This window comes from Balearica regulorum, chromosome 33 (assembly GCF_011004875.1).
Source record: "Balearica regulorum gibbericeps isolate bBalReg1 chromosome 33, bBalReg1.pri, whole genome shotgun sequence".
Taxonomy (NCBI): Eukaryota; Metazoa; Chordata; class Aves; order Gruiformes; family Gruidae; genus Balearica; species Balearica regulorum.
Window position 1 is genome coordinate 182,648 of NC_046216.1, and position 101,335 is coordinate 283,982.

Sequence of the window (101,335 nt, forward strand, 5' to 3'; positions counted from 1 at the left end):
GGAAAAACGTAGGAGAAAAACTGGAAAGATCTTCCACTTTTGGAAGACACTGCTTTCAGCAGTGGGAAAAGGTTTCCTATGTCTTCTCATGCTGTGTTAGCCACATGGGATATACCCATTTTCCCAGCTATGCCTGGGCACAGATGCCCTATTCCTGCAGCTGCCTGAAGCCAGTCCTGGAAGGCAACTTGCAAAACCCTGTCTCCCCCGCTGGACCTACCACTGATGGTCCAGAACTGGCTGTCCTGAGAAGACTTGTTTGTTCAGTAGATTCCCGAAACAGGCCAGTTTCGCAATCCTGCAGCTTACGTGATGCTCATGGCCCAAGAGTCGCTTCCTGGCAGAGGCTTGGCTTTCCATACTTTGCTGAGCACCTGCCACGGGGGCACAGAGGGAGGTTTTTGGGGTGGAGGGGAGGAGCCGTGACAAGAGGGACTTCTCAAATAGCCGGTCCCTTGGGTGCATGTCCTGACTCTGCCCTGCCCTGCTCTCCCGTGGAGACAACAAGCGCACAGTATCTTTGCTTCCAAGATGAGGCTTGTCCTCCTGGCATGTCTCTGGGGTAAGTGAAGTGGGATTTTTTTTCCTCTTTGCTTTTGGCTTGGCATCTCTTTGGCAATGGTTCTTGTCTTCAGCCCACAGCACAAAGCAAATGGGACATTGCAAGGAACTGAAATGCAATCAGTGGTATCCAATCCATATCTGATAACTGAGTGCGGACACTCAGATCCCCTCAGATGTCACTAGACAGCCACAGGCGGACAGCTGGATGCTGCCCCACATTGGCACCAATACAGATTCACAGATTCACAGATTGGTAGGGGTTGGAAGGGACCTCTGGAGATCATCTAGTCCAATCCCTCTGCTAGAACAGGATCACCTAGAACATGTTGCACAGGATTGTATCCAGGCAGGTTTCGAATATCTCCAGAAAGAAGACTCCACAGCCTCTCTGGGCAGCCTGTTCCAGGGCTCTGTCACCCTCAAAGTGAAGAAGTTTTTCCTCATATACAGATGGAACTTCCTGTGTTCCAGGTTGTGCCCATCGCCCTTTGTCCTGTCACTGGGCACCACTGAATAAAGTCTGGCCCCTTTGTCTAGACATCCACCCTTTAGACATTTATAAGCATTAATAAGATCCCTTCTAAGTCTTCTTTTCTCCAGGCTAAAGAGACCCAGCTCTCTCAGCCTTTTCTCAGAAGAGAGATGCTCCAGTCCCTTAATCACCTTTTTAGTCCTCGGCTGGACTCTCTTCAGTAGTTCCCTGTCTGTCTTGAACTGGGGAGCCCAGAACTGGACACAGAACTCCAGATGTGGCCTCACCAGGACAGAGTAGAGGGGGAGGAGACCCTCCCTTGACCTGCTGGCCACGGTCCTCTTAATACACCATAGGCTACCTAGACACCTTGAGAAGTGTCTCATTCGGGAACTGAATCCCAGGCCTCATGAGCAAAGACAGCAGCACACAAGGGTGGGGTTCCCTTCCCCTGTTTCACAGCTGTGGATTCCTAGTCTGTGTGGATTCATAGAATCGTAGAATAGTTTGGGTTGGAAGAGACCTGTAAAGGTCGTCTAGTCCAAGCCCCCTGCAATGAGCAGGGACATCTTCCACTAGATCAGGTTGCTCAGAGCCCCGTCCAACCTGACCTTGAATGTTTCCAGGGATGGGGCATCTACAACCTCTGTGGGCAAGCTGTGCCAGAGTTTCACTGTCCTCATGGTAAAAAATTTACAGAGAAGGAGGATAACCATTAGACATCTCAGTCCATATATGTTAAAAGTAGCTAAAAAAAAAAAAAAAAGGCAAATGCAAAAAAGACTTATGCAGGCAATAATGCTAATGCTTGTCCTGGTGTCAGCAGTTCTGCCCTTGCCCAAAGTCGTTGGTCAGTGCTTGGGATCTTGCCAGACTGCTGCATTTAGGAGCAGAAGTGGTTGTTTGTGTTGAGCTTTTCTTTGCTGTTGACCTTCTACAGTGGGCACAAAGTCCCCTTCTCCTGAGTTTCCAGGAAAAACAGATCCTGGCAAGCTTTTCCTCAGGCTTTCCCTCCCAGGGTTTGCTTCAACCTCTAGTTAATCCTCAGGGAACAAGTCTCTTTGCTCAAGCCTCCAGATGCATTCCACCTTGAAGATGCCTCTCTGCACGATCCCGTTAGCAGGCCCATAGCTCTTCCCGTTGCATTTCATTGCATTCATGTCTGCATTCCTGACAGCAGTCCTGGAGTTAATTTTGTCGGGTGCCTGCCTGAAGTTCAGAGAGGGCAATGCTTCTCCATGGTCTGGCCCTGACAGAGAGAAAACCACCAAGTCATGCTGCTTGCAACTCATCACAATTTCAGCAGTTTCCTTCCACGGTGTACCTCTTGCCTGGCTGTTGATAAGAGCTGGGTGTCACATCCAGAGTGTCCAGGGAGAGACAAGCACCTCCAGCCCCAGTTTGACCCTCTGCTCTGGACACCAACCCTAGGATGAGATGGCTGTGCCTCAGCCATGATTCCACTCTTGCCACTGGCTGTCACAGGAGCCTAGATAGTCTAGTCTAGTCTAGTCTAGAATATAATGTAATGTAATGTAATGTAATATGCCTGGACACTGACTTTCAGGTGATTGAATCTGGACAAGAGGAATCCCATCTGCTCTGTTGCAGTATTTTCACATTATCTGCCCAAACATTTTTTTTTTTCCAGTAGACTTTTTTTGTTTTTTACATTTTCTGTCCTTGTCTGATCTCTTCATCAAGAAAGTCCCATGGACATGCACTAGGATGAGCAAAGCCCATTGACAGCTGGGTTTGGGAGTCAGAGAGCAATGGTGAGCTCCCACAGAGCACACAGAGTCTTGTCTCTTGCCTGGTGTTTTGCTGTCCTGAATCTCTGTGCTTTGCAGAGCTCATGAGACTCAGACTAACATCCTCTATTTCTTCTGTTTCAGCTTCCCTTGCAGGAGTCCTGCTGGCAGGTCAGTATTTGCAGTAGAGAGTGGAGCATAAGTCAGCACACGCAGCTATCCTAAAATGTCATGCAGAATGATGCTATGTCTGATCTGGAGATTTAAATATGCTGCTCGGGGCCAAGAGACCTTGGTCTGAAACCTGTTGGTTGGTTCCTCCATTCCATGGAGGAATGCCTGGTGTCCCCTTGGCTCCATGAGCCAGTGTGGAGGTGCTTCAGGGTTTCAGACCCTGGCACTTTTCAGTCCGTGAGTTTCTTGCACTACAGCACCCCAGATCCCTGCAAAGGGAATACGGAGAGATTTGGTTCTTCGTACTAGGGTGGCAAACAGCATTGTGATTGGAGGTTTGGCAGCTGGAGCCAAGTTTGGAGAGAGATGGCGTGTCCTGGTGGGTTCAGCAGCAGGAACAGGACTCAGTAGGTCCCTTCCACTCCCGAGTGCTGACTATCTGTAGGTCCACAACAGCACCCAGCAGTCACTGCCAAGAGCTGAGCAAACCCAGCCCTTCCCTTGGGGAATGGGTAGAAACGTCTCAGTTCTCTCCTCCCTGCTTCCAGGCCTTGTAGCAGCGTTTGCTGGGAGACACTGGCCTTAAGCATGGGGAAACTTACCCAGAACATGAATGCGCTGGGGTAGGTTATTTGGGGGGGGCTACACCTCTCCCTTTATGTCTGAAAATGAACCCTGTGATTTGTATCTCAAAACAGCCTTCTGGTCCCACAAACACCTATGCCTTTTGGCCATTCCCAGTTCAAAACCCAGCTCCCAACCACCAAAGACTTGGGATGCTAGAATACCCTGGGCTTTTCTTCCTCCTCGTTTGGCAATAAAGAAAGCCTCACTGGGGAAGAAGAGCCCTCTTTCTCATTCCCTGCCTTTACCTGGGGTGTCTGCTCTCTCCAGAAGATGTAGACATGACCAAACTTGAGATTCGCCTGGTGGATGGTTCCAATCCGTGCTCTGGGAGAGTTGAGGTGCTTCACAAGGACGTCTGGGGGACCGTCTGTGATGACCAGTGGGATTTACGGGAGGCGAGGGTTGTGTGCAGGCAGCTGGGCTGTGGGACGGCACTATCAGCTCCTCGGGAGTCGAAATATGGAGAAGGCAAAGGCCAAATCTGGCTGAGCGACGTGAACTGCAAAGGGACAGAAGCGTCCCTCGCTGAATGTGAGGCAAAGCCATGGGGAGACAACATCTGCAACCATGTGGAAGATGCCAGCGTAGAGTGCTCAGGTAACCCCCATGTGTTTTCTACTTCATGCCACATTGGCCCTTCTGCCTCAAATAAAGCAGGGTGCAATTTCTTACCCGCTCTGTGGGGAGGTCTGGCATGCAGAATGTCTTTGTTCAGCTCCAGCTTCCTACCCCACTTGACCCAGAGAAGCTGCATCTTAACTCCTGCACCTGGAACAACCTGCATAGCTGGGAGTGGACACAGATGGTCCCCTCCTCCTCTGGCAGCCTCCATGCTGATATTATTTTCCCTTCAACTTTTCTTCTTGAGCCAGAATTTAGGAAGGGGCCTTTGACAGGTGTTTGTGATGAGCAGAAACAGTTTTGGTGCATCATGGGAGATTCTGCTTTCTCCAGGTGATCAGGGGCACAGAGACTTGTCGCAAAACTTCCCTCTGGTTTGTTTTTGGCAGGAACAGACATACCTGAGCCAGGGCCAATCCGGCTGGTGGGAGGCCCAAACCGATGTGCTGGGAGGGTTGAGGTGCTTCATGAAGAACAGTGGGGCAGCGTGTGCCATGATGACTGGGATCTAAATGATGCCCAAGTTGTGTGCAAGCAACTGGACTGTGGGGATGCGGTGCTGGCCCCCATTGCAGCCAAGTTTGGAAGAGGATTGGGCACTATCTGGCTGGATGATGTGAACTGCACAGGGGCGGAAGGTGCTCTCTCTGAGTGCCCAGCGAGGCCATGGGGGGACCACAATTGTTACCATGGGGAAGATGCCAGTGCCATTTGTTCAGGTAATCCTTCCATTCTCCTGCTTTTGCCAGGCATGCTTTAGGGTGTCCTCACAGTCAATGTGGGCACAACCCTGTACAGGAACAAGTGCTTCCTGTGGAGCACTCTCCTACCGAGTTGGAGCTAAGCTAATAGTCCTGCTGGTGGCCTGGGGTCCTTACACCATGGAAGAGGGCTTCAGTCTGACAGATTCTCTCCTCTCTGCTCACTGGGGTGCTCTGTGGTCATTTTTCTCCAGCTCAGGTGTGAGGTTAAGACTACTCTTGTGCTTCTTGCTTGGACAGTTGCATGTTGTACGTGGAGAAAGCTATGAAGGAGAAGCTGCTATGTGCAGGGCATGAATACTCAGGGAGGCGAGGGACACACAGCCCAATGCACAGTCTGAGCATACCCTCTCTGAATGTGTCTGCAGACTCAGGGATCACTGTATCCACTTCGGTCCGCCTGGTGGGTGGCCCCAACCGCTGTTCTGGGAGAGTCGAGGTGCTTCACAAAGACGTCTGGGGGACCGTCTGTGATGACCAGTGGGATTTACGGGAGGCGAGGGTTGTGTGCAGGCAGCTGGGCTGTGGGACGGCACTATCAGCTCCTCGGGAGTCGAAATACGGAGAAGGCAAAGGCCAAATCTGGCTGAGCGACGTGAACTGCACAGGGACAGAAGCGTCCCTCACCGAATGCGAGGCGAAGCCATGGGGAGACAACATCTGCAATCATGTGGAAGATGCTAGTGTGGAGTGCTCAGGTAACACCCCCCTCCATCTCCCATCCTGCAGATGCTAGGCAGTAGGAAGGGCAGATCCCACCACACACATGCCCCCTGCCTAAATCAGGGCTGGTCCTAGGCCCCAGTGCGGTTCTGTGGATGTCTACTGGTGGGAAGAGAGGGATGCAGCTGAATAACTCATCCCATTGCTGGGTGCCAGCCCTGTGAAGCAGTGCAGTGGTCACCCATTGAGCCAGGGGGGGAAAACGTGGATGTACCTGACCCAGGGGCAACATTAAATCCTCTCCTGCCTGAGAGTGCTCTGGTCCCTTGTCCCACCTCTGGCCTGCAGGATGACTATCATCAGCCGACTCCTTGAACCAGACACACAGTAGAGCTTGCAGCCATCCATGAAGACCAGGATAGCTTCCTCCTGCTCTTTCCCACCGCCCCTCTCCCTGGGTTTTGTGTCTTCCTCCCCACCCCAGAGAAGCCCATCCCTTGCCACATCTCCGGTGTGCTCAGAGACACCAGAGCCTCTACTGAGCAGGCAAGCTTTCCACAGGCAGCGGGGTGTGTAGGAGGCTCCCTTAACCTTTATTTTCTGGGCATTGGTGCAGAAGTGGACATTCCTGAGGAGGGGCCTGTCCGGCTCGTGGATGGCCCAAACAAGTGTGCTGGGAGAGTTGAGGTGCTCCATGAGAACCGGTGGGGCAGTGTGTGTGACGACCACTGGGACATGAAGGACGCCAAGGTGGTGTGCAAGCAGGTGGGCTGCGGGTCACCGCTGTCAGCTCTGGGAGGTGCCCGCTATGGACGAGGGTCGGACATCATCTGGCTGGATGATGTCGAATGCAATGGGACGGAAGAGAGCATCTTTGACTGTCAGGCCAGGCCGTGGGGTGAACACAACTGCTATCACGGAGAGGACGCTGATGTTGTTTGTGCAGGTAACTACCCGTCACCGTGGCATCTGAGGTGATGTGGGGACAGGGTCAAACACTTCTAGCAGAGTCAGCAGGCTGGGCTGCAGGGGACAGAAGGGAGGAGGGCTCCCCCCAGCTCAGGATAGTGCTGGTGGAGGCAGGGAAATGGATAGAGCAGAGAGCCGTAAGGAATATAGAGCGTCTGGTTAGGATGGATGTGGTGGGACCAGCTGGTGGGAGAGGGGCATCAGTAGAGCGGGGGGAAACACACCGGTGACAGTCTGGCTATGGGGTGGATCCTGCTTGGGGAGATGCTGACAAGGGACTTTTGTGTAGGGCAAGGCTCCTAAAGGGCAGAAAGAGGGAAGGTAGGGCAGCTTCTGGGGCTGGAGGTAATGACGAGCATCTGTGGGGGCAACGGTTTCTGGGGCGAGATGCCTCTGTATCGGTACATCATCAATACTCAGTAAATGTCTGAGCTGGACTCTCTGGAGCTCTTGGGAGCTGAGTTCCTGACTTCTCATGCCCTGATTCTTGGGAGAGAAGCTTGGACAGGCCCTGCATGGGTGAAGGGAGGAATCCCTGGGGGTCTTTGGCTGGTGTCGTTATGGATGAGCAGGGCTGTAAGGGCTTGGATTTCACCTGGGTGCTGCACCGGGTCATGCTGTCAGGACCACGTGCTGCAGTCCTCTGGAGGAGGCAGTGCGTTGTGCATCAGGGTCAGAGTCTGCTCTTCATGCAGCCCTGTCCTTGCTGCCACAGGGCCCTGTCCAAAGCTCAGGTGTTGGGTTCCCGACAGCCCCAGGTTCTATAACCCAACCCAGGGACTCCCTTTGGGAGCAGAGTCCTTGTCACTTTGGGGAGGGAATTCTGGTGTCAGGGTGTTCCTGGGAGCAGATTTTGCTTTACCTTGTTCCCCTTCTCTGCAGTTAACAAGAACCTGGAGGAGCCAGAAGCGCCGTGATTGCCAGACTGGCCCCACTGGGTCGTGCTCGTCTTGCTGCAGGAAGATGGGCCAGCAAGATTCGGCCGAGAAGGCAAAGGGCAGGGATGTTGCAGAACCACCAGTGTGCCATAACGGGATCCAGGGTTTGGCAAAACCATTCCCTCTCATCCTTTGAAGGATCTACAAACGTGGTGATAACCGCACTGATGGAAAACCCAGCTCAACACATTATTCCCACTGAAAAGCAAACATCTCAAAGGATCAATAAAGTTCCCCTCAAACGGAACACATGGCTGTCTCATAAATTGCTCGTGGACCTCTGCTGCCTGAGCACATATCTGGCAGAGAGCTGTTGCTCCAACATGATGACTATCTATGTGATGAACGAATACAATGAATATTTATACCAGTGGTATGGCAGCATGCCATTTCTCAGCTCTGCAGAGAAGCATTTGCCTCCGCTGACATTCAGATCAGTAACAAGGGCAGCCATAAGAGCCTTGGGATGTGAACATTGCACAACACAAGCTTATCCAGGAAGGGTTGTCTGTCCCTCCTTGGAACGGACCAAGGGGAATTGCCCTCCATAGGGAACAATTCACCTTTTCCTCCTTCAGTTTTCCCACAGACCAAAGCTGGCACTTGACAACGGGATAATTTCCCATTTCAGTGATGTCCAATCAAGACTTAGCCTCCAACAGAGATTTTTTTTTGCGATTTGTTGCTTTCCAAAAAGCAACGTGCTTTGTGCCCATCGGCACACTGCAAATGCTTTACCCCCAGCAAAGAGCAAAGTTCTTCAGCTCAATATCAACACCTCCAAGTTAGTTGACCATCTCAAGCTAGTTTTACGGGAAGGACAGATGACTGGGTCCTCTCCCCCACCTACCCCCAGACCAGTTCATCCCATTCCAAAGCAGGTCTAAAGCAGCTCATATCATCATGCTTGCGGGAGGTGCCCTAGTTCAGTGTGGCTCTGGGGAGGACAGAGATGAGGTGAAGCTGGTGGTGATCTGACCATGACACTGAGCATCACACAGACTCACAGAACACGAAGTTCAGGTACATGTCTACTTTTTTTTTTTTTTTTTCCTTAAACAGACAGTGAGAGGAAGCACAGAAGTGGTTTAAGGCTTGGAGGGCCACATGGTTCGGTCTGTCTTATGAGAGGGCAAGCTACGTGAGGACTTCACTGCAGTAACTGAACACTTCTGGGGGGAGGGTACTGGCTACTCAGGGCTGTCCAAACCCATACAGCAAGAGCCAAATGTTTATATTCTGTATCCATACAATCAGCACAAGACGACTTTTGTGGATTAGAGGCAATATCAGCGGGAGAGGATGAACTGAGATGGGAACTGTATGACCTATTGGGCAGGGAAGGCATGCTAATATGAGATGCTTTGAGGATTCCAGTTGACTTCAGGTGGTCAACAGTGTTCCCCAAATTCTCCACCCCTCTCCACCCCTGAGAGAAGATGCCTGAAAACTTGTCTTGTGGCAGGAACTGTGGCCAGTGCGACCATGTGCAGGCATCCACAGAGGTGCCCAAATTAGATACACCATCACGCAAAGCTCCTTCTACAGCCAGGGGAGTGAGAGTCATCTGAGGTGATTCAGAGGGCAGCTGGGCTGTCTTGCCCCATGCAAATGCCTCTCTCTCCATTAACTGAATAGGTTCCCACGGCAAAGATGCCCCTGATTTGGGCACGTCAGTTGAGTGCTTGCATTTCAGTGTGATAGATCTGAGTCTCAGTTGTTTGCTTCTGTACTGCATGCTCTTTGGACTTCAGAAATCGCTTTTGTTTGGGTTAGATGAACGTCGTACTCATGTCGGCTGGCAATGCCATCTCTCTTCTCCACTCTGGAACATCAGTGAGGTTTAGATCCCACCTGGAAAGAAACGTATGCAATCGAGACCTGTAAAAGCAGCTTGCTTTAGCGTGACAAGCCCCTGAAAGTTACTAGTGTTCATACAATATTTACTGATATTTAAAAAATGCAAATAGGGAAAATGTCACATGGAGGGATGGGAATCATCCCTAAAAACACCAAGCTCTGACTCCACACCTCCAATGTCACCCCAGAGTACTTGTGTAAGTCAAGAAAGGTAGACTGAGAAAGGACAACCAGCCCCAACATCCAGCCTAGGAGCTTAGTATCGATTAATGCCTTGTAGGAAGGGACCTGGATGAAGGTTACCTGAGCATACGATGCCCGCATCTTCTCCGTGATTACAGTTATGGACTCCCCAAGGCCTTGCCCCACACTCAGAGAGGGCTGCTTCTCTACCGGAGCATTTCACATCATCCAACCAGATACGGCCAAAACCTTTTCCAAAATAAGCTGAACCTGGGGCGGCCATGGCCGTCCCACAGCCCAGCTGCTTGCACACCACTGCAGCATCGCTCAAGTCCCAGCTGTCATCGCAGATCGTCCCCCACTGCTGGCTATGAAGCACCTCAACTCTCCCGGCACAACGAGTAGGACCATTCACCAGCCGGAGAGGAGGCACTGCTGGAGTATCTGCACAAAAAGCAAGCGAGAAAAGATAAGTGCACACAAATACGCTGCACCTGAACCCTGCTGTCCCCCCTGTAGGGGACAAGTGCCGAGCAGGGTGTCTCACGGATGAAAAATAGATGGCTAAAGAGAACATTCGGGGTTAGCCCAAACTCTGTGTGGCTCTGCACGGCCCACAGACTGGCAGAAATGTCCCAGTTAGAACCAGGAGTGGTATTTCAATCTCCCAGGCAGGAAGACATGCTAATGCATCCCTTCCAAGCAGGCATGTTTCAGATGGTTTGTTTCAATCGCTACTGACGCTACGGCAGCACAGGACCCTGTGCCTGCTCCGTATCAATAGCAATCTGCTGGGCTGAGCTCTGAAATCCAAATCTGATGTTATCTGCAGACAAAGCCTGTACAAAGGGAGCCATTCAGGAGCCGCCAGTTGGGTGTCTTCTCCCATTTGAGATGCACTGGCGCATCCTTGCCATCCTCCAGCAATCATGGGTCTCATAGCTCCAGGGTCATATCGTCTAGCCCCAGGTAGATGTCTGCATACTGCTAGGTGTCTTATATAGCATTAGGTACCCATGTCCAGGAACACGATGCATGCTCAAATAAACTGGGTCAGATATGTGAAGCTTCCTAATGTCCATCAGGGAACAGACTGTCCAATGCCCACATTTCCTGAAACTTTCTTTTGGCCTTACACGTTTTACGTCAGTTACTGCAACATTCACCATATGCGTTCTGGATACTTTGCTAGGAGAAAGCAGATCATGGTACTCCATATTAACAGACACTTAATCTTCCTTGAAAACTGTCATGGCTGCTAAAAATGACCATGTCATTGGACAATAAATGGTCTTAAAAAGCACCTGCCAACCCTTTCCTGCACTGAAGCAGTGTGCCAAAGAAAATCAGTCAGAAGAGGAGGTTAAAATTACGTTTTTAACAAAGGGTCTGTCCTGCCCATAGCTGAGAACCCAGCACTGGGTGACAGCATTTCAAGCAGCTCAGCTGCAGGCATGTACTTTGCTATGTTCGTGGTAGGGGAGATGACTCCTCTTGAAAGAGCGTGGAGTTCTCCTCAAGTTTCCCAAAGCGTTTCATGGAAGGAAGGAGGGACTCCAGGAAAGCTCTGCTAGCTTCTCACTCTGACATGCCAGAAATGTCTAAAAGAATGGCTAAAAGTTGAGAAAACAGGATGCCTGATTTTAAAGAAAACATTGGGATTGTTTAGGATTGCTCTGAAAGAGTATTAGACGAGGTTTGTGAGCCTGGATAAAGGTCTGCTGGTCTGACCTCATAGCTGTCCTTGTCTGAGCAGGAGAGAAAACGGAAAAAGTACTTAGATAGATACTGTGTTGTACAGACAGACACATTCAGTGATCTCAGGTTTCTAAAATTCTCTGTGAATCCTGGGACATTTTTTTGCTTCTCATGATGGAACGGAACGGACTTCCCAATCAGCCAGAGACCAAGATTGCTGACAACACTGCTTAGTTTTACCTGTGCTCTTCATGTAAAAGTGTAGACTCAGAGGTGACTCTGCCTATGTGACACCACAAGCCTGGACCTCAGCAGGAATGGGATATTTTTGGGAACCTGTCCAGCCCTGGAAAAGTCTTAGAGCCTTCGGGAGAAGGGATACAAACCTTGATACAGGTATCAGAAGGGGTCTTGCTGGTGGTAACTCTGCAATTCTGGATCAGTGGTGACTTCTGACAATGGCCCAGGCCACGCGTGTTGTATAAATCACACGAGAATGTGTTTATACACCACGGTGATTAATAGCACACAATAGGACCATCATGAGCTCAGAGAAGACGCTCCATTGAGGGCGAAAACCTTTCCCCTGCACATTTCCCAACACCATCAAGACTGAGACACAGAGAGGTGTTACCTGAGCACACCACACCAGCGTCTTCTCCATGCTTGCAGTTATGGGACCCCCAAGGCTGGGCCTTACACTCAGAGAGGGCAGCTTCATTCCCTGAACAATTCACATTGTCCAGCCAGATGGGGTCAGACCCTTGCCCAAAATGAGCCGAACCGGGGGCTGATAGCACTGCTCCACAGCCCAGCTGCCTGCACACGATGCTGGCTTCAGCTGTACCCCAGCCGTCATCACACACGGTTCCCCACTGCTGCTCATGAAACACCTCGACTCTCCCAGCGCAACGATTCGGACCGTTCACGAGCCGGACGGGAGCTGGTTCCGCAACACCTGGACCAAAACACAATTGCAAAATGTTTGAGGAGCTTTGCGTGCCTCAGAGCTCTGCGGACCCCTCTTTGCAGGGGTCTTGTGCCAAAAAAAGTTGTGGACATGGATGTTGATCAGCAGAACACGTGAGCTTTGCTACCTGGATGAGATGGCAGTGTCTCAGACCCAATTTGTACCCGCAGCAGCTTCCTACTGGAGAGAGCTTCAAGGAGCTGAACTCTTGGCTCAGAGCCCCATGGGTAAGCTGCAGATGCTGCCAGTGCCATCACTGGATACACAGCACTCCCATTTTCTGCAGAGGTCAAGGATGGCCGGGGCAGCTTGTCCCCCTTGTTTTTCCTCCCCAAATCACCTTCCCAGGAATTTTCCCCAGCCACTGTGGCACAGGTCTCTCTGTTGCAATGTTGTGCCGCTGTGATTTAGAGTGGAGAGTGCCCTTCAGCTGACAGCACCCCGCAGCACCTGGGCCTGCCTTCTCCCCACTTGGCCCATACTGCAGATGGGATTTCAGCTACCTAAATACACACGTCCATTTTGGGAGCCAATTTATGCTGCCCGGTTTCCAGCTGCTGCTCCAGAGGAGCACCAGGTCCTCTGTCATATTCCCCAGCACCAGGCAGGTGTTTCGGATCCCCTAAGAAATCTAAAATAGCACTGGATTCACTCCTTCCGTGTCTCGTCTGAGAGCAACATCGTGGTAAAACGTGTCACACAAGGCCACAGACAACTATTCCTGTAACATAGCCCCCATTGCACCCCAAATTTCATGGCATAACAGTACCTGAGCACTCCACACCAGCATCTTCTCTGTGGTTACAGTTGTGGTCTCCCCAGGACCGTGCTCGGCAATTAGAGAGGGCAGTTTCATCCCCTGCACAGTTCACATCGTCCAGCCAAATTGTGCCAGTTCCTTCTCCAAACCGAGCAGAGCTGGTGGCTGAGACCGCTGCCCCACAGCCCAGCTGCCTGCACACCACTTGAGCATCTGTCAAATCCCAGCTGTCGTCGCAGACGGTTCCCCACTTCTGATCATGAAACACCTCGACTCTCCCAGAGCAGCTGCTCGAACCATTCACCAGTTGGATCGGGGTTGGTTCTGGAACACCTGAACCAAAAAGGTAAGACCAGCTAAGTTTTATTCTGGCAAACAAGTTCCTGCTAGACACATCAGCAAACGCAGTGTGTACCCATTGGCTTAGTACAATCTACAGGGACAAGCAGCACGGAGAAAAAAAGGTTCAGCGCTCTTGTTTTCCCTCCTCTTGCCCCAAAAGTCAAGGAAAGGTGCTGTCCAAAACTGAAGGAAGGAGGTGTATTGATGGCTCTCACCCCCGAAACCTGAAGTGCTTAAAGCCTGTCTTTGTGCAAAAAACCCCACTGACTATGGGAAAAGGACATAAGCAAGACAGGCCTCCATAGAGAAGACTGCAAGAAAAGTGGGATATGATTCACCTCAGCTAGACTTGGAGCCGTTAAGCACAAACTTCCAGGGGCTGATCGGCTTTCCTGAGCGTTGGCACCTGGTGCCATCTGAGCTGCCTAGGGAATGCCAGACACCCCAACGGAGACAGCAGACTTGATGCAGGACGCAAGGGAGATTGGTGCCCTGCTGGATCTGCAGTAAGAGACGGGGTGGGATACAGTGGGAGGTCTCAGATGACACTAGACACCTATGTTTAGGCAACTGAACCTCACTTTTTCAACTCTGCTGAGGACCCTTGGCACCCTTTATTGTCAGTGGAAGGAAATGAGCACTGCTGGACTGCAACTTCTTTAATCTGCTTTGGGCACCTGCATCAGGATAGGCCAATTCCTGCCATTGACTGCACCCACTCAGTCCTTGCTGGCTGCCAAGGGACAGCAGGATGTTTAATTCAGAGAGAAGCATCTGTGTTTAGTCAGTGAATCCACAGGGTGTTCTCAAGATGTGGGCAAGTAACCAGAGGAAAGCAGTTTATCTCCTGCAAGGGCAAGGCAAAAGTTCAGCACTTCTGGGAGGTAAAATGATCATACAGAGGATGAAGAAGGACGAATTAAGCAATGAGTCTTCTCAAAGGGATTTAAGGGATAGAAAGGATTGAGAGTGACACTCTACCATGTCAAGCTGTTCTGGGAAAGACATGGGCATGTACAAATGGGAGCACTGACTACAAGTTATGCAAACCAAGCCTTCAGAGCTACTCAGCACTGGCAAAGCCTCGGCTGGCACAACAAACTAAAAGAAATATGCCCAACAGTTAAGAAGAAACCAGAGAAGAATGACAGGAATGAGAAGGAGCTTAGAGATGTGTCTCAAGAGGGAAACGGGAAGAGGCTGAGGAAACGGAAAAAGGACAGTCTTAACGAAAGGTAGATGCAAATGATGAATGGTAGTAATGCGCATTGCAAAGAGGCACGAGGCTGTCGAATAAATGCCAGGTTATGCCAGTGAGCTCAGGGTTTCCATCTAGTGGCAACAAAGTGTAGTGCTGCAACATGGTGAGGAAATTTGTCTCAACTGTGGAGGGTTCAGAGAAGACACTCAAAAAAACGCTGGTGAAAAAAGGTCTCATGAAGGTGGTTGTACCGAGTGGGGGAGGAGGAGAGGTAGATTAAGTTGGTTTCTGCAAGTTTTTTTTTAATATTCTTGTCTGGAAGAGGAAAGAGAGAGAAAATGGGCAGTGTATCTTGATTTTTCAAGCGTGATACGTTCATTGGGGTTGTCACTGGTGGCAGTAGAAGAGTCCAAGTGACTCTACACCCTCTGTAACAGGGCGAATCACACCAGTTTGCAATGCCACCAGGTTTACTGGTAACTCACGTGGGCATGAGACCCAAATTTAAAGTCTTCTGCACAGCCAGCAGCAAGGTGGACTGCAGCATCACGGTGTCATCATTAGCTTTTGAATGGGAAGGAGGGCACAGATGGATTTACCCACATCCCTGTTGGAAGCAACTTCTGTGTACAGTACTATGGTTTTAGAGTCCTAAGACAGAATGAGGGTACCCTACGGCATTTCAAGCATCCCGCCTTATGGGTCCCTTCCAACCTGAGATATTCTATGATGCCCCAAGAGCTGAGCAGATGGTGACACTGACGAGACTTACCGAAGCACACTACACCAGCATCTTCTCCATGCTTACAGTTATGGACTCCCCATAGAGTGGTCTCACATTTAGAGAGGGCAGTTTCAGTCCCTTTGCATTTCACATCATCCAGCCAGATAGGGCCAGATCCTTCTCCAAAATAAGCAGAGACTGGAGTGGATAGTGCTCTCCCACAGCCCAGCTGTCGGCAAACAACTTCAGCATCGCTTATATCCCAGCTGTCATCACACACTGTTCCCCACTGCTGGCCATAAAAAACTTCAACTCTCCCACTGCAACGATTTGGTCCATTCATTAACCTCAGTGGAGCTATTCTTGGTATATCTGAAGAAAAAAAACAAACACAAAAAACAGCAAAAAACAAGGGCAGGGATAGATATTGATTAAGTTCCCATTTGCCTGATTAAAAATAAGATATATGTGAGCCTAATGACACCCAGGGTGCATTTATCCAGTTCCCTCATGTTGGGATATTATCTCTAGTTCTTGTATTCAGAGCTCAGTGGACAATAGTCCGTGTACTGTATTCTGCAGAATGTAAGTTAGAAATCCAAGTCAATGAAAGCACACAGCTTCTGTGTACAGGAACAGCTACACACATGCCAAAAAAAAAAAAAAAAAGGCAAAATTTGTAACAGATCTCCACTATGATGAAAGAGAGCTCACAACCCAGATTCAGAACACTTCAAGACAGAGCCTGCTGCTGGGGTGGTACATAATGACCCTTCTTGGTAATAGAAAACCTTCCCCATTGTGCAGATGGACACAGAGAGGGATTACCTGAGCACACCACACCAGCGTCTTCTCCATGCTTGCAGTTATGGGACCCCCAAGGCTGGGCCTTACACTCAGAGAGGGCAGCTTCATTCCCTGAACAATTCACATTGTCCAGCCAGATGGGGTCAGACCCTTGCCCAAAATGAGCCGAACCCGGGGCTGATAGCACTGCTCCACAGCCCAGCTGCCTGCACACGATGCTGGCTTCAGCTGTACCCCAGCCGTCATCACACACGGTTCCCCACTGCTGCTCATGAAACACCTCGACTCTCCCAGCGCAACGATTCGGACCATTCACGAGCCGGACGGGAGCTGGTTCCGCAACACCTGGACCAAAACACAATTGCAAAATGTTTGAGGAGCTTTGCGTGCCTCAGAGCTCTGTGGAGAGGGCAAAACCCCCTCTTTGCAGGGGTCTGGAATCACAAAATCACAGAATCACAAAACATCAGAGGTTGGAAGGGACCTCTGGAGATCATCTAGTCCATCTCCCCTGCTAAAGCAGGATCACCCAGAGCAGGTTACACAGGATCGTGTCCAGGTGGGTTTTGAATCTCTCCAGAGGAGGAGACTCCACAACATCTCTGGGCAGCCTGTCCACGTGGTCGGTCACCTTCAAAGTGAAAAAGTTGTTCCTCATATGCAGATGGAACTTCCTGCGTTCCAGTTTGTGCCCGTTGCCCCTTGTCCTGTCACTGGACACCATTGAGAGGAGTCTGGCCCTTTCCTCTAGACACCCACCCTTTAGATATTTATCAGCGTTGATAAGATTCCCTCTCAGTCTTCTCTTCTCCAGGCTAAACAGACCCAGCTCTCTCCGCCTTTCCTCATACGAGAGATGTTCAAGTCCCCTCATCCTTTTTGAACCCCCTTTGGAAGCCAACACGGCTTGGGCCCTTGATGTGTAAAGTGGCGCTAGATGCCTATGGCCTCACAGCTTGGTCCCACATCCTTGGCTGGAGCTTTTCAATAAATCCCTCACCTGCAGAGTGATCGTAACTGAGCACCCAGGTTACTTCGCTGTCGGCAGAGCACTGAAATGGAGAGGAGGGAACAGAGGACTGGTGGAAACAGTGCATTTGAGAGTGCTGAGACCCCACTCATGAGCCTCTGCACATTCCTAAAACTACAGACCATCCCTCGTACCCCACATTGCATGGCATGCTTTAGTGGTACCTGAGCACTCCACACCAGCATCCTCTCCATGATTACAGTTGTGGTCTCCCCAAGGCCTGGCCCGACACTCGGTGAGGATGGTTTCATCCCCTGCACAGTTCACATCGTCCAGCCAAATTGTGCCAGTTCCTTCTCCAAACCGAGCAGAGCTGGTGGCTGAGACCGCTGCCCCACAGCCCAGCTGCCTGCACACCACTTGAGCATCTGTCAAATCCCAGCTGTCGTCGCAGACGGTTCCCCACTTCTGATCATGAAACACCTCGACTCTCCCAGAGCATTCACTGCTCGAACCATTCACCAGCCGGACTGGAAGCAGCTCAGCAAATCCTGTGTGGAGAAATAATGAAGACCTCAATTCTGTGTTGTATTTTGAGCTGTGCTGAAGGGTAGACCACTGAGCTGATCACTCCTGGGTTGCATCAGTCTGGCATATATTAGCTCAGCAGACCCTTGCAGCAGTTTCAGTCCCTTAGAGTGGTGGTCTCCAGCGGAACTCTCTTGTTGACTAGTCCCTACTAAAATCAGCCAGCTCTGTTTGAACCTTTATCTCATTAGGAGATGACAGCTATGCCTGCAACCTGTTGTTATGGTGGACCAGACTGGGGGGAGTAGCACTGGGCTGGCTAGCAGAGCTGGGAAGGCACAGGGACCTGTGGACTGACATTGGTCCAGGAGCACCAGGTTGCCTTGTGGTCTTATGGCTGTGTTAAGGACTCTTAGCATCTGGGATCAGAATTTTGGAAAAGCAGAAGGAACTGACTGACGACTGCTAATATCAGATGCTGAAGTTGCCTAGCTCTGGTGTTCATGAACATCAGATATCCGGTGCTGGGGACTGGAGACAGGCCAGTCAAATCTCAGTGGAGGTGCCTATTTCCTTCACAGGTGTGAAGACAACCCACTTTTGAAGCATTCTGTGTCACTTTGTGTGGCAGATCTGTTTGTGCTGAAGGACAGGCCCTTCAGGGTGTGTCTGAAAGGGTCACCCACAAACAGCTTCCCCCATGACATGCCTTGAGTGATGGGTACCTGTGCAAACCACACCGGCATCTTCTCCGTGCCCACAGTTATGGCTTCCCCAAGGAGTGGCTCTGCACTGGGAGAGACCAGCTTCTGTCCCTGTGCAGCTGACATCATCAAGCCAAATGAGGCCAGATCCTTGCCCAAAGTAAGCCCCACGGGTAGCCGACAAGGCCTTCCCACAGCCCAGCTGCCTGCACACCACTTCTGCCTCGACCAAGTCCCAGTCATCGTCACACACAGTTCCCCAGCGCTGGCTATAAAACACCTCGACTCTCCCAGAGCAGTGGGTCAATCCATCCACTAATCGAAGCGGGGCAGGTTCTGCAAAGCCTACAGGGAAAAAAAAAAAAAAAAAGAAATCAGGAAAGTATCTGGTGCAGAGTCTGGTGTATCTGTCCTCCACTCGGCAACAAACTTCGCATCTCTCACATTTTTGCATGGGAAAACATTGCATAAAGAGGCAACACAAGCACTTCCTCCACCATCACAGAAGCTCAGCAGTGGATTTTACAAACGAAAATGTACTTGGGGTGGCAGAGGACAAGCCTCAGACTTCTGTAAATACGGATGCCCAGTGCTTTTAAGATACTCTAGCCTCTGTCTGCCATTGCCAGGGGTTTCAGGTCTGCTGTGTGTTTTGCTGACAGCCCCTTAGAGATGACCCAGGTCCCTTAACACACACCAGAAGATGTGAGATACCTAGAGGTGCCAGAATCACTCTCATATTGTCTATCTCTATCTGCCTCTCAGGCTCACATTAATGCTGTTTTCTTAACATACTAAGACCCTACAAACTTTGCAAAACTCTGTAGGTGGCTACAGAGGAAAGACACTGATTAGAACCTCATTGCAGGAAAGGTAGGTGGAAACCAACTCTTCTTCTTCCAGCGTTGTCCAAGCAACCAGCATTTTGGTAATAACTGCCCACCAGCAAATGCCTAATGGAAAACCAGCTGTGACATATGCCACCTCTTGCTTGAGCAGACAGCTGGTGAACTGGGAAGGAGTGGGTGCCTCTGGGAATCACGAAAGGAGACTTGGAGGTGTAACCTTGGGGCTCCAGTTACATGGGAGGACCTGACACTAATACACTGGGTGGGACAGTACAGGCAAAGGGAAGAACCTCACTTAAGGCAAGAGGCTTTGAGGAACTTCAGAAGGAACTACGTCTACCGGCATGAGGGTGGGATGGCGGGGCTGCCAAAGCCACTGCTCCCTACAGTGAGAGAGGATGCTCTACCAAGGCATCTACTGGCCACGTGCTGTAGCGTGCAGAGCCCTACAAATAATTCCTGCAGCACCACTATCTTTTACTGGTGGCTCACGTGGTGGTGGGGGAAGAGGCAAGACCACTTTAGGTCTTAACAGTATGAATCTCTTTTTATCTTACTGTTCTCTTGGTTGTTGGGGTCATTGCTGCTCTAAAGGGAACAGGGCCTCCTACAGCACCTCCAGCATGACTCCACACCCCACAAAACCCATTCATGTCATGCAGAGTGGCATTTACCTGAGCACACCACACCAGCATCTTCTCCATGCACACAGTTATGGCTTCCCCAAGGTTTTGCACTGCATTCAGAGAGGGCACCTTCAGTTCCGTTGCAGGACACATCATCAAGCCAAATGGGGTCAGGCCCTGCCCCAAAGTAAGCTGAGGAAGGAGCAGATAGAGCCGTCCCGCAGCCCAGCTGCCGGCATACAACTTCAGCATCAATTATATCCCAGTTGTCATCACAGACAGTTCCCCATTGCTGGCCATAAAGCACCTCCACTCTTCCGGCACAGCGACTTGAACCGTTCACTAGTTGTAGCTTAACTGGTTTTTTCATTTCTGCATTAAAAAAGAAAGAGCAAACAAACAAACACACACAACAAAAAGAGGATCAGGGATCGCACATGGAAAGATTGCCTAGAGATCAAAGGCAAGGAAAGATGTCCGCTAGCACTGCCCAGGACTCGACAACATGAAGGCTGATGAGTATCAAGTTCTGTATCTTCCTCTGTGGTTTCAGAGCTTAGAGTTAGAGAAATAAAGAGCAGAGACTGGCAATCCCTTATGAAACAGGACTCTGCAATTCCCCCTGTGATGTTACTCTAGGGGTGGGGACTGGCTACAGATCAAGGCGCCCATATGTCTTCCAGGCTTGTTGGTGTCTTCGTGTGAGGTGGGTGTTGAAATTCTAGTTACTCAGTGATGTCTGTGGAGCTGCTCAGCTGGCCAAATACTGGCATTTGATTCAATTGTCCAAATAAGCATTTGGCAGCAGGTGTGATGCCGTAGGTATTACCCCAGACTCCTGCCCTGTAGGGTCTAGCTTAGGGCCTGTATCTCATCTGCCAGGTTGTGTCAAATGCCCCAGGGCATCCCTAATTGCACTTGGCAACTCTGTGTAGGGAACGGACTCCTCCCTAGAGCTCCATCGCTTGCAACAGGAAGGCCGTGAGCCCCAGTGGTGACACCTGCCTTTAGGCATATATATGCCTGGGTCTTAACATGGAGCTGAATCCCATTCCAGATCCAACTAGGAGGACGTACGTTTGGAAATGTGGTTCGCTGTTCAGTGCTGAGTGGAGCAGTGTTTGGGAAATACTGACCTGAAGGAGGGCAATGGGCAGTCTGTCAACATCCCAATCCCCTTTCTACTTCCTGGTGTCCATGGCCCACTTCATGAAGATTGACTCCTTAGTTCACCATGATGTAGAGTGGTAGGGCACGCCTTCAAGGCTTCCCCAACCAGTTCCTGGAGCTCAGCAGTCATTAGCATAATGCTGTGATGTCCAGGTTAGGGCTGGCTCACAGACAAATGAGCCACAATTGAATTTCTCATCCGTGTCTCGGTCTAGAGAATAAACATATCCACCAGGAGAGAGTATTGCCACAAAATACAAATGGAAGGAGGCCATGTAAATGCTCAACTTCCCTGGCATACTTCAGCCATGAAATATGTACATGGAAAGTATGTGCATCCTGTTGGGGATCCTTCAGTCTCCCTGGCCATTGACTTCATGGTGATGGCGCAAGACGCAAGAACAATGTGGATCAGGGGAAAAAAAAAAACCCCACAGTCTCTGTTCTGCCTCAGTATTGAAAGAGCACAAACACCACCACCCCCCACACACACTGTTTAACTGGTAGAACTAAGCTGAGTAACGTTGTCCTTGGCACGGTACAGGTCAGTATCCTGAGCCCTAAGGCTAGCACTGACAGAGAAATAAAGTTTTGCAAAGAGGCTTGAAAACCTCCCTCTACACAGCACAGCCTCTTGGGGTCACACAGGGAGGGGTGTGAACGTGAGTTACCTGAGCACACAACACCTGCATCTTCTCCATGATTGCAGTTATGCTCTCCCCAGGGTCTGGTCCTGCAGGCAGAAAGGTCAACTTCTGTACCAGTGCAGTTCATGTCATCCAGCCAGATACGACCAGTTCCTTGACCAAAGTGAGCTGAGCCAGGGGCTGACAGTGCTTCCCCACAGTCCAATTGTCTGCATACGACCATGGCATCAGACAGATCCCAGCCATCATCACACACGGTTCCCCAGTGCTGTTTCCAAAGCACCTCAAGCCGCCCAGCGCAGCGGTTGGGGCCACTCACAAGCCTGATGGGAGCTGAGTTGGCAACACCTGAATCCCAAAACAAGCCAAGGTGGAAAATGGGCATGAGACAAGTTTTGGCTGATAGTGGAGAACATAACATCTTGCTCTTGCAGGAATAATGCCATTTTGGGTCTGTCTGGGGAAGGATTGCCAAAATGCTCACCACTGTTTTTCCATCAGGAACATGATAAGAAAAGCTTGTGGGCTAATTAGCGGTGTCAATTTCTTGCACAGATGGTGTTAGGACATCTAACACATCTCTGCGTCTTTATAAGCAGCTGCAAGCTCTTAGTCATTTAGTTCTGACCATGGGATTCCTACTAATATGTCCCTCCCAGAGACATTCCAGATATTCAAAACCTTGGATGAGAACCAATCATTTCCAGCCATGGAACAGTCCCAAAACATGACATGCTATGTGACAGCTCCACACCACAGAAACCCTAGACTGTACCATGCACGCAGTCAGGGAGATGAGAGGAAAACCTCACATTATGGTCCTTAGAGAGATGGAGGTCCCAGAGTAAGTGCCTCCACACAACTTGGGCTGCTGTAGCACCGTGGGTCTCAGATCTTCCCTCCCTATCCTCATTGTGCAGCTCCCTGCTCCACGCACAAGACCATGGAAGTTTGTCCTGAGGTCTACCACTCTCCCTGTCTTGTGCAAGTCATTGAAGGAAGTTTTCTGGTCAGTTCTCTGGGTAGAAAATAGGATTTCCACGTCCTTGTCCAAAAAGTTTGTCAGAACTTTGCTATCCAGATCTTGCTTGCCTGGTGCCATGTGGAGCACAGTTTGTTCGCCTAAGTGTAAGTTTCTAGTGCCATTTGTAGACCTGCAGCCTCCAGAGCAGTAGTTGGAGTCCAGGATCGAGAAACTGGGGAAGCTCAAATGGCTCTAGGCACCCACACTCAGAAAACAGCCTACAGTGCATGGGGTGGGATTCACCTCCCAGCTGCTGATGGTTGCAGTGTTGTCTGTGCTAAACACCTGGACTCCCATACAGTGGGGAAAAGCAAGTATTTCCAATCAATATCCATCTTATAATAAGGGAGGAAGACTTGAGGTACAGAATGGCCTCCTTCTCTTTATGAGTCTAAGGAAAATCCAGGCTACTCTTGGGATCTAAGCCTGGCAGAGGATGCCAAAGATCCCTCCTTATTCAGAAAGCCCCCATCTGATGCTTAAACTAAGTCTACATCTTTGGTCCTGGGTGCTGCTCCCCACAGCCTTTATACACTTATATCAGAGGCTTTAGAGCAAGGGCTGCCACCTAAGACTTGCCAGGTCCAGTCTTCTATGCTGTTGGAAAGCACAGATATTCTTCTAACAAGCTTTAAATTCCCAGATCATCATCCTCGATCACCTGCAAATCAGGCACAGCCTTTACTTCATTCTACCCCCTGAAACAGCCTTAACTTGTACCAAGTTTTGTTAAAAAACGACAGCACTGTCTCAGGATAATCCTTATCCAATTCTTTTACTACTTTTTGGTTTAAGTTTTTGGATTATGCTGATTTGTAGGCTATAAATGCAGCTGCCCTGACTCTGACAGGGAGGCAACGAAGGTCTGCTGTGCTTATTCACTCCGAGGTCCTGGCTCCAGCACAGATTGTGACTCGGGTGGAGCAAAAAAAACAGGACTACATTCTGGATTACACAGATCAATCAAAGGAAGCTCTGTCATGGTTGCATTTGTTTGTTCCCTGGGTTTGTCTCTGTATGTTTGCATTGTTAATGCCTCTAAATCTCTAGATGACCTTTGGAAGCCAAATGATCATCTCTACTACTGTCTTCTCTTGTCTCAGAAACATCAAGCCCTTTTCCAGTGCCAGGAGTTAAAACCCAAGCTTCCTGGATCTTCAGTCCTTTATTCCAGCCGTGAAGCCCATTTCCTTGCTAAGTCTGGGAATATGAGAGGGGTCAATCCCATTTATCAGGCTGAATCTAGAACCCTCTTCTCCAGGAGCAAAGGAGAAAACTTACCCCAAAGCCATGCCAAGAGCAAGAGCACAGTTTCCATCCTGGTTCCAGTGAAAGTAGCCAGGCTCCCACTGTGGGCATCCCTGGGTAGGAGATTTCCTGGTGGTCCCATGGTAGCAGCAGAGACTTTATACAATCCAGCTCTTGAAGGCTTGGTTGACAGGTAGGGCAGGAAGATAGTCCTTGTAGGAGAGACAGAGTCAGTGACTGGCTGGGGTGGCAGTAGAGAAGACAGTAAGGACCAAGACAGGAGGTAGATGACAAATATTCCTTACCCTGACTCCTCCCCTTAATTGGCCTCTCCCCCTTCACCCTCCAGTGCTGGCCCCCTCCCTCCTGTTCCTTGGATCTCCCCATGCTACTTCCCTCCTCCCATGCTCTTCTGTTCATCAACATATTAAGGGAAAATAACCCCTGCTAGAAAGCACTGAATCTTTTCTCCTCTGTTGTTGTCTTGGCAGAAACCAAACTGTTTCTGGCACTTCTAAAGCTGCCATTCTCCTGGCAGGACTAGCTCGTTAACAGGAAATGGCCTAGGAAGACTTCTTGGAGAAGGCAGGAATGATCTCTGTGTCTGCCTGTTCCTCTAACTCTTAAATGCTGTCTAGGAACAGGATGCCTATGGAAAACAAGAAAACACTTTTTTTTTTTTTTTTACTATGAGGGTGGTCAAACACAGGAATGGGCTGCCCACAGAGGTTGTAGAGTCTCCATCTTTGGAGATATCCAAAACTTGACTTGATATTGTCCTTCACAACCTGATCTAGCTGACCCTACTTGAGCAGGGGGCTGGACTAGATGAAGAAGTCCCTTCCTGCCTCAATGACTGTATGAATTAACTCCTGCCTGCACTGAGGGACAGTGAAACACAGTCTCCCTATAGTGGTGGGGAAGGGTCTCTTAGGAACCAGATGGGGCCACATTAATGAAGTCACTGTAAACCACTTGCAGTGAGGAGAACTTCAGGATCAAAAAGTGCAACATGAGACATTGTCCCAGGCAGGGACACAACATATGCAAGTAAGAGGTTGAAGTAGGGAGCAGAAGATAAACACGGCCTGTGGAGAGATATGGCTTGCAAGGAATCTGTTCAACATCAGCTTCAATAAATAACACTGGTGAACCTACATTTATGGTATTTAATACTGGTAATTAAAATAATGTTTGTTTTCAGAAAAACTCTAAGTTAGCCTGCAATTCATTTATTTTTCAGGACTTAGTCTTTCCTTAAATATCTGTTTTTCACTTGCACACTCCTGGAGAAAAGCAGGCTTTCTGAGACCTACAGGGCCAAACTCACAGTCATCAGTTCAGATTCATTCTGTGGAAGATGATTTCAATGCCATAGACCAGTTGTTTCCATGGACACTGATTATGGATGAATTTTGGACATCTGTGATGGTATGATGTCCCAGATGACCATTTGGAGGCATGAGAAACAATATGAGGTAAAGGGCCTGTCCGATTGCCTTGTTATCTATCCTGTCCCTGTCAAGAAGCTTTTGGCTTTGTCATCTTTACTGATGACCTTCAAGTGATCTTACCTTTGACTTTTACCTTTGACCCAAACCATGGCACAGACCAAGGCTGAATGCAGAAACCCTTTGGATCATAACAGATGTTCAGGTCATTCAATCTATTTGATCTTTCCTATTTTTCCATCTCTGCATTATAGGAGTGTGGAAGATTCCTAGATGGAAGCGGAAGCACATTTTCAGTCATATTTGCACAGAAAGTGTCAAGAGTCATGAATCGCATGCCATGAAGAAAACTGAGCAGATGAGCTGGCAACTGGAAAGAAAGGCTTGGAACAGAGCAGGCTGTGAGAGGGACAGAGACCATAAGCCAAGAGGAGAGATCCCATGAGTTATTGGAGGAACAATGAACAAATCTTATCTGCTGTGGAGGAAGTATCAGCAATACCTATGTCTCTGAAGGGAGCCACTGAGTCCTCATGCCCAGATCTTTGTGAGAGACGCCAATTAGTCTTCCTGTTCTGCCTTAGTATTTCACATTTTCAGTCAAGATATGTCTTTCTCAAGTAGCCATTGTTCCTTCAGCTTGAGTTCTGAGCCTACTATTTAGTATTTGCTTCAACTTCAGTTGGCTTTGTAGTTCCTTGTTTACACTTCAGTCCTATTCCTACTGACCTTTAATATAACCCTATATATCTTTTTGTACCCACTTACTGGAAACAATAGGCCTTTGGCCATGTGACAGAGCAGCGCTGCATTCCTCTGCTCCTACATCTGCCTCTTCTTCTGAAAGCATCCTGCCTTGGCATATCTACCCTCCCTGTATTTGGAGGACAGTCTGCTGCATTTCTCTTTCCTAAATTCTTCTCAGGAGCATGTAACATAATTTGTTTGTGCAAAGCCATGCTGAAGCATTAATGTAAATCTGCAGTGTTAACAGGATGGGAAGGAAAGGAACATTGTGCTAGGCGTAGAATGAGCCACATGTGGCTTGAATGCAAGTGTTTGAACAGGGCACAGAGACACTTGGAGCACAGCACGTGAGTGAAGGCATTTGACTAGAGGATATAAGAACAGAACTGTTCTCTAAAGGAAGAAAAGACAGGAGCTGAGGGCAGCCACCACACAGACAAACCAATGGCCTCACCCACAGGCAACAGTCCCACAGCACCAGAAGAGCAGGGCAGGATAATTATAGCAATGGGACCTACCAACAGTACAATGATCATCAGGTAACAAGCTAGAACCAAGGTCAATCCAGGAAATCCAAGTAACGACTCAGCAACAGGGCTGGGGACAGGCACACATGTATCAGAGCTGCAGTAAGGATTGAATTTCCAACCTGAGTTTAAATACACCAATACACACATAGAGCAGAAGTATTTTATTGCGTATTTGTGCAGATGCGGGTGTCTGTCCAAAGACAGCACGCCAAAACTCCAAATCAGGGGTTATTTATACATACAACATTAACACATTCATCTTTCTAATACATATGCATTGCTATTCTAGTAAATGATGGGGTTAGATTTCTTTGTCTAGCATGCAGACTAGAACACATGCTCAGTTCTTTTCTCCACCTTTCTCTTTTGAGTAGGTGGGATAATTGGGGCAGGAGGTCCACAGGTCGGTGGTCACAATTCCCCGTGCCGGAATTACCTCTCCCCTAGTTTCCCGGTACCATTGGCAAGTCCAAATGATTCTTCAAGACTTGGTGGTCAAACTAGTAATTTATCAGTTACACTTCTACTTCTTGACAATCACATCTTCGTTAGTACATTGTTTGGATAAACATTAACTAGCACAGGGGTAGGACTATACAATGGTCGTCCTTAGCAGCAATAGTCTGGGTTACATTTGATTTTGTTGTAACAGGTGTAGACTCCAGGCCTATTAAGCAATTAAGGCCTATTAATACACTCAGCATCCTGACAATAAAAGAGGAAAAAAATTGGTCCTGATTTTGGTGGTTTTACCTTGCAGTTTTATAGCTCTCTTAGCTTCTGACATGGTGGAGATCATCAGGCAGAATGTATTGTCCATGAGTGAGTGTGCAATAAAGGTGACACAACTTTCACAGCTAACAGGGCTAGTAGACTTTCTTTAAGTTAGGTCGTCAGGCTGTGACATTGCTCAGGACTTCAACATGGATGTGTCAACCCCACTGACAATGAGGGAAGGCACTGCTTCCTGCCCCAGGACAACTTTCCTTTTCTGGACAGTGTCTTGCCAAGCCTGGAGCCATCCCCGGTGTCTCTGCACCTACACCTCTTTCTGCACAAGGATAAAGTTGTGCTTCTAAATCCCACTGTGCCTTGCACAACTGGCCTTACTTCATTGAAACACATCACCTGGCTCGACCAGGCTGGATCAAGAGAGGTGCAATGGCACATGGTCTTGTCTGCACAGCCTTTCCTAAACTCTTGTACAGCACACCTGGCCGTAGAGCTGACCATGCATGTCTGTCTTGGACATATCCTATGCATTTGAAGAGTTGCCATTCTTGGCTTGGAAAGTGGAGGGGATATTCTAATAGAACTAGTAGTCATACCAGTGCGTATTTGTGTTTTGCAGGGTGGAGTCAGGGGGGTTTTTTTGTAGCTTTGTGACTGCAGGAGGCTTTTCTAATCATATCTCTCTCTTTTATTTTTATTTTTTTTTAAATATAGTATTCTACATCACCAAAGGAGAGAATATCTTTCTTATTTTTATAAAAAATAAAGACATCTAGACACTTGACCTTAGGGAGATATTGCACCATCAATTTTTATTGTCTGAGCTATCCTATCTGCTACTTTTGTCTTCTGTGGAGTCTGTACAACTGACAACTGCTGTTCCTACAAGTCCATGTTCTCTTCTGCTTGTTCTGATGGTCTGGGGTCATTGCTCCCACCTGGGAGTGCTGTCAAGGTTGCCTGAGACCTCTTCTGCCTCTCCTCTAAAGCCCTGTAGCTAGACAAGATCCTAGACTGTCCCTCCATGCATGGCTACTTGTGGCACTGCTCAGGTTGATCTGAGCATTTAGAAACCATTTAGGGTGGTGAGGCACTGGCACAGGTTGCCCAGAGATGTTGTGGATACCCCCTCCCTGGAAGTGTTCAAGGCCAGGTTGGATGAGGTTTGGGGCAACCTGGTCTAGTGCAGAGTATCCCTGCCCATGGCAGGGGGGTTGGAACTAGATGGACTTTAAGGTCCCTTCACATTCAAATGATTCTATGATAAACCCTTGCCCAAACCTTCCCATTTTAGCTGTCCCTCCTGGCTCCTTGGAGTCCCAGACTTTCAGGGCAGGTGTTACTTTTCTGTCTTGGATTCCTGCTTGTGCCTTTTGCTTTCCAACTTTTCAGCCAAACTTGAGGTGGCTGCTCAGGTTTGGCTTAGCGTGCTTTTCTCTTCCTGAGGCCACCCTGACCTTACACTGAAATACTTTCTGTTTGCATGAATTCAACCTCTTTGTGACTTTTGCTGATTTAATGCATAGCTTTACGGCCACAGGCTGACAGGGACGTTTGTCAGTGGGATGCTATGGTAGGCAGGGCTCAGCCTACCTGGTCTCGCTGGCTCACCCAAAAGCCAGGGCTCTGCAAGAAGCTCAATATCTGCAGCAGGGAGACTGGAAACACACGCTGTGTCTATATGGTTCACCCAGCTGTGATATTTGCACGCTGCAGTCTTGTAGATCCTGTAGATAGAGCCTTGCACTTGCTAGTTAATAACATAGGGCTTGTGTTAATACAACAATGTAGGGCACTGGATTTGCCTTGATACGAGCAGATTTTAGCTGCTTTTAGCTGCGAAAGAGATTGTCTAATGCTTACTTAACTTAGAATCACAGAATCATAGAATGGTTAGGGTTGGAAGAGACCTCACAGATCATCTAGTTCCAACCCCCCTGCTGCTGGCAGGGACACCCTCCACTAGACCAGGTTGCCCAAAGCCTCATCCAATCTGGCCTTAAACACTTCCAGGGATGGGGAATCCACAGGTTCTCTGGGCAACCTGTTCCAGTGCCTCACCACTCTCACAGTAAAGAATTTCTTTCTAACATCTCATCTAAATCGACCCTCCTTCAGCTTGAACCCATTCCCCCTTGTCCTGTCACTACGCTCCCTGATAAACAGTCCCTCACCATCTTTCCAGTAGGCCCCTTCAGAAACTGGTAAGCTGCAATTAGATCTCCCCGGAGCCGCCTTTTCTCCAGGCTGAACGATCCCAACTCTCTCAGCCTGTCCTCATAGCAGAGGTGCTCTATCCCTCCAGTCAGCTTCGAGGCCCTCCTCTGGACTTGCTCCAACAGCTCCATGTCTCTCCTGTACTGGGGCCCCCAGAGCTGGACACAGTACTCCAGGTGGGGTCTCACCAGAGCGGAGTAGAGCGGCAGGATCCCCTCCCTCAACCTGCTGGTCACACTTTTGATGCAGCCCAGGACACAATCTGGCCTTGAACATTTCCAGGGATGGGGCATCCACAGCTTCTCTGGGCAACCAGTGCCAGGGCTTCACCATCCTCACAGTAAATAATTTCTTCCTAATAGCTCATCTAAATCTACCCTCTTTCAGGTTAAACCCATTAACCCTTCTCCTGTCACTACATGCCCTTGTGAACAGTCCTTCTCCATATTTCCTGTAGCCTCCCTTTAGGTACTGGAAGGCCGCAATAAAGTCTCCCCAGAGCCTTCTCTTCTCCAGGCTAAACAAGTACTCTGGGGTGACGCTGGATAAGTGTGGATATGACCCTGGAGCTATGAGACCCATGATTGCTGGAGGATGGCAAGGATGCGCCAGTGCATCTCAAATGGGAGAAGACACCCAACTGGCGGCTCCTGAATGGCTCCCTTTGTACAGGCTTTGTCTGCAGATAACATCAGATTTGGATTTCAGAGCTCAGCCCAGCAGATTGCTATTGATACGGAGCAGGCACAGGGTCCTGTGCTGCCGTAGCGTCAGTAGCGATTGAAACAAACCATCTGAAACATGCCTGCTTGGAAGGGATGCATTAGCATGTCTTCCTGCCTGGGAGATTGAAATACCACTCCTGGTTCTAACTGGGACATTTCTGCCAGTCTGTGGGCCGTGCAGAGCCACACAGAGTTTGGGCTAACCCCGAATGTTCTCTTTAGCCATCTATTTTTCATCCGTGAGACACCCTGCTCGGCACTTGTCCCCTACAGGGGGGACAGCAGGGTTCAGGTGCAGCGTATTTGTGTGCACTTATCTTTTCTCGCTTGCTTTTTGTGCAGATACTCCAGCAGTGCCTCCTCTCCGGCTGGTGAATGGTCCTACTCGTTGTGCCGGGAGAGTTGAGGTGCTTCATAGCCAGCAGTGGGGGACGATCTGCGATGACAGCTGGGACTTGAGCGATGCTGCAGTGGTGTGCAAGCAGCTGGGCTGTGGGACGGCCATGGCCGCCCCAGGTTCAGCTTATTTTGGAAAAGGTTTTGGCCGTATCTGGTTGGATGATGTGAAATGCTCCGGTAGAGAAGCAGCCCTCTCTGAGTGTGGGGCAAGGCCTTGGGGAGTCCATAACTGTAATCACGGAGAAGATGCGGGCATCGTATGCTCAGGTAACCTTCATCCAGGTCCCTTCCTACAAGGCATTAATCGATACTAAGCTCCTAGGCTGGATGTTGGGGCTGGTTGTCCTTTCTCAGTCTACCTTTCTTGACTTACACAAGTACTCTGGGGTGACATTGGAGGTGTGGAGTCAGAGCTTGGTGTTTTTAGGGATGATTCCCATCCCTCCATGTGACATTTTCCCTATTTGCATTTTTTAAATATCAGTAAATATTGTATGAACACTAGTAACTTTCAGGGGCTTGTCACGCTAAAGCAAGCTGCTTTTACAGGTCTCGATTGCATACGTTTCTTTCCAGGTGGGATCTAAACCTCACTGATGTTCCAGAGTGGAGAAGAGAGATGGCATTGCCAGCCGACATGAGTACGACGTTCATCTAACCCAAACAAAAGCGATTTCTGAAGTCCAAAGAGCATGCAGTACAGAAGCAAACAACTGAGACTCAGATCTATCACACTGAAATGCAAGCACCCAACTGACGTGCCCAAATCAGGGGCATCTTTGCCGTGGGAACCTATTCAGTTAATGGAGAGAGAGGCATTTGCATGGGGCAAGACAGCCCAGCTGCCCTCTGAATCACCTCAGATGACTCTCACTCCCCTGGCTGTAGAAGGAGCTTTGCGTGATGGTGTATCTAATTTGGGCACCTCTGTGGATGCCTGCACATGGTTGCACTGGCCACAGTTCCTGCCACAAGACAAGTTTTCAGGCATCTTCTCTCAGGGGTGGAGAGGGGTGGAGAATTTGGGGAACACTGTTGACCACCTGAAGTCAACTGGAATCCTCAAAGCATCTCATATTAGCATGCCTTCCCTGCCCAATAGGTCATACAGTTCCCATCTCAGTTCATCCTCTCCCGCTGATATTGCCTCTAATCCACAAAAGTCGTCTTGTGCTGATTGTATGGATACAGAATATAAACATTTGGCTCTTGCTGTATGGGTTTGGACAGCCCTGAGTAGCCAGTACCCTCCCCCCAGAAGTGTTCAGTTACTGCAGTGAAGTCCTCACGTAGCTTGCCCTCTCATAAGACAGACCGAACCATGTGGCCCTCCAAGCCTTAAACCACTTCTGTGCTTCCTCTCACCGTCTGTTTAAGGAAAAAAAAAAAAAAAAAAAGTAGACATGTACCTGAACTTCGTGTTCTGTGAGTCTGTGTGATGCTCAGTGTCATGGTCAGATCACCACCAGCTTCACCTCATCTCTGTCCTCCCCAGAGCCACACTGAACTAGGGCACCTCCCGCAAGCATGATGATATGAGCTGCTTTAGACCTGCTTTGGAATGGGATGAACTGGTCTGGGGGTAGGTGGGGGAGAGGACCCAGTCATCTGTCCTTCCCGTAAAACTAGCTTGAGATGGTCAACTAACTTGGAGGTGTTGATATTGAGCTGAAGAACTTTGCTCTTTGCTGGGGGTAAAGCATTTGCAGTGTGCCGATGGGCACAAAGCACGTTGCTTTTTGGAAAGCAACAAATCGCAAAAAAAAATCTCTGTTGGAGGCTAAGTCTTGATTGGTCATCACTGAAATGGGAAATTATCCCGTTGTCAAGTGCCAGCTTTGGTCTGTGGGAAAACTGAAGGAGGAAAAGGTGAATTGTTCCCTATGGAGGGCAATTCCCCTTGGTCCGTTCCAAGGAGGGACAGACAACCCTTCCTGGATAAGCTTGTGTTGTGCAATGTTCACATCCCAAGGCTCTTATGGCTGCCCTTGTTACTGATCTGAATGTCAGCGGAGGCAAATGCTTCTCTGCAGAGCTGAGAAATGGCATGCTGCCATACCACTGGTATAAATATTCATTGTATTCGTTCATCACATAGATAGTCATCATGTTGGAGCAACAGCTCTCTGCCAGATATGTGCTCAGGCAGCAGAGGTCCACGAGCAATTTATGAGACAGCCATGTGTTCCGTTTGAGGGGAACTTTATTGATCCTTTGAGATGTTTGCTTTTCAGTGGGAATAATGTGTTGAGCTGGGTTTTCCATCAGTGCGGTTATCACCACGTTTGTAGATCCTTCAAAGGATGAGAGGGAATGGTTTTGCCAAACTCTGGATCCCGTTATGGCACACTGGTGGTTCTGCAACATCCCTGCCCTTTGCCTTCTCGGCCGAATCTTGCTGGCCCATCTTCCTGCAGCAAGACGAGCACGACCCAGTGGGGCCAGTCTGGCAATCACGGCGCTTCTGGCTCCTCCAGGTTCTTGTTAACTGCAGAGAAGGGGAACAAGGTAAAGCAAAATCTGCTCCCAGGAACACCCTGACACCAGAATTCCCTCCCCAAAGTGACAAGGACTCTGCTCCCAAAGGGAGTCCCTGGGTTGGGTTATAGAACCTGGGGCTGTCGGGAACCCAACACCTGAGCTTTGGACAGGGCCCTGTGGCAGCAAGGACAGGGCTGCATGAAGAGCAGACTCTGACCCTGATGCACAACGCACTGCCTCCTCCAGAGGACTGCAGCACGTGGTCCTGACAGCATGACCCGGTGCAGCACCCAGGTGAAATCCAAGCCCTTACAGCCCTGCTCATCCATAACAACACCAGCCAAAGACCCCCAGGGATTCCTCCCTTCACCCATGCAGGGCCTGTCCAAGCTTCTCTCCCACGAATCAGGGCATGAGAAGTCAGGAACTCAGCTCCCAAGAGCTCCAGAGAGTCCAGCTAGACATTTACTGAGTATTGATGATGTACCGATACAGAGGCATCTCGCCCCAGAAACCGTTGCCCCCACAGATGCTCGTCATTACCTCCAGCCCCAGAAGCTGCCCTACCTTCCCTCTTTCTGCCCTTTAGGAGCCTTGCCCTACACAAAAGTCCCTTGTCAGCATCTCCCCAAGCAGGATCCACCCCATAGCCAGACTGTCACCGGTGTGTTTCCCCCCGCTCTACTGATGCCCCTCTCCCACCAGCTGGTCCCACCACATCCATCCTAACCAGACGCTCTATATTCCTTACGGCTCTCTGCTCTATCCATTTCCCTGCCTCCACCAGCACTATCCTGAGCTGGGGGGAGCCCTCCTCCCTTCTGTCCCCTGCAGCCCAGCCTGCTGACTCTGCTAGAAGTGTTTGACCCTGTCCCCACATCACCTCAGATGCCACGGTGACGGGTAGTTACCTGCACAAACAACATCAGCGTCCTCTCCGTGATAGCAGTTGTGTTCACCCCACGGCCTGGCCTGACAGTCAAAGATGCTCTCTTCCGTCCCATTGCATTCGACATCATCCAGCCAGATGATGTCCGACCCTCGTCCATAGCGGGCACCTCCCAGAGCTGACAGCGGTGACCCGCAGCCCACCTGCTTGCACACCACCTTGGCGTCCTTCATGTCCCAGTGGTCGTCACACACACTGCCCCACCGGTTCTCATGGAGCACCTCAACTCTCCCAGCACACTTGTTTGGGCCATCCACGAGCCGGACAGGCCCCTCCTCAGGAATGTCCACTTCTGCACCAATGCCCAGAAAATAAAGGTTAAGGGAGCCTCCTACACACCCCGCTGCCTGTGGAAAGCTTGCCTGCTCAGTAGAGGCTCTGGTGTCTCTGAGCACACCGGAGATGTGGCAAGGGATGGGCTTCTCTGGGGTGGGGAGGAAGACACAAAACCCAGGGAGAGGGGCGGTGGGAAAGAGCAGGAGGAAGCTATCCTGGTCTTCATGGATGGCTGCAAGCTCTACTGTGTGTCTGGTTCAAGGAGTCGGCTGATGATAGTCATCCTGCAGGCCAGAGGTGGGACAAGGGACCAGAGCACTCTCAGGCAGGAGAGGATTTAATGTTGCCCCTGGGTCAGGTACATCCACGTTTCCCCCCCCCCGGCTCAATGGGTGACCACTGCACTGCTTCACAGGGCTGGCACCCAGCAATGGGATGAGTTATTCAGCTGCATCCCTCTCTTCCCACCAGTAGACATCCACAGAACCGCACTGGGGCCTAGGACCAGCCCTGATTTAGGCAGGGGGCATGTGTGTGGTGGGATCTGCCCTTCCTACTGCCTAGCATCTGCAGGATGGGAGATGGAGGGGGGTGTTACCTGAGCACTCCACACTAGCATCTTCCACATGATTGCAGATGTTGTCTCCCCATGGCTTCGCCTCGCATTCGGTGAGGGACGCTTCTGTCCCTGTGCAGTTCACGTCGCTCAGCCAGATTTGGCCTTTGCCTTCTCCGTATTTCGACTCCCGAGGAGCTGATAGTGCCGTCCCACAGCCCAGCTGCCTGCACACAACCCTCGCCTCCCGTAAATCCCACTGGTCATCACAGACGGTCCCCCAGACGTCCTTGTGAAGCACCTCAACTCTCCCAGAGCACGGATTGGAACCATCCACCAGGCGAATCTCAAGTTTGGTCATGTCTACATCTTCTGGAGAGAGCAGACACCCCAGGTAAAGGCAGGGAATGAGAAAGAGGGCTCTTCTTCCCCAGTGAGGCTTTCTTTATTGCCAAACGAGGAGGAAGAAAAGCCCAGGGTATTCTAGCATCCCAAGTCTTTGGTGGTTGGGAGCTGGGTTTTGAACTGGGAATGGCCAAAAGGCATAGGTGTTTGTGGGACCAGAAGGCTGTTTTGAGATACAAATCACAGGGTTCATTTTCAGACATAAAGGGAGAGGTGTAGCCCCCCCCAAATAACCTACCCCAGCGCATTCATGTTCTGGGTAAGTTTCCCCATGCTTAAGGCCAGTGTCTCCCAGCAAACGCTGCTACAAGGCCTGGAAGCAGGGAGGAGAGAACTGAGACGTTTCTACCCATTCCCCAAGGGAAGGGCTGGGTTTGCTCAGCTCTTGGCAGTGACTGCTGGGTGCTGTTGTGGACCTACAGATAGTCAGCACTCGGGAGTGGAAGGGACCTACTGAGTCCTGTTCCTGCTGCTGAACCCACCAGGACACGCCATCTCCCTCCAAACTTGGCTCCAGCTGCCAAACCTCCAATCACAATGCTGTTTGCCACCCTAGTACGAAGAACCAAATCTCTCCGTATTCCCTTTGCAGGGATCTGGGGTGCTGTAGTGCAAGAAACTCACGGACTGAAAAGTGCCAGGGTCTGAAACCCTGAAGCACCTCCACACTGGCTCATGGAGCCAAGGGGACCCCAGGCATTCCTCCATCTCATGGAGATCAGATCCCAGCATCAAGGATATCCTGACTTCTGGTTTAACGTTGCTAAAATGAGCAGCTGTTTCACCAATGGTTTGGATCAGTTACTGCTCCTAGACCAGGTTGCCCAAAGACCCATCCAACTCTCTCCGCCTGTCCTTACAGGAGAGGTGCTCCAGCCCTCTGATCAGCTTCGTGGCCTCCTCTGGACTCGCTCCAACAGCTCCATGTCCTTCTTGTCCTGGAGGCCCCAGAGCTGGACGCAGTACTCCAGGTGGGGTCTCACCAGAGCAGAGTAGAGGGGCAGAATCCCCTCCCTCGACCTGCTGGTCACGCTGCTTTTGATGCAGCCCAGGACACGGTTGGCTTTCTGGGCTGCAGGTGCCCATTGCTGGCTCAGGTTGAACTTTTCATCAATCAACAACCCCAAGTCCTTCCTTCTCCTGGGGGCTGCTCTCAGCCTGTAGTTGTGCTTGTGAATTTTGCCTAGCGGTATTTGTACAACTAAGCTAGAAACAAACAGGAAATGCACCCCCCACCCCCCACCCAATTTCCCACCAGACACCAACTATTTAGCATTTGAGAAATATTAACACCGTATGTTCATTGAGGCTGAGGCACTACTGTGTAAGTTATTGGTGCTGCACATGTACGTGTGTTGGGAAGTTCATTAGGAACAAATGGCTGTAAATTTGTTTCATTGAAGTCTTTAGCTATCTTAAATTGGGCGTGCTGTGTGAGAGTGAAGACTTCTACTTGTTCGGCACCTTTGAGAGTTTGAGGCATTAAACAGTTCATGAAGGAGTTAAGTCCTATAGTGTAATTGCCAAAGTAGCTTTAAGTAGACACTGATTTGTTTACAAAACTTGGCTTTGCACACAGAAAGGGGTTTGATTAGTGCAGAATGCTTGATCCTTCATATTAAAACATCATGTTCTAACGCATGCACATTTTTGACATCAGTCATTGCAAACGTTACATCCCTCCGGCAAAGTAGGAAAGGATTTTTCTCTATAAACATCAGTTTGTAAGGGTGATGAAAGGCACAGGAACTGATCGTCAAAAGTTATGGCTGTTGGAGGTATGTGCTGTTTGCTGATCACTAGGTGAGGCTGTCTGCCAACTGAGATAAGGCAACGGCACAATTTTGCCAAGGGCTAACAATGGCCCAACTCTTATGACTTGTTTAAGTTTGGTATCAAGAGTTATAACCCTTTTTTTTTTTTTTAGGGCTGTAAAGCTCATTTGCTTTTTCAGTTGTAAACATTTGTTGAGTGATATTTTTCAGCCAGATTTTGATGACTGACATCTTCTAAGTTCAGGTGCAGTCATCTTCTTGTGTAAAAAATAATGCGATAGATTACTACGCAGGCAAAACGTATTGTGTTAGTATTTGATCTTCTCTTCCACTTGAGGAAGATACCTATTGAACAAATTACTCATCTTTTTTAAAAAGCTCTCTAGTGTAAGTTACACATTTCAATTCAGGAATTTAGTTCTCACTTCGAATACATGACTTTTAATTTCTTCAAATGTTAACTCCAATTCCTGAAGCATTAACATCTCTTAGTGTGTTCTTTTGTTTGAAGCTCATTTTGTCACTAGATCTGCTACTGAATTTGCTTTAAATGTCTCTACCTCAGCTATGTTCCCTTTAAAGAAATACTCACCCACTTACCCAAAAGCTCATCATTCTTTTGGATGAGGTGGCCTTTCCTCTTCTTGATGTGCTTGAGGTATCTTCCTGTGGCCTTAAGTTCCTGAGAGTAGAACTGCAATGGAGAGGGTCATTTCAGGTGCTCTCAGAAGTAAATGTTTTCTTTGTCAAGGTAAATAGCATGTGAATTCCTCCCTATTCTCCCAGCATCACTCACTCTGGTGAGGTTCCTCAGGCTTTCTCTGGGACAACAGACCTGTCATTATTCATTACAGCTCTCCTAAAGCTTCCAACTAACCAGTAAAACAAAGCAAATCTTTGTCAAGTACAGAACAGCTCTGCAGAAACAAGATGGGTTCCTCATTCTTGAAGCATATCTTGGGAGAAATCAAGTGCCACATCCTTTTCCATGAGCACCTTGCTTTGGCTGAGGTTCTGGCACTCCTCTTGCTTAGGCCTCCAGCAGTGACAGCAAAAACCCTCTCCCGTTCTGCTCACAGAAGCTTAATGCTCAAAGGAATAGCTAGTGCACACTTACAGTCAGCCTCTTCCTGGGAGTGTGCTTGGATGATAGCGAATAAGGGCCAAAACTAAATTGGGGCATGAAGCAGAAAGTTGCCAATAAGGAGCTGCTCAAGGACATAACTGTACCCATGCAACCTGGGTTTGTTTTGTTTGGTTTTGTTTTTTTCCTCTGAGCACCTGGAGGGCCATCCTGACCAGCACGGCGTCACTCCCATCTCTGCTGTCCCGCACTAGACCAGCAATGACATGCTCTGTGTTGTAGCTGTTATGCCATGTTATGCCTCATGGATGACATCTGTGTGTAGATGGAGACAGCGAGCACTCACCTGTGAGATCTGCAAGCTGGAAAAGGGATGGCGGAGGAGAGATCCATGAAACTCTTGCAAAACCTTCGGAAACACCTCTCTGCAAATAACAGCCCATTCTTAAGCGGTGATGAGGATGATACCAAGAAGGTACGTTGGTACTGGGGTGTGGTGAAACATTTACCAGCTCTGAAGAAAGGCCCTGGACAAACAGTGAGGGCTAATGTTTGGCTGGGGTGTGTCCAGACCATCCATCCCATCAACACTGTGCTTTTGTTAGCCACCAACTCATTAATTCCCAGACTCCGTTAGTAGCCTGCCTCTGCCTCTTTTTCTACATCAACTCGTGACCCCTCTCTGAGTGACACAACTGAACTGGCATCCAGAAACAGTCATGGGAGAGGGTCACAGCAGGCACACAAGAGGTTAATTTGTAGGATAGTGGAGATGGAGGGCAGGGTTCGCCAACTCTTGGCTGATGCATCACCCGAAGGCAAGGTCTTTGGTATGCGTATGCATATCTAGCCTGGTCGTGGATGAGGTGAGCTTTCCTGAAGCTGCAGAGACTTTCTAGGTCTCTGTGTCTTGACTGACCCTTTTCTGTATGAATGGGAGTCTGCCCTTAGGCTGTCTTGTATGCAGAATGGATGGAGTCCTACACGCTGAAGTTTTGCCTGGAAAAGAAGCCAAAGAGTTTCTTCCATCTGCAGAGCAAGAAGCTCCTCGGATGCTCATCCACCCTCTTCCAGCAAAAGTCCTGCTTGCAGATAGCCCACCACAGACTGGAAGTACCAGGGCAGAAACCCAGGGATGAGTGGCTACAGACACAAGCTCCAAATCCTGCCAGAGCAGAGGTGTGGAGGTGTTCAAGCTCTGGACCTTCACTTCACTGCGCATCATCACCACGTATTGACAGGTGTCCAGGTACAGCTCATTTTTCCAGGTTCTCTTGTCAGCTTAGTTACACATGTATGTGTTTTGTAGCATTCAAATGAAAAAAAGAAGAAATTAATGGTGAGACTTGTAATGGTGTAAGCATATTTGGTACTAAGGGTTTTTTGGGGGGCAGGGAACTTAATTCCAAGAGCACATTTCATCGCAAAGCAATAGTCGCTAATAAAACTTTCATGCTTTATACAGAATAATATCTACTGCCCTGGTCATCAGAGACGTGCAGTTGTGGCGACTGGCTGGATGAAAATGAACACTTCATAAAGGGAACTGCACATCTCTAGGGAAAGCATGCCATTTGTCAGAGATAATGCAGCTTCCCGTGACCTGCAGAAGAAAAGGGAGGCTCTTCCTGGCTTCCAAATCCACAAACAGCAGAAGTGTTGGCAGAAGCAGAGCTTGCTTTTTGGCTCACACCACGCTCGATGCACCTCGGCTGAGGTTGCAACTCCCTCTGGTGGGATGACGCTGTCTTTGCATGGAACATTTTGTCAGACACAACAGCATGAGTTTCCTTTTAACCGCCCTTCCCCGTGCCTTTTCACTTGCTAAAACTTCCCCTCTGCAGTGTGCGCACGATTTTAATGAAGGGATTTGTTGGGGTTTTTTTTTTTAGTCCATCGAAATAGCCTCAGAAGAAAGCAATGCTTACCAGAGTGGGGAGGTTTTACATTTTACATTTCACATTGATTTATACACAGACAGAGACTGCTATCAGTTTGGGGGGGGATACATATTTTATCTTCTAATATCACCTGGAGGACCACCTTGACTGTTACAGCAAAATCAAATGTAACCCAGACTATTGCTGCTAAGGACGACCATTGTATAGTCCTACCCCTGTGCTAGTTAATGTTTATCCAAACAATGTACTAACGAAGATGTGATTGTCAAGAAGTAGAAGTGTAACTGATAAATTACTAGTTTGACCACCAAGTCTTGAAGAATCATTTGGACTTGCCAATGGTACCGGGAAACTAGGGGAAAGGTAATTCCGGCACGGGGAATTGTGACCACCGACCCGTGGACCTCCTGCCCCAATTATCCCACCTACTCAAAAGAGAAAGGTGGAGAAAAGAACTGAGCATGTGTTCTAGTTTGCATGCTAGACAAAGAAATCTAACCCCATCATTTACTAGAACATCAATGCATATGTATTAGAAAGATGAATGTGTTAATGTTGTATGTATAAATAACCCCTGTTTTGGAGTTTTGGCGTGCCGTCTTTGGACAGACACCCACATCTGCACAAATATGCAATAAGATACTTCTGCTCTGTGTGTATATTGGTGTGTTGCACACCCGGTAAACAAACCCCAGTTTTAGGGCAACATGGGGAGAATGTCTTGTTGGAGCTGCAGCAGCAGAGGAATTGCACGGGCCCCTGGAAAGCGTGATGTGTTCGATTTCTGTTCCACTTTATCACAAATGAGTTTTCTTTAACAAGACTTCACTGCTCTGTTTCTACTTTAATTCATTTTAAAGTGATAACTTTGATTAAGTAACTAATTTTGATTCATTCTAAATTGCTGTGGATTCTGGTTTGGGTAAGTTTGGGATTTCTTAGTGCTGAAGAAATTAATTTAATATAGTCATACCTCATCACTATGTTATAAAAGGCTAGCATGCATAAATTCATTCTTAGCTTTCAAATATTTGATCTGGAATTGTTGTGTGTTAATGTTTTTAATACTTGTCAATCTGTATAATCACAGGCTTTTCCTTAAAGTTTAACTTAAATGGCCTGGCTGCAGTTTAAAATCCTTTCTTTTCTTTTCTTTTTTTTCTTTTTTCCCCAGTAATATGGATGGGTTTTTTTAAGAAGAAGATTTAAAAATATCTAACACTTAATATTTTTTTCTGTTTGTTTTCTCTATATCTTAACTAAGCGAACACTGCTTACAATATTTTAATGCCTTTGAGTATGATGATCTATGTATTTCTAAAATACAGATGATGCCATTTTTTAACTAACAAATTCATCCATGCCAAGGTGTTTACAAACATATTTGTTACCTAATGTTTAATAATTATTTAGGCTAGTATGCTTACTTTTTGGAGGTGGGCAAACCTACAGTTATTTATTAACTGTTGATTATATAAAAAAGCAGATAAATTTCTTTTAGGGCTGCTCTGAAAAATGCAGATACCCACTCAGATTGCAAAGAAAGAAAAAATGGTAATACTTTGAGGTTTTCCCTGTAGTCTTTAGTTTTGCTTAATTTATTTCTTAACTCAAAGCAGGGAAGGTGATGGGTTACTTTAATTTCCCACTTCCACCATTAACCTCCTACCCGGAGGTGGGTTAACATTCCTCTTTGAAGTGTTTAAACATTTCTTAATCCCATTTTCTCTCCTGTTTGCTTGGAAAACAAAGCAGAATCGAAAGGGAAACTGCTGCTTTAGTTGGTTGTCTTAAAAAAACAAGTGTCCTATGCCGCTCAAAGCCAATATTTGCCACTTCTCAAACTCTGCACACTCCTCATGGATTTATTTTTCAGTCTGCTTTTATCAGCATATCGCATTACCTAAAGTTTTCAAAAGAGCAGTCCTTTTGCAAGAAAGCTGAATACTTGCTGCACTCCTAGGGGAACATGTAGAAAATACTTCTAATTTTGCCGATGACTGCATGGCTGCCGTATTTACAAGAGGCGTTGGTTGCTTCTAATTAATGGCATTAAAGTTCCCTGTCCTTGGATATACAGCAGACCATATAGTGCCTCAGTGGAGGAAGGACTTCTGCTCTTCCTCTCCATGTACTGCAATCATGGAGGTTTTTAATGACAAAGAAGATCTGCCCCATTCCTTATTGCTGTAGCAGCATCTCTGCCTTTTCTGGAGGGACTTTTTTTTCTTTTTTTGTTTTAATAAGCCATTTTAATAATCCATTAAAAGATTAATTAAAAATCCATTAGGCCATAGAAAGTAATCACTATGCTCGGGGAACATGTTTTTATGGCCTCCCGAGAGAGAATGCAGGGCACAGACATCAGGTCCCAGACACAATATCTTTTCGTCAACTAGTTTCTTGATCGTTCCTTCTGTGTTTATATGGCACACATGCTAATCCTATCCGACCCTGTCTTCTAGACCAAAGCACATATTTTCCCCAGGGAAAGGCCAAGCCCAGCTGAGGGACAGTTCACACCAGAGCTCACCCCAGACAAGCTGCGTAGAGAGGTATCAGACTGCTTTTGCCTCTCTCAGCTCTGGCTCTGTTGTAGACAGCTCTGCTCTCCCCATGCACACACTTCCCTGCCACTCCCCAGTGCACCCAACATGTCTCATCTTCATTCTATAGAAAACAACTCTCTGGCAGGCTTAAAAGAAGTAATTCCTACTACTTCGACCATTTTGAGCTGAAAAACAATGCAAATATATCCCCAGGCGTGGAACAAAGACCCCACCAAACCAAGCACCATGAAGAATGAGCATAGCTAGTCCACTTTGTGTGGTGCTAACCTTCAGCGGTGTGAACATGAGCTGGTTCATGCCTTGGCTGCATGGAGTGGTGCACAGAGGCACATTTGACACAGCAGGTCCGATGGCGAAACTCAACAAATGCTTGAGTGTTCACCCCAAGAATGCCAGGGATAGTAAAGCTTGATGAACACAGCAGGTCTGATGATGAAATCATCCCAGGCCAGACTAATTTCTATCTATGGCTTTCCTAACCTGATCCCTGGCTCCTCGGACAGTTTCTCTGTATTCTTCCCAGGCTACCTGCCCTTGCTTCCACCCTCTGTAGGCTTCCTATTTTGTTTGACTTTGCCCAGGAGCTCCTTGTTCATCCACGGGGGCCTCTTGGTGGATTTGCCTGACTTCCTCTTTGTTGGGATGCATCGCTCCTGAGCTTGGAGGAGGTGACCCTTGATTAGAAGCCAGCTGTCTTGGGCCTCTCTTCCTTCCAGGGCTTTGTCCCATGGTATTCTACCAAGCAGATCCCTGAAGAGGCCAAAGTCTGCTCTCCTGAAGTCCAGGGTAGTGACCTTGCTGCGCGCCCTCCTCACTGCCCTGAGGATCCTGAATTCCACCATGTTGTGGTCACTGCAGCCAAGGCTGCCCTTGAGCTTCACGTCCCCTACCGGCCCCCCCTTATTGGTGAGAATAAGGTCCAGCATGGCACCTCTCCTTCTGGGCTCCTCTATCACTTGGAGGAGAAAGTTGTCATCGACACATTCCAGGAACTTTCTGCATTGCTTGCACTCAGCTGCGTTGTCCCTCAAGCAGATGTCGGGGTGGTTGAAGTGCCCCATAAAGACCAGGGCTTGTGAGCATGAGGCTGCTCCTATCTGCCTATCTGCAGGCTTCATCTGCTCGGTCCCCCTGGTCAGGTGGCCTGTAGCAGACCCCCACTATGATGTCCCCTGCCCCAGCGCTCCCTTTAATCCTGACCTATAGGCTCTCGGTGGGCTCCTCGTCCATCCCCAGGTGGAGCGCCATGCACTCCGGTTGGTCATTGACATAGAGGGCGACACCCCCTCCTCATCTGCCCTGCCTGTCCTTCCTAAAGAGCCTGTACCCTATCATCCCAACTCTCAAGTCATAGGAGCTATCCCACCACATCTCTGTAATGCCAATAAGGTCATAGCCTTGCAGGCACACACACATCTCCAGCTCCTCTTGTTTGTTCCCCATGCTCCGTGCATTCGCGTAGAGGCGTTTCAGTTGTGTGCCTGATGAGGCTGACTTATTGGCTGGGGTGGCTGGAATTCTTTTGGTGTATTCTCCCAGTGTTATCCTGTTGGTTCCTGCTGCATCTGGAGCCCCTGGCTCGAGCTAGGCTTCTCCTCTAGGCTTCGAGCGTGCTGTAGTGCATCCAGCACGTCTCTCAGCTGTAGGCCGAGAGCCCTTGCCAGTGCCCCGTCCCGCCAACCTGGGCACATTCATCCCACAACATGTCGCTGGCAAACCTGATGTTATCCCTCTCCCCCTTCAAGCCTAGTTTAAAGCTCTGTCAATGAGCCCCGGTAGTTCCTGGGCAAAGATCCTCTTCCCCCTTTGAGAGATGAATCCCATCAGGGTTCATCAGGCCGCCCCATTGTCAAAGAACCCAAAGTTGTGGTGTTGACACCAGCCACGGAGCCATGCATTTATGGACTGTCTCTGCCTGTTACACCCAACATTGCTGCCCTTAACTGGAAGGAGGGAGAACAATATTACCTGCGCCCCCCAAATCCTTCAGTGACTGCCCTAAGAGCCTGAAGTCCCTTTTGATTGCTTTCATGGTATGTGTCTCTGCTTCATCCCCACCCACATGGAGGACCAGCAGTGGGTAATAGTCAGAGGGCTGTACCAGGCTGGGGAGTTTCCTAGTGATGTCCTTGACATGGGCCCCGTAGCCCACGTTATCAACAAATACAGGTTTGTTGGGATTAACTATCAAGTGAGTAATCAACTGTACAAATATGAACCAGGAATTACTGGCTGGACTTCCCACAAGCAGGAAGAACCCAAGAATCAGTATCAAAGCACAACAGGCTGTGGTGCAACAACCTATGGGTATTGCGAAAAAAGCAAACTTCACCTGAGACTTGTGGACCAGGAGGTCCACCTTATCATGGTATAGCTGGGCCAGCAGCTAAAACAACTGCACAGCCGCTCGCTCACTGCCCCCTCCCAGTGGGGTGGGGGAGAGAAGCAAAAATGAAAAAAAAAGGTAAAACTCATGGGTTGAGATAAAGAGGGTTTAGTAGGACAGAAGAGGGAGATGATGATGATGATGATGATAATAATAATATTCTAAATAAGTGATGAACAGCACAATTTCTCAGCACCTGAAGTTGATGCTCAGCTAGTTCCCAAGCTGCCCTGCCTCCTGGCCAACCCCCCCCGTTATATACGGAGCATGATGTCATATGGTATGGAATATCCCTTTGGCCAGTTTGGGTCAGCTGTCCTGGCTGTGTCCCCTCCAGCTTCTTGGGTGCCCCCCACCTTCTTGTTGGTGCGGCAGGATGAGAAGCTGCAAAGTTCTTGACTGCTTGGCAGCAACTAAAACCATCAGTGTGTTATCAACATTATTCTCATCCTAAATCCAAAACAGAGCACCATACCAGCTGCTAGGAAGAAAATTAACTCTATCCCTGCTGAAACCCGGACACTTCTGTTTAGGAGATGTCTGTGTGACCGTCATCTTTCCCAGGAGTGCTGAGAAGGCTCCGGGGAGACCTTATGGCAGCCTTTCAATACTTAAAGGGGGCTTTTAAGAAAGATGGGGACAGACATTTTAGTAGGGCCTGTTGCATTAGGACAAGGGGGAATGGATTTAAACTAAAAGAGGGTAGGTTGAGACTAGATATAAGGAAGAAATTTTTTGTGATGAGGGAGATGAAACAGTGGCACAGATTGCCCAGATGCCCCATCCCTGGAAACATTCAAGGTCAGGTTGGACGGGGCTTTGAGCAACCTGATCTAGTGGAAGATGTCCCTGCTCATTGCAGGGGGCTTGGGCTAGATGACCTTTAAAGGTCCCTTCCAGCCCACACTATTCTATGTTTCCATGATTCATTTGCGCTCAGCTGGATGCAATGGTCTCCACCACACACAGCTTTGATACTGAATTTAATATGCACCTGACTTAAACTCGGACTGATACATGTCTCTGAGAAGGCCATGATCCTCTGTAGCCTGCGATTTGTATTTACTCAGGCCTGCGTTTCTGGCCCATCACCTTCATCTTGCACCTGCTGGACTGTCTTTTGCAAAGGAAAGACTTGCTACCCTGACCCTCATTCACCTTCCCTGTGAGTTGTCACCCACTCCCAGCCTCCATTTCTGCCAGGGATGTTGTCTCCTTGTCTGTCATCTCCCGAGGGTATCTTCACACTCTTCCTTGGCATGGGGAAGACAAAGAGGTGGTCTGTAGTCTCTGGGTTGTACAGTCTAAGCAGAGGAATACCTCAGAGCTGTACAAACTCTTGTCTCTCCAACACACTCCCTGGACAGATTGGTAGGGGTTGGAAGGGACCTCTGGAGATCATCTAGTCCAACCCCGCTGCTAGAGCAGGATCACCTAGAGCAGGTTGCACAAGATGGCATCCAGGTGGGTTTTGAATCTCTCCAGAGAAGGAGACTCCACAGCCTCTCTGGGCAGCCTGTTCCAGTGCTTTGTCACCCTTGAAGAAGGTTTTTGTCACGTTCAGATGGAATTTCCTGTGTTCCAGTTTGTGTCCATTGCCCCTTGTCCTGTCACTGGGCACCACTGAGTAAAATCAGCAGATTCCTGAACCAGGCCAATTTCACAATCCTGAGCACCATGGACTGGGCACAGAGGGAGGTTTTTTGGAGTGGAGGGGAGGAGCCATGATTTCTCAAATAGCTGGTTCCTTGGGGGTATGTCCTGCCTCTGCCCTGCCCTGCTCTCCTGTGGAGACAACGAGCACACAGTATCTTTGCTGCCAACATGAGGGTTGTGCTCCTGGCATGTCTTGGGGGTAAGTGAGATGGGATATTTTTTTCTCTTTGCTTTTGGCTTAGCATCTCTTTGCCAATGGTTCTTGTCTTCCACTATTGCTTCTTCTACAGCCCAAACCACAAAGGAAATGGGACATGGAGAGGAAATGAAAGGCAATCGGTGATATCTGATCCATATCTGATGGCTGTGTGGACACTCAGATCCCCTCAAATGTCACTAGACAGCCACAGGCGGACAGCTGGATGCTGCCCCACCTTGGCACCAATACCTAGACACCTTGAGCAGTGTCTCATTTGGGAACTGAATCCCAGGCCTCATGAGCAAAGACAGCAGCACACAAGGGTGGGGTTCCCTTCCCCTGTTTCACAGCTGTGGATTCCTAGTCTGTGTGGATTCATAGAATCGTAGAATAGTTTGGGTTGGAAGAGACCTGTAAAGGTCATCTAGTCCAAGCCCCCTGCAATGAGCAGGGACATCTTCCACTAGATCAGGTTGCTCAAAGTCCCATCCAACCTGACCTTGAATGTTTCCAGGGATGGGGCATCCACAACCTCTGTGGGCAAGCTGTGCCAGAGTTTCACTGTCCTCATGGTAAAAAATTTACAGAGAAGGAGGATAACCATTAGACATCTCAGTCCATATATGTTAAAAGTAGCTAAAAAAAAAAAAAAGGCAGATGGAAAAAAGACTTATGCGGGCAACAATGCTAATGCTTGTCCTGGTGTCAGCAGTTCTGCCCTTGCCCAAAGTCGTTGGTCAGTGCTTGGGATCTTGCCAGACTGCTGCATTTAGGAGCAGAAGTGGTTGTTTGTGTTGAGCTTTTCTTTGCTGTTGACCTTCTACAGTGGGCACAAAGTCCCCTTCTCCTGAGTTTCCAGGAAAAACAGATCCTGGCAAGCTTTTCCTCAGGCTTTCCCTCCCAGGGTTTGCTTCAACCTCTAGTTAATCCTCAGGGAACAAGTCTCTTTGCTCAAGCCTCCAGATGCATTCCACCTTGAAGATGCCTCTCTGCACGATCCCATTAGCAGGCCCATAGCTCTTCCCGTTGCATTTCATTGCATTCATGTCTGCATTCCTGACAGCAGTCCTGGAGTTAATTTTGTCGGGTGCCTGCCTGAAGTTCAGAGAGGGCAATGCTTCTCCATGGTCTGGCCCTGACAGAGAGAAAACCACCAAGTCATGCTGCTTGCAACTCATCACAATTTCAGCAGTTTCCTTCCACGGTGTACCTCTTGCCTGGCTGTTGATAAGAGCTGGGTGTCACATCCAGAGTGTCCAGGGAGAGACAAGCACCTCCAGCCCCAGTTTGACCCTCTGCTCTGGACACCAACCCTAGGATGAGATGGCTGTGCCTCAGCCATGATTCCACTCTTGCCACTGGCTGTCACAGGAGCCTAGATAGTCTAGTCTAGTCTAGTCTAGAATATAATGTAATGTAATGTAATATGCCTGGACACTGACTTTCAGGTGATTGAATCTGGACAAGAGGAATCCCATCTGCTCTGTTGCAGTATTTTCACATTATCTGCCCAAACATTTTTTTTTTTCCAGTAGACTTTTTTTGTTTTTTACATTTTCTGTCCTTGTCTGATCTCTTCATCAAGAAAGTCCCATGGACATGCACTAGGATGAGCAAAGCCCATTGACAGCTGGGTTTGGGAGTCAGAGAGCAATGGTGAGCTCCCACAGAGCACACAGAGTCTTGTCTCTTGCCTGGTGTTTTGCTGTCCTGAATCTCTGTGCTTTGCAGAGCTCATGAGACTCAGACTAACATCCTCTATTTCTTCTGTTTCAGCTTCCCTTGCAGGAGTCCTGCTGGCAGGTCAGTATTTGCAGTAGAGAGTGGAGCATAAGTCAGCACACGCAGCTATCCTAAAATGTCATGCAGAATGATGCTATGTCTGATCTGGAGATTTAAATAAGCTGCTCGGGGCCAAGAGACCTTGGTCTGAAACCTGTTTCCGTGGCCAATGATCTTCTCTCTGTAAACCACATTCTCCTGATTAGCTGATGGAGAAGACTTGACTCTACCTCCTGCATGCTCTGTGAGGTGCAGCTGGTACCTGCTGGAGATCTCTGGGTGAAAGGAGCAGTAACTGATCCAAACCTTTGGTGAAACAGCTGCTCATTTTAGCGAAGTTGTGTGGAGGCACTTACTCTGGGACCTCCATCTCTCTAAGGACCATAATGTGAGGTTTTCCTCTCATCTCCCTGACTGCGTGCATGGTACAGTCTAGGGTTTCTGTGGTGTGGAGTTGTCACATAGCATGTCATGTTTTGGGACTGTTCCATGGCTGGAAATGATTGGTTCTCATCCAAGGTTTTGAATATCTGGAATGTCTCTGGGAGGGACATATTAGTAGGAATCCCATGGTCAGAACTAAATGACTAAGAGCTTGCAGCTGCTTATAAAGACGCAGAGATGTGTTAGATGTCCTAACACCATCTGTGCAAGAAATTGACACCGCTAATTAGCCCACAAGCTTTTCTTATCATGTTCCTGATGGAAAAACAGTGGTGAGCATTTTGGCAATCCTTCCCCAGACAGACCCAAAATGGCATTATTCCTGCAAGAGCAAGATGTTATGTTCTCCACTATCAGCCAAAACTTGTCTCATGCCCATTTTCCACCTTGGCTTGTTTTGGGATTCAGGTGTTGCCAACTCAGCTCCCATCAGGCTTGTGAGTGGCCCCAACCGCTGCGCTGGGCGCCTTGAAGTGTTTTGGGAACAGCACTGGGGAACCGTGTGTGATGATGGCTGGGATCTGTCTGATGCCATGGTCGTATGCAGACAATTGGACTGTGGGGAAGCACTGTCAGCCCCTGGCTCGGCTCACTTTGGTCAAGGAACTGGTCGTATCTGGCTGGATGACATGAACTGCACTGGTACAGAAGTTGACCTTTCTGCCTGCAGGACCAGACCCTGGGGAGAGCATAACTGCAATCATGGAGAAGATGCAGGTGTTGTGTGCTCAGGTAACTCACGTTCACACCCCTCCCTGTGTGACCCCAAGAGGCTGTGCTGTGTAGAGGGAGGTTTTCAAGCCTCTTTGCAAAACTTTATTTCTCTGTCAGTGCTAGCCTTAGGGCTCAGGATACTGACCTGTACCGTGCCAAGGACAACGTTACTCAGCTTAGTTCTACCAGTTAAACAGTGTGTGTGGGGGGTGGTGGTGTTTGTGCTCTTTCAATACTGAGGCAGAACAGAGACTGTGGGGTTTTTTTTTTCCCCTGATCCACATTGTTCTTGCGTCTTGCGCCATCACCATGAAGTCAATGGCCAGGGAGACTGAAGGATCCCCAACGGGATGCACATACTTTCCATGTACATATTTCATGGCTGAAGTATGCCAGGGAAGTTGAGCATTTACATGGCCTCCTTCCATTTGTATTTTGTGGCAATACTCTCTCCTGGTGGATATGTTTATTCTCTAGACCGAGACACGGATGAGAAATTCAATTGTGGCTCATTTGTCTGTGAGCCAGCCCTAACCTGGACATCACAGCATTATGCTAATGACTGCTGAGCTCCAGGAACTGGTTGGGGAAGCCTTGAAGGCGTGCCCTACCACTCTACATCATGGTGAACTAAGGAGTCAATCTTCATGAAGTGGGCCATGGACACCAGGAAGTAGAAAGGGGATTGGGATGTTGACAGACTGCCCATTGCCCTCCTTCAGGTCAGTATTTCCCAAACACTGCTCCACTCAGCACTGAACAGCGAACCACATTTCCAAACGTACGTCCTCCTAGTTGGATCTGGAATGGGATTCAGCTCCATGTTAAGACCCAGGCATATATATGCCTAAAGGCAGGTGTCACCACTGGGGCTCACGGCCTTCCTGTTGCAAGCGATGGAGCTCTAGGGAGGAGTCCGTTCCCTACACAGAGTTGCCAAGTGCAATTAGGGATGCCCTGGGGCATTTGACACAACCTGGCAGATGAGATACAGGCCCTAAGCTAGACCCTACAGGGCAGGAGTCTGGGGTAATACCTACGGCATCACACCTGCTGCCAAATGCTTATTTGGACAATTGAATCAAATGCCAGTATTTGGCCAGCTGAGCAGCTCCACAGACATCACTGAGTAACTAGAATTTCAACACCCACCTCACACGAAGACACCAACAAGCCTGGAAGACATATGGGCGCCTTGATCTGTAGCCAGTCCCCACCCCTAGAGTAACATCACAGGGGGAATTGCAGAGTCCTGTTTCATAAGGGATTGCCAGTCTCTGCTCTTTATTTCTCTAACTCTAAGCTCTGAAACCACAGAGGAAGATACAGAACTTGATACTCATCAGCCTTCACGTTGTCGAGTCCTGGGCAGTGCTAGCGGACATCTTTCCTTGCCTTTGATCTCTAGGCAATCTTTCCATGTGCGATCCCTGATCCTCTTTTTGTTGTGTGTGTTTGTTTGTTTGCTCTTTCTTTTTTAATGCAGAAATGAAAAAACCAGTTAAGCTACAACTAGTGAACGGTTCAAGTCGCTGTGCCGGAAGAGTGGAGGTGCTTTATGGCCAGCAATGGGGAACTGTCTGTGATGACAACTGGGATATAATTGATGCTGAAGTTGTATGCCGGCAGCTGGGCTGCGGGACGGCTCTATCTGCTCCTTCCTCAGCTTACTTTGGGGCAGGGCCTGACCCCATTTGGCTTGATGATGTGTCCTGCAACGGAACTGAAGGTGCCCTCTCTGAATGCAGTGCAAAACCTTGGGGAAGCCATAACTGTGTGCATGGAGAAGATGCTGGTGTGGTGTGCTCAGGTAAATGCCACTCTGCATGACATGAATGGGTTTTGTGGGGTGTGGAGTCATGCTGGAGGTGCTGTAGGAGGCCCTGTTCCCTTTAGAGCAGCAATGACCCCAACAACCAAGAGAACCGTAAGATAAAAAGAGATTCATACTGTTAAGACCTAAAGTGGTCTTGCCTCTTCCCCCACCACCACGTGAGCCACCAGTAAAAGATAGTGGTGCTGCAGGAATTATTTGTAGGGCTCTGCACGCTACAGCACGTGGCCAGTAGATGCCTTGGTAGAGCATCCTCTCTCACTGTAGGGAGCAGTGGCTTTGGCAGCCCCGCCATCCCACCCTCATGCCGGTAGACGTAGTTCCTTCTGAAGTTCCTCAAAGCCTCTTGCCTTAAGTGAGGTTCTTCCCTTTGCCTGTACTGTCCCACCCAGTGTATTAGTGTCAGGTCCTCCCATGTAACTGGAGCCCCAAGGTTACACCTCCAAGTCTCCTTTCGTGATTCCCAGAGGCACCCACTCCTTCCCAGTTCACCAGCTGTCTGCTCAAGCAAGAGGCGGCATATGTCACAGCTGGTTTTCCATTAGGCATTTGCTGGTGGGCAGTTATTACCAAAATGCTGGTTGCTTGGACAACGCTGGAAGAAGAAGAGTTGGTTTCCACCTACCTTTCCTGCAATGAGGTTCTAATCAGTGTCTTTCCTCTGTAGCCACCTACAGAGTTTTGCAAAGTTTGTAGGGTCTTAGTATGTTAAGAAAACAGCATTAATGTGAGCCTGAGAGGCAGATAGAGATAGACAATATGAGAGTGATTCTGGCACCTCTAGGTATCTCACATCTTCCTGGTGTGTGTTAAGGGACCTGGGTCATCTCTAAGGGGCTGTCAGCAAAACACACAGCAGACCTGAAACCCCTGGCAATGGCAGACAGAGGCTAGAGTATCTTAAAAGCACTGGGCATCCGTATTTACAGAAGTCTGAGGCTTGTCCTCTGCCACCCCAAGTACATTTTCGTTTGTAAAATCCACTGCTGAGCTTCTGTGATGGTGGAGGAAGTGCTTGTGTTGCCTCTTTATGCAATGTTTTCCCATGCAAAAATGTGAGAGATGCGAAGTTTGTTGCCGAGTGGAGGACAGATACACCAGACTCTGCACCAGATACTTTCCTGATTTCTTTTTTTTTTTTCTTTCCCTGTAGGCTTTGCAGAACCTGCCCCGCTTCGATTAGTGGATGGATTGACCCACTGCTCTGGGAGAGTCGAGGTGTTTTATAGCCAGCGCTGGGGAACTGTGTGTGACGATGACTGGGACTTGGTCGAGGCAGAAGTGGTGTGCAGGCAGCTGGGCTGTGGGAAGGCCTTGTCGGCTACCCGTGGGGCTTACTTTGGGCAAGGATCTGGCCTCATTTGGCTTGATGATGTCAGCTGCACAGGGACAGAAGCTGGTCTCTCCCAGTGCAGAGCCACTCCTTGGGGAAGCCATAACTGTGGGCACGGAGAAGATGCCGGTGTGGTTTGCACAGGTACCCATCACTCAAGGCATGTCATGGGGGAAGCTGTTTGTGGGTGACCCTTTCAGACACACCCTGAAGGGCCTGTCCTTCAGCACAAACAGATCTGCCACACAAAGTGACACAGAATGCTTCAAAAGTGGGTTGTCTTCACACCTGTGAAGGAAATAGGCACCTCCACTGAGATTTGACTGGCCTGTCTCCAGTCCCCAGCACCGGATATCTGATGTTCATGAACACCAGAGCTAGGCAACTTCAGCATCTGATATTAGCAGTCGTCAGTCAGTTCCTTCTGCTTTTCCAAAATTCTGATCCCAGATGCTAAGAGTCCTTAACACAGCCATAAGACCACAAGGCAACCTGGTGCTCCTGGACCAATGTCAGTCCACAGGTCCCTGTGCCTTCCCAGCTCTGCTAGCCAGCCCAGTGCTACTCCCCCCAGTCTGGTCCACCATAACAACAGGTTGCAGGCATAGCTGTCATCTCCTAATGAGATAAAGGTTCAAACAGAGCTGGCTGATTTTAGTAGGGACTAGTCAACAAGAGAGTTCCGCTGGAGACCACCACTCTAAGGGACTGAAACTGCTGCAAGGGTCTGCTGAGCTAATATATGCCAGACTGATGCAACCCAGGAGTGATCAGCTCAGTGGTCTACCCTTCAGCACAGCTCAAAATACAACACAGAATTGAGGTCTTCATTATTTCTCCACACAGGATTTGCTGAGCTGCTTCCAGTCCGGCTGGTGAATGGTTCGAGCAGCTGCTCTGGGAGAGTGGAGGTGTTTCATGATCAGAAGTGGGGAACCGTCTGCGACGACAGCTGGGATTTGACAGATGCTCAAGTGGTGTGCAGGCAGCTGGGCTGTGGGGCAGCGGTCTCAGCCACCAGCTCTGCTCGGTTTGGAGAAGGAACTGGCACAATTTGGCTGGACGATGTGAACTGTGCAGGGGATGAAACCATCCTCACCGAGTGTCGGGCCAGGCCTTGGGGAGACCACAACTGTAATCATGGAGAGGATGCTGGTGTGGAGTGCTCAGGTACCACTAAAGCATGCCATGCAATGTGGGGTACGAGGGATGGTCTGTAGTTTTAGGAATGTGCAGAGGCTCATGAGTGGGGTCTCAGCACTCTCAAATGCACTGTTTCCACCAGTCCTCTGTTCCCTCCTCCCCATTTCAGTGCTCTGCCGACAGCGAAGTAACCTGGGTGCTCAGTTACGATCACTCTGCAGGTGAGGGATTTATTGAAAAGCTCCAGCCAAGGATGTGGGACCAAGCTGTGAGGCCATAGGCATCTAGCGCCACTTTACACATCAAGGGCCCAAGCCGTGTTGGCTTCCAAAGGGGGTTCAAAAAGGATGAGGGGACTTGAACATCTCTCGTATGAGGAAAGGCGGAGAGAGCTGGGTCTGTTTAGCCTGGAGAAGAGAAGACTGAGAGGGAATCTTATCAACGCTGATAAATATCTAAAGGGTGGGTGTCTAGAGGAAAGGGCCAGACTCCTCTCAATGGTGCCCAGTGACAGGACAAGGGGCAACGGGCACAAACTGGAACGCAGGAAGTTCCATCTGCATATGAGGAACAACTTTTTCACTTTGAAGGTGACCGATCACGTGGACAGGCTGCCCAGAGACGTTGTGGAGTCTCCTTCTCTGGAGAGATTCAAAACCCACCTGGACACGATCCTGTGTAACCTGCTCTGGGTGATCCTGCTTTAGCAGGGGAGATGGACTAGATGATCTCCAGAGGTCCCTTCCAACCTCTGATGTTTTGTGATTCTGTGATTTTGTGATTCCAGACCCCTGCAAAGAGGGGGTTTTGCCCTCTCCACAGAGCTCTGAGGCACGCAAAGCTCCTCAAACATTTTGCAATTGTGTCTTGGTCCAGGTGTTGCGGAACCAGCTCCCGTCCGGCTCGTGAACGGTCCGAATCGTTGCGCTGGGAGAGTCGAGGTGTTTCATGAGCAGCAGTGGGGAACTGTGTGTGATGACGGCTGGGGTACAGCTGAAGCCAGCATCGTGTGCAGGCAGCTGGGCTGTGGAGCAGTGCTATCAGCCCCGGGTTCGGCTCATTTTGGGCAAGGGTCTGACCCCATCTGGCTGGACAATGTGAATTGTTCAGGGAATGAAGCTGCCCTCTCTGAGTGTAAGGCCCAGCCTTGGGGGTCCCATAACTGCAAGCATGGAGAAGACGCTGGTGTGGTGTGCTCAGGTAATCCCTCTCTGTGTCCATCTGCACAATGGGGAAGGTTTTCTATTACCAAGAAGGGTGAATTATGTACCACCCCAGCAGCAGGCTCTGTCTTGAAGTGTTCTGAATCTGGGTTGTTGTGAGCTCTCTTTCATCATAGTGGAGATCTGTTACAAATTTTGCCTTTTTTTTTTTTTTTTGGCATGTGTGTAGCTGTTCCTGTACACAGAAGCTGTGTGCTTTCATTGACTTGGATTTCTAACTTACATTCTGCAGAATACAGTACACGGACTATTGTCCACTGAGCTCTGAATACAAGAACTAGAGATAATATCCCAACATGAGGGAACTGGATAAATGCACCCTGGGTGTCATTAGGCTCACATATATCTTATTTTTAATCAGGCAAATGGGAACTTAATCAATATCTATCCCTGCCCTTGTTTTTTGCTGTTTTTTGTGTTTGTTTTTTTTCTTCAGATATACCAAGAATAGCTCCACTGAGGTTAATGAATGGACCAAATCGTTGCAGTGGGAGAGTTGAAGTTTTTTATGGCCAGCAGTGGGGAACAGTGTGTGATGACAGCTGGGATATAAGCGATGCTGAAGTTGTTTGCCGACAGCTGGGCTGTGGGAGAGCACTATCCACTCCGGTCTCTGCTTATTTTGGAGAAGGATCTGGCCCTATCTGGCTGGATGATGTGAAATGCAAAGGGACTGAAACTGCCCTCTCTAAATGTGAGACCACTCTATGGGGAGTCCATAACTGTAAGCATGGAGAAGATGCTGGTGTAGTGTGCTTCGGTAAGTCTCGTCAGTGTCACCATCTGCTCAGCTCTTGGGGCATCATAGAATATCTCAGGTTGGAAGGGACCCATAAGGCGGGATGCTTGAAATGCCGTAGGGTACCCTCATTCTGTCTTAGGACTCTAAAACCATAGTACTGTACACAGAAGTTGCTTCCAACAGGGATGTGGGTAAATCCATCTGTGCCCTCCTTCCCATTCAAAAGCTAATGATGACACCGTGATGCTGCAGTCCACCTTGCTGCTGGCTGTGCAGAAGACTTTAAATTTGGGTCTCATGCCCACGTGAGTTACCAGTAAACCTGGTGGCATTGCAAACTGGTGTGATTCGCCCTGTTACAGAGGGTGTAGAGTCACTTGGACTCTTCTACTGCCACCAGTGACAACCCCAATGAACGTATCACGCTTGAAAAATCAAGATACACTGCCCATTTTCTCTCTCTTTCCTCTTCCAGACAAGAATATTAAAAAAAACTTGCAGAAACCAACTTAATCTACCTCTCCTCCTCCCCCACTCGGTACAACCACCTTCATGAGACCTTTTTTCACCAGCGTTTTTTTGAGTGTCTTCTCTGAACCCTCCACAGTTGAGACAAATTTCCTCACCATGTTGCAGCACTACACTTTGTTGCCACTAGATGGAAACCCTGAGCTCACTGGCATAACCTGGCATTTATTCGACAGCCTTGTGCCTCTTTGCAATGCGCATTACTACCATTCATCATTTGCATCTACCTTTCGTTAAGACTGTCCTTTTTCCGTTTCCTCAGCCTCTTCCCGTTTCCCTCGAGACACATCTCTAAGCTCCTTCTCATTCCTGTCATTCTTCTCTGGTTTCTTCTTAACTGTTGGGCATATTTCTTTTAGTTTGTTGTGCCAGCCGAGGCTTTGCCAGTGCTGAGTAGCTCTGAAGGCTTGGTTTGCATAACTTGTAGTCAGCGCTCCCATTTGTACATGCCCATGTCTTTCCCAGAACAGCTTGACATGGTAGAGTGTCACTCTCAATCCTTTCTATCCCTTAAATCCCTTTGAGAAGACTCATTGCTTAATTCGTCCTTCTTCATCCTCTGTATGATCATTTTACCTCCCAGAAGTGCTGAACTTTTGCCTTGCCCTTGCAGGAGATAAACTGCTTTCCTCTGGTTACTTGCCCACATCTTGAGAACACCCTGTGGATTCACTGACTAAACACAGATGCTTCTCTCTGAATTAAACATCCTGCTGTCCCTTGGCAGCCAGCAAGGACTGAGTGGGTGCAGTCAATGGCAGGAATTGGCCTATCCTGATGCAGGTGCCCAAAGCAGATTAAAGAAGTTGCAGTCCAGCAGTGCTCATTTCCTTCCACTGACAATAAAGGGTGCCAAGGGTCCTCAGCAGAGTTGAAAAAGTGAGGTTCAGTTGCCTAAACATAGGTGTCTAGTGTCATCTGAGACCTCCCACTGTATCCCACCCCGTCTCTTACTGCAGATCCAGCAGGGCACCAATCTCCCTTGCGTCCTGCATCAAGTCTGCTGTCTCCGTTGGGGTGTCTGGCATTCCCTAGGCAGCTCAGATGGCACCAGGTGCCAACGCTCAGGAAAGCCGATCAGCCCCTGGAAGTTTGTGCTTAACGGCTCCAAGTCTAGCTGAGGTGAATCATATCCCACTTTTCTTGCAGTCTTCTCTATGGAGGCCTGTCTTGCTTATGTCCTTTTCCCATAGTCAGTGGGGTTTTTTGCACAAAGACAGGCTTTAAGCACTTCAGGTTTCGGGGGTGAGAGCCATCAATACACCTCCTTCCTTCAGTTTTGGACAGCACCTTTCCTTGACTTTTGGGGCAAGAGGAGGGAAAACAACAGCGCTGAACCTTTTTTCCTCCGTGCTGCTTGTCCCTGTAGATTGTACTAAGCCAATGGGTACACACTGCGTTTGCTGATGTGTCTAGCAGGAACTTGTTTGCCAGAATAAAACTTAGCTGGTCTTACCTTTTTGGTTCAGGTGTTCCAGAACCAACCCCGATCCAACTGGTGAATGGTTCGAGCAGCTGCTCTGGGAGAGTGGAGGTGTTTCATGATCAGAAGTGGGGAACCGTCTGCGACGACAGCTGGGATTTGACAGATGCTCAAGTGGTGTGCAGGCAGCTGGGCTGTGGGGCAGCGGTCTCAGCCACCAGCTCTGCTCGGTTTGGAGAAGGAACTGGCACAATTTGGCTGGACGATGTGAACTGTGCAGGGGATGAAACTGCCCTCTCTAATTGCCGAGCACGGTCCTGGGGAGACCACAACTGTAACCACAGAGAAGATGCTGGTGTGGAGTGCTCAGGTACTGTTATGCCATGAAATTTGGGGTGCAATGGGGGCTATGTTACAGGAATAGTTGTCTGTGGCCTTGTGTGACACGTTTTACCACGATGTTGCTCTCAGACGAGACACGGAAGGAGTGAATCCAGTGCTATTTTAGATTTCTTAGGGGATCCGAAACACCTGCCTGGTGCTGGGGAATATGACAGAGGACCTGGTGCTCCTCTGGAGCAGCAGCTGGAAACCGGGCAGCATAAATTGGCTCCCAAAATGGACGTGTGTATTTAGGTAGCTGAAATCCCATCTGCAGTATGGGCCAAGTGGGGAGAAGGCAGGCCCAGGTGCTGCGGGGTGCTGTCAGCTGAAGGGCACTCTCCACTCTAAATCACAGCGGCACAACATTGCAACAGAGAGACCTGTGCCACAGTGGCTGGGGAAAATTCCTGGGAAGGTGATTTGGGGAGGAAAAACAAGGGGGACAAGCTGCCCCGGCCATCCTTGACCTCTGCAGAAAATGGGAGTGCTGTGTATCCAGTGATGGCACTGGCAGCATCTGCAGCTTACCCATGGGGCTCTGAGCCAAGAGTTCAGCTCCTTGAAGCTCTCTCCAGTAGGAAGCTGCTGCGGGTACAAATTGGGTCTGAGACACTGCCATCTCATCCAGGTAGCAAAGCTCACGTGTTCTGCTGATCAACATCCATGTCCACAACTTTTTTTGGCACAAGACCCCTGCAAAGAGGGGTCCGCAGAGCTCTGAGGCACGCAAAGCTCCTCAAACATTTTGCAATTGTGTTTTGGTCCAGGTGTTGCGGAACCAGCTCCCGTCCGGCTCGTGAACGGTCCGAATCGTTGCGCTGGGAGAGTCGAGGTGTTTCATGAGCAGCAGTGGGGAACCGTGTGTGATGACGGCTGGGGTACAGCTGAAGCCAGCATCGTGTGCAGGCAGCTGGGCTGTGGAGCAGTGCTATCAGCCCCGGGTTCGGCTCATTTTGGGCAAGGGTCTGACCCCATCTGGCTGGACAATGTGAATTGTTCAGGGAATGAAGCTGCCCTCTCCGAGTGTAAGGCCCAGCCTTGGGGGTCCCATAACTGCAAGCATGGAGAAGACGCTGGTGTGGTGTGCTCAGGTAACACCTCTCTGTGTCTCAGTCTTGATGGTGTTGGGAAATGTGCAGGGGAAAGGTTTTCGCCCTCAATGGAGCGTCTTCTCTGAGCTCATGATGGTCCTATTGTGTGCTATTAATCACCGTGGTGTATAAACACATTCTCGTGTGATTTATACAACACGCATGGCCTGGGCCATTGTCAGAAGTCACCACTGATCCAGAATTGCAGAGTTACCACCAGCAAGACCCCTTCTGATACCTGTATCAAGGTTTGTATCCCTTCTCCCGAAGGCTCTAAGACTTTTCCAGGGCTGGACAGGTTCCCAAAAATATCCCATTCCTGCTGAGGTCCAGGCTTGTGGTGTCACATCGGCAGAGTCACCTCTGAGTCTACACTTTTACATGAAGAGCACAGGTAAAACTAAGCAGTGTTGTCAGCAATCTTGGTCTCTGGCTGATTGGGAAGTCCGTTCCGTTCCATCATGAGAAGCAAAAAAATGTCCCAGGATTCACAGAGAATTTTAGAAACCTGAGATCACTGAATGTGTCTGTCTTTACAACACAGTATCTATCTAAGTACTTTTTCCGTTTTCTCTCCTGCTCAGACAAGGACAGCTATGAGGTCAGACCAGCAGACCTTTATCCAGGCTCACAAACCTCGTCTAATACTCTTTCAGAGCAATCCTAAACAATCCCAATGTTTTCTTTAAAATCAGGCATCCTGTTTTCTCAACTTTTAGCCATTCTTTTAGACATTCCTGGCATGTCAGAGTGAGAAGCTAGCAGAGCTTTCCTGGAGTCCCTCCTTCCTTCCATGAAACGCTTTGGGAAACTTGAGGAGAACTCCACGCTCTTTCAAGAGGAGTCATCTCCCCTACCACGAACATAGCAAAGTACATGCCTGCAGCTGAGCTGCTTGAAATGCTGTCACCCAGTGCTGGGTTCTCAGCTATGGGCAGGACAGACCCTTTGTTAAAAACGTAATTTTAACCTCCTCTTCTGACTGATTTTCTTTGGCACACTGCTTCAGTGCAGGAAAGGGTTGGCAGGTGCTTTTTAAGACCATTTATTGTCCAATGACATGGTCATTTTTAGCAGCCATGACAGTTTTCAAGGAAGATTAAGTGTCTGTTAATATGGAGTACCATGATCTGCTTTCTCCTAGCAAAGTATCCAGAACGCATATGGTGAATGTTGCAGTAACTGACGTAAAACGTGTAAGGCCAAAAGAAAGTTTCAGGAAATGTGGGCATTGGACAGTCTGTTCCCTGATGGACATTAGGAAGCTTCACATATCTGACCCAGTTTATTTGAGCATGCATCGTGTTCCTGGACATGGGTACCTAATGCTATATAAGACACCTAGCAGTATGCAGACATCTACCTGGGGCTAGACGATATGACCCTGGAGCTATGAGACCCATGATTGCTGGAGGATGGCAAGGATGCGCCAGTGCATCTCAAATGGGAGAAGACACCCAACTGGCGGCTCCTGAATGGCTCCCTTTGTACAGGCTTTGTCTGCAGATAACATCAGATTTGGATTTCAGAGCTCAGCCCAGCAGATTGCTATTGATACGGAGCAGGCACAGGGTCCTGTGCCGCCGTAGCGTCAGTAGCGATTGAAACAAACCATCTGAAACATGCCTGCTTGGAAGGGATGCATTAGCATGTCTTCCTGCCTGGGAGATTGAAATACCACTCCTGGTTCTAACTGGGACATTTCTGCCAGTCTGTGGGCCGTGCAGAGCCACACAGAGTTTGGGCTAACCCCGAATGTTCTCTTTAGCCATCTATTTTTCATCCGTGAGACACCCTGCTCGGCACTTGTCCCCTACAGGGGGGACAGCAGGGTTCAGGTGCAGCGTATTTGTGTGCACTTATCTTTTCTCGCTTGCTTTTTGTGCAGATACTCCAGCAGTGCCTCCTCTCCGGCTGGTGAATGGTCCTACTCGTTGTGCCGGGAGAGTTGAGGTGCTTCATAGCCAGCAGTGGGGGACGATCTGCGATGACAGCTGGGACTTGAGCGATGCTGCAGTGGTGTGCAAGCAGCTGGGCTGTGGGACGGCCATGGCCGCCCCAGGTTCAGCTTATTTTGGAAAAGGTTTTGGCCGTATCTGGTTGGATGATGTGAAATGCTCCGGTAGAGAAGCAGCCCTCTCTGAGTGTGGGGCAAGGCCTTGGGGAGTCCATAACTGTAATCACGGAGAAGATGCGGGCATCGTATGCTCAGGTAACCTTCATCCAGGTCCCTTCCTACAAGGCATTAATCGATACCAAGCTCCTAGGCTGGATGTTGGGGCTGGTTGTCCTTTCTCAGTCTACCTTTCTTGACTTACACAAGTACTCTGGGGTGACATTGGAGGTGTGGAGTCAGAGCTTGGTGTTTTTAGGGATGATTCCCATCCCTCCATGTGACATTTTCCCTATTTGCATTTTTTAAATATCAGTAAATATTGTATGAACACTAGTAACTTTCAGGGGCTTGTCACGCTAAAGCAAGCTGCTTTTACAGGTCTCGATTGCATACGTTTCTTTCCAGGTGGGATCTAAACCTCACTGATGTTCCAGAGTGGAGAAGAGAGATGGCATTGCCAGCCGACATGAGTACGACGTTCATCTAACCCAAACAAAAGCGATTTCTGAAGTCCAAAGAGCATGCAGTACAGAAGCAAACAACTGAGACTCAGATCTATCACACTGAAATGCAAGCACCCAACTGACGTGCCCAAATCAGGGGCATCTTTGCCGTGGGAACCTATTCAGTTAATGGAGAGAGAGGCATTTGCATGGGGCAAGACAGCCCAGCTGCCCTCTGAATCACCTCAGACGACTCTCACTCCCCTGGCTGTAGAAGGAGCTTTGCGTGATGGTGTATCTAATTTGGGCACCTCTGTGGATGCCTGCACATGGTCGCACTGGCCACAGTTCCTGCCACAAGACAAGTTTTCAGGCATCTTCTCTCAGGGGTGGAGAGAGGTGGAGAATTTGGGGAACACTGTTGACCACCTGAAGTCAACTGGAATCCTCAAAGCATCTCATATTAGCATGCCTTCCCTGCCCAATAGGTCATACAGTTCCCATCTCAGTTCATCCTCTCCCGCTGATATTGCCTCTAATCCACAAAAGTCGTCTTGTGCTGATTGTATGGATACAGAATACAAACATTTGGCTCTTGCTGTATGGGTTTGGACAGCCCTGAGTAGCCAGTACCCTCCCCCCAGAAGTGTTCAGTTACTGCAGTGAAGTCCTCACGTAGCTTGCCCTCTCATAAGACAGACCGAACCTTGTGGCCCTCTAAGCCTTAAACCATTTCTGTGCCTCTTCTCACTGTCTGTTTAAGAAAAAAAAAAAAAGTAGACATGTACCTGAACTTCGTGTTCTGTGAGTCTGTGTGATGCTCAGTGTCATGGTCAGATTACCACCAGCTTCACCTCATCTCTGTCCTCCCCAGAGCCACACTGAACTAGGGCACCTCCCGCAAGCATGATGATATGAGCTGCTTTAGACCTGCTTTGGAATGGGATGAACTGGTCTGGGGGTAGGTGGGGGAGAGGACCCAGTCATCTGTCCTTCCCGTAAAACTAGCTTGAGTTGGTCAACTAACTTGGAGGTGTTGATATTGAGCTGAAGAACTTTGCTCTTTGCTGGGGGTAAAGCATTTGCAGTGTGCCGATGGGCACAAAGCACGTTGCTTTTTGGAAAGCAACAAATCGCAAAAAAAAATCTCTGTTGGAGGCTAAGTCTTGATTGGTCATCACTGAAATGGGAAATTATCCCGTTGTCAAGTGCCAGCTTTGGTCTGTGGGAAAACTGAAGGAGGAAAAGGTGAATTGTTCCCTATGGAGGGCAATTCCCCTTGGTCCGTTCCAAGGAGGGACAGACAACCCTTCCTGGATAAGCTTGTGTTGTGCAATGTTCACATCCCAAGGCTCTTATGGCTGCCCTTGTTACTGATCTGAATGTCAGCGGAGGCAAATGCTTCTCTGCAGAGCTGAGAAATGGCATGCTGCCATAGCACTGGTATAAATATTCATTGTATTCGTTCATCACATAGATAGTCATCATGTTGGAGCAACAGCTCTCTGCCAGATATGTGCTCAGGCAGCAGAGGTCCACGAGCAATTTATGAGACAGCCATGTGTTCCGTTTGAGGGGAACTTTATTGATCCTTTGAGATGTTTGCTTTTCAGTGGGAATAATGTGTTGAGCTGGGTTTTCCATCAGTGCGGTTATCACCACGTTTGTAGATCCTTCAAAGGATGAGAGGGAATGGTTTTGCCAAACCCTGGATCCCGTTATGGCACACTGGTGGTTCTGCAACATCCCTGCCCTTTGCCTTCTCGGCCGAATCTTGCTGGCCCATCTTCCTGCAGCAAGACGAGCACGACCCAGTGGGGCCAGTCTGGCAATCACGGCGCTTCTGGCTCCTCCAGGTTCTTGTTAACTGCAGAGAAGGGGAACAAGGTAAAGCAAAATCTGCTCCCAGGAACACCCTGACACCAGAATTCCCTCCCCAAAGTGACAAGGACTCTGCTCCCAAAGGGAGTCCCTGGGTTGGGTTATAGAACCTGGGGCTGTCGGGAACCCAACACCTGAGCTTTGGACAGGGCCCTGTGGCAGCAAGGACAGGGCTGCATGAAGAGCAGACTCTGACCCTGATGCACAACGCACTGCCTCCTCCAGAGGACTGCAGCACGTGGTCCTGACAGCATGACCCGGTGCAGCACCCAGGTGAAATCCAAGCCCTTACAGCCCTGCTCATCCATAACGACACCAGCCAAAGACCCCCAGGGATTCCTCCCTTCACCCATGCAGGGCCTGTCTAAGCTTCTCTCCCAAGAATCAGGGCATGAGAAGTCAGGAACTCAGCTCCCAAGAGCTCCAGAGAGTCCAGCTCAGACATTTACTTAGTATTGATGATGTACCGATACAGAGGCATCTCGCCCCAGAAACCGTTGCCCCCACAGATGCTCGTCATTACCTCCAGCCCCAGAAGCTGCCCTACCTTCCCTCTTTCTGCCCTTTAGGAGCCTTGCCCTACACAAAAGTCCCTTGTCAGCATCTCCCCAAGCAGGATCCACCCCATAGCCAGACTGTCACCGGTGTGTTTCCCCCCGCTCTACTGATGCCCCTCTCCCACCAGCTGGTCCCACCACATCCATCCTAACCAGACGCTCTATATTCCTTACGGCTCTCTGCTCTATCCATTTCCCTGCCTCCACCAGCACTATCCTGAGCTGGGGGGAGCCCTCCTCCCTTCTGTCCCCTGCAGCCCAGCCTGCTGACTCTGCTAGAAGTGTTTGACCCTGTCCCCACATCACCTCAGATGCCACGGTGACGGGTAGTTACCTGCACAAACAACATCAGCGTCCTCTCCGTGATAGCAGTTGTGTTCACCCCACGGCCTGGCCTGACAGTCAAAGATGCTCTCTTCCGTCCCATTGCATTCGACATCATCCAGCCAGATGATGTCCGACCCTCGTCCATAGCGGGCACCTCCCAGAGCTGACAGCGGTGACCCGCAGCCCACCTGCTTGCACACCACCTTGGCGTCCTTCATGTCCCAGTGGTCGTCACACACACTGCCCCACCGGTTCTCATGGAGCACCTCAACTCTCCCAGCACACTTGTTTGGGCCATCCACGAGCCGGACAGGCCCCTCCTCAGGAATGTCCACTTCTGCACCAATGCCCAGAAAATAAAGGTTAAGGGAGCCTCCTACACACCCCGCTGCCTGTGGAAAGCTTGCCTGCTCAGTAGAGGCTCTGGTGTCTCTGAGCACACCGGAGATGTGGCAAGGGATGGGCTTCTCTGGGGTGGGGAGGAAGACACAAAACCCAGGGAGAGGGGCGGTGGGAAAGAGCAGGAGGAAGCTATCCTGGTCTTCATGGATGGCTGCAAGCTCTACTGTGTGTCTGGTTCAAGGAGTCGGCTGATGATAGTCATCCTGCAGGCCAGAGGTGGGACAAGGGACCAGAGCACTCTCAGGCAGGAGAGGATTTAATGTTGCCCCTGGGTCAGGTACATCCACGTTTTCCCCCCCTGGCTCAATGGGTGACCACTGCACTGCTTCACAGGGCTGGCACCCAGCAATGGGATGAGTTATTCAGCTGTATCCCTCTCTTCCCACCAGTAGACATCCACAGAACCGCACTGGGGCTTAGGACCAGCCCTGATTTAGGCAGGGGGCATGTGTGTGGTGGGATCTGCCCTTCCTACTGCCTAGCATCTGCAGGATGGGAGATGGAGGGGGGTGTTACCTGAGCACTCCACACTAGCATCTTCCACATGATTGCAGATGTTGTCTCCCCATGGCTTCGCCTCGCATTCGGTGAGGGACGCTTCTGTCCCTGTGCAGTTCACGTCGCTCAGCCAGATTTGGCCTTTGCCTTCTCCGTATTTCGACTCCCGAGGAGCTGATAGTGCCGTCCCACAGCCCAGCTGCCTGCACACAACCCTCGCCTCCCGTAAATCCCACTGGTCATCACAGACGGTCCCCCAGACGTCCTTGTGAAGCACCTCAACTCTCCCAGAGCACGGATTGGAACCATCCACCAGGCGAATCTCAAGTTTGGTCATGTCCACATCTTCTGGAGAGAGCAGACACCCCAGGTAAAGGCAGGGAATGAGAAAGAGGGCTCTTCTTCCCCAGTGAGGCTTTCTTTATTGCCAAACGAGGAGGAAGAAAAGCCCAGGGTATTCTAGCATCCCAAGTCTTTCGTGGTTGGGAGCTGGGTTTTGAACTGGGAATGGCCAAAAGGCATAGGTGTTTGTGGGACCAGAAGGCTGTTTTGAGATACAAATCACAGGGTTCATTTTCAGACATAAAGGGAGAGGTGTAGCCCCCCCCAAATAACCTACCCCAGCGCATTCATGTTCTGGGTAAGTTTCCCCATGCTTAAGGCCAGTGTCTCCCAGCAAACGCTGCTACAAGGCCTGGAAGCAGGGAGGAGAGAACTGAGACGTTTCTACCCATTCCCCAAGGGAAGGGCTGGGTTTGCTCAGCTCTTGGCAGTGACTGCTGGGTGCTGTTGTGGACCTACAGATAGTCAGCACTCGGGAGTGGAAGGGACCTACTGAGTCCTGTTCCTGCTGCTGAACCCACCAGGACACGCCATCTCCCTCCAAACTTGGCTCCAGCTGCCAAACCTCCAATCACAATGCTGTTTGCCACCCTAGTACGAAGAACCAAATCTCTCCGTATTCCCTTTGCAGGGATCTGGGGTGCTGTAGTGCAAGAAACTCACGGACTGAAAAGTGCCAGGGTCTGAAACCCTGAAGCACCTCCACACTGGCTCATGGAGCCAAGGGGACCCCAGGCATTCCTCCATCTCATGGAGATCAGATCCCAGCATCAAGGATATCCTGACTTCTGGTTTAACGTTGCTAAAATGAGCAGCTGTTTCACCAATGGTTTGGATCAGTTACTGCTCCTAGACCAGGTTGCCCAAAGACCCATCCAACTCTCTCCGCCTGTCCTTACAGGAGAGGTGCTCCAGCCCTCTGATCAGCTTCGTGGCCTCCTCTGGACTCGCTCCAACAGCTCCATGTCCTTCTTGTCCTGGAGGCCCCAGAGCTGGACGCAGTACTCCAGGTGGGGTCTCACCAGAGCAGAGTAGAGGGGCAGAATCCCCTCCCTCGACCTGCTGGTCACGCTGCTTTTGATGCAGCCCAGGACACGGTTGGCTTTCTGGGCTGCAGGTGCCCATTGCTGGCTCAGGTTGAACTTTTCATCAATCAACAACCCCAAGTCCTTCCTTCTCCTGGGGGCTGCTCTCAGCCTGTAGTTGTGCTTGTGAATTTTGCCTAGCGGTGTTTGTACAACTAAGCTAGAAACAAACAGGAAATGCACCCCCCACCCCCCACCCAATTTCCCACCAGACACCAACTATTTAGCATTTGAGAAATATTAACACCGTATGTTCATTGAGGCTGAGGCACTACTGTGTAAGTTATTGGTGCTGCACATGTACGTGTGTTGGGAAGTTCATTAGGAACAAATGGCTGTAAATTTGTTTCATTGAAGTCTTTAGCTATCTTAAATTGGGCGTGCTGTGTGAGAGTGAAGACTTCTACTTGTTCGGCACCTTTGAGAGTTTGAGGCATTAAACAGTTCATGAAGGAGTTAAGTCCTATAGTGTAATTGCCAAAGTAGCTTTAAGTAGACACTGATTTGTTTACAAAACTTGGCTTTGCACACAGAAAGGGGTTTGATTAGTGCAGAATGCTTGATCCTTCATATTAAAACATCATGTTCTAACGCATGCACATTTTTGACATCAGTCATTGCAAACGTTACATCCCTCCGGCAAAGTAGGAAAGGATTTTTCTCTATAAACATCAGTTTGTAAGGGTGATGAAAGGCACAGGAACTGATCGTCAAAAGTTATGGCTGTTGGAGGTATGTGCTGTTTGCTGATCACTAGATGAGGCTGTCTGCCAACTGAGATAAGGCAACGGCACAATTTTGCCAAGGGCTAACAATGGCCCAACTCTTATGACTTGTTTAAGTTTGGTATCAAGAGTTATAACCTTTTTTTTTTTTTTTAGGGCTGTAAAGCTCATTTGCTTTTTCAGTTGTAAACATTTGTTGAGTGATATTTTTCAGCCAGATTTTGATGACTGACATCTTCTAAGTTCAGGTGCAGTCATCTTCTTGTGTAAAAAATAATGCGATAGATTACTACGCAGGCAAAACGTATTGTGTTAGTATTTGATCTTCTCTTCCACTTGAGGAAGATACCTATTGAACAAATTACTCATCTTTTTTAAAAAGCTCTCTAGTGTAAGTTACACATTTCAATTCAGGAATTTAGTTCTCACTTCAAATACATGACTTTTAATTTCTTCAAATGTTAACTCCAATTCCTGAAGCATTAACATCTCTTAGTGTGTTCTTTTTGTTCTTTTTGAGGTATCTTCCTGTGGCCTTAAGTTCCTGAGAGTAGAACTGCAATGGAGAGGGTCATTTCAGGTGCTCTCAGAAGTAAATGTTTTCTTTGTCAAGGTAAATAGCATGTGAATTCCTCCCTATTCTCCCAGCATCACTCACTCTGGTGAGGTTCCTCAGGCTTTCTCTGGGACAACAGACCTGTCATTATTCATTACAGCTCTCCTAAAGCTTCCAACTAACCAGTAAAACAAAGCAAATCTTTGTCAAGCACAGAACAGCTCTGCAGAAACAAGATGGGTTCCTCATTCTTGAAGCATATCTTGGGAGAAATCAAGTGCCACATCCTTTTCCATGAGCACCTTGCTTTGGCTGAGGTTCTGGCACTCCTCTTGCTTAGGCCTCCAGCAGTGACAGCAAAAACCCTCTCCCGTTCTGCTCACAGAAGCTTAATGCTCAAAGGAATAGCTAGTGCACACTTACAGTCAGCCTCTTCCTGGGAGTGTGCTTGGATGATAGCGAATAAGGGCCAAAACTAAATTGGGGCATGAAGCAGAAAGTTGCCAATAAGGAGCTGCTCAAGGACATAACTGTACCCATGCAACCTGGGTTTGTTTTGTTTGGTTTTGTTTTTTTCCTCTGAGCACCTGGAGGGCCATCCTGACCAGCACGGCGTCACTCCCATCTCTGCTGTCCCGCACTAGACCAGCAATGACACGCTCTGTGTTGTAGCTGTTATGCCATGTTATGCCTCATGGATGACATCTGTGTGTAGATGGAGACAGCGAGCAAGATCGCTTGTGAGATCTGCAAGCTGGAAAAGGGATGGCGGAGGAGAGATCCATGAAACTCTTGCAAAACCTTCGGAAACACCTCTCTGCAAATAACAGCCCATTCTTAAGCGGTGATGAGGATGATACCAAGAAGGTACGTTGGTACTGGGGTGTGGTGAAACATTTACCAGCTCTGAAGAAAGGCCCTGGACAAACAGTGAGGGCTAATGTTTGGCTGGGGTGTGTCCAGACCATCCATCCCATCAACACTGTGCTTTTGTTAGCCACCAACTCATTAATTCCCAGACTCCGTTAGTAGCCTGCCTCTGCCTCTTTTTCTACATCAACTCGTGACCCCTCTCTGAGTGACACAACTGAACTGGCATCCAGAAACAGTCATGGGAGAGGGTCACAGCAGGCACACAAGAGGTTAATTTGTAGGATAGTGGAGATGGAGGGCAGGGTTCGCCAACTCTTGGCTGATGCATCACCCGAAGGCAAGGTCTTTGGTATGCGTATGCATATCTAGCCTGGTCGTGGATGAGGTGAGCTTTCCTGAAGCTGCAGAGACTTTCTAGGTCTCTGTGTCTTGACTGACCCTTTTCTGTATGAATGGGAGTCTGCCCTTAGGCTGTCTTGTATGCAGAATGGATGGAGTCCTACACGCTGAAGTTTTGCCTGGAAAAGAAGCCAAAGAGTTTCTTCCATCTGCAGAGCAAGAAGCTCCTCGGATGCTCATCCACCCTCTTCCAGCAAAAGTCCTGCTTGCAGATAGCCCACCACAGACTGGAAGTACCAGGGCAGAAACCCAGGGATGAGTGGCTACAGACACAAGCTCCAAATCCTGCCAGAGCAGAGGTGTGGAGGTGTTCAAGCTCTGGACCTTCACTTCACTGCGCATCATCACCACGTATTGACAGGTGTCCAGGTACAGCTCATTTTTTCCAGGTTCTCTTGTCAGCTTAGTTACACATGTATGTGTTTTGTAGCATTCAAATGAAAAAAGAAGAAATTAATGGTGAGACTTGTAATGGTGTAAGCATATTTGGTACTAAGGGTTTTTTGGGGGGCAGGGAACTTAATTCCAAGAGCACATTTCATCGCAAAGCAATAGTCGCTAATAAAACTTTCATGCTTTATACAGAATAATATCTACTGCCCTGGTCATCAGAGACGTGCAGTTGTGGCGACTGGCTGGATGAAAATGAACACTTCATAAAGGGAACTGCACATCTCTAGGGAAAGCATGCCATTTGTCAGAGATAATGCAGCTTCCCGTGACCTGCAGAAGAAAAGGGAGGCTCTTCTTTTATCTTCTAATATCACCTGGAGGACCACCTTGACTGTTACAGCAAAATCAAATGTAACCCAGACTATTGCTGCTAAGGACGACCATTGTATAGTCCTACCCTTGTGCTAGTTAATGTTTATCCAAACAATGTACTAACGAAGATGTGATTGTCAAGAAGTAGAAGTGTAACTGATAAATTACTAGTTTGACCACCAAGTCTTGAAGAATCATTTGGACTTGCCAATGGTACCGGGAAACTAGGGGAAAGGTAATTCCGGCACGGGGAATTGTGACCACCGACCCGTGGACCTCCTGCCCCAATTATCCCACCTACTCAAAAGAGAAAGGTGGAGAAAAGAACTGAGCATGTGTTCTAGTTTGCATGCTAGACAAAGAAATCTAACCCCATCATTTACTAGAACATCAATGCATATGTATTAGAAAGATGAATGTGTTAATGTTGTATGTATAAATAACCCCTGATTTGGAGTTTTGGCGTGCCGTCTTTGGACAGACACCCACATCTGCACAAATATGCAATAAGATACTTCTGCTCTGTGTGTATATTGGTGTGTTGCACACCCGGTAAACAAACCCCAGTTTTAGGGCAACATGGGGAGAATGTCTTGTTGGAGCTGCAGCAGCAGAGGAATTGCACGGGCCCCTGGAAAGCGTGATGTGTTCGATTTCTGTTCCACTTTATCACAAATGAGTTTTCTTTAACAAGACTTCACTGCTCTGTTTCTACTTTAATTCATTTTAAAGTGATAACTTTGATTAAGTAACTAATTTTGATTCATTCTAAATTGCTGTGGATTCTGGTTTGGGTAAGTTTGGGATTTCTTAGTGCTGAAGAAATTAATTTAATATAGTCATACCTCATCACTATGTTATAAAAGGCTAGCATGCATAAATTCATTCTTAGCTTTCAAATATTTGATCTGGAATTGTTGTGTGTTAATGTTTTTAATACTTGTCAATCTGTATAATCACAGGCTTTTCCTTAAAGTTTAACTTAAATGGCCTGGCTGCAGTTTAAAATCCTTTCTTTTCTTTTCTTTTTTTTCTTTTTTCCCCAGTAATATGGATGGGTTTTTTTAAGAAGAAGATTTAAAAATATCTAACACTTAATATTTTTTTCTGTTTGTTTTCTCTATATCTTAACTAACCGAACACTGCTTACAATATTTTAATGCCTTTGAGTATGATGATCTATGTATTTCTAAAATACAGATGATGCCATTTTTTAACTAACAAATTCATCCATGCCAAGGTGTTTACAAACATATTTGTTACCTAATGTTTAATAATTATTTAGGCTAGTATGCTTACTTTTTGGAGGTGGGCAAACCTACAGTTATTTATTAACTGTTGATTATATAAAAAAGCAGATAAATTTCTTTTAGGGCTGCTCTGAAAAATGCAGATACCCACTCAGATTGCAAAGAAAGAAAAAATGGTAATACTTTGAGGTTTTCCCTGTAGTCTTTAGTTTTGCTTAATTTATTTCTTAACTCAAAGCAGGGAAGGTGATGGGTTACTTTAATTTCCCACTTCCACCATTAACCTCCTACCCGGAGGTGGGTTAACATTCCTCTTTGAAGTGTTTAAACATTTCTTAATCCCATTTTCTCTCCTGTTTGCTTGGAAAACAAAGCAGAATCGAAAGGGAAACTGCTGCTTTAGTTGGTTGTCTTAAAAAAACAAGTGTCCTATGCCGCTCAAAGCCAATATTTGCCACTTCTCAAACTCTGCACACTCCTCATGGATTTATTTTTCAGTCTGCTTTTATCAGCATATCGCATTACCTAAAGTTTTCAAAAGAGCAGTCCTTTTGCAAGAAAGCTGAATACTTGCTGCACTCCTGGGGGAACATGTAGAAAATACTTCTAATTTTGCCGATGACTGCATGGCTGCCGTATTTACAAGAGGCGTTGGTTGCTTCTAATTAATGGCATTAAAGTTCCCTGTCCTTGGATATACAGCAGACCATATAGTGCCTCAGTGGAGGAAGGACTTCTGCTCTTCCTCTCCATGTACTGCAATCATGGAGGTTTTTAATGACAAAGAAGATCTGCCCCATTCCTTATTGCTGTAGCAGCATCTCTGCCTTTTCTGGAGGGACTTTTTTTTCTTTTTTTGTTTTAATAAGCCATTTTAATAATCCATTAAAAGATTAATTAAAAATCCATTAGGCCATAGAAAGTAATCACTATGCTCGGGGAACATGTTTTTATGGCCTCCCGAGAGAGAATGCAGGGCACAGACATCAGGTCCCAGACACAATATCTTTTCGTCAACTAGTTTCTTGATCGTTCCTTCTGTGTTTATATGGCACACATGCTAATCCTATCCGACCCTGTCTTCTAGACCAAAGCACATATTTTCCCCAGGGAAAGGCCAAGCCCAGCTGAGGGACAGTTCACACCAGAGCTCACCCCAGACAAGCTGCGTAGAGAGGTATCAGACTGCTTTTGCCTCTCTCAGCTCTGGCTCTGTTGTAGACAGCTCTGCTCTCCCCATGCACACACTTCCCTGCCACTCCCCAGTGCACCCAACATGTCTCATCTTCATTCTATAGAAAACAACTCTCTGGCAGGCTTAAAAGAAGTAATTCCTACTACTTCGACCATTTTGAGCTGAAAAACAATGCAAATATATCCCCAGGCGTGGAACAAAGAACCCACCAAACCAAGCACCATGAAGAATGAGCATAGCTAGTCCACTTTGTGTGGTGCTAACCTTCAGCGGTGTGAACATGAGCTGGTTCATGCCTTGGCTGCATGGAGTGGTGCACAGAGGCACATTTGACACAGCAGGTCCGATGGCGAAACTCAACAAATGCTTGAGTGTTCACCCCAAGAATGCCAGGGATAGTAAAGCTTGATGAACACAGCAGGTCTGATGATGAAATCATCCCAGGCCAGACTAATTTCTATCTATGGCTTTCCTAACCTGATCCCTGGCTCCTCGGACAGTTTCTCTGTATTCTTCCCAGGCTACCTGCCCTTGCTTCCACCCTCTGTAGGCTTCCTATTTTGTTTGACTTTGCCCAGGAGCTCCTTGTTCATCCACGGGGGCCTCTTGGTGGATTTGCCTGACTTCCTCTTTGTTGGGATGCATCGCTCCTGAGCTTGGAGGAGGTGACCCTTGATTAGAAGCCAGCTGTCTTGGGCCTCTCTTCCTTCCAGGGCTTTGTCCCATGGTATTCTACCAAGCAGATCCCTGAAGAGGCCAAAGTCTGCTCTCCTGAAGTCCAGGGTAGTGACCTTGCTGCGCGCCCTCCTCACTGCCCTGAGGATCCTGAATTCCACCATGTTGTGGTCACTGCAGCCAAGGCTGCCCTTGAGCTTCACGTCCCCTACCGGCCCCCCCTTATTGGTGAGAATAAGGTCCAGCATGGCACCTCTCCTTCTGGGCTCCTCTATCACTTGGAGGAGAAAGTTGTCATCGACACATTCCAGGAACTTTCTGCATTGCTTGCACTCAGCTGCGTTGTCCCTCAAGCAGATGTCGGGGTGGTTGAAGTGCCCCATAAAGACCAGGGCTTGTGAGCATGAGGCTGCTCCTATCTGCCTATCTGCAGGCTTCATCTGCTCGGTCCCCCTGGTCAGGTGGCCTGTAGCAGACCCCCACTATGATGTCCCCTGCCCCAGCGCTCCCTTTAATCCTGACCTATAGGCTCTCGGTGGGCTCCTCGTCCATCCCCAGGTGGAGCGCCATGCACTCCTGGTTGGTCATTGACATAGAGGGCGACACCCCCTCCTCATCTGCCCTGCCTGTCCTTCCTAAAGAGCCTGTACCCTATCATCCCAACTCTCAAGTCATAGGAGCTATCCCACCACATCTCTGTAATGCCAATAAGGTCATAGCCTTGCAGGCACACACACATCTCCAGCTCCTCTTGTTTGTTCCCCATGCTCCGTGCATTCGCGTAGAGGCGTTTCAGTTGTGTGCCTGATGAGGCTGACTTATTGGCTGGGGTGGCTGGAATTCTTTTGGTGTATTCTCCCAGTGTTATCCTGTTGGTTCCTGCTGCATCTGGAGCCCCTGGCTCGAGCTAGGCTTCTCCTCTAGGCTTCGAGCGTGCTGTAGTGCATCCAGCACGTCTCTCAGCTGTAGGCCGAGAGCCCTTGCCAGTGCCCCGTCCCGCCAACCTGGGCACATTCATCCCACAACATGTCGCTGGCAAACCTGATGTTATCCCTCTCCCCCTTCAAGCCTAGTTTAAAGCTCTGTCAATGAGCCCCGGTAGTTCCTGGGCAAAGATCCTCTTCCCCCTTTGAGAGATGAATCCCATCAGGGTTCATCAGGCCGCCCCATTGTCAAAGAACCCAAAGTTGTGGTGTTGACACCAGCCACGGAGCCATGCATTTATGGACTGTCTCTGCCTGTTACACCCAACATTGCTGCCCTTAACTGGAAGGAGGGAGAACAATATTACCTGCGCCCCCCAAATCCTTCAGTGACTGCCCTAAGAGCCTGAAGTCCCTTTTGATTGCTTTCATGGTATGTGTCTCTGCTTCATCCCCACCCACATGGAGGACCAGCAGTGGGTAATAGTCAGAGGGCTGTACCAGGCTGGGGAGTTTCCTAGTGATGTCCTTGACATGGGCCCCGTAGCCCACGTTATCAACAAATACAGGTTTGTTGGGATTAACTATCAAGTGAGTAATCAACTGTACAAATATGAACCAGGAATTACTGGCTGGACTTCCCACAAGCAGGAAGAACCCAAGAATCAGTATCAAAGCACAACAGGCTGTGGTGCAACAACCTATGGGTATTGCGAAAAAAGCAAACTTCACCTGAGACTTGTGGACCAGGAGGTCCACCTTATCATGGTATAGCTGGGCCAGCAGCTAAAACAACTGCACAGCCGCTCGCTCACTGCCCCCTCCCAGTGGGGTGGGGGAGAGAAGCAAAAATGAAAAAAAAAGGTAAAACTCATGGGTTGAGATAAAGAGGGTTTAGTAGGACAGAAGAGGGAGATGATGATGATGATGATGATAATAATAATAATATTCTAAATAAGTGATGAACAGCACAATTTCTCAGCACCTGAAGTTGATGCTCAGCTAGTTCCCAAGCTGCCCTGCCTCCTGGCCAACCCCCCCCGTTATATACGGAGCATGATGTCATATGGTATGGAATATCCCTTTGGCCAGTTTGGGTCAGCTGTCCTGGCTGTGTCCCCTCCAGCTTCTTGGGTGCCCCCCACCTTCTTGTTGGTGCGGCAGGATGAGAAGCTGCAAAGTTCTTGACTGCTTGGCAGCAACTAAAACCATCAGTGTGTTATCAACATTATTCTCATCCTAAATCCAAAACAGAGCACCATACCAGCTGCTAGGAAGAAAATTAACTCTATCCCTGCTGAAACCCGGACACTTCTGTTTAGGAGATGTCTGTGTGACCGTCATCTTTCCCAGGAGTGCTGAGAAGGCTCCGGGGAGACCTTATGGCAGCCTTTCAATACTTAAAGGGGGCTTTTAAGAAAGATGGGGACAGACATTTTAGTAGGGCCTGTTGCATTAGGACAAGGGGGAATGGATTTAAACTAAAAGAGGGTAGGTTGAGACTAGATATAAGGAAGAAATTTTTTGTGATGAGGGAGATGAAACAGTGGCACAGATTGCCCAGATGCCCCATCCCTGGAAACATTCAAGGTCAGGTTGGACGGGGCTTTGAGCAACCTGATCTAGTGGAAGATGTCCCTGCTCATTGCAGGGGGCTTGGGCTAGATGACCTTTAAAGGTCCCTTCCAGCCCACACTATTCTATGTTTCCATGATTCATTTGCGCTCAGCTGGATGCAATGGTCTCCACCACACACAGCTTTGATACTGAATTTAATATGCACCTGACTTAAACTCGGACTGATACATGTCTCTGAGAAGGCCATGATCCTCTGTAGCCTGCGATTTGTATTTACTCAGGCCTGCGTTTCTGGCCCATCACCTTCATCTTGCACCTGCTGGACTGTCTTTTGCAAAGGAAAGACTTGCTACCCTGACCCTCATTCACCTTCCCTGTGAGTTGTCACCCACTCCCAGCCTCCATTTCTGCCAGGGATGTTGTCTCCTTGTCTGTCATCTCCCGAGGGTATCTTCACACTCTTCCTTGGCATGGGGAAGACAAAGAGGTGGTCTGTAGTCTCTGGGTTGTACAGTCTAAGCAGAGGAATACCTCAGAGCTGTACAAACTCTTGTCTCTCCAACACACTCCCTGGACAGATTGGTAGGGGTTGGAAGGGACCTCTGGAGATCATCTAGTCCAACCCCGCTGCTAGAGCAGGATCACCTAGAGCAGGTTGCACAGGATGGCATCCAGGTGGGTTTTGAATCTCTCCAGAGAAGGAGACTCCACAGCCTCTCTGGGCAGCCTGTTCCAGTGCTTTGTCACCCTTGAAGAAGGTTTTTGTCACGTTCAGATGGAATTTCCTGTGTTCCAGTTTGTGTCCATTGCCCCTTGTCCTGTCACTGGGCACCACTGAGTAAAATCAGCAGATTCCTGAACCAGGCCAATTTCACAATCCTGAGCACCATGGACTGGGCACAGAGGGAGGTTTTTTGGAGTGGAGGGGAGGAGCCATGATTTCTCAAATAGCTGGTTCCTTGGGGGTATGTCCTGCCTCTGCCCTGCCCTGCTCTCCTGTGGAGACAACGAGCACACAGTATCTTTGCTGCCAACATGAGGGTTGTGCTCCTGGCATGTCTTGGGGGTAAGTGAGATGGGATATTTTTTTCTCTTTGCTTTTGGCTTAGCATCTCTTTGCCAATGGTTCTTGTCTTCCACTATTGCTTCTTCTACAGCCCAAACCACAAAGGAAATGGGACATGGAGAGGAAATGAAAGGCAATCGGTGATATCTGATCCATATCTGATGGCTGTGTGGACACTCAGATCCCCTCAAATGTCACTAGACAGCCACAGGCGGACAGCTGGATGCTGCCCCACCTTGGCACCAATACCTAGACACCTTGAGCAGTGTCTCATTTGGGAACTGAATCCCAGGCCTCATGAGCAAAGACAGCAGCACACAAGGGTGGGGTTCCCTTCCCCTGTTTCACAGCTGTGGATTCCTAGTCTGTGTGGATTCATAGAATCGTAGAATAGTTTGGGTTGGAAGAGACCTGTAAAGGTCGTCTAGTCCAAGCCCCCTGCAATGAGCAGGGACATCTTCCACTAGATCAGGTTGCTCAAAGTCCCATCCAACCTGACCTTGAATGTTTCCAGGGATGGGGCATCCACAACCTCTGTGGGCAAGCTGTGCCAGAGTTTCACTGTCCTCATGGTAAAAAATTTACAGAGAAGGAGGATAACCATTAGACATCTCAGTCCATATATGTTAAAAGTAGCTAAAAAAAAAAAAAGGCAGATGGAAAAAAGACTTATGCGGGCAACAATGCTAATGCTTGTCCTGGTGTCAGCAGTTCTGCCCTTGCCCAAAGTCGTTGGTCAGTGCTTGGGATCTTGCCAGACTGCTGCATTTAGGAGCAGAAGTGGTTGTTTGTGTTGAGCTTTTCTTTGCTGTTGACCTTCTACAGTGGGCACAAAGTCCCCTTCTCCTGAGTTTCCAGGAAAAACAGATCCTGGCAAGCTTTTCCTCAGGCTTTCCCTCCCAGGGTTTGCTTCAACCTCTAGTTAATCCTCAGGGAACAAGTCTCTTTGCTCAAGCCTCCAGATGCATTCCACCTTGAAGATGCCTCTCTGCACGATCCCGTTAGCAGGCCCATAGCTCTTCCCGTTGCATTTCATTGCATTCATGTCTGCATTCCTGACAGCAGTCCTGGAGTTAATTTTGTCGGGTGCCTGCCTGAAGTTCAGAGAGGGCAATGCTTCTCCATGGTCTGGCCCTGACAGAGAGAAAACCACCAAGTCATGCTGCTTGCAACTCATCACAATTTCAGCAGTTTCCTTCCACGGTGTACCTCTTGCCTGGCTGTTGATAAGAGCTGGGTGTCACATCCAGAGTGTCCAGGGAGAGACAAGCACCTCCAGCCCCAGTTTGACCCTCTGCTCTGGACACCAACCCTAGGATGAGATGGCTGTGCCTCAGCCATGATTCCACTCTTGCCACTGGCTGTCACAGGAGCCTAGATAGTCTAGTCTAGTCTAGTCTAGTCTAGAATATAATGTAATGTAATGTAATATGCCTGGACACTGACTTTCAGGTGATTGAATCTGGACAAGAGGAATCCCATCTGCTCTGTTGCAGTATTTTCACATTATCTGCCCAAACATTTTTTTTTTTCCAGTAGACTTTTTTTGTTTTTTACATTTTCTGTCCTTGTCTGATCTCTTCATCAAGAAAGTCCCATGGACATGCACTAGGATGAGCAAAGCCCATTGACAGCTGGGTTTGGGAGTCAGAGAGCAATGGTGAGCTCCCACAGAGCACACAGAGTCTTGTCTCTTGCCTGGTGTTTTGCTGTCCTGAATCTCTGTGCTTTGCAGAGCTCATGAGACTCAGACTAACATCCTCTATTTCTTCTGTTTCAGCTTCCCTTGCAGGAGTCCTGCTGGCAGGTCAGTATTTGCAGTAGAGAGTGGAGCATAAGTCAGCACACGCAGCTATCCTAAAATGTCATGCAGAATGATGCTATGTCTGATCTGGAGATTTAAATAAGCTGCTCGGGGCCAAGAGACCTTGGTCTGAAACCTGTTTCCGTGGCCAATGATCTTCTCTCTGTAAACCACATTCTCCTGATTAGCTGATGGAGAAGACTTGACTCTACCTCCTGCATGCTCTGTGAGGTGCAGCTGGTACCTGCTGGAGATCTCTGGGTGAAAGGAGCAGTAACTGATCCAAACCTTTGGTGAAACAGCTGCTCATTTTAGCGAAGTTGTGTGGAGGCACTTACTCTGGGACCTCCATCTCTCTAAGGACCATAATGTGAGGTTTTCCTCTCATCTCCCTGACTGCGTGCATGGTACAGTCTAGGGTTTCTGTGGTGTGGAGTTGTCACATAGCATGTCATGTTTTGGGACTGTTCCATGGCTGGAAATGATTGGTTCTCATCCAAGGTTTTGAATATCTGGAATGTCTCTGGGAGGGACATATTAGTAGGAATCCCATGGTCAGAACTAAATGACTAAGAGCTTGCAGCTGCTTATAAAGACGCAGAGATGTGTTAGATGTCCTAACACCATCTGTGCAAGAAATTGACACCGCTAATTAGCCCACAAGCTTTTCTTATCATGTTCCTGATGGAAAAACAGTGGTGAGCATTTTGGCAATCCTTCCCCAGACAGACCCAAAATGGCATTATTCCTGCAAGAGCAAGATGTTATGTTCTCCACTATCAGCCAAAACTTGTCTCATGCCCATTTTCCACCTTGGCTTGTTTTGGGATTCAGGTGTTGCCAACTCAGCTCCCATCAGGCTTGTGAGTGGCCCCAACCGCTGCGCTGGGCGCCTTGAAGTGTTTTGGGAACAGCACTGGGGAACCGTGTGTGATGATGGCTGGGATCTGTCTGATGCCATGGTCGTATGCAGACAATTGGACTGTGGGGAAGCACTGTCAGCCCCTGGCTCGGCTCACTTTGGTCAAGGAACTGGTCGTATCTGGCTGGATGACATGAACTGCACTGGTACAGAAGTTGACCTTTCTGCCTGCAGGACCAGACCCTGGGGAGAGCATAACTGCAATCATGGAGAAGATGCAGGTGTTGTGTGCTCAGGTAACTCACGTTCACACCCCTCCCTGTGTGACCCCAAGAGGCTGTGCTGTGTAGAGGGAGGTTTTCAAGCCTCTTTGCAAAACTTTATTTCTCTGTCAGTGCTAGCCTTAGGGCTCAGGATACTGACCTGTACCGTGCCAAGGACAACGTTACTCAGCTTAGTTCTACCAGTTAAACAGTGTGTGTGGGGGGTGGTGGTGTTTGTGCTCTTTCAATACTGAGGCAGAACAGAGACTGTGGGGTTTTTTTTTTTCCCCTGATCCACATTGTTCTTGCGTCTTGCGCCATCACCATGAAGTCAATGGCCAGGGAGACTGAAGGATCCCCAACGGGATGCACATACTTTCCATGTACATATTTCATGGCTGAAGTATGCCAGGGAAGTTGAGCATTTACATGGCCTCCTTCCATTTGTATTTTGTGGCAATACTCTCTCCTGGTGGATATGTTTATTCTCTAGACCGAGACACGGATGAGAAATTCAATTGTGGCTCATTTGTCTGTGAGCCAGCCCTAACCTGGACATCACAGCATTATGCTAATGACTGCTGAGCTCCAGGAACTGGTTGGGGAAGCCTTGAAGGCGTGCCCTACCACTCTACATCATGGTGAACTAAGGAGTAAATCTTCATGAAGTGGGCCATGGACACCAGGAAGTAGAAAGGGGATTGGGATGTTGACAGACTGCCCATTGCCCTCCTTCAGGTCAGTATTTCCCAAACACTGCTCCACTCAGCACTGAACAGCGAACCACATTTCCAAACGTACGTCCTCCTAGTTGGATCTGGAATGGGATTCAGCTCCATGTTAAGACCCAGGCATATATATGCCTAAAGGCAGGTGTCACCACTGGGGCTCACGGCCTTCCTGTTGCAAGCGATGGAGCTCTAGGGAGGAGTCCGTTCCCTACACAGAGTTGCCAAGTGCAATTAGGGATGCCCTGGGGCATTTGACACAACCTGGCAGATGAGATACAGGCCCTAAGCTAGACCCTACAGGGCAGGAGTCTGGGGTAATACCTACGGCATCACACCTGCTGCCAAATGCTTATTTGGACAATTGAATCAAATGCCAGTATTTGGCCAGCTGAGCAGCTCCACAGACATCACTGAGTAACTAGAATTTCAACACCCACCTCACACGAAGACACCAACAAGCCTGGAAGACATATGGGCGCCTTGATCTGTAGCCAGTCCCCACCCCTAGAGTAACATCACAGGGGGAATTGCAGAGTCCTGTTTCATAAGGGATTGCCAGTCTCTGCTCTTTATTTCTCTAACTCTAAGCTCTGAAACCACAGAGGAAGATACAGAACTTGATACTCATCAGCCTTCACGTTGTCGAGTCCTGGGCAGTGCTAGCGGACATCTTTCCTTGCCTTTGATCTCTAGGCAATCTTTCCATGTGCGATCCCTGATCCTCTTTTTGTTGTGTGTGTTTGTTTGTTTGCTCTTTCTTTTTTAATGCAGAAATGAAAAAACCAGTTAAGCTACAACTAGTGAACGGTTCAAGTCGCTGTGCCGGAAGAGTGGAGGTGCTTTATGGCCAGCAATGGGGAACTGTCTGTGATGACAACTGGGATATAATTGATGCTGAAGTTGTATGCCGGCAGCTGGGCTGCGGGACGGCTCTATCTGCTCCTTCCTCAGCTTACTTTGGGGCAGGGCCTGACCCCATTTGGCTTGATGATGTGTCCTGCAACGGAACTGAAGGTGCCCTCTCTGAATGCAGTGCAAAACCTTGGGGAAGCCATAACTGTGTGCATGGAGAAGATGCTGGTGTGGTGTGCTCAGGTAAATGCCACTCTGCATGACATGAATGGGTTTTGTGGGGTGTGGAGTCATGCTGGAGGTGCTGTAGGAGGCCCTGTTCCCTTTAGAGCAGCAATGACCCCAACAACCAAGAGAACCGTAAGATAAAAAGAGATTCATACTGTTAAGACCTAAAGTGGTCTTGCCTCTTCCCCCACCACCACGTGAGCCACCAGTAAAAGATAGTGGTGCTGCAGGAATTATTTGTAGGGCTCTGCACGCTACAGCACGTGGCCAGTAGATGCCTTGGTAGAGCATCCTCTCTCACTGTAGGGAGCAGTGGCTTTGGCAGCCCCGCCATCCCACCCTCATGCCGGTAGACGTAGTTCCTTCTGAAGTTCCTCAAAGCCTCTTGCCTTAAGTGAGGTTCTTCCCTTTGCCTGTACTGTCCCACCCAGTGTATTAGTGTCAGGTCCTCCCATGTAACTGGAGCCCCAAGGTTACACCTCCAAGTCTCCTTTCGTGATTCCCAGAGGCACCCACTCCTTCCCAGTTCACCAGCTGTCTGCTCAAGCAAGAGGCGGCATATGTCACAGCTGGTTTTCCATTAGGCATTTGCTGGTGGGCAGTTATTACCAAAATGCTGGTTGCTTGGACAACGCTGGAAGAAGAAGAGTTGGTTTCCACCTACCTTTCCTGCAATGAGGTTCTAATCAGTGTCTTTCCTCTGTAGCCACCTACAGAGTTTTGCAAAGTTTGTAGGGTCTTAGTATGTTAAGAAAACAGCATTAATGTGAGCCTGAGAGGCAGATAGAGATAGACAATATGAGAGTGATTCTGGCACCTCTAGGTATCTCACATCTTCCGGTGTGTGTTAAGGGACCTGGGTCATCTCTAAGGGGCTGTCAGCAAAACACACAGCAGACCTGAAACCCCTGGCAATGGCAGACAGAGGCTAGAGTATCTTAAAAGCACTGGGCATCCGTATTTACAGAAGTCTGAGGCTTGTCCTCTGCCACCCCAAGTACATTTTCGTTTGTAAAATCCACTGCTGAGCTTCTGTGATGGTGGAGGAAGTGCTTGTGTTGCCTCTTTATGCAATGTTTTCCCATGCAAAAATGTGAGAGATGCGAAGTTTGTTGCCGAGTGGAGGACAGATACACCAGACTCTGCACCAGATACTTTCCTGATTTCTTTTTTTTTTTTCTTTCCCTGTAGGCTTTGCAGAACCTGCCCCGCTTCGATTAGTGGATGGATTGACCCACTGCTCTGGGAGAGTCGAGGTGTTTTATAGCCAGCGCTGGGGAACTGTGTGTGACGATGACTGGGACTTGGTCGAGGCAGAAGTGGTGTGCAGGCAGCTGGGCTGTGGGAAGGCCTTGTCGGCTACCCGTGGGGCTTACTTTGGGCAAGGATCTGGCCTCATTTGGCTTGATGATGTCAGCTGCACAGGGACAGAAGCTGGTCTCTCCCAGTGCAGAGCCACTCCTTGGGGAAGCCATAACTGTGGGCACGGAGAAGATGCCGGTGTGGTTTGCACAGGTACCCATCACTCAAGGCATGTCATGGGGGAAGCTGTTTGTGGGTGACCCTTTCAGACACACCCTGAAGGGCCTGTCCTTCAGCACAAACAGATCTGCCACACAAAGTGACACAGAATGCTTCAAAAGTGGGTTGTCTTCACACCTGTGAAGGAAATAGGCACCTCCACTGAGATTTGACTGGCCTGTCTCCAGTCCCCAGCACCGGATATCTGATGTTCATGAACACCAGAGCTAGGCAACTTCAGCATCTGATATTAGCAGTCGTCAGTCAGTTCCTTCTGCTTTTCCAAAATTCTGATCCCAGATGCTAAGAGTCCTTAACACAGCCATAAGACCACAAGGCAACCTGGTGCTCCTGGACCAATGTCAGTCCACAGGTCCCTGTGCCTTCCCAGCTCTGCTAGCCAGCCCAGTGCTACTCCCCCCAGTCTGGTCCACCATAACAACAGGTTGCAGGCATAGCTGTCATCTCCTAATGAGATAAAGGTTCAAACAGAGCTGGCTGATTTTAGTAGGGACTAGTCAACAAGAGAGTTCCGCTGGAGACCACCACTCTAAGGGACTGAAACTGCTGCAAGGGTCTGCTGAGCTAATATATGCCAGACTGATGCAACCCAGGAGTGATCAGCTCAGTGGTCTACCCTTCAGCACAGCTCAAAATACAACACAGAATTGAGGTCTTCATTATTTCTCCACACAGGATTTGCTGAGCTGCTTCCAGTCCGGCTGGTGAATGGTTCGAGCAGCTGCTCTGGGAGAGTGGAGGTGTTTCATGATCAGAAGTGGGGAACCGTCTGCGACGACAGCTGGGATTTGACAGATGCTCAAGTGGTGTGCAGGCAGCTGGGCTGTGGGGCAGCGGTCTCAGCCACCAGCTCTGCTCGGTTTGGAGAAGGAACTGGCACAATTTGGCTGGACGATGTGAACTGTGCAGGGGATGAAACCATCCTCACCGAGTGTCGGGCCAGGCCTTGGGGAGACCACAACTGTAATCACGGAGAGGATGCTGGTGTGGAGTGCTCAGGTACCACTAAAGCATGCCATGCAATGTGGGGTACGAGGGATGGTCTGTAGTTTTAGGAATGTGCAGAGGCTCATGAGTGGGGTCTCAGCACTCTCAAATGCACTGTTTCCACCAGTCCTCTGTTCCCTCCTCCCCATTTCAGTGCTCTGCCGACAGCGAAGTAACCTGGGTGCTCAGTTACGATCACTCTGCAGGTGAGGGATTTATTGAAAAGCTCCAGCCAAGGATGTGGGACCAAGCTGTGAGGCCATAGGCATCTAGCGCCACTTTACACATCAAGGGCCCAAGCCGTGTTGGCTTCCAAAGGGGGTTCAAAAAGGATGAGGGGACTTGAACATCTCTCGTATGAGGAAAGGCGGAGAGAGCTGGGTCTGTTTAGCCTGGAGAAGAGAAGACTGAGAGGGAATCTTATCAACGCTGATAAATATCTAAAGGGTGGGTGTCTAGAGGAAAGGGCCAGACTCCTCTCAATGGTGCCCAGTGACAGGACAAGGGGCAACGGGCACAAACTGGAACGCAGGAAGTTCCATCTGCATATGAGGAACAACTTTTTCACTTTGAAGGTGACCGATCACGTGGACAGGCTGCCCAGAGACGTTGTGGAGTCTCCTTCTCTGGAGAGATTCAAAACCCACCTGGACACGATCCTGTGTAACCTGCTCTGGGTGATCCTGCTTTAGCAGGGGAGATGGACTAGATGATCTCCAGAGGTCCCTTCCAACCTCTGATGTTTTGTGATTCTGTGATTTTGTGATTCCAGACCCCTGCAAAGAGGGGGTTTTGCCCTCTCCACAGAGCTCTGAGGCACGCAAAGCTCCTCAAACATTTTGCAATTGTGTTTTGGTCCAGGTGTTGCGGAACCAGCTCCCGTCCGGCTCGTGAACGGTCCGAATCGTTGCGCTGGGAGAGTCGAGGTGTTTCATGAGCAGCAGTGGGGAACCGTGTGTGATGACGGCTGGGGTACAGCTGAAGCCAGCATCGTGTGCAGGCAGCTGGGCTGTGGAGCAGTGCTATCAGCCCCGGGTTCGGCTCATTTTGGGCAAGGGTCTGACCCCATCTGGCTGGACAATGTGAATTGTTCAGGGAATGAAGCTGCCCTCTCCGAGTGTAAGGCCCAGCCTCGGGGATCCCATTAACTGCAAGCATGGAGAAGACGCTGGTGTGGTGTGCTCAGGTAACACCTCTCTGTGTCTCAGTCTTGATGGTGTTGGGAAATGTGCAGGGGAAAGGTTTTCGCCCTCAATGGAGCGTCTTCTCTGAGCTCATGATGGTCCTATTGTGTGCTATTAATCACCGTGGTGTATAAACACATTCTCGTGTGATTTATACAACACGCATGGCCTGGGCCATTGTCAGAAGTCACCACTGATCCAGAATTGCAGAGTTACCACCAGCAAGACCCCTTCTGATACCTGTATCAAGGTTTGTATCCCTTCTCCCGAAGGCTCTAAGACTTTTCCAGGGCTGGACAGGTTCCCAAAAATATCCCATTCCTGCTGAGGTCCAGGCTTGTGGTGTCACATAGGCAGAGTCACCTCTGAGTCTACACTTTTACATGAAGAGCACAGGTAAAACTAAGCAGTGTTGTCAGCAATCTTGGTCTCTGGCTGATTGGGAAGTCCGTTCCGTTCCATCATGAGAAGCAAAAAAATGTCCCAGGATTCACAGAGAATTTTAGAAACCTGAGATCGCTGGATGTGTCTGTCTTTACAACACAGTATCTATCTAAGTACTTTTTCCGTTTTCTCTCCTGCTCAGACAAGGACAGCTATGAGGTCAGACCAGCAGACCTTTATCCAGGCTCACAAACCTCGTCTAATACTCTTTCAGAGCAATCCTAAACAATCCCAATGTTTTCTTTAAAATCAGGCATCCTGTTTTCTCAACTTTTAGCCATTCTTTTAGACATTCCTGGCATGTCAGAGTGAGAAGCTAGCAGAGCTTTCCTGGAGTCCCTCCTTCCTTCCATGAAACGCTTTGGGAAACTTGAGGAGAACTCCACGCTCTTTCAAGAGGAGTCATCTCCCCTACCACGAACATAGCAAAGTACATGCCTGCAGCTGAGCTGCTTGAAATGCTGTCACCCAGTGCTGGGTTCTCAGCTATGGGCAGGACAGACCCTTTGTTAAAAACGTAATTTTAACCTCCTCTTCTGACTGATTTTCTTTGGCACACTGCTTCAGTGCAGGAAAGGGTTGGCAGGTGCTTTTTAAGACCATTTATTGTCCAATGACATGGTCATTTTTAGCAGCCATGACAGTTTTCAAGGAAGATTAAGTGTCTGTTAATATGGAGTACCATGATCTGCTTTCTCCTAGCAAAGTATCCAGAACGCATATGGTGAATGTTGCAGTAACTGACGTAAAACGTGTAAGGCCAAAAGAAAGTTTCAGGAAATGTGGGCATTGGACAGTCTGTTCCCTGATGGACATTAGGAAGCTTCACATATCTGACCCAGTTTATTTGAGCATGCATCGTGTTCCTGGACATGGGTACCTAATGCTATATAAGACACCTAGCAGTATGCAGACATCTACCTGGGGCTAGACGATATGACCCTGGAGCTATGAGACCCATGATTGCTGGAGGATGGCAAGGATGCACCAGTGCATCTCAAATGGGAGAAGACACCCAACTGGCGGCTCCTGAATGGCTCCCTTTGTACAGGCTTTGTCTGCAGATAACATCAGATTTGGATTTCAGAGCTCAGCCCAGCAGATTGCTATTGATACGGAGCAGGCACAGGGTCCTGTGCCGCCGTAGCAGTCAGTAGCGATTGAAACAAACCATCTGAAACATGCCTGCTTGGAAGGGATGCATTAGCATGTCTTCCTGCCTGGGAGATTGAAATACCACTCCTGGTTCTAACTGGGACATTTCTGCCAGTCTGTGGGCCATGCAGAGCCACACAGAGTTTGGGCTAACCCCGAATGTTCTCTTTAGCCATCTATTTTTCATCCGTGAGACACCCTGCTCGGCACTTGTCCCCTACAGGGGGGACAGCAGGGTTCAGGTGCAGCGTATTTGTGTGCACTTATCTTTTCTCGCTTGCTTTTTGTGCAGATACTCCAGCAGTGCCTCCTCTCCGGCTGGTGAATGGTCCTACTCGTTGTGCCGGGAGAGTTGAGGTGCTTCATAGCCAGCAGTGGGGGATGATCTGCGATGACAGCTGGGACTTGAGCGATGCTGCAGTGGTGTGCAAGCAGCTGGGCTGTGGGACGGCCATGGCCGCCCCAGGTTCAGCTTATTTTGGAAAAGGTTTTGGCCGTATCTGGTTGGATGATGTGAAATGCTCCGGTAGAGAAGCAGCCCTCTCTGAGTGTGGGGCAAGGCCTTGGGGAGTCCATAACTGTAATCATGGAGAAGATGCGGGCATCGTATGCTCAGGTAACCTTCATCCAGGTCCCTTCCTACAAAGCATTAATCGATACTAAGCTCCTAGGCTGGATGTTGGGGCTGGTTGTCCTTTCTCAGTCTACCTTTCTTGACTTACACAAGTACTCTGGGGTGACATTGGAGGTGTGGAGTCAGAGCTTGGTGTTTTTAGGGATGATTCCCATCCCTCCATGTGACATTTTCCCTATTTGCATTTTTTAAATATCAGTAAATATTGTATGAACACTAGTAACTTTCAGGGGCTTGTCACGCTAAAGCAAGCTGCTTTTACAGGTCTCGATTGCATACGTTTCTTTCCAGGTGGGATCTAAACCTCACTGATGTTCCAGAGTGGAGAAGAGAGATGGCATTGCCAGCCGACATGAGTACGACGTTCATCTAACCCAAACAAAAGCGATTTCTGAAGTCCAAAGAGCATGCAGTACAGAAGCAAACAACTGAGACTCAGATCTATCACACTGAAATGCAAGCACCCAACTGACGTGCCCAAATCAGGGGCATCTTTGCCGTGGGAACCTATTCAGTTAATGGAGAGAGAGGCATTTGCATGGGGCAAGACAGCCCAGCTGCCCTCTGAATCACCTCAGACGACTCTCACTCCCCTGGCTGTAGAAGGAGCTTTGCGTGATGGTGTATCTAATTTGGGCACCTCTGTGGATGCCTGCACATGGTCGCACTGGCCACAGTTCCTGCCACAAGACAAGTTTTCAGGCATCTTCTCTCAGGGGTGGAGAGGGGTGGAGAATTTGGGGAACACTGTTGACCACCTGAAGTCAACTGGAATCCTCAAAGCATCTCATATTAGCATGCCTTCCCTGCCCAATAGGTCATACAGTTCCCATCTCAGTTCATCCTCTCCCGCTGATATTGCCTCTAATCCACAAAAGTCGTCTTGTGCTGACTGTATGGATACAGAATATAAACATTTGGCTCTTGCTGTATGGGTTTGGACAGCCCTGAGTAGCCAGTACCCTCCCCCCAGAAGTGTTCAGTTACTGCAGTGAAGTCCTCACGTAGCTTGCCCTCTCATAAGACAGACCGAACCTTGTGGCCCTCTAAGCCTTAAACCATTTCTGTGCCTCTTCTCACTGTCTGTTTAAGGAAAAAAAAAAAAAAAGTAGACATGTACCTGAACTTCGTGTTCTGTGAGTCTGTGTGATGCTCAGTGTCATGGTCAGATTACCACCAGCTTCACCTCATCTCTGTCCTCCCCAGAGCCACACTGAACTAGGGCACCTCCCGCAAGCATGATGATATGAGCTGCTTTAGACCTGCTTTGGAATGGGATGAACTGGTCTGGGGGTAGGTGGGGGAGAGGACCCAGTCATCTGTCCTTCCCGTAAAACTAGCTTGAGATTGGTCAACTAACTTGGAGGTGTTGATATTGAGCTGAAGAACTTTGCTCTTTGCTGGGGGTAAAGCATTTGCAGTGTGCCGATGGGCACAAAGCACGTTGCTTTTTGGAAAGCAACAAATCGCAAAAAAAAATCTCTGTTGGAGGCTAAGTCTTGATTGGTCATCACTGAAATGGGAAATTATCCCGTTGTCAAGTGCCAGCTTTGGTCTGTGGGAAAACTGAAGGAGGAAAAGGTGAATTGTTCCCTATGGAGGGCAATTCCCCTTGGTCCGTTCCAAGGAGGGACAGACAACCCTTCCTGGATAAGCTTGTGTTGTGCAATGTTCACATCCCAAGGCTCTTATGGCTGCCCTTGTTACTGATCTGAATGTCAGCGGAGGCAAATGCTTCTCTGCAGAGCTGAGAAATGGCATGCTGCCATAGCCACTGGTATAAATATTCATTGTATTCGTTCATCACATAGATAGTCATCATGTTGGAGCAACAGCTCTCTGCCAGATATGTGCTCAGGCAGCAGAGGTCCACGAGCAATTTATGAGACAGCCATGTGTTCCGTTTGAGGGGAACTTTATTGATCCTTTGAGATGTTTGCTTTTCAGTGGGAATAATGTGTTGAGCTGGGTTTTCCATCAGTGCGGTTATCACCACGTTTGTAGATCCTTCAAAGGATGAGAGGGAATGGTTTTGCCAAACCCTGGATCCCGTTATGGCACACTGGTGGTTCTGCAACATCCCTGCCCTTTGCCTTCTCGGCCGAATCTTGCTGGCCCATCTTCCTGCAGCAAGACGAGCACGACCCAGTGGGGCCAGTCTGGCAATCACGGCGCTTCTGGCTCCTCCAGGTTCTTGTTAACTGCAGAGAAGGGGAACAAGGTAAAGCAAAATCTGCTCCCAGGAACACCCTGACACCAGAATTCCCTCCCCAAAGTGACAAGGACTCTGCTCCCAAAGGGAGTCCCTGGGTTGGGTTATAGAACCTGGGGCTGTCGGGAACCCAACACCTGAGCTTTGGACAGGGCCCTGTGGCAGCAAGGACAGGGCTGCATGAAGAGCAGACTCTGACCCTGATGCACAACGCACTGCCTCCTCCAGAGGACTGCAGCACGTGGTCCTGACAGCATGACCCGGTGCAGCACCCAGGTGAAATCCAAGCCCTTACAGCCCTGCTCATCCATAACGACACCAGCCAAAGACCCCCAGGGATTCCTCCCTTCACCCATGCAGGGCCTGTCCAAGCTTCTCTCCCGAGAATCAGGGCATGAGAAGTCAGGAACTCAGCTCCCAAGAGCTCCAGAGAGTCCAGCTCAGACATTTACTGAGTATTGATGATGTACCGATACAGAGGCATCTCGCCCCAGAAACCGTTGCCCCCACAGATGCTCGTCATTACCTCCAGCCCCAGAAGCTGCCCTACCTTCCCTCTTTCTGCCCTTTAGGAGCCTTGCCCTACACAAAAGTCCCTTGTCAGCATCTCCCCAAGCAGGATCCACCCCATAGCCAGACTGTCACCGGTGTGTTTCCCCCCGCTCTACTGATGCTCCTCTCCCACCAGCTGGTCCCACCACATCCATCCTAACCAGACGCTCTATATTCCTTACGGCTCTCTGCTCTATCCATTTCCCTGCCTCCACCAGCACTATCCTGAGCTGGGGGGAGCCCTCCTCCCTTCTGTCCCCTGCAGCCCAGCCTGCTGACTCTGCTAGAAGTGTTTGACCCTGTCCCCACATCACCTCAGATGCCACGGTGACGGGTAGTTACCTGCACAAACAACATCAGCGTCCTCTCCGTGATAGCAGTTGTGTTCACCCCACGGCCTGGCCTGACAGTCAAAGATGCTCTCTTCCGTCCCATTGCATTCGACATCATCCAGCCAGATGATGTCCGACCCTCGTCCATAGCGGGCACCTCCCAGAGCTGACAGCGGTGACCCGCAGCCCACCTGCTTGCACACCACCTTGGTGTCCTTCATGTCCCAGTGGTCGTCACACACACTGCCCCACCGGTTCTCATGGAGCACCTCAACTCTCCCAGCACACTTGTTTGGGCCATCCACGAGCCGGACAGGCCCCTCCTCAGGAATGTCCACTTCTGCACCAATGCCCAGAAAATAAAGGTTAAGGGAGCCTCCTACACACCCCGCTGCCTGTGGAAAGCTTGCCTGCTCAGTAGAGGCTCTGGTGTCTCTGAGCACACCGGAGATGTGGCAAGGGATGGGCTTCTCTGGGGTGGGGAGGAAGACACAAAACCCAGGGAGAGGGGCGGTGGGAAAGAGCAGGAGGAAGCTATCCTGGTCTTCATGGATGGCTGCAAGCTCTACTGTGTGTCTGGTTCAAGGAGTCGGCTGATGATAGTCATCCTGCAGGCCAGAGGTGGGACAAGGGACCAGAGCACTCTCAGGCAGGAGAGGATTTAATGTTGCCCCTGGGTCAGGTACATCCACGTTTTCCCCCCCCGGCTCAATGGGTGACCACTGCACTGCTTCACAGGGCTGGCACCCAGCAATGGGATGAGTTATTCAGCTGCATCCCTCTCTTCCCACCAGTAGACATCCACAGAACCGCACTGGGGCCTAGGACCAGCCCTGATTTAGGCAGGGGGCATGTGTGTGGTGGGATCTGCCCTTCCTACTGCCTAGCATCTGCAGGATGGGAGATGGAGGGGGGTGTTACCTGAGCACTCCACACTAGCATCTTCCACATGATTGCAGATGTTGTCTCCCCATGGCTTCGCCTCGCATTCGGTGAGGGATGCTTGTGTCCCTGTGCAGTTCACGTCGCTCAGCCAGATTTGGCCTTTGCCTTCTCCGTATTTCGACTCCCGAGGAGCTGATAGTGCCGTCCCACAGCCCAGCTGCCTGCACACAACCCTCGCCTCCCGTAAATCCCACTGGTCATCACAGACGGTCCCCCAGACGTCCTTGTGAAGCACCTCAACTCTCCCAGAGCACGGATTGGAACCATCCACCAGGCGAATCTCAAGTTTGGTCATGTCTACATCTTCTGGAGAGAGCAGACACCCCAGGTAAAGGCAGGGAATGAGAAAGAGGGCTCTTCTTCCCCAGTGAGGCTTTCTTTATTGCCAAACGAGGAGGAAGAAAAGCCCAGGGTATTCTAGCATCCCAAGTCTTTGGTGGTTGGGAGCTGGGTTTTGAACTGGGAATGGCCAAAAGGCATAGGTGTTTGTGGGACCAGAAGGCTGTTTTGAGATACAAATCACAGGGTTCATTTTCAGACATAAAGGGAGAGGTGTAGCCCCCCCCAAATAACCTACCCCAGCGCATTCATGTTCTGGGTAAGTTTCCCCATGCTTAAGGCCAGTGTCTCCCAGCAAACGCTGCTACAAGGCCTGGAAGCAGGGAGGAGAGAACTGAGACGTTTCTACCCATTCCCCAAGGGAAGGGCTGGGTTTGCTCAGCTCTTGGCAGTGACTGCTGGGTGCTGTTGTGGACCTACAGATAGTCAGCACTCGGGAGTGGAAGGGACCTACTGAGTCCTGTTCCTGCTGCTGAACCCACCAGGACACGCCATCTCCCTCCAAACTTGGCTCCAGCTGCCAAACCTCCAATCACAATGCTGTTTGCCACCCTAGTACGAAGAACCAAATCTCTCCGTATTCCCTTTGCAGGGATCTGGGGTGCTGTAGTGCAAGAAACTCACGGACTGAAAAGTGCCAGGGTCTGAAACCCTGAAGCACCTCCACACTGGCTCATGGAGCCAAGGGGACCCCAGGCATTCCTCCATCTCATGGAGATCAGATCCCAGCATCAAGGATATCCTGACTTCTGGTTTAACGTTGCTAAAATGAGCAGCTGTTTCACCAATGGTTTGGATCAGTTACTGCTCCTAGACCAGGTTGCCCAAAGACCCATCCAACTCTCTCCGCCTGTCCTTACAGGAGAGGTGCTCCAGCCCTCTGATCAGCTTCGTGGCCTCCTCTGGACTCGCTCCAACAGCTCCATGTCCTTCTTGTCCTGGAGGCCCCAGAGCTGGACGCAGTACTCCAGGTGGGGTCTCACCAGAGCAGAGTAGAGGGGCAGAATCCCCTCCCTCGACCTGCTGGTCACGCTGCTTTTGATGCAGCCCAGGACACGGTTGGCTTTCTGGGCTGCAGGTGCCCATTGCTGGCTCAGGTTGAACTTTTCATCAATCAACAACCCCAAGTCCTTCCTTCTCCTGGGGGCTGCTCTCAGCCTGTAGTTGTGCTTGTGAATTTTGCCTAGCGGTATTTGTACAACTAAGCTAGAAACAAACAGGAAATGCACCCCCCACCCCCCACCCAATTTCCCACCAGACACCAACTATTTAGCATTTGAGAAATATTAACACCGTATGTTCATTGAGGCTGAGGCACTACTGTGTAAGTTATTGGTGCTGCACATGTACGTGTGTTGGGAAGTTCATTAGGAACAAATGGCTGTAAATTTGTTTCATTGAAGTCTTTAGCTATCTTAAATTGGGCGTGCTGTGTGAGAGTGAAGACTTCTACTTGTTCGGCACCTTTGAGAGTTTGAGGCATTAAACAGTTCATGAAGGAGTTAAGTCCTATAGTGTAATTGCCAAAGTAGCTTTAAGTAGACACTGATTTGTTTACAAAACTTGGCTTTGCACACAGAAAGGGGTTTGATTAGTGCAGAATGCTTGATCCTTCATATTAAAACATCATGTTCTAACGCATGCACATTTTTGACATCAGTCATTGCAAACGTTACATCCCTCCGGCAAAGTAGGAAAGGATTTTTCTCTATAAACATCAGTTTGTAAGGGTGATGAAAGGCACAGGAACTGATCGTCAAAAGTTATGGCTGTTGGAGGTATGTGCTGTTTGCTGATCACTAGATGAGGCTGTCTGCCAACTGAGATAAGGCAACGGCACAATTTTGCCAAGGGCTAACAATGGCCCAACTCTTATGACTTGTTTAAGTTTGGTATCAAGAGTTATAACTTTTTTTTTTTTTTTTTTAGGGCTGTAAAGCTCATTTGCTTTTTCAGTTGTAAACATTTGTTGAGTGATATTTTTCAGCCAGATTTTGATGACTGACATCTTCTAAGTTCAGGTGCAGTCATCTTCTTGTGTAAAAAATAATGCGATAGATTACTACGCAGGCAAAACGTATTGTGTTAGTATTTGATCTTCTCTTCCACTTGAGGAAGATACCTATTGAACAAATTACTCATCTTTTTTAAAAAGCTCTCTAGTGTAAGTTACACATTTCAATTCAGGAATTTAGTTCTCACTTCAAATACATGACTTTTAATTTCTTCAAATGTTAACTCCAATTCCTGAAGCATTAACATCTCTTAGTGTGTTCTTTTGTTTGAAGCTCATTTTGTCACTAGATCTGCTACTGAATTTGCTTTAAATGTCTCTACCTCAGCTATGTTCCCTTTAAAGAAATACTCACCCACTTACCCAAAAGCTCATCATTCTTTTGGATGAGGTGGCCTTTCCTCTTCTTGATGTGCTTGAGGTATCTTCCTGTGGCCTTAAGTTCCTGAGAGTAGAACTGCAATGGAGAGGGTCATTTCAGGTGCTCTCAGAAGTAAATGTTTTCTTTGTCAAGGTAAATAGCATGTGAATTCCTCCCTATTCTCCCAGCATCACTCACTCTGGTGAGGTTCCTCAGGCTTTCTCTGGGACAACAGACCTGTCATTATTCATTACAGCTCTCCTAAAGCTTCCAACTAACCAGTAAAACAAAGCAAATCTTTGTCAAGTACAGAACAGCTCTGCAGAAACAAGATGGGTTCCTCATTCTTGAAGCATATCTTGGGAGAAATCAAGTGCCACATCCTTTTCCATGAGCACCTTGCTTTGGCTGAGGTTCTGGCACTCCTCTTGCTTAGGCCTCCAGCAGTGACAGCAAAAACCCTCTCCCGTTCTGCTCACAGAAGCTTAATGCTCAAAGGAATAGCTAGTGCACACTTACAGTCAGCCTCTTCCTGGGAGTGTGCTCGGATGATAGCGAATAAGGGCCAAAACTAAATTGGGGCATGAAGCATAAAGTTGCCAATAAGGAGCTGCTCAAGGACATAACTGTACCCATGCAACCTGGGTTTGTTTTGTTTGGTTTTGTTTTTTTCCTCTGAGCACCTGGAGGGCCATCCTGACCAGCACGGCGTCACTCCCATCTCTGCTGTCCCGCACTAGACCAGCAATGACATGCTCTGTGTTGTAGCTGTTATGCCATGTTATGCCTCATGGATGACATCTGTGTGTAGATGGAGACAGCGAGCACTCACCTGTGAGATCTGCAAGCTGGAAAAGGGATGGCGGAGGAGAGATCCATGAAACTCTTGCAAAACCTTTGGAAACACCTCTCTGCAAACAACAGCCCATTCTTAAGCGGTGATGAGGATGATACCAAGAAGGTACGTTGGTACTGGGGTGTGGTGAAACATTTACCAGCTCTGAAGAAAGGCCCTGGACAAACAGTGAGGGCTAATGTTTGGCTGGGGTGTGTCCAGACCATCCGTCCCATCAACACTGTGCTTTTGTTAGCCACCAACTCATTAATTCCCAGACTCCGTTAGTAGCCTGCCTCTGCCTCTTTTTCTACATCAACTCGTGACCCCTCTCTGAGTGACACAACTGAACTGGCATCCAGAAACAGTCATGGGAGAGGGTCACAGCAGGCACACAAGAGGTTAATTTGTAGGATAGTGGAGATGGAGGGCAGGGTTCGCCAACTCTTGGCTGATGCATCACCCGAAGGCAAGGTCTTTGGTATGCGTATGCATATCTAGCCTGGTCGTGGATGAGGTGAGCTTTCCTGAAGCTGCAGAGACTTTCTAGGTCTCTGTGTCTTGACTGACCCTTTTCTGTATGAATGGGAGTCTGCCCTTAGGCTGTCTTGTATGCAGAATGGATGGAGTCCTACACGCTGAAGTTTTGCCTGGAAAAGAAGCCAAAGAGTTTCTTCCATCTGCAGAGCAAGAAGCTCCTCGGATGCTCATCCACCCTCTTCCAGCAAAAGTCCTGCTTGCAGATAGCCCACCACAGACTGGAAGTACCAGGGCAGAAACCCAGGGATGAGTGGCTACAGACACAAGCTCCAAATCCTGCCAGAGCAGAGGTGTGGAGGTGTTCAAGCTCTGGACCTTCACTTCACTGCGCATCATCACCACGTATTGACAGGTGTCCAGGTACAGCTCATTTTTTCCAGGTTCTCTTGTCAGCTTAGTTACACATGTATGTGTTTTGTAGCATTCAAATGAAAAAAGAAGAAATTAATGGTGAGACTTGTAATGGTGTAAGCATATTTGGTACTAAGGGTTTTTTGGGGGGCAGGGAACTTAATTCCAAGAGCACATTTCATCGCAAAGCAATAGTCGCTAATAAAACTTTCATGCTTTATACAGAATAATATCTACTGCCCTGGTCATCAGAGATGTGCAGTTGTGGCGACTGGCTGGATGAAAATGAACACTTCATAAAGGGAACTGCACATCTCTAGGGAAAGCATGCCATTTGTCAGAGATAATGCAGCTTCCCGTGACCTGCAGAAGAAAAGGGAGGCTCTTCCTGGCTTCCAAATCCACAAACAGCAGAAGTGTTGGCAGAAGCAGAGCTTGCTTTTTGGCTCACACCACGCTCGATGCAGCTCGGCTGAGGTTGCAACTCCCTCTGGTGGGATGACGCTGTCTTTGCATGGAACATTTTGTCAGACACAACAGCATGAGTTTCCATTTAACCACCCTTCCCCGTGCCTTTTCACTTGCTAAAACTTCCCCTCTGCAGTGTGCGCACGATTTTAATGAAGGGATTTGTTGGGGTTTTTTTTTTTAGTCCATCGAAATAGCCTCAGAAGAAAGCAATGCTTACCAGAGTGGGGAGGTTTTACATTTTACATTTCACATTGATTTATACACAGACAGAGACTGCTATCAGTTTGGGGAGGATACATATATTAACTTCTAATATCAAATCAAGTGAGGACATAGCTGCCAGAGTGCAAGTAGGAAGGCTTTTTTTCCTCCCCAAAGAGATCTCCTCCAACCCATGCAACATCAAGCTCACATTGTCACCTAGCAGAACCACTGTTCCCCTGTCCCCTTTCCCCCTTCTTCCTCACCCTGGTTCTTCCTTTTATCAAAAGGAGTTCAGGATGGGAGACAGTTTATCCCCCTGCTTTACCTCCATGTCTTCTAAACCTGTTCCTGCACAAGGAACCTGTTTGATCGTGCCAGTAGCATATGCTTGTCTCAAAGCTTAAGCCATGCATGTTTAAGTAAACATGGGTGGTACAGTGAAACTCCAAATGGCTTAGTAAATCAGTAATGGTTCCTTTTGTCCCTCCTCTCCCGCTCTTTGGAAAGCTGTGGTAATTCTAGAGCTAATACATGCCGACAAGCATCAACCTCCAGGGACATGTGCATTTATCTGACCTCTGACCTTGGTGCTGGGGAAGGTTATGGAGTAGATCATCTTGAGTGCCACCAGACAGCACATAGAGGACACCCAGGTGATTAGGCCCAGTCAGCATGGGTTTATGAAAGACAGGTCCTGCTTGACTAGCCTGATCTTCTTCTATGACAAGGTGACGCACTTAGCGGATGAGGGAAAGGCTGTGGATGTTGCCTACCTGGACTTCAGTAAAGCCTTTGACACCATTTCCCACAACATTCTCATGGAGATACTGGCTGCTCATGGCTTGGTCAGGTGTATTCTTTGCTGGGTAAAAAAACTGGCTAGATAGTTAGGCCCAAAGAGATGTGGTGAATGGAGATAAATCCAGTTGGTGGCCACTCACAAGTGATGTTCCCCAGGGATCAGTACTGGGGCCAGTTCTCTTTAATAACTTTATCAATGATCTGGATGAGGGGATCAAGTGCACCCTCAATAAGTTTTCAGATGACACCAAGTTGTGTGGGAATGTTGATCTGCTTGAGGGTAGGGAGGCTTTACAGAGGGATCTGGACAGGCTGGATAGATGGGCCAAGGTCAGTTGTATGAGGTTGAACAAGACTCAGTGCTGGGTCCTGCATTTGGGTCACAACCACCCCAGGCAACGCTGCAGGCTTGGGGAAGAGTGGCTGGAAAGCTGCCTGGCAGAAAAGGACCTGGGGGTGCTCATTGACAGCCGACTGAACATGAGCCAGCAGTGTGCCCAGGTGGCCAAGAAGGCCAACAGCATCCTGGCTTGTATCAGGAATAGTGTGGCCAGCAGGAGCAGGGATGTGATTGTGCCCCTGTACTCAGCTCTGGCGAGGTCACACCTTGAATACTGTGTTGAGTTTTGGGCCCCTCAGTACACACTCCAGGTGCTGGAGCTTGTCCAAAGAAGGAAAATGAAGCTGGTGAAGGGTCTAGAATACAAGTCTGATGAGGTGCGGCTGAGGGAACCTGGGGTGTTTAGCTGAGGGGAGACCTTATTGCTCTCTACGACTACCAGAAGGGAAGTTGTAGCCAAGTGGATGTTGGTCTCTTCTCCCAAGTAGTAAGAGATATGACAAGAGGAAATAGCCTCAAGTTGTGCCAGGTTAGGTTTAGATTGGATATTAGGAAAAATTTCTTCACTCAAAGCATTATCAATTGCTGGAACAGGCTGCCCAGGGATGTGGTGGAGTCACCATCCATAGAGGTATTTAAAAGTCGTGTAGATGTGGTGCTTAGGGACATGGTTTAGTGGTTGGACTTGGCAGTGCTGGGTTAATGGTTGGACTTGATAATCTTAAAGGTCTTTTCCAACCAAAATGATTCTATGATTCTAAGAATTTTGGAGCATGGCTAAAGCAAACATCAGATAACTACTAGGATGGTAAACCAATGCATTTTTTACAGCACAGTCAATAACAGTCATTACTTTTTCCAGTGATTATTCTGCTTTTAGATTAACTGTAATTAATCACCTGGACATGATCCTGTGCAACGTGCTCTAGGTGATCCTGCTTTAGCAGGGGGGTTGCAGTAGATGATCTCCAGAGGTCCCTTACAACCCCTACCATTCTGCAATTCTGCAATTCTGTAATTTATTGGCCAGCCCTACTAGGTTCTTGGGATCCATTTTCCACAACATTATAGAAAGCTTCCACTGTCTGAAGTTTTCTAAGGGCTCTTTACACTCCTTTTTACCTATCATAGAGTATTTCACCAGAAATATTAAAAATCCCCAGCCTCACCCATTTTTATTTTCTTTCACTGTACTGCATTGCAAAGGTTAATAGATAACCTTTGGAAATAAGACAGTTAGTTTTATGGTGAGGATTGCAGAAGCTGACAGGGTCCAAAGGTACCAGCAGCTTTCTGAGCATCACCGGCAGATACAAGCACCTGCATGTGGATTTCTTTAAGGTGCAGCTGCGTTTCTGGAAATCCAGGTTTGTGTTTTTATCTGTTGAAGCAATGGTTTATTTGGCTGCTTCTGTAGGGAAGAGCTCTGAATGTTTTCTTAGCCCTCTGTTTACTGGGAGGTGTTGTGTTGTGTTGTGTTGGTTGACAGACATTTGGGATGTTATTCTGAAAGATCTGGGAATTATCTTTGCTGAGCTCTGCTTTGTGTGTATTTTTGCATGGTGAACTGCTGCTTGGGAGAGAGAGAAAAACACCACACATACCTTTATATCGATCTGCCCTGAAGCCATGCTTACTGTTAGATTTGGCTTTGGGGTCAAACTGGATCAGATTTAGTGGAGTGACATCCATGCTCTGACAGTGAGATGTGGATGTACAGACCCTTTAGAAAGCCTCACACAAGCATTGATATCATGTAATGGGCACAGATCCCTTACTGCACTTTGCCTTTTTTTTTTTTCGTTTTTGCTTGTGGTTTTGTGGGGTTTTTTTCCCCCATGGCATCACTTTCATTTGTTTTGTTCATCCTTCTATTTGCCCCTGCTTGTAGCTGCTGTGCTCAGTGTGTAGTGTTATTCTTCCTATTCACAGTGTTTGTTGCAGTCTTTGCATTTGCTATGGTGCTGGCATTGCAGTCTCAACAGAGCACCTGGCAGCCGCTTTAAGCCTTGCTGTTTGTTTTCATGGCTTTTTTTTTTTTTTCCTACATGTTTTGCAATATGTTGCACTTTTCCTTTCCTTTCCTTTCCTTTCCTTTCCTTTCCTTTCCTTTCCTTTCCTTTCCTTTCCTTTCCTTTCCTTTCCTTTCCTTTCCTTTCCTTTCCTTTCCTTTCCTTTCCTTTCCTTTCCTTTCCTTTCCTTTCCTTTCCTTTCCTTTCCTTTCCTTTCCTTTCCTTTCCTTTCCTTTCCTTTCCTTTCCTTTCCTTTCCTTTCCTTTCCTTTCCTTTCCTTTCCTTTCCTTTCCTTTCCTTTCCTTTCCTTTCCTTTCCCTTCCCTTCCCTTCCCTTCCCTTCCCTTCCCTTCCCTTCCCTTCCCTTCCCTTCCCTTCCCTTCCCTTCCCTTCCCTTCCCTTCCCTTCCCCTTCCCCTTCCCCTTCCCCTTCCCCTTCCCCTTCCCCTTCCCCTTCCCCTTCCCCTTCCCCTTCCCTTTCCCTTTCCCTTTCCCTTTCCCTTTCCCTTTCCCTTTCCCTTTCCCTTTCCCTTTCCCTTTCCCTTTCCCTTTCCCTTTCCCTTTCCCTTTCCCTTTCCCTTTCCCTTTCCCTTTCCCTTTCCCTTTCCCTTTCCCTTTCCCTTTCCCTTTCCCTTTCCCTTTCCCTTTCCCTTTCCCTTTCCCTTTCCTTCCAATTCCATTTTGTATTACAAAAAAGAGTGTGTTGGGGAGGAGAGAAGTAAATCCATGACCTACCTGGACATCTGCTGCTCTTAAAAGCAGAGCTTATTATGTTGTGCTAGGTTGAAGTCAAATGAAGATCTTCTCTTTTTTGGTTTTTGTTTTTGTTTTTGTTTTTGTTTTCTCTTTGAGTTATATTTATTATAATATATATATTTATACATGAGTTTATACATGTAGAGATGGAGACAAAGAGTGGGTTTAGTTATATGAATCTTGAAAACTTCTGCTTGAAACTCCTGGTTAATTTAGAAACTTTTATTTCTGCTTTCATTAAAAATATTTGAGGAAAAAAATTGTTATAATATTTCCAAAGTGAAATATTTAATTTAGAAAATATCAATGTGTCCTTATTTTAGGGGTTTTGGTTTTGTTTCTTTGGTTGGTTGGTTGGTTTGGGTTAGGTTTTTTGGTCGTTTTTTAGGCAGAATTTATG

The 101,335-nt window shown here is 48.8% G+C and overlaps 5 protein-coding genes across 5 annotated transcripts; 1 reads left to right on the forward strand and 4 right to left on the reverse strand.

Annotated features, from left to right (window-relative positions):
* Positions 1–412: 412 nt before the first annotated feature.
* Positions 413–87,901, forward strand: LOC142598991 (scavenger receptor cysteine-rich domain-containing protein DMBT1-like). Its single transcript, XM_075738502.1, is given in 26 exon segments — positions 413–562; positions 2,932–2,958; positions 3,856–4,185; positions 4,599–4,928; positions 5,339–5,668; positions 6,250–6,579; positions 26,759–26,770; positions 30,604–30,918; positions 47,297–47,302; positions 49,524–49,856; positions 50,406–50,411; positions 51,331–51,639; positions 52,817–53,140; positions 53,843–54,166; positions 55,016–55,339; positions 55,799–56,122; positions 58,102–58,425; positions 59,207–59,530; positions 61,419–61,742; positions 79,825–80,148; positions 81,618–81,941; positions 83,118–83,441; positions 84,144–84,467; positions 85,317–85,600; positions 85,602–85,641; positions 87,531–87,901. Coding segments are annotated over 26 exon segments (6,618 nt in total). The 5' UTR covers positions 413–531.
* On the reverse strand, positions 9,313–20,131 carry LOC142598992 (scavenger receptor cysteine-rich domain-containing group B protein-like). The gene is made up of 5 exons (XM_075738503.1): positions 19,804–20,131; positions 18,309–18,632; positions 17,280–17,606; positions 9,817–10,027; positions 9,313–9,394 (listed from the first exon to the last, which is right to left on the reverse strand). The coding sequence occupies exons 1-5, from the start codon at positions 20,129–20,131 to the stop codon at positions 9,313–9,315; spliced, it is 1,272 nt and encodes a 423-aa protein (XP_075594618.1).
* Positions 32,837–35,312, reverse strand: LOC142599006 (CD5 antigen-like). The gene is made up of 3 exons (XM_075738534.1): positions 34,956–35,312; positions 34,044–34,373; positions 32,837–33,139 (listed from the first exon to the last, which is right to left on the reverse strand). The coding sequence occupies exons 1-3, from the start codon at positions 35,272–35,274 to the stop codon at positions 33,105–33,107; spliced, it is 684 nt and encodes a 227-aa protein (XP_075594649.1). The 5' UTR covers positions 35,275–35,312; the 3' UTR covers positions 32,837–33,104.
* Positions 63,654–66,099, reverse strand: LOC142599007 (CD5 antigen-like). The gene is made up of 3 exons (XM_075738535.1): positions 65,773–66,099; positions 64,862–65,191; positions 63,654–63,956 (listed from the first exon to the last, which is right to left on the reverse strand). Exons 1-3 carry the CDS (start codon positions 66,089–66,091, stop codon positions 63,922–63,924), a joined length of 684 nt encoding a protein of 227 aa, XP_075594650.1. The 5' UTR covers positions 66,092–66,099; the 3' UTR covers positions 63,654–63,921.
* A 1,869-nt stretch (positions 87,902–89,770) lies between the features above and the next one.
* Positions 89,771–92,264, reverse strand: LOC142599008 (CD5 antigen-like). The gene is made up of 3 exons (XM_075738536.1): positions 91,890–92,264; positions 90,979–91,308; positions 89,771–90,073 (listed from the first exon to the last, which is right to left on the reverse strand). Exons 1-3 carry the CDS (start codon positions 92,206–92,208, stop codon positions 90,039–90,041), a joined length of 684 nt encoding a protein of 227 aa, XP_075594651.1. The 5' UTR covers positions 92,209–92,264; the 3' UTR covers positions 89,771–90,038.
* Positions 92,265–101,335: the final 9,071 nt, after the last annotated feature.

Excerpts from the sequence above, each read along its gene's own strand:
- LOC142599008 (XM_075738536.1), bottom strand. The coding sequence starts at position 92,208 with ATGACCAAACTTGAGATTCGCCTGGTGGATGGTTCCAATCCGTGCTCT. Across the intron at positions 91,309-91,889 it reads TGCTAGTGTGGAGTGCTCAG|AAGTGGACATTCCTGAGGAG; the intron begins GTAACACCCCCC and ends GCATTGGTGCAG. Across the intron at positions 90,074-90,978 it reads CGCTGATGTTGTTTGTGCAG|TTAACAAGAACCTGGAGGAG; the intron begins GTAACTACCCGT and ends CCTTCTCTGCAG.
- LOC142598992 (XM_075738503.1), bottom strand. The coding sequence starts at position 20,131 with ATGAAAAAACCAGTTAAGCTACAACTAGTGAACGGTTCAAGTCGCTGT. Across the intron at positions 17,607-18,308 it reads TGCCGGTGTGGTTTGCACAG|GATTTGCTGAGCTGCTTCCA; the intron begins GTACCCATCACT and ends TTCTCCACACAG. Across the intron at positions 10,028-17,279 it reads TGCTGGTGTGGAGTGCTCAG|ATACTCCAGCAGTGCCTCCT; the intron begins GTACCACTAAAG and ends CTTTTTGTGCAG.
- LOC142599007 (XM_075738535.1), bottom strand. The coding sequence starts at position 66,091 with ATGACCAAACTTGAGATTCGCCTGGTGGATGGTTCCAATCCGTGCTCT. Across the intron at positions 65,192-65,772 it reads TGCTAGTGTGGAGTGCTCAG|AAGTGGACATTCCTGAGGAG; the intron begins GTAACACCCCCC and ends GCATTGGTGCAG. Across the intron at positions 63,957-64,861 it reads CGCTGATGTTGTTTGTGCAG|TTAACAAGAACCTGGAGGAG; the intron begins GTAACTACCCGT and ends CCTTCTCTGCAG.
- LOC142599006 (XM_075738534.1), bottom strand. The coding sequence starts at position 35,274 with ATGACCAAACTTGAGATTCGCCTGGTGGATGGTTCCAATCCGTGCTCT. Across the intron at positions 34,374-34,955 it reads TGCTAGTGTGGAGTGCTCAG|AAGTGGACATTCCTGAGGAG; the intron begins GTAACACCCCCC and ends GCATTGGTGCAG. Across the intron at positions 33,140-34,043 it reads CGCTGATGTTGTTTGTGCAG|TTAACAAGAACCTGGAGGAG; the intron begins GTAACTACCCGT and ends CCTTCTCTGCAG.